The following is a 135391-nucleotide window of genomic DNA, read 5'->3' as shown; positions in this document are numbered from 1 at the left end:
ATATGAGAAAACTATAATTGTTGCAAACTTGGGCTTTTTTTCATATAACGTGATGAATTTCATTTAAAAATGAAACCCATAACGCACTTGTAGGCCCGACCCTCAGAGGAAGCCGAAGAAGCAAGAGCTTCCGACCTTCATAAATATATATTAGGTTCGACCATCAATGTATAAAATATCATTTAGCTTAGTGGTATAAATGTTGGTGTTTATATCTCAATAACCCGGGTTCGAGCCATAGACTTGACATTTTATCACATTTTTTAAAAGTGGAGCCCAACAAAACGCTGACGTGGCGCGCTGAGGAGTGAGAAAAAACTCATCTATTATAATATAGATTTGATCAGATTCATCAATCTAGAAGAAGGTCACAAGCGAGGAATTCCTAGAATCCCTTGGTTTAGCTGGCCGATCCTAAGCTTGGTTCCATAACCCCTTTGGTTAAGTTATTTATCGTTGCTTCCGCCCCATATCCAAATGACTTGATGCAGCACTCTGCAAACCAGTGAACCATTAAATCAAATAAAGAAAACATGTATTTAATCAACCATTGATCCACCAATCATTTCACCTATCTTTTCCTTTTCCTTTTTTTGAAACACAATTTCACCTATCTTTTCATATATTAACTTCTTTCAAGAAAAAGAAGCTCTAAACCTAATTTTCTGATTGTTAATCTTATTTTTTTTTTTGTCTCTTCTAAATCTAAACTCATGTTTAAAGATGTCTTTAAAAAGTTACTAGATACAGACCCGCGCTGTGCGCGGATATGGTTCTGCCAAATCTTTTTTTTTTAAATATTTAGTAGTATATTATATTTATATAATATTTTAATGTTACTGATTTGTAAATAATACGTTTTAAAGATATATTGAATTGTGATGTTGTTACAACATATATTGTACATGGTGTTTTTTTGTGTGCAGAAATTTTTAATATTGTACATAGTGTTTTTTTGTTATATATGTTCTTTAAAATATATTTATATGTTATTTAAAATCTATTATTAACATATTTGAAAAAAATATTTTTCGGGTCCGTACTTTTAAGATATAGTTTACTATGTTTTAAAAATATATGGTCAATTTAAATTAATTGAGATTAGATTTATTTTAATATTAATTATAATTTTAAACAAAAAAGCCTGATTTTGTTTATCTCATTAAACTCAACATAGATGTTTTTATTCACCTCTTTAAATGGAAAGAAGTCTGAACTTTGTCTCATAAATGGGTCAACCTGAACTCCAACATAAAACCACGCAACATATATGTTTTATGGGCATTATTTTGTTTCTTATATTTTACACGTTATGACCCATTAAGTTTTCAAAAATTATATTTGTTGTTACAGAAATGACCCATTAGTTAAAAATGTATTAGATTGATCGAAAGGTAAATTAAGCCCACACCTTTTTTTTCCGGGAAGGAAACCACTTTTAACGTTTTCTTGAAAAATCAACAACTTTTTTTTCTTTGCTTCTCCGTCGGTGGTTCTCAGTTCGACAAAATAATCTCCTCTATAATCATCAACAGAAATTCTTTAAAAGTATATCAAATCCAGAATAAACACCGTTCAGTCAATCACCAAACTCAATCGATAACTGAGTTCTCGGTAAGTTTTTATAATTTTCTGATTGTAAACGATCCGGGTTAACGATCAGGGTTTCGTTATCTAAATATCTGGTTCTTACTCATATTGATAGATCTGTTAGATCTAGTTCTAGATCGATCATCATTATTATCTTCTTACTCAGTTTTTGTTTCTATTAATTTGTCTTGCTCTCGGTAAGCTGACAGAGGAACTTGGTATTTTATTAGGTAATTGGCAAGGATTGTTTAAACGATGGATCTTTAAAAAGACAAAAGCAGAGTAGAAGACAAACTTGACAGAGATTTAAAAAAGTTAAGTCTGACCTGAGATATAATCATATTACATATGTTCACATCAACACAGATTTATTTATTCTCTTGTTGATCTTTTGCTATGTTTTCGTTTCTATTATTTCCTTGTTCTTATTTTTTTTTTGTCATTTCATCTCATATATTGATAGGTTATTGATAAAGGCTGTATGCCATAGAAACTGGGAAATACAGCATTGGAACAATTCACAAAACAAACTACACAAACAAAGGTTAGTACTATATTAATTTTTTATTTTATTCGAGAAATCGTGAACTGAACTTGTAGAATCATCCTAGGATTATCGGATTTAGGATTGTACAATTACTTAGATGATAAACTATATAAACTGACTTGTTTGTAGATGAACGTACTTGATCTTGCATATCTGTTTTTGGGTTGCTGATTAACTGTTCTATGTTTTGTTGAATTATATTAGATACATGGTTAGTTTAATTTTAGATGGCACACTGTTTTTTCTTTTGGATCAAAACATGATGATCAATACATGTTTGGTTTGATTTCAAACCTCTATTAGTAAGATAGAATAAAATATAGTATATTGAGTCTCCCTAACAGATAGAACAAAGAATTTATTTAGTACAAAATCGGAAATGACTTTGAAAACTTTAAAGCAAATGTAGTACAACAAAAAAAACAACCAAAACACCAATTTCAGTCTGCAAAGTACAGAAACACAAAACAAATTCGCAGCAAGACACTCACATCAGTCATCTATGGTTTCCAGATTAGTAAAAACCTCTTTGAAAACAACATTAGTAGTTTTCTTTTGGGGCTTCCCTTCTTTATCCACAATCAAGATTTTCAAACCTTTCTTCGAAGTAACCCTTGAAATAGCAACATATAGCTGGCCGTGAGGAAAAAACTGGTCTAGGAAGGAATAATCCCACTTCAGACAATGATTGTCCTTGACTCTTGTTGATGGTTATTGCAAAAGCCACAGCTAAAGGCAATTGTCTTCTGCGCATCTTGAAAGGAAGTCTTTTATCTGTAGGCTCGATCAACAATCTAGGAATATAAACGTCTTTATCAACCTTGTCACCAGTTAAGATTCTAGCTTCCACCATGAAATCCATAAGTTGTGTAATTTCCAATCTTGTTCCATTCATTAAACCTTCATTAGGATTAATGTTCCTAAGCAACATAACAGGACAACCAACCTTCAATCTTAGACTATGATTTGGTAGCCCAGAAACTTTAATACTGTTTAGAAAGTCGGAACTGAGGGCTTCATTACTGACCGAGGCAGTATCAGATGGATCTATACTGTCAGATGAGATATAAATCATTTCTTCACCTGATGGGAAATAACCAAATTTTATAAAAGAGTCAGTGTCAATAAAAATAACGAAAATATATATAGTAAAAAAACACTTAATTACCTTCGAGTTAAGATAACATATGATCATTAATCATATTAACATCCTCATTAGTTGGACATAAGATTGCTCTATCTTTGAAAAACTTAGGATCTTTCATCCCTCTCAATGAATCAGTGTCTCCATAAATGGCCAGACTTTTAGTCTCAATAGGATCGTTAGGGTCCATAATTAAAAACTCTTCTGGAATTTCAATTAATGCCTCCCCATCATTAGGCTCTGATACTTTCCCATCACCAACAGCCAAAATCCACTCAGAAAATTCTTTCAGATCTTTTGCCTCATCATCTGTGAGATTGTTTGAACACAGTCTCATGTTCTTAGTAAGCTTCAGAACCTTCCAATGTTCCTAGAGATATGATGAGTTCATGGAAGCCAGAACAATCTCAGCCCTACAACCTCCTGTAATAACAGGAAGTACTTGTCGAAAATCACCTCCAAACACAATTACTTTTCCACCAAAAGGCTTTTTATCTGGATTGTCCATTAAATCATTTAAACTTCTGTCTAAGGATTCAAAGCAATGCCGGCTCATCATTGGTGCTTCATCCCAGATAATTAGAGACGCTTCCTTTATCAAATTAGCTTTATCTGATTCGGGAGTCAGTGAACATGTAGTGAATTCATCTGGATTGATGGGTATGCTAAAACGGGAATGAGCAGTTATGCCACCTGGTAACAACAGGGAAGCAATTCCGGATGATGCAGTATTAAGAACTATATCTCCCTTGCACCTCAAAGTAGCTGATAGAAGTTTCCAAAGAAAGGTTTTTCCTGTGCCACCAAACCCGTAAACAAAGAACATTCCACCTCTATCTTCAACAACAACACTAATGATCTCATCATAGATTTTTCTTTGCTCATCAGTCATCTTTGAAAAATCTATATCATGAGTGGCTTGCAAGTCTTCCATATCATAACTTAGCTCATCCAATATCAAGACATTTTCAATCGATTTGGCATTGGCAGGAAGCTTTGGCATAGACTCATATAGTGAAAGTGAACTCCCATTTCTTTTCATAAGCTTCTCAATCTCTATTAGAGCATACAACTTCTTGTCATTGTCAGTCAATTTAAGTCCTGCCAATTCACGAAAAGAACTCTCATGTGAAGCTGTAAATTCTAATAAAATAACAGTCTCACATAATAAATAGCTGGTTATTAGAACAATCAACAAACAACAATTTGACAAAAACGTAGATACAATAGGGGAATTTGATAGAAGAAGTTAGTAGTGTACCTGGCCTATTGAAACGATGTCTGCGATTATACTCGATATCTTCAGATAAGAGTTCCCAAGTTTTTTTCCCAAACCACCTCTGGTTGAGAAAGACTGTTCGACAGAAGCATTAGAACAAATAGATCACGAACAACTGCTGCAGAACTATCATAGCTACGCCTTATCAAATCATCTATGTACTCCTGGTCATCATCCAATATTCCCCGAGCATAACATGTTTCTTTATACCCCTCATAAACCACATCATTATATGTTTTAATATCCTGATAGCTAGTAGGACCTTTGACATAGTTCAACAAAACTCTCAGATAATAAGAGCTTTCTTGCTTCCTTGGAGCATAATTAATTCTTCCAACACTGAAACCTTGTTTCCTTCTATTGAACTTCTTCTCTTCGAATATGTATAATAGTTGGGAATCTGAATATATGTAAGAGTCCGAGCGAAAGCATCAACCTTACACAGCTCAAACCATGCCAAGAACATTGTGTTTTCAATGAGCTTACGACTGACAACGTCCTTAACTTTATCCTTCCCTTTGAAGATAATGGTCTGTTTCCCTGGAAGATGAAATGACAACTTCTCAACCGCAGTAGATCTGTAATGTATTGGAAACTTAAAAATTCTCCATGATCCTTCACAAGTTGAAACATATCTACATTGATCAGAACAATATAAGTTAGAATATAAGATTGAAATAAATACTACATACTGAAAATAAAATATTTATGGATCAGTTAATAAACTACCTGCAATCAAAGAAATCCTTTATTTCATTCTTTTTAATCTCCACAGTTTCTTTCAATATGTTACCACCAGTCTCCATGGCAGAGTTTCCTAAAGCCGAGTTAGCTGCTACTGAGTTCGCTGCAACTGAGCTCGCTGCGGCCGAGGTCGCTGTAGCTGAGTTCCCTGCAGACGAATTTGGTGCTGTTTGATTCGTAACATCTGGCCCTGTTGGTACAACTACCACAGTTACACGGCCAGCTCCTTTATTAATGTATTTAAATAAATACTTAATGGAACCAACTTGGTTGCACCACGCTACATTAATGTGTGCTCGGTACCGAAGAGAGAGTTTCTTGTTATAAGGGATGACCCATCTGTTGTCACATTTCAAACCATTCTTCTCAACATAATTGTTAGATTGCTCACGTCTTCTGTAAACAGGAAATCCATCTTTTTTCACTCTAGTATTATCAGCAAAGGGTTTAGGAAAACTTTTCGAGCACTGTCCATTTTCCATGCACGGTGAATTCCTATTAGCAGCTCCACACGGACCATGAATCATCATATCCTTAACAACATCGTAGAGATCTGGATCAAGTGACTTATCAGGAATCTCAGCCGATATGATTTTATCGATGTCTTCTGTTTTTGGAAATTTGGATGAAGGATGCATAAAAAGCAGTATGTGAGCATGTGGCAAACCTCTCTTCTGAAACTCAACAGTATACATAGCTGAAATATATAAAAAAACAGTTGACATTATTGTAAGAAAATGACCAAGTCAGTATAGAAATAATAAGAAATATTTTAAACTACGGTTGAGTCAAAACAAAAATTACATGAAGCTGTCTTCCCCAATATATTCTTCTTTGTCAAATCATGCATCAAAGAATCGAGTTTCATCTTAAACATCCGACATATAACATCTGGTCTGTCATCTGAATTCAGGCCTCTCTTTTTCAGAAATCTCGTAAGTTCTGGCCATTTTAGATTGCATGTAAAGGTGATGAAAAGGTCTGGAAAACCAAAATGTCTACAAATGGCCATAGCGTCTAAGTACATATTCTTCATGTATCTTGGACCCCCTGTGAAAGTAGCTGGTATAACAAATTGCTGACCTTGTTCATTCATGTCCGACTGTCCAGCATTTTCAAACTCCTTGATAGAGTCGTAACTATCTGAACGCAAGCATGTCTGGTTGAGCTGCAAATACCTAAGCCTGTTGGCTTCGATAGTCGTATATGCATCAACTATGAATTGTTGAAATAACCTTCTCGAATATAGAAGAACATGCGATTCATTTTCTCGCTCTTGCATCCGGAAAGCAAAAAACTGTCTCATACTGATAGTATCTTTTTTTAGTTTCTTCGACGCTTCTGTGACACCTTTTTTACTGCCAATCCTGAATCCATCCTCACCATACACAAATAGCAGAGGATACTGTAGTGCTAAATAGGAAATATGAATCTCATCGATCCTCGTAAGTCTACCAGACTTATGCTGTAGAACAATATCCCGCTTATCCATTCCTAAATTAAAATCTCCAGGAATCAATGCAGCAACCTCAGATGCAGTTGGCATATTATATGTCCGACCATCTCTGTCACTTCTACTTACGATTCGCATATGGAAAGTCTCTTCCGGATTCATTCGAAATCTATCTCTAGCTGATCGAAACTGCTTAACATATGGATTAACAGCATTCAACATCATCATTATAGGCTGAATAATTTCTTTCTTCAACCCATCTATCGTACTCTCTGTCTGAGCATTTTTCCCATTTCTGAAAAACAGTAAAGTAGATATAATAAGTTTACATAACACGTTATCAGTAATGTTTAAGCACTTATATGCAAAATTAAATTACTTACCTCAAAGCATTAGATCTGTTTTGAAGTTCATTCTCTGTGTCAACAATGTAAAGCTGTCCAAACTTGGCATAATTTCCTTCAGGTGGGGTTAAACTTCCCATCAGATGATAATTCTCACCATGAAGCACCAACATTTGTGGTCCTCGTCCCTTTCTAACAGACTTATCTACTTTACCACCAAGTGAAGTGAATGAAAAAACCATATTATATGATCTGGTATTCTTTTGGAAATGTTTACTCAGCTTATCATTTCCTGTAAGAAGCTTCATTAGAACATCAGGGGATTTCTTTAATAATGGCAACTGGACCTGACCTTGCATGCAACACAATGTAAATATAGGTTTTTTCCTAGATTTGGTCTTATTTATGCGCTCCCAAACCACATGATAGCTCCACAATGAACACAGGTGTAAGTTGGGTCACCTTCATCAACATAATCTGCTTTATAAGAATGTTTATAGGTTAGAAAAACATTGTCTACATAGAAACCATCTCTTGACAAATTTTAGCTTACCATATTCAGATGATGACACTGCTTTCACTTTTGGCTTCGGTGGTTTTTTCACCTCAGAGAAGTTTTTTTTTAAATAAAGCTGCTAGAAAGCTAACTCTCTCTGTTTGATCTTCTTTCAGTGGTTCTTGTACAATAGACTGTTCGTCATCTGAAATTTCAGTATCCGAACTTTCCTGACTACTACACTCGACTTCTAGATCATCACTCATCTATGGATCGTAGTAAATCTGTAAAACATGCAATAGATAAAAGTATCCAACGTATGAATTTAGTTAGGGACGAAACAACATAAAGTTCAAATCATTCTCTGGATGAAAAACAGTTTACCTTCATTCTCTGGATCATCTATAGAACAATCATGTTCTATATAAGATGTGTTTGAAATTCCTGAATCAAATGTAGTATGACTAGTGGATGTCACAGGTATTTTTGTATTTGGTGTGTTTTCTCTTTGAAATGTGACATGACTTGAACATGATCCTCTTATTATACCTGAGATGAGATTATTATATTAGTATATTATATAATGAACAAAAAATTAATCATCTATCATTGGAGTCTCTGCTATTATCAGTAAATTAGGATATATAACAGACCTTGATCTCTTCGACTCTTTTTTGTGTCATTAGGGTTCTCATTATTTTTTTTTGTCAAAACAAACTACACCAAATAAGATTAGAGATGTTAGCTGAATGTGAGGAAACCTGGTATACAAACAATGGTCAATATAGAATATAAAACACCTCGTTTGTTTGTAGGATTTGACACTGAAACTTGTGTTTTAAACCTTGATGAAACGTTATTATTGGTAATATCACTCATTAATCTTCGAAAAACTGTACTCAAAGGGACATCTTTTCTTTGAGAATGATCCATTCTCTGTTTTGAAATAGATTGGGAACGCAGCCGATGACCATCATCTTCAAAGCGAGGTTGATGCTTTCTTTTCATCCTGTTCATAGAAGGGCTATGTTAGCAGAAACTCTTCGTATTAAAGACAGCATATGGAAAATACACGGTTTGTTCTCAGTTACATGCACTGGAACTGAGGAATAGTATAATCACCTTTAAAACAAAGTTGCTAGGTATAAAATTGTTCAATGAATTCTCAGAGTCATTCTGTTGCTAATAAGAATATAATGGCGTCTTTGTTTATACATTGAAACTTTCTAATTTGTAGTATAGGCGGGATTATGAAAATAATTGAAAAGAGAATTAATTAAGTTAAGATTCTTTACATACGAAATATTGTATAAAATCTCTTTAGATCACATGAATATCTAAATGTAGATTAATTGTAGGTTATATCTTCACGGATACGTTTAATATCTTTACTTGTTCAAAGTAATAATTGTAATTGATTATAAAATATATTCGTTTGAGTTACTTTTTTGAGTACTACAACTTATTTCTTTATATAATTATATGAAGTATTCTAACAACTTAATTTTGTTTAGGATGCAAATATGGATTTATCAAACAATCTACATTAGCTGATTTACTAAAGGGAGTTCAACAACAGCTTATTAAAGTAAGTATATTTGTTTTTAAATTTCCGTATGCTCATATATTTAGTTAAGTGCGTTTTGTGAAAACTTATTTAAAGATTTATAAGTTTAAACATGTATTCATTTTCCTGATAGTCAGTTTGATAGGTTAGATTCACAAAACACATCTAGTCTTAATTAAATATCTTCTTTATTGATAAAAACCAAACAATACGACATATGGAAATAAACCAGATAATAGAAAATTCAAAAAAACATAGTTTCTGAAAATAAAACAATTATAAAAAGAAAAAAAAAACACGCAGCATCTCAGTTTTCTCCACTTCTACTTCTTTTCCTGCTTCATTATCTTTGAGCATTGTTTCTTAGAGGTAGAAGAAAGATCATCAATCTCACATTCTCCCTTTCGTTTTGATAGTGGAGTTGACGACAAACATGTGTTCTCTTCACTTTCCATGCTGACCAAAGAGACCTTGAAAATAATAGAATAAACTTTTAATGAATACACATATAAACATGAATATCTAATTAGGAAGAGTAATGATAATTTGAGTAGACCTGTCCTGAGGAACGGTCAGATAAAGCTCTGTTAGTCAATGTATCATCAGTATTCTCATCATCCGAGTGAGTTATGATCTCATCAGCAGACCATGTTTTCCCAATGTTAAATATATCAGCTCCATAGTCAACATTGTCTTTGCTCACATAGACACCAAATTTGAAAGTTTTTCCAATAAGCTCGTTAATAGCATCAGGCAAGTCTTCAGGATCTTCAACCTAAATAAAAACAAACACCTACTATATTAAAAACGACTATATGTATGTAATATCAACAATTAAATGGATAATTTTATATATCTCTTCTAGAGAACCATCTAAGAGCACTTCAGCACTCACTCCCAAAATTGGTTCAGCAATAGTATCAAGCAGCATCACCTTAGTTTCACCAGTGTCATCCTTTATAAGTAGATGGAGTTTGAACCTTGAAAATTTTAAAATTGGTAAGTTATATGAGTCAGATACATATATCTATACTATTAAGATCAAAAAACATACTGAGGTGCAACATTGGTTACAGACTGATGGCATGAATCACAATACCATAGATGTTTCACAGGAACCACATCCCTTTTGGTAATATCGGTAACCTTTTTGAAGTGGCACTTAACACAACCAAAATAAAACCAAGCCCAGTCTGTGTCAATTGCATAAATTGTGCCCTTAACAATGCAGTTTTCAGTCTACAAAAATAACATTAGTTTTAGAATATAGGTAGATTGTAAGAGTATATACCTTAGATATACTAAAAACTTACATCAGTCGCCATAATGATATCCAGAATTGATCTCTCAGGATAAATAGACCATTTATCAGGTTGGTGTTTGCTTCCTTTATGTTTTGCAAGCTCATGACTACCAGTTGTGAGAGCAAGCTCGTTCTTAGGCAACCTGAATAATTAACCATACGGTTAGTATAATCACCTTTAAAACAAAGTTGCTAGGTATAAAATTGTTCAATGAATTCTCAGAGTCATTCTGTTGCTAATAAGAATATAATGGCGTCTTTGTTTATACATTGAAACTTTCTAATTTGTAGTATAGGCGGGATTATGAAAATAATTGAAAAGAGAATTAATTAAGTTAAGATTCTTTACATACGAAATATTGTATAAAATCTCTTTAGATCACATGAATATCTAAATGTAGATTAGTTGTAGGTTATATCTTCACGTATACGTTTAATATCTTTACTTGTTCAAAGTAATAATTGTAATTGATTATAAAATATATTCGTTTGAGTTACTTTTTTGAGTACTACAACTTATTTCTTTATATAATTATATGAAGTATTCTAACAACTTAATTTTGTTTAGGATGTAAATATGGATTTATCAAACAATCTACATTAGCTGATTTACTAAAGGGAGTTCAACAACAGCTTATTAAAGTAAGTATATTTATTTTTAAATTTCCGTATGCTCATATATTTAGTTAAGTGCGTTTTGTGAAAACTTATTTAAAGATTTATAAGTTTAAACATGTATTCATTTTCCTGATAGTCAGTTTGATAGGTTAGATTCACAAAACACATCTAGTCTTAATTAAAAATCTTCTTTATTGATAAAAACCAAACAATACGACATATGGAAATAAACCAGATAATAGAAAATTCAAAAAAACATAGTTTCTGAAAATAAAACAATTATAAAAAGCAAAAAAAAAACCCGCAGCATCTCAGTTTTCTCCACTTCTACTTCTTTTCCTGCTTCATTATCTTTGAGCATTGTTTCTTAGAGGTAGAAGAAAGATCATCAATCTCACATTCTCTCTTTCGTTTTGATAGTGGAGTTGACGACAAACATGTGTTCTCTTCACTTTCCATGCTGACCAAAGAGACCTTGAAAATAATAGAATAAACTTTTAATGAATACACATATAAACATGAATATCTAATTAGGAAGAGTAATGATAATTTGAGTAGACCTGTCCTGAGGAACGGTCAGATAAAACTCTGTTAGTCAATGTATCATCAGTATTCTCATCATCCGAGTGAGTTATGATCTCATCAGCAGACCATGTTTTCCCAATGTTAAATATATCAGCTCCATAGTCAACATTGTCTTTGCTCACATAGACACCAAATTTGAAAGTTTTTCCAATAAGCTCGTTAATAGCATCAGGCAAGTCTTCAGGATCTTCAACCTAAATAAAAACAAACACCTACTATATGTATGTAATATACAACAATTAAATGGATAATTTTACATACCTCTTCTAGAGAACCATCTAAGAGCACTTCAGCACTCACTCCCAAAATTGGTTCAGCAATAGTATCAAGCAGCATCACCTTAGTTTCACCAGTGTCATCCTTTATAAGTAGATGGAGTTTGAACCTTGAAAATTTTAAAATTGGTAAGTTATATGAGTCAGATACATATATCTATACTATTAAGATCAAAAAACATACTGAGGTGCAACATTGGTTACAGACTGATGGCATGAATCACAATACCATAGATGTTTCACAGGAACCACATCCCTTTTGGTAATATCGGTAACCTTTTTGAAGTGGCACTTAACACAACCAAAATAAAACCAAGCCCAGTATGTGTCAATTGCATAAATTGTGCCCTTAACAATGCAGTTTTCAGTCTACAAAAATAACATTAGTTTTAGAATATAGGTAGATTGTAACAGTATATACCTTAGATATACTAAAAACTTACATCAGTCGCCATAATGATATCCAGAATTGATCTCTCAGGATAAATAGACCATTTATCAGGTTGGCGTTTGCTTCCTTTATGTTTTGCAAGCTCATGACTACCAGTTGTGAGAGCAAGCTCGTTCTTAGGCAACCTGAATAATTAACCATACGGTTAGAGAGATCATGTATATTTAATGAGTAGATATAAAATAGTTGGTATGTGATTAGAATTAAACGTACACTTGTAGATAGTCTTGGACATCAAATCCGAGTGGATTTATTTCGATAGTGGAAGAATCAAAAGCATTTATAATTTGAACTTGTCCTGCAACAAAGCATAAAAATCTATTAAGTGAATCAAAAGCATACTAAAGTAATTTTTTTCTTAATCGTTTAGTCAAATATTTACCCTTGTAAACATTGATTTTAGCAAATCTCAGTAAACAGAGAAAATTCTTATTGACTTGAGCAACTTTGTATGCATATAGCATATGGTCAGCAAACTGGCCCCAAAGACAACATGCTATTTGGTGATCCCTGAAATATACATTAGAAGATTAACACATTAAAAAAACACGATTTGATTACATATGAAAAGTATATTTGGAAAAGGTAATCTATAACTTACTCTGTATCTGTCAAAGTAAACTCAAGCTTCTTTGTTTCTTTACCTTGCACAGGCACAACCTGGATATCTCCGATATCAATTGGTTGACCAATAACATCTACAAACATATTATTAAAAAATAAGAAGATTATTAATCATAAACCGTAGCATATTTGTGAATAAGAAAAGTCTAAAAATTTACCAATCAAAAAATTAGAATCAAGACTTCCGTTCATGATTTCTGTGAAAGATGTTAATGACAGAAAATTATCCTCATCTTTGAGGGTGAAATTGGTGACGTTGGAGTTGCTGAGGATCGACATTTTGTACTTATGACTCGTCGGTCGGTACTTTCCGGCAGCTGCGGTTAGTGAGAAATTCTCAATGAACCTCCATTGTCCAAGCTGAAGTTTCTTAACACGAGCAAAGAAGACTCTCTTGCAGGTACAATGAATCTTAACTCCCTACATTAACATTTGATATAAGGATCAGTTTAGACGCCCATTTTAAACATGTACATAAATTAACTAATAGATAAACTTACTGTTTTATCTGCGAGAATGAACTGAAGAGAATCTCCACCAGAATAAGATGAATGTTGTGTCCATGAATGCAGGACTTTAACTTCGACCTTCCAAGATGTTTTGTATGGTTTGACATCATTGAGCAAAGTGATAGTCGGGTCTGAGGTAATCATAGCCATATGAGTGTATGTTTTTTTTTTGCGGATGTAGGAGGTATTAGTTGATCGTCCTAGTATTTATAGTGATGTGCTAAACCTTTAGGTTTAATGATAGCGTGCTGAAGATTTGATTCGATTTCCATATAGTTAAATTCGATAGGATATTCTGATTACCATATTCTGTTGGAGTTGTTATATGAATTTAATATCTAAATGATTATGAACGTAGATGGATAGTCGAGTAAAAACGTAGTAGAAAAATAAGGGAGGAAATCTTATTAGGCAAAAAGAAATATCTATTTTCAATTTCGCAAAAAATAGCGTTAAAGATATACTATATTAAGTTGTTATTGATTATTGATAACTTGGTGTGCACGTCAAGACAGTTTAGATTTGATGAAAATAGTATATTTAAAATAAAATAAAATACATGTAATTTTGAACTTTTTATGTATTTCGAAAAACCAACTTTGCGAAACTTATATTTTTAAGTTTGGCACACATGAAATTATGTGATTGAAGTTTATATATGATTGAAGTTTATTTAACACATATTGTGTTCATAATGGCAGCTATCTCTAAGTGTAATTCGTTTGTTATACTTATAATAGAGTACATAGTTGGTTTAGTCTAATTGTATATAACACTTGTTCACGATTTAAATTAAATCCTATGGTTATATTGGTTTACATTTAATAGAGTAGATGGTGGGTTCACGATTTAAAATAAATCGTATGTTATATTGGTTTACATTTAATAGAGTAGATGCTGGGTTAATAGATGTCGTCGGTTTAATAGGAGATAAAAGCGTGTGATATATCTAATAATAATAATGTAATTAACTTGTTATGGTCCATAAATTAAGTAGCTTCCTAGCAAACTTCAAACAGGTCAAAACTTAAATGAGAATTTTTATGGTAGATAAATTTAGGACTCTATTTTAATAGAGTAGATATAGTTTTTTTTTCTTGTTAATCTCACATCTTTATCTTAATTATAAACAATATTCAAAAGGCAATTGTTCTCTCTCTCTCTTCTCTCTAGATCAACTTTACGATCAACTTTTCGATCTCCACCCCTCCGGCCGGAGGTGGTGAAGGCGCTCTGCTTTTCTTTAATTTTTATTTCTTTTTCCGGTTTCACTCCTCGCGATTATGTTTTTAAATCGGAGCCGATCTGGTGGCGATCCTTGCTCCTCATATGCTGCATGTTTTGGTTGGTGGTTTCTCGGAGGCGGTGGCTCTTCTGCAGTCCCAAAACTATGGGAACGGATCCGGGTCTTCGTCTCCTCGGTGTTTACTTCAGCCCTCTGTGGTGTCTTTTCTTCTTGTCATCGGTTGAAGTAGGGTGGAGTGTTCGTCGGCGTTGTTGTCGATTGAAGATGGTGGCGGTGATGCTTGAGGTGGAGTTTGTTTGACTCACCGGCCCTGAATTGTAAGACCCCGCTTTGGGGACGACGTGGTACTTGAACAGAGGGCTAGTGGTGGCGTTTAAGTTCTAGAACTGATCTCCTTACTCTCCTATTCTCCTTTTGTTGTGCTTTTTCAGGCATTTCTCCTCCTCATAACTTTGTCAGTGGTCTTTTAACGCTCTTCGGTGATTTGTCTCCAGTGAAGATCAATGTGGTGGTTTCTTCCCAGTCCAATTTCTCTGGCGCCATTCGTGGCATCTACAGTTTTGGTGAGGCGATGTTAGAGTTTCATGTCTAAAGATAGACAGCTTGTAGGATTTTTCAGCTCTACTTTGTAAAGCAATCAGACCCATTTTTTGGGTTTTTTGGTATGCTTATTTTTACTTCCTTTAAATTTTGAATCTGTTTCTTTTGTAGTCTTCAAAAAATTCTCAAATATTTTAATATGAAAGTCCTTAAAAAAATTATAAACAATATGATTATGATATTTGGATTGTCATGAAAATTAGTAAATAGTTTTACAATAAGATTTTGGATCAGGTAAATAAAAGTGATTATAAGTTAATTGATTAATGGTGCTTATGGCTTATAAATGTATAAATTAATTTATTTAATGTTCTAAGTATTAGATTAGTTTATATCAAACTAGAAGGGTGTTCGCGCGGAATATTGTTTTATTATTGCTAAGAGCATGATTTTTTTTGGATAATGTAATTATGTTATCGTTTTTATTTGTTAAGATCATTATTTGATGTTTTTAGTTTGTTATGTAATAGGTGATAAGTTAATATATTTTGCATTTTTTTTTTGAATAATGTGTTATTGTGTAGATAGTACTTGTTAGTAGTCAAATGAGCCTCTAACGTAAACTAATATTGAATTTCAATAACTTTGCATCTACGCATTTGTTGATTCTAAGATTAACGGTTTCATCGTCAAAATTGTATTATATTTTTTTCATATTTTTGAAAATTATAATTTTTAAGATGTTTTTTGCCCTCTCCCCATATTTTAAACTTGAGCCCTCACCGTCTATGTATTTCGTTACATTTCTGGTGTGCGGTGCTTCTCACCATCACCGGAAAAAGATTCACATTTTTCTCTTGTTCTTCTTGCCTTCTTCATCTATTAGATTATATGGTATTTGTTGCAGATCGGGTTTATGAGTTTTCAGTTGTTCGGTTGCTTCCCACGGCATTGTAGGCTGTTCCAGTCAATATTGATTGTTCCTCTTCTTCCTTAGATTTCAGCTGATGTTAGGAACTGCATCTCCTTGGTTGGATCAGAGTTTATCCGTCTTTGATTTTGTATTCCTCGTCATTGGCTTACCGTCAATAGTCTCTGCTCGTTTTGGTTTTCAAGATCTAGTTTTTGGTGTTCTGACTTCTATGCTCTCTTTCATAGCTTGGGACGGCTCCATAGTTTTCTGATTTCGCTCTGTCTCCCTTTCCCTCTCTATTCTTGCATCTCTTTGCAGCTTTCATCGCATCTCTGGTGGCTCTCCCTTTCACCATTGCCACTCGAGATTTGGATAATGTTTTCGTTCGTGTATGCTATGTGGGCTTGAAAGGTTATTTCTGGTCTCAAGTTTAGTCTCTGATTTTTTGGTGGTTGTCTTCCATTCTCCTTCTCTCAAGTTGCTTCTTTTATTTTCATGCTTTCTTAGTTTATGTGTTGGTTGTCTAGTTTCTTATTCTTAATTTGATTATCTTATGATATTAATAGTGAAATAAATATAATTTGTAAATGAAATAATAAAAATTAGTAAAAATAATAAAATGATGAAAAGTCTTTCTATTTTTAGGTGTGAATAAATTAAATATTTAAAATATATTTATATTCTTTTATTTTTTTTCTTGAATTTTAGAGACCAATAAGTGTGAGAATGATTAGATAATACACAATTAGAAATTGATGAAGAAAATTGCAATAATTTAAAAGAAGAAGAATTTAAATACAAAAAAAAACATGAGGACACATGTCAACAAACCCTCATTCCACATGTCATAAGAAGGGAATAAGCCAACTTTATATATATATATATAGATTAATCTACATGATAGGAAATTTTATGTATAAAAAATGTTTGATGATTTGTGCAAATGAAGCTTACAAGTGTTATCTGGAAGGGTTTCCAAAGTGTTTTCAAACCTCTTCGATAACCTGTTTTAGGTATATATCATTCTCCGTGAACCATAAGGCAGGAAAAGGTTGCATGGAAACCTCACTCAAGCCTATCTCAACATCTATTTCCGTGGATTTTATGGACGAGTAGAAATAAGTTGATCTTTGAAGATAGGAAGTACTTTATCAAGTGTTTGGGTTTTGACTTTTGATCATTGGGATCAATCAACATCACTTCATCGTTTAAAACAATGTGCACTTTAAATATGTATGTGTTGCTCCATCGTTTTTTTGTTGCTCCATGATATTGAAACTCGATCTCAGGAACACAACTAAGAATTCACTTAATAAGAATCACTGTCTTATATATTAATCTCATAAGAAAACTCACTCAAAACCTTAAGCTCTCTCAATCACAAAACTCTTATGTTATGTCACACTTTGACATATCCATGTATATATGAATATAAAGTCCTAAACATACTAGACAATAAGATTCAGATAACTCCTAAACACTTAAAGACTTTCCTATTTCCTAAGTCATAACTCAGTAGAAAATAGATAACTTGTTGCTCAAGTTATTTCAAGCTTGATCCACCACATGATTGAATATTGGAAGGCTTTTGTTGTGATTCCTAAACATTAAGTCCAAAAGATAAAAGAATTAACTTATAGCAGGGTTTAATAGTACTAATGCGTGTTCTATATCACAATCCATCCGGATCCGACAAGATATTTTGGACTTGTCCAATTAACGATTTCTCTGATATCAAGCTGATATTCTGGCTTATGTAATGTAACAAAGCCACGAAGAAGTTGGCTCATTATGCCTTTCCATTTCAATCTTTTGATTTATGGACTAGTTACTTTATATTTCTGAACAACAAATGGTTATATTAAAATTAAACGTCCAACAGACTAAAAAAGATGATTACAACCAGAGATATAATAAGTTAATATAATTAAAACATAACAAAAGATAGAAGTGGCTAAAGAGAGAAGAAACCCGTAGAAAATTTTCACTTGTAATGTTAAGCCGGTGTTTGAAAGAACACAAAGAAGTCAAAATCGACGTTGGAGAATCCAACCAATGTATTTTGAAACCAGTTGAAAACCATCTCAGAAGATGCCTAGATCTCCCGACGTTGCAGTGAGGTGCAGAGAGGCTGCCGGTGTAGGACTACACACATAGTCGTCGACGGTACAACCTTTAAAGGATAGTAGTTGACAGAGTCGGGATATGATGAGTTTAGGTGAGGTTGCAGATATAAACCATCAAGGAAACAATTATGTGAGTTGGAGGTGACCGGAGGAAAGGCAACAAAGGTGTGACTGTTAAGTGAAAGGTCGGAGTCCACGATGCAAGAGAGAGGCGATAGGTAAGGGGACACAGATCTAGAATGCTTAGTAAAATAAATGTAAGCTTAAAGGACCAAAATATGTGAACATGCTTGGTTAATGGGTCTTTTTAGACCCAACCATGTGTCTGGCCCAATCTCAACCGAGGGAGAGTATATCTGTGAGGTGTATCGACACGACAAGACATGGCTTGCAGAGGGGTTTCAAAGCTCAGAGGAGCTACATTAACCACTAGGATGTTGTGCACTGGTGCAGAGGGAAGGGAGGCACACAAGGAGGGCAGGTGAAATGTGTTGACTCCGATAAGGTGTTGCCGGAAAGATTACGCTGAACAGCGTGAAGCCCAAGCCCATCGAGAGAGGTCACTCGGTCCAACCACATATGAGAGCTCGTACCAGGGGTGACGGATCCGGGATGTTCGTTGGACATGGAGGGGCCACCGACTGAAAGAAACGGGTTTCCACGAAGTGGATACGGTGAGGAGCAGGCGCTGGGAGCAGCAGAGGCTTGGAGTGAAGAAACTGATACGCTCCAACGTGTGTATTTCAGGAAGAAGAGACATGAGAAGGGAAAGAAGTTGGAAGAGCGGGAGTTAGAAGGAACAGAGAGAGGAGAGACTCTAGATGGAAGAGAGGCTTTGGGACAAAACATTCTAGACGGAAGAGAGGGTTCGGGACAATACACGGGTAGCAAAGCCGAGGATTGAGAGAGAGACTTTGCTAGAAGATATTTTTACAAATTTCAAATAAAAGGACTCTTGTTGTATTTCCATTTTCTGATGCTGAGATTTGTTGAGTGAAGAGTCGTTATGAGACCTTCAGCTACGTTTGTCATGAGAGCGTAGTACAAACTCAGTACTTGCTTTGTAATCGATAATTATTTTTTATATCAATTGATCGATTTATCCTTTGGATCTATTTACATCTTTGGTGAGAGAAAAGTTGATAAGAGAGTTCGGAGTTTCAGATCTTATCAAATTGGTGCGTTGTGACCGATCGAGCTTGCGATGGCGACTAGTGATGATTGTGGTGATACTTTGGGAGATGCTGACGAATCGAAGATGGCGACGAGTTACGAGATCTCGTTCCTTCACTCTGAGTGCGAACGGTTGCAGATCAAGGCGCAGGTGACGGAGGAACACTTTCGATCAGTGGAGACGAGGTTATCATCCTACGATGCTCGTTTCGACTCGTTGGATAAGCGCTTCGATCGTTTGACTCAGTTGTTGTTAGATCAACAAACGGAGAAGGCGCAAGGGAAGAGGATCGCTTCTCCGCGATCGCCTCCTCCGGAGCTGTCTTCTTCTTCTCGATCAGGTACGAGAGCGGTTAATCACGGTTATCAGTTACCTCCCTTTGTGTTTGAGAATCATGAAAGCTTGCTGAAGAAGGTAGAGATGCCGGTGTTTTCTGGTACGAATCCGTTTGATTGGTTGGCTAGAGTGGAGAGGTATTTTCGAATTGGGAATTTCCATGGCAAGGAAAGGTTACAGTTCGTGTCGATGAGTTTGGAGGGACCGGTGTTGAATTGGTTCAACGCAGAGATGGAGATTGAGCCATTTACTGATTGGATGCAGTTCAAGAGGAGATTGGTATCACGGTTTAGACAAAAATTGGAGGATGAACCAGGGAAGCGACTGTTTGCTTTATGGATTATGCGAATGAGTTTGAAGCGTTGCGTTCTATTGTTACTGGCATGGATGAGAGGAATCTGGTACATGTGTTTTACAATGGTTTGAAGCCTGAGATGCAGGAGGTGATCAAAATGAAGGAACCTAAAGGATTGACAGAACATATTACAGCAGTGATTGGGATGGAAGGTAGTGCCTTCTGTAAATCTGTGGGAGCTGTAGCTACGGATAATCAGTTCCGTCGAGGAGTGACAGGGGCTACTGTGAATACTTGGTCTACTAACTCAGGACGTTCTGTGAGTTCTGGAGAAAAGAGAGATGCATCATCACCAGGGACTTTTCGTCCTCGTCTGAAGTACACAGATGCAGAGCTCGATCAGATGCGCAAAGATGGAATTTGTTTCAAATGTAAGGGCCCATACGTTAAACCACATTTATGCCTGAAGAATGAGTTACAAGTGTTGACGGTCATTAATGGTTTTGAGGTGGAGATATTGGATGAGGGAGTGTTTAATTCTGGAGGTTTGGAGACAACGCTTGATCATGGCCAAATTGAGTTATCACGGGAACATGCGATTCATTTAACTCCAGGGGTTACATCTATCTCGGTTAGACCGTACCGTTATCCTCACGCAAGCAAGGAAGCGATGACAATGATGGTTGCTGATATGTTACAGAGTGGTATTATCAGGCCTAGTAGTAGTCCATTGTCTAGCCCGGTTCTCTTGGTGCGTAAGAAAGATAAGTCTTACCATTTCTGTGTCGACTATAGAGCCCTTAACCGTGCAACCATTCCGGATAAATACCATATTCCAATGATTGATCAGCTATTGGATGAGTTACACGGAGCATCGGTCTTCTCTAAGCTGCATTCTGGTTACCTTCAGATACGAATGAAGGAATGTGATGTGGAGAAAATGGCGTTTCGTACACACGAAGGTCATTACGAGTTTCTTGTCATGCCTTTTGGCCTCACCAATGCGCCGGCCACATTTCAGGGGTTGATGAATGAGATTTTCCGTTCTGTTCTCTGGAAGTTTGTATTGGTTTTCTTCGATGATATTTTGGTCTATAGTAAGTCTGAAGCTGAGCATGTGGAGCATCTACGAGTGGTTTTGCAGGTTCTCGCTGATCAGACCTTATTTGCCAATCGCAAGAAGTGTGTCTTCGCTCAACCACAAGTCGAATACCTTGGTCATATCATTTCTGCTCAAGGAGTTGCTACGGACAGTTCAAAGATAGAAGCAATGCTGCGCTGGCCTGTTCCGCGTACCATCAAAGAGCTGCGCGGTTTTTTGGGCCTTACTGGATACTATAGACACTTTGTGTTCCACTATGGCATCATTTCTAAGCCATTAACTGATCTGTTACGAAAAGATAAGTTTTGTTGGTCTCCTGAAGCTCAGTTAGCGTTTGAACAACTCAAGCATGCGATGTCAAATGCTCCGGTTCTTACACTGCCTGATTTCTCTGAGCCCTTCGTGGTCAAAACAGACGCTTCGGGTGTCGGTTTGGGGGCAGTGTTGATGCAGCGTAAGCTGCCTATTGTATATTTTAGCCGCAGCTTAACTCCACGAGAACGCCTTAAGCCAATTTACGAGAGAGAGCTCATGGCGATTGTTTTGGCTATTCTCAAGTGGAAACACTACCTCATGGAACATTGTTTCATCGTTCACACTGACCAGAAGAGTTTGAAGTTTCTTTTAGAGCAACGCGAGGTTTCTATGGAGTATCAGCGTTGGCTCACTCGGTTGATGGGGTTTCAGTTTGACATTATCTACAAACCAGGGATCGAAAACAAAGCTGCTGATGGTCTCTCAAGACAGATGCATGATTCTGTAGTGGGGACTAGCTCATCCCTGTTTGCCTTAATTGTTCCGCGTGTGCTTCAGCTGCAAGATATCTATGCAGAGATTGAGTTGTCTGAAGCCATTACGACTCTTAAGCAGCAGGTATTAGCTGGAGAACCTGTGAAGACGGGTTACTCTGTCGTTGATGGCAAGCTATGGTATAAGAAACGGTTAGTGATTCCTCACACTTCTCGGTTTGTTCCATTGATTCTCAAGGAGTGTCATGACAGACTCACTGGTGGTCATTCCGGGGTGCTTAAGACTCTTAAACGCATCCAACAATCGTTTCAGTGGAAGGGGATGCGCTTGATGGTGCAAGAGTATGTTGCTCGATGTGTGATTTGCCAAACTCACAAGACCTCTACTTTATCTCCATCAGGATTGCTTCACCCTCTTCCTATTCCTTCCCAAGTCTGGCAAGACATTAGTATGGACTTCATCGATGGCTTGCCAGCCTCGACGGGATATAATGTGATCTTTGTCTTCGTGGACCGTCTCAGTAAGTATGGTCACTTCTTTGGCTTGAAACATCCTTATTCTGCTGTGGATGTAGCGACCAAATTCATTTCTGAGGTCGTTAAACTTCACGGTTTTCCGGCTTCGATCGTGTCTGATAGGGATAAGGTGTTCCTCAGTACCTTTTAGAAGGAATGCTTTCATTTATCTGGCACTCAGCTGAAGTACATTACCGCTTTTCACCCACAGACAGATGGTCAAACCGAAGTCTTGAACCGCTGTTTGGAATCCTATTTGCGTTGTTTTGCATCTGCGCATCCTAAGACGTGGTACAAGTTCTTGAGTTGGGCAGAGTTTTGGTACAATTCCTGTTATCACACGTCGATTCACACGACACCTTTCAAAGTGGTGTATGGAAGATATCCTCCTTCTTTGTTTCGTTATGAAACGGGCTCTACCGCTAACTTTGATTTGGAGTCCATGTTGTTGGAGCGTGATAAGATGCTGGATCAGTTGAAAGCGTTTCTAAGCAAGGCGCAAGAGTGTATGAAACGATCAGCTGATAAGCATCGCAGGGAGTTGGAGTTCTCAGTGGGGGATAAAGTGTTTCTCAAGCTCTGGCCTTATCGGCAGCATTCGCTTATTCGTCGTGTTTGCCAGAAGCTCTCTGCCAAGTTCTATGGGCCTTTTGAGATTATTGAACGTATTGGTAAGGTTGCGTATCGACTTCGTTTTCCTGAGGGTTCTCGAGTGCATAACGTGTTTCATGTGTCTCAGTTGAAGAATGTGGTTGGGTCTACGGATCAAGTAACTTCTTTACCGACAACGTTTTCGGATCAAGGAGAGTTCATTTTGGTTCCGACAGCCATTTTGGATACTCGTTATAATCCTGAGGGTTATTTGGAGGTTTTGGTACAGTGGGAGAGCTTACTGGCTCATGAGGCTTCTTGGATCTTGGGCTGGGAGTTTGCGCGTCAGTACCCTGCGTTTCCTCTTGAGAACAAGCTTCGTCTCGTTGGGCGGGGTAATGATACGCTCCAACGTGTGTATTTCAGGAAGAAGAGACATGAGAAGGGAGAGACGTTGGAAGAGCGGGAGTTAGAAGGAACAGAGAGAGGAGAGACTCTAGATGGAAGAGAGGCTTTGGGACAAAACACTCTAGACGGAAGAGGGTTCGAGACAATACACGGGTAGCAAAGCCAAGGATTGAGAGAGAGGCTTTGCTAGAAGATATTTTTACAATTTTCAAATAAAAGGACTCTTGTTGTATTTCCATTTTCTGATGTGGAGATTTGTTGAGTGAAGAGTCGTTATGAGACCTTCAGCTATGTTCGTCATGAGAGCGTAGTACAAACTCAGTACTTGCTTTGTAATCGATAATTGTTGTTTATATCAATTGATCGATTTATCCTTTGGATCTGTTTACATCTTTGGTGAGAGAAGAGTTGATAAGAGAGTTTGGAGGTTCAGATCTTATCAGAAACTCACTGATCTGGAGCAAAGTCAGGGCATCTTTCGGAAGAGAGTCGAAGGGTAACAACAATGAAATGCAGCGCTTGGTCACGGCGGAGAGAGGCGGAAGGCAGAGGTCCGGTGGGGGATCGTACTCAAACAAAGTAGATTCGGTGCCTACTCTTTTGAGTGAAGGCGGATAGAGAGTCCATGGTGCAAAGGCGGGTGACGATGACGGTGACAAAGACGAAAAGAAAGCGCGAAACGGTAGCAGAAGGAGCCGGGAAGAAGGAGATGCCGACGGCCAGAGGCACCACTGGCGTCAAGATCTGTGGAGATCGGAGTTGTCTCGATGTTTGGGAGAAGAGCGGCTAGTACCAACCCAATTAATGTGGCTGATAAACCGGGTGTAAAGTTACATTTGTTTAAAGTTTCAATATTGTTTTGAAACATTGAGAAATTAGCAACTTTAATAACAAAAAATAGACAAGTAAAATATTGAGAGAAACACTAGTAAACTAATAAAGTTTATTCGATTGCTAACAAATTTAGTATGTATATATACTTTGATTTGTATTTGAAGTCTCCACTCTCAGAGTCCATTTTCTATATGATGATCTAATCTTTGGAAAACGAAGCCCCATATTAACATCATGAAGAGGCCAGTTGAGTGAGAGTCAGAGGAGATGAGTATTGTGAATCATTAGATAGCATAAGGTCTACGAAGGTTCGAGATGCAGCTTCCGTGGGATGACCGAAGCGATCCCAGAAGAGATGTTTGGTTCTGTCTGGACAAAACTTCGAAATTGGTTGACAATGACTAGCCGCGTTTAATTTTCCACTTCCACAACACGCTGATGTCACCTCAGTAAAACCTAAAATCACAAACAGAAAAAGACTCGGTTGGGTTTCTTATATATTCTCATAACATGCAATAGGAACAGCTTGATTTGGTTTAAGGCTCACGATTGCTGTATGAATCCGTCCTAGTTTTCTTAGTGGTGATGATAAAATTTAATACTTTTGTTTTACGTACCGAAACGGGCAGGGTTGGAGTTAATGTCCTGCAACGACTTGAAGTTGTCAAAGTAAGAGTAGCTCATTGAGTTTTGCAATTCTTGTTTGAGTTGTTGCAACATCTTAACTAGAGCTTCGTTGTACAAAGAGCACGACCTGTTTGCCTCTTCGTCGCATTCGTGGAGGTCCGATTCCGTGTCTCTATTCCCCGGTATGCAACCAATCTGTGCAACTCCGACTACTAGGAATTTACGTGCTCCAGTTTCGTGAATTCTCTTTTAATTAATATAATTTTTTCAGTTAGTAAAACAACTCGATTTCTAGGAGTTCATATATGTAACCATTAGTATTTAGATTTTAGATATTCAAACGTTTGTGCTTACCTTCAATTGCTCTTTGAGTTTATCAGCCATTGATCGGGTATATTGTTGAGGATTGTTCTTTTCTCGCGTTTTGAACGATCCATAATAGTCGAAAAGATCGTTGCTGCCTATGACCACAATGAATAGAGATTTGGATAGATGAACCTGTGCTTCGGCTGGTCTAAGCTTACCCGTCACTTCGTTATGAATAGATAACCAATCGTCCACTTGGTGTGACAAAGGAATAGATTGTCCCTAAAACAGTAAAATAATGCCAACCATGGAATCAATACTCTTTTTCATTCTTTTCCAGAATTTTTAAAATAATATTAATATATCATGGAAGGGAAATATTAGGGATGTTATTTAACTACAGGGTCAGGGCCCTAACTCTCTTTTGTTTATTATAAGTCCAACCCTATTTTAACCCAGCCTTATTTTAACCCTATTATAATCAAGGGTTAGGGCTGGTACCAGGGTTAGCTCATTTAATTGAAAAAAATATTTCATTTATTTTTGTTCTTAAATTTTAAAGATAAAACTAGAAAAATTAAGATACGATATGATTCTTTCCTCCAATTTGTTGAGCATCAAAATCAAAAGTTTTCCTCCCAAAATCGCAAAATCGAGTTTTTGCTCCACAACTAAGAATAAAGTTTTTCCGTCAAAAAACAAAAATTGTGTTTTTTCCGCCAAAACCTAATTTGAGTTTTTCCACCAAAACCACAAAATCAAGTTTTTCCGCCAAAACCGCAAAATCGAGTTTTCCCGCAAAAACCGCAAAATCGAGTTTTTCTGTCAAAACCGGCAAATCAAGTTTTCCCGCCAAAACTGTAAAATCGCGTTTTCCCGCCGAAACAGCAAAATCAAGTTTTCCGCCAAAACCGGCAAATCGGGTTTTCCCGCCAAAACCGCAAAATCGAGTTTTTCCGCCAAAACCGCAAAAACGAGTTTTCCCGCCGAAATCGAATTTTCCCGCCAAAACTACAAAATCGCGTTTTCCGCCGAAACCGGCAAATCGGGTTTTCCCGCCAAAACTACAAAATCGCGTTTTCCCGCCAAAACTACAAAATCACGTTTTCTGCCGAAACCGGCAAATCGGGTTTTCCCGCCAAAACCGCAAAATCGAGTTTTTCCGCAAAAACTAAAACCGCAAAAATGAGTTTTCCCTCCAAAACCGGCAAATCGAGTTTTCTCGCCAAAACCGTGAAATTGAGTTTTACGGGTTTTCCAGAAAAAACTTAATTTTACGTTTTCACGGGAAATTCGATTTTGATTTTTTGGCGTAAAAATTCGATTTTGAAGTTTTGACGAAAAACTCGATTTTGCATTTTTGGAGGGAAAACTCGATTTTGCGGTTTCGACGGAAAATTTCGTTGTTTAGTTTTGGACGAGAAAACTCGACTTTAAGTTTTTTTTGGTGAAAAACATTATTAAATATTGTATAATAATTGTGTGAATCAAAATAAAAAAGTTAGTTATTAAACCATGGTCCTATTAGGGCCAACCCTGTTTAAACCCTGTTTAAAAAGTCAGGGTTAAGGTTACAAATGAGTTTGCAGGGTTAGGGCTAACCCTCTTAGGTTGAGCCCATATTAACATCCCTAAAGGGAATATATGAATAACGCACAAGTTTTTTGTCCGAACTGTTGAAGATCCCGGCTCCACCTGACGCAAAATTCAAACCGGTCAAGGCCGCTGATTCTCTATTTTTGACTTTTAATGCGCCTTTCAGTGAGCGATACGGCGGCGGTAATGGCAAACCAAATTTCTCAGCTAATTATTAACCAACCAAAAAAATAAACAGAGTTAAAATGAATCCCTTAAAAGCCAAAATAATAGTCTCACCTACTTGATAATCCGCGTGCATGCACTTTTTATAATAATATTTGTTTATTAAATTGTTTTAACATTTTGCAACACTATAATCTTTATCGATTATAAAATGACAAATACAAATATTGTTCTCTTAAATATATCATCGTTGTTGAAGAGCTAACGTATTATATTTCATTTTAATTATTTTTAAGACTTCATATGCACAAAATAAAATTAATTTTGCGACTCACACAAATCATTATAACCAAATAGGCAACATCGATTGTATAATGACGAAAGATAGTTAGGTTTTCTGCTCTCGATTTGTTTACTATTGGCACTCCATAAGTGATTTCATTTTTTACCTCTATAAAATTGTGTTTTCGTTCTCGTCTTGTTTTCAATGATATGAGTTAAGTTTCTTTTTTTTTTAATTCATCTATGAATTGTCAATTTAAAAAAGTGGTCATCTGTAAAAATTAGTTTCACTCCAGATACAAATCTAAGAATCAAATTCTGAAAAAAATCACCGGCAAACTATATTAACAGGTCAGAATTTAAATCTAATATATCAAACTGTTATAGAATATAAATGCATACTCGAAATATAAATGTCTGTCTATTATATATTCACCAACTCGGTCTAAAATCTTCTAATTCTAGAACAACAAAACAAATTACTTATTTTACCAATTCATGTAATATCTGAATCCGAACGGGTAATATCCGAAGATAACCAAACATAAGTATACTTAACCCTATATTTCTAGTTTACTTCTCTAATTTTATTCAAAATATTTATATTAATGATGCTTATTGCTCAAAATTAGATAATATTCATACAATGATGGACAAAGTCATTTGTTATTCACTTAAAATACATATCAAGCTCTTGTTTCTTGCATTAACAAAAGTTATATCTAAAATTTCAAAACAACAACTAAATTAGTGTCTTTCTATTTTCAAAGTTTTATCTCCAAACCTATTAATAGTTTAATCTTTTAAAAATTAGAACACCAGTTAAGTTAAAATATATTTTAAATACAAAAAATTAAACAATTAATAATTTATTTATTTTTTCTTCAAAATTTAAATATCCGAACCCGACCCAAAATATCTGAATCCGAACATGAAATACCTGAACCCGACTCAAAGTGTTGAAATATCCGAACAGGTCTATACCTTTATACTGAAATATCTAATACGAACCTGAACGTGTATCTGAACGCTCACCCCTACGATATATGATCCTTTGTATCTTGCTTGAACAAAAAAAAGTTAAACCATTGATCAAATATATATTATTCATAATCATTAAATGTCATATATATGTTTACCATATTAGGTAATTTCGTAGCTTTTATTTAAGGGAAGAAAAAATATTTTTTTGTACACTACTAATTAATTTGATAATTAGTTTAATAAAAAGTATAGTACATGTTTATATTGACCAACTTATTTTTTTAACAATTCTAAGAATCATTCGCGTGATGACACGTGGCTACAAAAACATGTTGTAATGCTCCAGGATTAATATATAGGGGATATGAAATTTTGAATGTCATAAAATAGTTAGAGGATTACATGTAATAAATTTTCTTTCCATTTATTTCTTAACCACTCATTTATGATTACTAGTGAATATATATAGAAAAATATTCTCTACGAAGAATAAAACAAATTTCTGTCTCAAAGAACGGTTTAAATCACACCAATATCATTAAAAGCAATGTTAAAATAATCTTTAAGCGGTAGTTAAGCATTTCATAGAAGACTAGGTTTTTTCTTGCACCCATATGCAAAAACAAAAAGTTTTTAAAATTTAAATTATATTTAAAATATTTTTTTTGATTTTTGATTTTTGATTTTATTATTTGATTACAATATTTAAGTTTAAATTTTAATTCAATTATATGTAAAACTTAATATAAAATAATAAGTTTTAACAGAAATTATATTTAATAATACATATGTATATATTTAAAATTATAATCTTAGGAATATTTTTTATCTATTTATTTTGGTTAAAATATATTAAATCAAATTCCGTAAAATTAAGAGAAAAATTGTTATATTTAATTGTCTAAACATAAAACTAGATAATATTTGTAAAATTTGTAGATATTAAAAAAATAATGGTATTTGGATTAGAATATTACAATTTTTAAGATACTGCATAAAATTTTGAAGAAATGTTTTAGTAATAAATATTATATAATTATGAAAATATAACTAAATAATAATTCCGTTTTAAAAAATAAAATTATTTTTCTGTTTCTACTATTATATTGTTTATAGTAGAAAACCCCAAATTATTATTATAGATAGCTATACTAATGATGATTTATGAGTTATTATAATATTTTAAAAAACTTACCAAAATAAAAATCAACATTAAATGTAAATGTCTATGTCATTATTGTTAATATGTTTTGTCATCATTTTTCTTTCAAAATCAATGTGGTGATTACATATGACAGATCCATTCTCAAATAATGTATAGGAGATTACTGTATAAACAAATTACTCAAAATTTAACATAATTTAAACATTAAAAATTACTTATTTCTTTATTTATTATATATCTTATATCTTATATTATATATTTTAAGTGTTTGTGTTTAATTAGAAAATTACTTTGATGAAATATTAATAACTGCAAATAAAATAAATTAAATTGGAGAAAAAATATTACTTTTTATAGATAGATCGATGGTGAAGATTATATAATTAAATTATTTATAGTTTACAGTAAGGTTACTTGATTTAACCAACTCAGACCGATTTAGACTGCTTTACTTTTTTAGTTTTTTTAGAACGATTTGAATCGTTTTAAACTTACTTGAACTGCTTAATTCAAATTAAAAAATAATGGTTTTGGTTATAAATGATTTACTGCATTCACTACTTATATAAATTGATCTTTAGACCATTGTTAAAATTATAGAGACAAATATATCACTATACATAACTATATCATTAATTAAATATGTTATGAATAAATAAACATAAACTGAAAATTAAAGATTTTACAAATATACAAATAGTAAATTATATAAAATATATTATATTTAATTTTAGAATTTAGGGTTTTTAAGATTTATGGTTCAGTAATATAGATTATGATTAAGGATTAATGTTTATAGTATTATTGTTGTATGAGTATTATTTCTGATTTTTAATAAATAGTAGTATTTTTGGTGTATTGTTTTTTTCATAGCACGTCCATGTATCTAATTCTAACGAAACGTGGCCTAACATAAGATCATCTCCAAAAAGACTCTATATTTTGAAGTTTGCAAAACTCATGTTCCTCTATTGACAAAAAAAGATGTTCTTCTGTAAAAGAAAAACTTCAAACATAGCTTCAAAATTATTTATATTTTATATTATGGTCTCTATATTTGTCATTATTAATTATATTTATAAACATTTTATAAATAAATAGCACATATATAAAAATATTGCATCAATAATAATTAATAAAATATAACACTAATATATACAATTATAAGTAAAATTACATTATTAAATATTATAATAGAAGCAAAATACCACGTTATCTCATAAAATTATTCCCATAATGCTTCCATATACGATCAACTAGTGCATTTCGAAATAAGAAGTGACTCTCTCGATTTATAATTTGTAGATTCAAGTTAAAAATAGTTGAAATCGGGTATCCTCATTTATCGTCATATGATCAATTATGTCTTCATAACCCTTATTTAAAAAAGTTTATTAATTTTCTTTAGTAATATTTTTATTGTTTAAATATAGTTTTAAGATATTTGTAATCTTATTTTAAAGTTTTTACTTAATTTTATGTGTAAAATTTAAATTTAGAATTTTTTTTTTGAAATACTTATGAGATATAAAAATCTTAAAGATTAAAATGGTTAACAAAAATATACTTTAGAATCATAAAAATATAATTGATGTGTAATTGTAAGGAGTAAAATGCAAATAAAGGTATGAAAATTTAAATTCGAAATTTTGATTAGTGAAACTTCAGATATAGAGTTTTACTCTACAAAACTCCATATTTAAAGTTTTGAAGTTCTTTTTTGAGAAGAAAAAATTATATATATAAAGTTATAGAATTTCTTTTGCAGATGCTCTAAATATGTCGAACATTATTGATTTCATTTCATATCGAACATAAAAATAATAATTTGACACTCACCGATAACATCGGCGGCATTTTTGCCGTTAGAGAATCTTCCGGTGGCTTTCTTTTTAGGAAAATCGACGCCGTTACGTGGATAATTAGCTTTGGCTATGGAAATTGGTAAGTAATTATTGTTTCCGGCATCAACCAATGAATCTCCAAACACGTATAATCCTGGTATCGATGCTAGTTTTCCGGTCGCTGCTTCTAAACCGGGAAATGAATCGAACCAAAGTAAACCGAGGTAGAGTAACCAAATGGCGAGGGAGGGCGTTTTCTTCTTCGACATGTTCTACTTTTCCCGACAAAACTATTTAATTTGGGTTTTGTTTTCCCCTTGGATTTGTAAGAGAGATATAGGCCGTCTTCTTCTTCTTCTTTCTCTTTTTTTTTTATAATAAAAATCAATATATACTAGCAAGCCTAGATTTTAGTCGGCAAAAAATAGCAAACCTAGATTCTGTGTTCGTCATCTTTTTTTCTTTATAGAAAAATAGAAGTTAAATTTTACGGCCATGATTGTTTTAATTATGCAACCTTCCTATCATCATTGTTTTCCTTCCATCCGTGTGGAGTGTTTTAAATCAATCTCATAAACATGAGTATATTCTTTCCTAAAAATTCATATATAGACTCTCGTAACGCTTCCCATCAAAAATTTCAGTCAATATATCTCCAAATCGAAAAGTACATTTCTAAACGCCAGTGAAGAGAAGTTATCATTTACAACACCTAAAATCGTTTCATTTAGAAAAGTCTTGATTTCTGGATCATATGGTTTTCCCAAGTTGTTTTAGTTTCCTGAATAGTTTCCAGAGCATAAGTGTACGGCCGGTTCTGGGTATAAAAGGATGATCGTTGGTCCCCAAACTTCGCAACATCGGAAAATTTATTTTAAATTGATTAAACAAATTTTATAAATTAATCCAATGTTGTTTAGTGTTAAAGAGACATTTTATTTGAATAATATTTATCTTATGTGGTTTAATTAATATTATTAGCATTTTTTTTGCAATTTGTCTTCTTAATAATTTGGTTCATATTATAATTAGTTTAGAAATAAATATAGTAGTATAATATTGTTTTCATAATTACTTTATAATAGATGGTGTATTTTATTTAAATTATTTTAAAAAAATTTGGGTCTAATGTTTCTGTTTCTATATGAGAAATAAGTGGTGTGACTTCTAAATTATCAAAATAAATTATTAAGATTAATTTAAAAATGTTTATGATCCCTGAAATTTCAAATCCAGCCCCGCTCAAGTGTTAAGTGCTAACCACAACATTCTCATCACAAACATACCCGTCAGCTCCCTCTTATACGGTTTCGTTTATGCATCTATCTACAAAGCCAACGCATGAAAAAATTGAATCTTCCTTGGGCCATCAATTCGTGGGAAGATCGGGCCATTTTTTGATCGGATTAATGGGTCAGTGTGTGGGTCTGCTCTGATACCATGACAAATTTACTGAACTTCCAACTTAAAACCAATTGGCGGTAAATGCAATGGCCGAAGTCATTTATATATTACTTAATCCTTTACATATTTCCAATGTAGAATCTTCTTCCAACACATATATGTTTTTATGGGCTAAATTTTGGTGCAACATTGCAATATTGTTCTGGTCACTTTTTACTAAAATTATACTTACTTTATGATTATGTATTTATGATTTTGGCATACTGTGTATAATCTTCTATTTTTATTCGTACGTAACTTGTACAATCAATATGTAATTTATTAACTAAAACTAAATTTTTTGTCATGTGTAGTGAAGAACAATAATTCAGATACCATTTATGCTGGTAAGGAAATCAGAAAAATCAAGAGCTACATGAAAATAAATCAAACGCAATGGATACATAATTACTAACAGTCAGTACACTATAAAAAACAAGGCCATTTCCGACTGAATTCATATTCATGAAGAAATCTTCGACAAATTTTCTACATAATTAATTTTTAAAAATATTTATTTAATTTCTTTGGAAATTTGTTGGGAATTTTAGTGAACTATGAGAGTTTTAAATTGGTGTTATAGGCGGACTTAATGAGAGCATATTAGCGTCATTTTACATTCATTCTTTGTCTCTTTGTTCCCTCTCATTCGTAACAACAGTAAGCTACGATTCCCCAAAAAAATTGTGAAGAACCACTACAAGAAAATAGCGGTATTCTGACGGACATTCCGACGAAAAATGAAATCCTCGGAATATCCCGAGGAATTTCCTCGGAATATACCGACGGAATTCCAAGGAAATATCAATCCGTCGGAATATTCCAAGGAAATTTCGAGGAAAAATGGGTTCCTCGGAAAAAACCGATGAATTTCGAAGAAATATTATAGCCGTTGGAGAGCCGTTGGGGGATTTTACAAAATTCCGAGGAAATTCCGACGAACTAGCCTTTTCCGTCGGAATTCCGTCGGAATTTCCTCGGTCTGTCGGCATGATTTAAACTATAAATACAAGCACTCCTCTTCCTTTTCATTCACTCCATATCTTCATCCTCCCTCTTACTCTATTTACACACGAATTTGATTCATAAAAAATATGTCTTCTTCAAATTATTTTCGTTCTTGGATCGATCGACCTCATTTGGATCTGAACACGAGATTGCTTACGGAAGAATACCAACGAGGTATAACCAAATTCATGGGGTTAGTTCACCGACAACCGGAAGAAAAAACAGGTATGTTAAGATGTCCTTGCTCTAATTGTAAAAATAGAAAGGTTATTAAAGAGTGGGATGTTTGGACTCATCTATATTTGAGTGGGTTTACACGAAGTTACAAAATTTGGTATCATCATGGGGAAACTGATTATGAACATGGTAGTACTAGCGAACCTCAGCCAGCGGTTAGATTAGAAGAACCAATTAGAACGAATGTAGATTATGGTGTAGGTACTGAGCATATGGTAAATGATCATTTTAGAGGGGAAGATTTACCCAATGCAGAAGCTAGGAGATTTTATGATATGTTGGATGCTGGAAAGCAACCATTGTACGAAGGTTGCGTAGATGGTCATTCAGCTTTATCATCTGCTACAAGATTGATGGGCATTAAAACAGATTATAATTTGGCTGAAGACTGTGTGGATGCGATTGCTGATTTTGTAAAAGGTATTCTACCCGAGGATAATGTAGCTCCTGGTTCATACTACGAGGTTCAGAAACTCGTAGCTGGTCTTGGTTTATCGTATCAGGTAATAGATGTATGCAGCGACAACTGCATGATTTATTGGAGGGCGGATGAACAGCGGGTTACATGCAAATTTTGTGGAAAGCCTCGTTATAAAGATACGAGTGGAAGAGTTCCAGTGCCATATAAAAGGATGTGGTATTTACCTTTGACGGAAAGGTTGCAGAGGTTGTATCTGTCTGAACGCACAGCGCAACCAATGAGATGGCATGCGGAGCACTCAACAGATGGTGAGATCAGACATCCTTCAGATGCAAAAGCGTGGAAGCATTTCCAATCAAAGTATCCCGACTTTGCGTATGAGAGAAGAAATGTCTACCTTGGATTATGTACTGATGGTTTCAGTCCGTTTGGCAAGAGTGGAAGACAATATTCTCTATGGCCCGTCATTCTTACACCATACAACCTACCCCCAAACTTGTGCTTGCGACGAGAGTTTTTGTTTCTCTCGATTCTCGTTCCCGGACCAGAGCATCCTAAGAGATCACTTGATGTGTTTCTTCAGCCACTAATATATGAGTTGCAACAACTATGGGCTCAAGGTGCTGAAACATACGATGTTTCGTGTAAAGAAAACTTTCAAATGCGGGCAGTACTAATGTGGACAATAAGTGATTTTCCAGCATATGGTATGTTGTCTGGATGGACAACGCATGGAAGGCTATCATGTCCATATTGTCAAGATAACACTGATGCTTTCCAACTAAAACACGGAAGGAAAACATGTTGGTTTGACTGTCACAGGAGATTCCTACCACCTGATCATCCATATCGTAGGAGTAGGAATTTGTTTACGAAGAACAAGAGGGTGTTTGACAGTCCACCTCCGGAAATTTGTGGGAAAGATTTGAAGATACAACTAAGAGATTTTGGTGCAGAAAGGACGCCAGACGTCGGTGGACATGAGCGTTTTCCGGTAGATGCTGTTGGAGAACTACATAACTGGCACAAAAAAAGTATTTTCTAGGATCTGCCATACTGGGAGGATCATCTGCTAAGGCATAATTTAGATGTCATGCATATTGAGAAGAACTTTTTTGACAATCTCATGAACACGATCCTTATTGTTCAAGGTAAAACAAAGGATAATTTGAAGTCAAGACTGGATTTAGTCGATATATGTGCTCGTTCAGAACTTCATGTTGATGAGAATGGTAGGGCTCCTTTTCCCATATACTGACTTGATGCAGCGGGAAAAGATGCGTTCTTTGATTGGATTTCAAACGATGTGGAATTTCCAGACGGTTACGCATCAAATTTGCGTAACTGTATCGACAAAAAGGAAGGAAAGTTTACTGGCTTGAAAAGCCACGATTGCCATGTAATGATGCAGCGCCTCCTTCCGTTCGCCTTCAAGGAACTATTACCACGAAATGTTCATGAAGCAATTGCAGGGATAAGTGGTTTCTTCCGCGATTTATGCACGAGATCAGTGACTCTTGAAGGTATTGAAAATTTGAAGACTAACATAGCCGTGATTCAGTGCAACCTTGAGAAGATATTTCCTCCCTCATTTTTTGATGTTATGGAGCATCTTGTTATTCACCTGGCAAGAGAATTGGAACTTGGTGGTCTTGTGCAGTATAGATGGATGTATCTGTATGAGCGGTATATGTTCCATTTGAAGAAGATGGTGAAAAATTTAAGTAGGGTGGAAGGTTTTATAGTCGCACAGATGATCAGTGAAGAAACTTCAAACTTTGCCGAGTACTACTTTCCAGCAGAAGTTCAGACCAAAAACAGAAGACCCGCTCGGCATGATGATAGAGGCGAACGGGCAACATATCATGTTACGGTTCCAGACATTTTCACAGACGTTGGACGACTTAGCGGAAAACCAAAGGACCGTCGACTTACTGAGCAGAAGCGCAGTCATTTGCAAACATATTTGCTCACCAACTGCGAAGACGTTCTACAATATGAGAGGTAAATAAATGAGCTTACAAATTTTTATTTTAACAAGTTGAAATTTAAATCTTAATTAATTACATTATTGTCATCATATACAGGATTTTCATGGCAGAAAAGCGGTTCGAGTATAGATACGCCACAGATGACGAACTAGAAAAAATGAAGCAGAGAGAATTTACTGGATGGATGTTTACTTATGTGAGTGCTTTAAACAAATTAAAATATATTTTATCACATATTTATACTAATTCACATTTATTGATATAACATATATATATGTGCTATTAATAGGTGTCTGCTGGTTTGGCCAGAGGTGAAACATTTGACGATTGGATACGTGAGATGGTCGTTGGACCAAACTTTGTTGTGAAGTCATATCCGAGATTTTGTACTCGAGGATATGCATTCACAACTCAGAAGAGGAGACGTTCGAGTACGACTTATGATGCTGGCGTTTGTTCTGCATCAGGAGATGATGTATACTACGGACACATACATGAGATTTTGGAAATCAAGTATTTGGGCATGGTTGGATTGCGCTGTACTGTTTTCTATTGTGATTGGCACGACAACACTCCAGATCGAGGTGTGAGAACAGATGCATTTGGTGTTACATCAGTAAATTCGAGGCAAAAGCTGCAATATTACGATCCTTTCATTCTTGCTTCTCAGGCCGATCAGGTAATTAAATGTTAATTATTCAGAATGATTCATCATCATGTGTATTAATTTATAATTTTTCTAAATGTTACAGGTTTGTTATATCAAGTACCCCCGGGTAAGGAACAGAGATGATCCATGGGTTACTATTACAAGACTCAACCCGAGAGGTCGAGTTCAGGGAAGTTCTGAGCTGGAAGACCCACTACAACCAAGCACATCCGGCAACTTAAGTGCAGCAGAAGATTTAGCTGGAGTTGGCATTGTTGTCGATTTAACCGACTTTGGAGAGGAAGCCGTCATTCACGTAGAGGATGAACCAGTGATTGGAGAGTTTCACCAAGATCCAGATTCAGATTCATCTGGTGATGATGACTCGGAAACAGACTACCATTGATTTTTTTTTTTTTTTTAAGAAATACCGAGGAAATTCCGAGGAACACTTGATATAACCTCTTTCCTCGGATATTAGTTATTTGGTTTATCTAGCAAGGCAAAGCTGAATACGAATTAAAAACTACTCAAAACACAACCAAATAAAACGAAGAAACCATGTAAAAGAAATACGAACTCATAATTAAGAAAAAAAAAAAAACTAAGTTCAAAATTAACAGAAAATAAGACCATAAAACGTTAGAATAGAAAAGAAAATAAAATAGCGCTGTCGGAAATCAAATGGCAATGCTGGCCGGTGATAGCTCCTACTCCTCGTCTCCTGCTCCAGATGTTCCTGCGTCGTTGGGTCTCTTGGACCTCTTTCTTACCCTGTGTGTACCACTCGAACCCGAACCAGAGCTGGATGGAGAGTTGTCCCGATGAACTACATCATCCTTTTGGCAACGACACGGCCTGATACGTGAAATGGCAGCCCAGATCTTGTGTAGCATGTCGTTGTTTGTCTTTATGCTCTGATCTCTCCAATGTTGTTGCTGGCGCGAAGTGGCGTTCGGTGGAAGCTCTTGCAGCTTGTAGTGGCTGGAGTCTGATGGGAGTAGCTGATGGGGTTGTGAATCATCTGGAATGGCTTGTGCAGCCTCATCTTCTCCTTCTTCATCAACCACGGCCTTGCCTTTGGTCTGATATTTTGGCGTGAAGAAAGATGGCTTGTCTACTAGTGCGGTAGCAAGGGGTAGGAACTCAACTGCAGCCTCTGAAAGTAGAGCAGTCAGGCCGATCTGAGGCAGGTGGCAGTAGAGTGTTTTCTTCGCTCGGTCCTGGAATACATAGACGTAAGGACCATCCCGATCGATCCTCGAGTGGGGACCAGCTATGAACTCCTTACTTACAAGATTTTTAACATCCAGGTAGTTCCAAGCAATGTTGTTCGATCTGTCCAGTGCTACCTGCTGGTTCTCGCAGTCTACACCCACATGTCTAAGGATCCGAGTAATCACTGCACCAAATCCACATGCATTGCTCTTGGATTTGGTTACTTTCCCCTTGTATCCTGCTAAGTTTGCGGCCAGCACCGCTCCCATGTTGAAGGCAGTAGCAGGTGGGAATGTAGAGTTTCCAAATGCCGGTAGCAAATGCCTCACACCTTGGTACAGGAGGCACAACTCCCATTGCGTGACTGATGCGGCTGTGGTTGTCCCGTATAGCAATGAGCCAATGAGGCGTGTGGCATATCTCAGTATTGGGCTCCGGATAAGTGACTCCTTTGCCTGAGAAGATCTATAAACCCCTGTGCCAATCGTTTCCCAGAAGTTCAACAGCTCTGAAGTCCAATAAAGACCAGATGTCCTCTCCCCTGCACTCAATCCAAATAGTCCGCAGAGGTCTGTGAAAGATACCTCAAAGTATACTTTCTGCACTACGAATGCCAGAAAACCTTCCTGATGGCTATCATCGGGACGGCTGACGTATGCGGATGCTATGAACTGGCGTACCAACTCCGGATAACTGGGTTCGTTGAGGTTGCATAGTTGGCCTAGACCCATGTTCTGGAACAGCCCTTCAATGTCTGATTTGATTCCCAATATTGTCATCGTCTCAGGACATGCTAGTTGTGTAGCCGGAACGGCTACCTTCTTCATGTTGTTGTGGTGGGTGGTATCAGACTTATCCCACTTCTTTGGCCTTTGATTCTCTCGCTGAGACGAACCCTCTTCTTGTGTGTTCTTCTTTGCTGATGTTTTCGTGCGCTTCATTCTCTACAAAATAGAATCATTGCTCTCAACATGGTTATAATCAATTAAGAACTCAAAGCAACATGAAAATGAAAGGCGAAATCGAATTGTGATAAAAAAAAAACAAATTGAAAAAAATTCTCAATCCCTAAATCATCTCAAATCCTGTTCCAAACTCGTTGATCACAGACAATTGTGTTCTATTCCATGTTTAAATATCTGTTTCATGCATATTTGATCAAGGAATCAACACGGAAATAAGAAATTCACAAAACCCAAAAAATTGCTCAAGAACACGATTTCAGAATGTGGAGATTCGCGGAGTATACCTGTCTTAGGGTGAAAACGAGTGTAGGAATCAGGTAGAGCTCGAAAAATCAAGGGGAATAGAGCCCAAAATTGTTCAAATCGGATGATTATAGAGAGAGAAAGGGGGGGGGGGGAATTATAGGGGAAATCGGAGGGGATGAGAGTTCTGAGGTTTAGATCCAAACAAGGTCGGGTTTTGCCTTATAATTCTGTTTCCCGCACACGCATCGATCGATGCGGTTTTGAACAAAAACGGATCGATCGATCACATTCTTACGCTTTGGTCCATCTTAGTGATCGATCGATCCGTTTTTGGACATATATCCATCGATCGATCCGTTTATAAAAAAACTTACAAGATTTTCCGAGGACATTCCGAGGAACATTTGAGATTCTCGATCGATCGATGGGATAATCTCATCGATCGATCACATTCTTACGGTCCGGTGCATCTTAGTGATCGATCGATGCGTTTTTGGACATATATCCATCGATCGATCCGTTTATAAAAAAACTTACAAGATTTTCCGAGGACATTCCGAGGAACACTTGAGATTCTCGATCGATCGATGGGATAATCTCATCGATCGATCACATTCTTACGGTCTGGTGCATCTTAGTGATCGATCGATGCGTTTTTGGACATATATCCATCGATCGATCCGTTTATAAAAAAACTTACAAGATTTTCTGAGGACATTCCGAGGAACACTTGAGATTCTCGATCGATCAATGGGATAATCTCATCGATCGATCACATTCTTACAATCCGGTCTATCTTAGTGATCGATCGATGCGTTTTTGGATATATATACATCGATCGATCCGTTTATAAAAAAAAATTGACGTATTGAAACCCCAAACACTAGTTCCTCGGAATTTCCTCGGAATATTCCGAGGAAATTCCGAGGAAGAAGAGGGTTTCCTCGGAGTTCCCTCGGAATAATCCGAGGAAATTCCGAGGAAATAGGGTTTTTAAACCGAAAACAACGTTTTGCTGTTTGAATAACACCTATATAACCCTTATTAAGTGTCTTACGTTCATTATGAAGTCAAATATTTGTTCCTTACCGTATAATTAACACTTTTCCGATTGTATGAACGAAATCCCACAACATAAGAGAAACACTTATAGTGTTTGCATGCTCATCTGATAACCTTATTAGGTTTATAAAAAATCGAGAGAAACACTAGTAAATTACTAAAATTTATTTCATTGATATACTTGATTCGTAGTCTTTATCAACGAAGCCCCATATTGACATTATGAAGAAACCACTTGAGTGAGAGTTAAAGGAGATGAGTATTGTGAATCATCAGATAACATAAGGTCGATGAAGGTTCGAGCTGCAGCTTCCGTGGGATGACCGTAACGATCCCAGAAGAGATATTTGGTTCTGTCTGAACAATATCTCGTGATTGGAAGGCATGGAGTATCCGCGTTTAATTTCCCATTTCCACAACAAGCTGATGTCACATCAGCAAAACCTAAAATCAAAAGGAAAAAAAAAGACAACGTTTTGTTTAACTATATATATATATAGAGATCTCATATATATATATCAACACAAAATTAAGCTAATAATTTATATCAATATCGTGACATGCAATGCGAACGGTCTGATTTGGTTTTCAGTCTCATGATCGTGGTATGAATTCGTCCAAGTTTTCATTAGAGGTGATAACAATTTGTTTTGACGTACCGTAACGGGCAGGGTTGGAGATAATGTCATGTAAGGACTTGAAGTTGTCAAAGTAAGAGTAAGTTATTAAGCTTTGCAACTCTTGTTTGAGTTGTTGCAACATCTTTACTAAAGCTTCGTTGTACAAGGAGCACCACGTGTTTGCCTCTTCGTCGCATTCATGGATTGCCGAGTTTTTCTCTCTTTTCCCCGGTGTGCAACCAATTTGTGCAACTCCGACTACTAGAAATCTCCGTGCTCCAGTATCGTGAATCCTCTATATTAATAACATAATTTTTTAATTAGTAAATCCAATCAATATTTCTGGGAATTTTTATATATTTAACCACATGTACTTAGGTGTTCAAAGGTGTGTGGTTTACCTTCAATTGCTCTTTGAGTTTATCAGCCATTAATTGTGTATACTGTTGAGGATTGTTTTTTCTTCGAAGTTTAAACGATCCAAAATAGTCAAAAAGATCGTTACTACCTATGACCACAGTGAATAGAGATTTGGATAGATGTATTTGTGTTTCGGCTGGTCCAAGCTGATTCGTCAGTTGACGATGAATAGAGAGCCAATGGTTTACTTGGTGTGATAAAGGAATAGCTTGTCCCTGAATTAGTTAAAATAATGCCGGCTATTGAACCAATACTCCTTTTCACTCTTTTCCAGAATTTTTAAAAAAGTTTAGTATATATCATAGAATGGAATATTTATCTATATAAATAACTTACAAGCTTTTGGTCGGAGCTGTTGAAGATACCCGCTCCACCTGAAGCAAAATTCACACCGGTTACGGCGGCAGATTTTCTCCTTTTCTCTTTAAATAGGCCTCTTAGCGAGAGATACGGCGGTGGTAGCGGTAAACCAAATTTCTCAGCTAATTATGAATCAACATGGAAAAGTTAAAATGAATTCCCAAAAAGTTATACTCTATCGTAGCGTTGCAACAATTTCGAAATATATTGATAACTGGTCATTAGAATTACATGCAACTTTTCGTTTCTGTTTATTTTATTTTAGTTTTTCTTTCAACTTTTAACCATTCATTTTATGATTATAAGTGAATATATGATATATCTAAGCACAATGGCCATCACTTTACGGTACCTAAATCAATCCAATCGTAGCCTAACACAACATAAACATGCCAAGCATCCCTGTTCTAAAACACGTCCACCTGTATGATTCGACAGCCGAGAAAGCGCGGAGTGAGCATAACGATCCGGAGTGATTCGGTTGCATTATACGAAACAGTGATTTGTTAAGTTTTAATTTTTAAGAACGAAATCTGATATTTTCCGAAAAAATAATAAAAGCTATCTTCTACAGATCCCTGGTTTTTCCAACCACACTGAGAAAGTATAACAATTACTAGACCAAAATGCACTAATAATTGTACTCCACATTTTTAATATAAATGTATTAATAGCTACGATTCAGAAAATGTATGAAAACGCTATGATTTATATCTTTCGGATAATTTGGTAGATGCTCACTGCATAGATAACGCGTAGCGAGCTTTTGACCAGGCCAAATAGTAATAATATCATTTCATATGCAAACAATAAATTACTAATTTCATTTCATATGCAAACAACAAAATGACACAGAAAAAATGAAAAAAACACACTCACCGATAGCATCGGCGGCGTTTTTGCCGTTACTGAATCTTCCGGTGGGTCTCTTGCCAGGAAAATCAACGCCGTTATGTGGATAATTGGCTTTGGAAACGGAAAATGCTAAGTAGTTATTGTTTCCGGCATCAACCAACGAATCTCCAAACACGTATACTCCCGGAACCGAACCTAGTTTTCCGGTTGCTGCTTCTAAACCGGGAAAATAATCGAACCAAAGTAAACCAAGGAAGAGGGAATATATGGTGAGGGACGGTGTCTTGTTCGTCGGCATGTTTTTTTTTTCTCCCGACGAACTCTTTGGTTTGGGTTTTGTAGCTCCGAGGCTCTTGGAGTTGTAAGAGAGATATAAACTTACTGTGGTTTATATAGAGAGAAGAGAAATGTGAATACTGACTGGAAAAAATCTACAAACTTAGAAAAATCTATCAATAATTCAATTATGATAATGTGAAAAAGAGGAAAAAATAAAAATGCAAGAAGAGTCAACTTCTGTTTTTGTCCTTGTCAGACTGAGCATGGCTCTATGTGGTATGTCTTGCCACTCTTGTGCCAATTTCATTTTTATTATATCTAATGACTTTATAAAATAAAATGCGACATTCTTACAATATGTTAAAAGCATATTTTCACATCATACGATTAAATGTATAAAATGAGTTTGTTCTTCTTTTCTTTGTCAGAAAAAAAAAACGAGTTAGTTTCCATGATTTGAGATTTTGAACTGTAGTGGGAGGATTCATATTGCGTAAACGCGTGAGGAGTTCATGACTGTTTTTACGTTATTGTTAGTAATGAAATAACACAAAGCTTTCTCAATTCTCTCTTAATCCATTATAACCACAAGGTCCACAATTCCACATCTAAAGCTACTTCCGTTCAATCTGAAGGACAAGTATTTTCACAAATATTATTGTAAAGGTCGGCTTTTTTTTTTTTTTTTTTTCTCTCTTCTCTATCCACCGACAAAACGCGTTCCCACTCCATCGACCTTCACCGGCGCCGATCTCGGCGTCGGCCCCTACCGCCGATCATGGCAAAGAAAAAGAAACCCACACATATCTCTCCTGGTGATAACCCCACTGGTTCCACCGCTTCTTCATCTCCTTCACAATCTTCTAGCTCTACGGATCTAGCCGCAATCTCACAGTCTTCCCCAAGAACAAACAAATTACCTGGAGTTTCCTCCTCTCCAGCTAATACTGTTACAGTCGATCTTCAGATTTCTACAGAATCAGATGTTTCCTCTGCGCCTGTGGATTCAGCAAACCCTAACCCCCAAATTGCAGCTACAAATCAGATTGTACCTGCGCAAGTCTCCGCCTCGTCAACTGCTGACGAAAACACACCACCTCCTCCGCTGGCAATTGGGAACCTTTCTGAAACCACCGGAAATCAGAAACAGGACAAAGTTGCAGATGCATCTGAATTCTGGAAAGGCTATATCAAACCAAATGCTAGGAATCTGGAGCCTGTAGGAACTCCCTATACTCTGGAATCTGGTGAGGCTTGTGTAACTATTCCCAACTCCGTCATTGGAAAAAACAGGAAAGCTTGGGATAGTTTTATTGTTGGACAGTTTTACGAAGAGGCCCCGGCCCGTGGAGCGATTCAAGCCATCGTAAACGGTATTTGGTCTAAGCAGAGGCGTGATATCTCAGTGTCAAAAATGGAGGGAAACGCTTTCCTGTTCAGGGTCCCTTGCCCTCTTTCTCGTCGCCGAATTCTTAGCCAATGCCTTTGGCAGATAGATGGTCAGACCATGTTCGTAGCCAAATGGTCACCAGGTACGAACCAGGAGAAGCCTGAGCTATCAGCTATCCCAGTTTGGCTCGACTTCTTGGATGTTCCCCTGCAGTTTTTCAACGAAGACGCACTAAAGGAGATCGCGGGCCTGGTTGGGAAGCCACTTTACCTTCATCACTCAACCTTAAACTTAACCAATATTGAAGTGGCGAGAGTTTACACTGTCATTGATCCCCGAAGACCGCTTCCTGAGGCTGTAAACGCAAGTTTTGAATCTGGTGATGTTAGAAGAATCAGAGTTACTTGTCCATGGCTCCCTGCTGTTTGTGGTCATTGCTTCAAAGTTGGTCATACTATCTCTCGCTACTCTCTGGCCCCTAGAACCTGCATTACTTGTCGCTCTGCGAAGCACAAGACAAAGGATTGCCCGCGTTCTAACACTGGTGCTCCGAAAAATAAATCTCCAAAAGATAAGGCTTCAAAAGACAAGCCCCCGAAAGATAAGGCTCCAATCCAGAGCAAGCTTCCACTTGTTGGTGATGCTCGCTCTCTGCCCTCTCTCAATGGGAAAGAAATTGCTACAACCTCGAAACAAGTAACTAAAAAGCAGGTATTTGCAGAATTCAAGTCAAACATGCACAATGCCTCTTCCTCGGAGCCTCGCTCTCCATTGGTTCCACTGCCAATTGGTTCATCTCGCAGTCTCCCCAAAGCCTCCTCTACTGGCTTGAAGGAAGGCAGTTTGTGTATTGATCTTAGCAATGTTTTTCTAGGCTCTCCAGGGGGTTCTCCTCACCTTTCTGAAGAAGAGTTCACATCAGATTCAGAGCTGCCATCAGATGATGATGACAACCCGACTGATGAAGGCGACAAATACATTACCGTGGTATCGAGAAGGATTCAGAAACAGCTAAAAGGCAAGGGTAAAGAGAGGGCTAGAGGCCCTTCAAACCTCTAAGTTTTTTCCCATATGGAGTTTTTTTGTTGGAACATTAGAGGTTTCAACTGTAAAATAAAGCGTCGCGGTTTTAGGAAATGGTTAAAGTTGCATAAGGCTATTTTTGGGGGTCTGGTAGAGACCCATGTCAGTTCGGTGAAGGCTCCAAAGATCATAAATGGTACCTTCCCTGGGTGGCGTTATGACTGTAATTATGAGTTTTCGGAATTAGGAAGGATCTGGCTTCTTTGGCATCCTTCAGTCTCTGTTTCTGTTTTCCACAAGTCTCTCCAGTCAATTTCCTGTCTGGTTAAGCTTCCTTTTGTGGTTACGCTTGTTTATGGATCAAATCATAGACGGACCAGAACTCAGCTTTGGTCAGACTTGATCTTCTTAGCCTCGTCCCCACATCTTACAGATCGGCCCTGGAGATTTTAATCAAACTCTATTTGCTTCTGAAGCCCTCCAATGCTGACCAGTTCTCATCCAACCGTGGAATCCGTGAGTTCTCTCAATGTGTTATTGATGCTGGCTTGCACGATCTTCAGTTTTGTGGTCCGCCTTTCACTTGGTCTAATAGCCAGGGTTCTGGTATTATCTCCAAGAGCTCGACAGAATTATGATAAATGACAAGTGGCTAGAGCTGTTTCCAAATGCTCTTGGTGTCTTTGGTGAACCCGGTATCTCAGACCACAGCCCGTGTTGCATCTTCCTTGACTCGGGGAAACAACAGCTAAAAAGGCCTTTCAAGTTCTTCACAATGCTAAATGATCATCCAGATTTTGAAGTTCTGATCTCTGAGTGTTGGAAATCTCTTAGGTTTGCTGGCTCAAAAATGTTATCTGTCTCAAAGAAACTCAAGCACCTTAAGAGCATAATAAGGGAATTCAGCCGCCAAAATTTCTCTGGGATAGAGCTGAGAGTCGTAGAGTCTTTTGATCAACTACTGGCCTGTCAGCGGGAACTTCTAGCATCTCCTTCCACAGCGTCGTCTGAAAGGGAACGTGCAGCTCACCGCAAGTGGTACTCTCTTGCGAAGGCAGAAGAGTCATTTTTATTTCAAAGATCAAGAGTTAAATGGATAGACGTTGGTGACTCAAATTCAAAATACTATTACCTCTCCCTTAGATCTCGTCAAGCTTTCAACCAGATTATTTTTCTTACCAACGAGGATGAAGCCATCATTGACTCAAGGGAGGGCATACAGGAGCATGTGGTGCAGTTTTACACAGGACTTCTAGGAGGGCCTGTTGTCCCCTCAACTGTATCTCATGAAGACATTGCTGCATTACTCCCCTTCCGGTGCTCAGACTCTGTGATTCACCAGCTGGAAGCGCCATACTCTCCTGAAGATATCAGAAAGACCTTCTTCTCTCTTCCCAAAGGGAAAGCTCCCGGACCAGATGGCTATCCTGCAGAGTTCTACACTGCCCACTGGAAATCGATTGGAATGGACATGATAAGCGCTGTTTCGGAATTCTTCCAGTCTGGATCTCTTCTAAAACAGTGGAATGCAACTGTCCTGACGCTCATCCCCAAGAAAATGAATGCGACTTTGATCTCGAATTTCAGGCCAATATCTTGCTGCAATACCACTTATAAAGTTATTTCTAAACTCCTTGCTTCTCGCCTGAAGCAGGTGCTGCCTCAAGTCATATCCATTACACAATCAGCCTTCTTACCAGGTCGGTTAATGGTTGAAAATGTTCTAATGGCTACTGAGTTGATAAGGGGTTATAACTGGAAGAATATCACCAAGAGATCATTGCTCAAGGTTGATTTGAAGAAGGCTTTTGATTCTCTGGAATGGAACTTCATCTTCAAGATTATGCGTGCACTGGAATTCCCTGAGTCCTTTATTAACCTCATTCGACAATGCATAACCACAACAAGGTTTTCGGTTGCGGTAAATGGTGAAATGTGTGGCTATTTCAATGGAACTAAAGGCCTCAGGCAGGGAGACCCTCTCTCTCCATACCTCTTCGTGCTCGCCATGGAAGTTCTGTCCCAACTGTTGAATGCAAGCTATAGAAACGGGCGTATTGGTTTTCATCCTATGGCATCTAATCCGCTTATCAGTCACTTAGCCTTTGCTGATGATCTTATGATCTTTTTCGATTGGTGAAAAGGACTCCCTGCAAAATATTGCTGATGTTCTAGATGTCTTCTCAGCCTGGTCTGGTCTAACAATGAACCGGAGCAAGACTGAATTGTTTATTGCCGGCCTGAATCAGATAGAAGCTGCTGACATCTCAAGTTTTGGCTTCTCTCTCGGATCACTGCCTGTCCGGTATCTGGGTCTGCCGTTAATGCATCGTAAATTGAGAATCTGCGATTACAGGCCTCTGATTGATCAGCTCAAGCGCAAATTCTCTTCTTGGTCGCTCAGAGCTCTCTCATATGCAGGAAGAACAGTCTTACTCTCTTCTGTGATTTACAGCACTATAAACTTTTGGTTCTCATCCTTCATTCTTTCAAAGGGCTGTATTAAATTGATCGAATCTCTCTGTTCAAGGTTCCTTTGGAATGGTAACATCACATCACGAGCTGCAGCTAAGGTTTCATGGTCGTTAACATGCCTACCGAGAGATGAAGGAGGTCTTGGCTTTAGAAACCTTACCATTTGGAACAAAACCCTTTGTCTTAAGCTGATTTGGCTCATCTTCAGTGATACTGATTCGCTCTGGGTACTATGGGTAAGAACAAATCATATTAAAGACTCTTCATTTTGGTGTTTGGATGAGGAAAAGTTAGGCTCTTGGACATGGAAAGCGCTACTCAAACTGAGGCCTTTAGCTGAAGGTTTCATCAGCTGCACGCTAGGAAATGGGTGTAAAGCCAGATTTTGGTTCGACCCTTGGTCTCAACTTGGTCCCCTGATCAAACACTTTGGTCCCTCAGGCCCTACACAAACAGGGATTCAGCTGACTGCTGTGGTTGCAGATGCTTGCATGGAAAATGGCTGGCTGCTAAGACCAGCTAGATCTCGAGAAGCAGAGGAGTTTCACATAATTCTCTGCTCAATACCGCCGCCTTCTCGCTCTTCCTCCGATGATGTTTACAAATGGAAAATAAATGATTTGGAGCTGGACTCATTCTCGGCAAAGGGCACATGGGAATCTGTAAGGCCGCGTGGGCAAAAGCAATATTGGGCAGATAAAGTCTGGTTCAAAGGTCACATCCCGATTCAGGCTTTCATGATGTGGGTAGCGCACCTTGATCGACTTCCTACAAGATCACGGCTTGCCTCATGGGGACTGCAGATTGTTACTTGTTGTTGTGTTTGTAACCATTTCCAGGAAACACGGGATCATCTCTTCCTTAGGTGCGCCTATGCAGAGGAGATATGGAAGCGTGCAATTAAACGGTTAGGATACAGACCTGTTCTGTTCCACACTTGGGAAGCTCTTATCACTTGGATTGGTATAAGGGTCAGTCACTGTCCTCCTACTCTGCGCAAGATTACCGTTCAAGCGATTCTTTACAGAATTTGGCGCGAGAGAAATCAAAGACTTCACAATGGGACATCAACACCACCGCAAGTAACCTTTAAAGAGATTGACAGACAGATTAGGAACACCATTTTGGCAAGGAAGCATCGAAGGAAATTCAAACACCTAATGAGCTTATGGTTGAAACATGAATAACGGCTGCCCATAATCTCTTTAGACAAATCGTCTGCTTTTAAGCTCTCCCCTGTTTTTAGTTTTTTTTTGGCTTGGGCTTGCTTCCCGCTTTTATTTTTTTGTATTAGTACAAACTCTCTCATTTTGATTAATGAAATTCACATTATTATCAAAAAAAAAAAAAAAGTATTTTCACAAATAAAGACATACATTTCATTTGTTGCAATTCGAAGTTTGAGTTATCCACTTAAATGGCCACTTACTCAGTAGTCCTTTTTGTTATATTTTCATTAATTCGAACATAACTAAAAGTGATTAAGAGTCGGGTACACCAAAAATTTAGCCCAAATCTTTTACAGGAAAACTAAGCCGAGATAAAAACAATCGGTGCCAACACCCCAAAGAGAGGCTTATAGTTAGGCTAATGTTAGCATAAAAATGATGAAACAAAAGTATGTAATACTGAAATCCCTTTAAGGCATCATGAAGTGTGTTTCATGCAAACTTTAAGGCATCATAGCCTTACCTTGTCATTCATGTTTTTAATCGAAAGTCCTTAGTTAATGTAATAGTGTTATTTTATTCTTTTTTTGGTCAAACATTTTGTTTTTTCTTGTTGATATAATCAGGTTAAATCCTACATCGAATTGAACATGTAAAACGTATGATATCATTGTTGCCATTTTAAAATATAGAGCCATGACCAGGTAGACATCTAACGATGGAAGTCGATAGCAGATTGATATTCGATCTGTGGCCTAGATTACCGAAGAATTCTTCACCCTTCTAACTCTAGTTTGTAATATTTTCTTACTAGCTTAACTTTTCTTCTTATCATATTATTTTTTACAATTTTATGAAGCTACATAATGAAACTAAAACACGCAGGTCCATCTTTTCTGAACATTGATTTGTCTAGTTTCGGCTTGAAATGATCGAAATCAAGTTACTGTCATGTAAGCTTAGTCCCCACTATGCAGAACTGCAGAGACTGCGAGAAAAACCATAAATAGATGGTCTGAATTAATTGAGCGCGTTCACATAAGGAAAACACAACAGACAATCAAATGCTTTTTTTTTTTTTTTATAAACCACAGACAATCAAACATAACTCGTTGCGCACATCGATAAGATTAATACTACTGTACAATTCAATAATCAATAGTAGTATTGAAATTTATTATAAAACTGCATTTTTCAAGGAAAAAACAACGGTAACCTCACAATTATGCATGCATGACACATTGTCCCGTAGATTGACACGAGTTTTTGTTTGTCACTTATGAAAACGTATATTCTTTTTTTTCCCCTCGAAAGTAAGTATATATAAAGTTGAACTAGTCACATATACAACAAAAGGAATTATAACAAGCATCACAAATCCATAACCGGATTATCAACCCTTCTGCATCCAAAAATGATTCTAAACTATGCCACAACTACACAATAGATGCTAAACTTTCTCAGAGGATACTAAACTTGTAATCCAAAGGGGAGCACCTCTAGCAACATAGGATTGATACAATCGATCAGTCGTAGCACTGTCAGCAATGAAAAAGGCACATCTATTAGAGCTTCTTAATTCAACCTTGCTTTTCCAGCATCTAAACTTGCACAAAAAATTCTTCATCTTTTGGTATATAGAAGTAAAGGACGCCCAAGCTTTTGGTCTTTCAATGACTTTCATGAGGACAGTATCCTCACCTGCAATGATAACATTGTCTAATTTATAAGCAACCATACACTCTAGCGTCCAAGCAAGAGCTTTCTCTTTTGCTTTCTCGAGTGTCACCACACTAACAAAAAACCTCCTGCTATGCAAAAGGGATTCCCCATCATTGTCCCTAACAATCCACGCTACTCCCATTGTTTGAGATTTCTTTAACCACTTGACTCCAAAGTTGCATTTGACCCAATTAGGAAGAGGTTTTGACCATTTTCTCTTCTGGGATCTTACTAATTCATCCTCTCTATGTTCACCCATCTTATCCATCTGTTGAGCCAGGAACCATGCTGAAGCTTCATCATAAATATAATCAACAATCTCTACGCCTTCTGTTCCTTAGCTTCAAACACAAGTTTGTTTATGTTCTTCCAAATTAGCCACAAAACCCATGGTTAACACCTATTAATTTCCACTGGAACTCTAATGTTCTTACTCATTTGAAATAGATAACTAAAATTCACAAATTAACATAGAGTCCTTGTGGAAACCATTCAGAGGCGATAGAAAGTTCGACAAAGCCCAGACTTGTCTAGCCAGCTCACAAGTGAACAAGATGATTTGGAGTTTTGTCTTGACTTCCACAATGCGGACAGAAAATATCAACTTTCATACCTCTGGTCCTCAAGTTACTGGCCACAGGAATCACACTAGATAAAGTCCTCCACATGAAGGCTTGAATTTTTGGAGCTGTTAGAGAATTCCAAGCTTTTTCCTTCAATTTTGTTTATCGAAGGCTGCATTTCGACTTCTTGAAATTCATTCCTCAGGACATCTCTCATGGCTAACCAGTTCCCAGACTTAACAGAGTAGTCTCCACTTTTGTTATGTTTCCAACACCAAAAATCTTCACATCCTACTGCAGTTTGAAGCTTGGTTATTATCTCAACATCTCCAGGATATAATTTTTCCTCCAAAGTTTCTCTATTCCATTCCCATGTCTCTTGATTTAAAAGATCACCAACCTTTAGCTCAAGATTAACTACCGGGTTCTTCATCCAAGGATTCTATCGTCCACCAAAATCACATCAAGGATCAATCCAGACTCTGAGTGACCTCCCATTTCCAATCTCCTTCCTCAATCCTCTTTTGAGTAAGGTTCTACCATATAGCAGGCTTCTCCACCCAAAGGAAGGTCCACTTCCAATCTCAGCTTCAAGGAAATCTCTGTTCTCAAAATATCTACTCTTCAACACAAGAGAAATAAGAGAATTTGGGTTCTGAATAACTTTCCAAGCTTGATTTGCTAGCAGAGCTTGATTAAAGCTTTCCAATTCTTTGAAACCCAAAACCCCAAGATGTTTTGGCAAACAGAGGGAATCCGATTTAAGCCAGTGAATCTTGTTTTTATGCTCCATCGAGTTCCACCAAAAGCTTGACATCGCACTTGTGAGATTCGCTATAGTTGTTTTCAATAATTTAAAACAACTCATTGCATACACATGGAGAGCCAAAGCCACTGCCTTGAGGAGCACTTCTTTTCCTCCTAAAGATAGAGATCTTGCAAACCAACCCGAAAGTCTTTTCTTCAGCTTATCCTTAATGAATGAAAATAGTTCCACTTTTGATCCACTGAAACATTCAGGTAGCCCGAGGTAATTTCCTACTCCACCTTCATTATAGATTCCCACAATCTCTCTGATCTCTTCTTTAACTTCTTCCTTTATCTCAGCTCCAAAAGTAATTGCAGATTTTTCCAAATTTATCACTTGTCCCGTTGCTTCTCCATAAGTATTCAAAACTTCTTGAATTGTTGACACTTGGTCAATCTCTGCCTTACATATGAATAAGCTATCATCTGCGAATAGCAAATGGCTGACTGATGGTCCTTGCATAGAGAATTTTATCACATTTAACCTTCCATCGTCTTCTGCCTTCTTCAAGAGGTGAGACAAACCTTCTAAGCATAATACAAACAAGGCTAGACACATCGGGTCACCTTGTCTCAATCCTCTTTGAGGTACAATCAAACCATGAGGTTGATCATTGATTAGCACGCAATAGGAGACTGATTAGACACCGAATGGTTAACTTCACCCATTTTCGATGAAAACCCAACGCTAAAAGCAAGGCTCTGAGATACTCCCACTCAACTCTATCATAGGCTTTTGACATGTCGGATTTGATAGCTATGAACTGAGTTGCAACAGGTTTGAAAGTTCTCAAACCATGTACAATTTCGTGAGCCACCTGAATATTATCTGAAATGTTTCTTTCAGAAACAAATGTAGATTTCAGAGACACAATCAGCGGCATCATCGGCTGAATTCTCCTAACCATAATCTTTGCAATAATTTTGTAGAAGTCGACAGAACAAAGACTGATGGATCTCAAATCCGTCATCTTCTGCGGTTTAACTATTTTTGGGATCAGGCAAAGATGTGTGAAGTTCCTTTCCCTATCAAAAGAGCCTCGGTCGAAAAATTCCTGAACTTCTTTAATCACGTGTCCTCTAATCTCCATCTAGTATCTTTGAAAAAAATAGAACACTCATGCCGTCTGGTCCAGGAGCACTGGATGTTTTGATGGAAAATAACGCCTCTCTAATTTTCTCATCAGAGACTTAAGAAAGAAGGTCTTTATTCATCTGATTAGTCACCTTAGGAGTAAGACCATCAAAGAAATTCGTAAAGTCAGACGGCTTAGTAGATGAGAACATGCCTTGGAAGTAGCTTAAAGCAATTTCTCCTTTTGCAGCTTCACCCCTGTGATTCCAACCATTTTTATCTTCCAGAACATCCACACCATTCCTACTTCTCGCCATCTGAAGTGAGGCATGAAAAGCTTTTGTGTTTCTGTCTCCACATTTTAACCATCTATCCTTGCTTCTATGTTTCCAGAAAGATTCCTCATCTCTATTAGCTTTCACCAACTCACATTTGAGTCTGATGACTCTATCACGACTAGGAAAGCTTTTAGATTTATATGTTTCCAGCTCATTCTGAATTTTCAATATTTTCCTTTTTGCATTCAGGTCAAAGTTTTTCTTCCAGTTGCATATCACATTTCTACAACTTCTGATTCTGTTTGCAACCCTCAAATTCAAACACTCTCTTTGGTTATTTTATTCCCTTGCAATTTTATCCTTAAGATTTGGTAAAGCAAGAAGAAATTTGTTGAATCTGAATCTACCTTTTCTCCCCGCATGATGGTTGGAGAGCATAATCAGCACATGTCGATGGTCAGATCCTCTCTTCTCTAAAAAGGATTGGTTAACACTTGGGTACATAGCTAACCATTCTTTGTTACCAAAACATCTATCAAGCTTACAACGTACCCAGTGATCTCCTCTATGACCTTCCCATGTGAACAGGTCTCCAAGACTTGCAGGTTCTTTCATCTTGCAAGCTTTCGACATATTATTAAAACTATCAAACGTAGCATCACTTCTAGATGGGCCACCGATCTTCTCATGATTTCCACAAATTGCATTGAAGTCTCCTAGCATACACCAAGGACCTCTTCTTTGAATACCAATTCTGGAAACCTTCTCCCAAACCCATTGTCTTTTGCCTTCGTTAGGCCCCCCATATATACACGACACAAAAACATTCTCTTCCCCCAACTGTACATTTATATCAACAAGGTTCTTGTCAGCAGAAAGCACTTCAACATCTACAGAGTTCTTCCAAAAAACAGCCAAACCACCACTTCTTCCAACCGGATTAATCGTATATACACGGTTGTAACCTAACCACTCCTGAATATCTACAAGCACGTTCCTTGAATGCATAGTTTCCATCAAAAACAGAAGCTCAGTGAACTATTTTTTACATATCTCCATGAGCCTATTAATTGTCAAGTCCTGAGAAGATCCCAGTCCTCGACAATTCCAAGCTCGTAGGCACATAAATCTTTGGACAGTCTCTCCTTCGGGATCACCTCATGAGTTATTTGCTTTACAGCTTTGGAAACTCCACCCATCTGATTAACTGCTTTCCTTTTCTAGACACTTCCTATCAACACCCCTTCTTTTAAAGATATTTGAATGTTATCCTCCTGACCAGCATTAGCTTTTGCATTCCTCTTGTTTTTCCCCGGCCTTTTCCTGACACTAATCTTCTTTGAATAAGTTCTGTTTCTTTCAGTTGAGCAATATTCTGGTAAATTAGGCATGACAAAGGGAACATCATCATCTTCCTCCAGAGACATGGCCATTAAGGCCTTATCTATCGCTGATGACATCAGATAGACCACCAAACGCAAGATCAAACCTTTAATTGATATTTTTAATCACAACTGAACTTGATTGAAAACACCACCGACTTGATTAAAATTCGAACCAAGGCTTCTCTCTTAAAATTTTCGCCAACACCTTTTGGAGCAGAAGAAACAAGAGCCCTTCTAGGGGAAACAGACTTCGATCTTAAGAACCGTAGCTTGAAATCAGATTTGTAAAGCCGGTCACTTCAAATCTTCAATCAATTTTTATCGCCTTTCCTATCGCTTATTTTCGCACCGCTTATCACAAAACGACAAAATTCATCGCCGCTAAAAAAAAACGTATATTCTTTCTTGACGACTTTGTAATATTCTATTTTTTAAACACTTTGTAGTATTCTATTTATCTCACAAGTTTTTTTTAAATTGAAATTATATTAATCAACCTGAATTGAGAATAATGGTTTCAATTACAAGTCTGCTCAAACAAAACTTCGAAAGGCACTTAGCTAACTTTGCTCGACCATCACGCCGGTGCGTTCCACTACAACGTAACCCAACTTTTCTAGACTTGAAAAAATTTCAAAATAAACTCGAAACATAATATAAAGATTCTATAAATGTACCTATTATCTTGATTAAAACTGGTAAAAAAACAAGGTATATCACATATCATATTCATATTCAAACAAACAAGACATACATACTACAATTTTACCAATTATTACATGTATATAAATGTACACAAATAAGCAAATAAATAAATCCCAATTTGTAGTTTTAATATATTTTTCGGTTACATAAAGATACAATTTTTGGACATAAATATTGAAATTTTGTGTGTTTTATAAGTTTTATACTATTTAATAAAAATAAATTATAATTTTAAGAAAACTAAATGAAATATTGAATTAAAATTGGTTTAATTTTATTGAAAATTAATAATTATTTAAATATAATATATATTTTAATATGTATAAACAAATGGAAAATTATCTTTTTAGAATGGAACGAGTATCCAACAGTGACTAATTTAGCAGACACAACAAAATTAATACACCAATGAATCAACATATTAATAAACGAATTGATATATATCTTATATATTAAAAGAGAAGCATTACAACATTTGAAGTAGTCATGTGTCATCACCACAATGATTCTTAAAATCATTAAAGAAATAGGTTGGTATATCTAAATATATAATAAATTGTTTATTAAACTAACCATAAATTAGTTATTAATGTTTTTCATTCTTTCTTTAAATAAAAATTATAGAATTTCCTAATGTGGTTAAAGCATATATGACAATGATTTCGAATAATAAAGTTTTGATAAAATTAGTGTATTCTCTACCATTTTTTTTTAATTTTGGCTTATTAAAATAAGGAGAATTTACCAAAACTGACATAAAACTTGATTTTAAATGCAAAAGTATACCAAAACTTCAATCAAATGCAAATATAACCCAAAATGCTAGTGAAATTATAACAAGCCATTTATGACCAAAAATAAAAAAACAGTATGCATTTTAAAAAATATAAACCCGGAAAATCGTATGTGGTTTTGTAAGTCTTATGTGGAAGTCTTCTCATGTAGTAGATCTTAAAATCAATTTACCAATTTTATGCAAAATATTTTTATAGAATAAAAATCATCTAACTATAAACATTTGTAAATGAAATCAATTAAGATCTAGTAAAATTGAATAGTTTCAACGTAGATGAATGAATGTAGATTGAGTATTCTTTGGTTTAGGGCTTGGTAACATATACTCTACTATTATTTGTATTTTTAGGGTTAAATTTTGGAATCATAACTTTTTTTTGAAAAATTAACTTGATCTATATGTGTTTAGTTTTGTGTATATTAAATACTTTAAAAGTTGATTTTATGTTTAATAAAGTGTTTGTTTATGTTTACTTAGTTTTTTGATTTTAGGGTTTATGTTACTTAAGTTTTCTAACAAATAATGCACTGTAAGACTTTTAGGAATGTCTTCTTGGCGAATAGTAAATTTAAACTTTCCAGAAAATCTTCTTAATCGAAAAATATTTAACCTTATTAGAATTTTTGTTTTGCTATATATATAAAGAAAATTTACAAATTCTGTCCCTTCCTCTCAAATTGCTCCAACAAAAATGTAATGTTTATCACTCAAAAATTCTCCAACCTCTCTTTAATCTCTTTGAACTTGAAAACACCAAACTTTATATCAATTTCTCATTTTTATTTCATGTCTTTCTTACAGATTTATCTTATTTTCAATTTCATGGTTCTCATTAAATTTAAATATTTAAGTTTTAATTGTTAATTGCAAAACTAACATACGCAGACTTCCATCGACATTAAAAAAACTTCCACCGATAGTGAAAAGACTTCCACCAACAGTTGAAAAGACTTCCGCCGATAGTTGAGACGACTTCTCAGGAGTCTTCCAACGGAAGACTTCCCAAGAAGTTTTCTTTAGAAAGTTAAATTTTTGACACAATTCGCCAATTGCAAAACTAACATGTTTTCTCATCCTCTTTTTTAACAAAAAAAAAGTTGGAAGATTACTGGAAAATTCGTCTCTAAAAAACATAGAAAGTCAAATGCAAAACTAACCAATTCGTTGACCAGAATACATTCGTAAAAGTTTCATCGAAAAATATCTGAAAAATAAAAAAAATCATTCTTTGATCTGGCGAGGTTCATGTTTACCTGCTCCAAGCACACATAACTTCTTAATCAAAGTTAACCACTTGTTCTTGACCAAGAATCATGAGTTTGAGTGGTTCTATGAGCCTTACAAAGTTTGGAACCAAAATTTTGAGTTTTTTGGATGAATATAAAGAGAAAGTCAAATAGATGTAGTTTATGTGCATAAGAAATGAGATAGGAGGAGTGAAAACTGATTTTTAGGTGCATTAAGGGATTCAAATTGGTTGTCCATAGTGGCTAGTGTATTGACGGCAATGACAATATTGTAAATATTTGATGAAGATGAGGATGATAGAGTAAAACACTCATTTAAAAAAAAAAATTAAAAAAATAATGACATTTTGGTGAATAATCCAAACTTTTGGAGTGAATATGGCAAATGAAAGTTCCAAATAAATCATGGGTTATTTTTGTATTTGACTTTTCGGATCATATTTGAAAAAAACCATTCAAATAAATTAAACAACCACATTAACCATATAATAAAAATTTAGATTATTTGTATATGTAATATTTTTAATTTTTAAAAACGATTATAATTACTAAAATTTTAAAAGTATGATCACAATAAAAAAATTGTGATCCATGGTTTAAATTTTTTGTTATGGTAAGATACAAATGATTACAAAATCATATAAGTAGGAATTCTCATTTAATAAATATTAATATTAAAATATATATATATATATATATGTATATATATATATATTAATATCATTTAAAAATTAAAATATATACCATATAAAAAATACATAAATATTTTAACTTTGAAATTTTCTTTGGATAATTGTTTTTTGATAAAAGCTTTGAAAATTTTAAATTATTAAAAAAATTAAAACTTTGCATTGGATTTTTACAAAATTATAAATTATTAAAATTCTTTAATGAAAATTTTGTTATAAGTGATTTAAAGTTTTTGTTATAAATGATATACAAATGATAAAATAACAATATGAGTAAAAACAATATTTAATAGATATCAATATTAAAATATGATATATATCTTTGTTAATATCATTTTAATTTAATTATATACCATAGAAAATAGAAAAGTGTTCGTTTGGATTAATAAAATTTATTTATGTGTTCGGAAAAATTTAATTATATACGTAATAGTTTGAGTTTTTAATTATTCAATATATATTTATTATTTCATAATATGTAAAAGAATATATTGTCCATAAAAATCATTTATATATATTGTTCATCCCGCACAATGCACAGATCTTAACCTAGTATCTATTCTATTAAAACTGAAGTACAAAATAATACTTGTCTATTTTAAAGTAATTTCTTACAGATTTTCATTCATTTTTTAACCACTTCATTTATTGTTTTTTCTAAATAATTTGACTTCATTTATTATAGAAGTACAAAACAAAACTTACATATTTTAAGTGTTTTATAAGTAATATCTTTTACACTTTCCAAACCTACTTCATTAATTGCATTTACCATAATAATTCAACATTATTTATTTTACATGTTAATCATAAATAATTTCAGAGGTTTAAATGAAATTGTTTTATTCGTGACAAGGATTCAAATACGTTGACAAAGAACTTTTTGTTTATTTACAGAACTAATTAAACATGAGCATTCAAATACACGTTCTGAATTAAGATTGGTTTTTTCAGATATCGGTTTTCGGATTTTAAAATTAAACTCCATTCGGATATAACAAATTTTCAGACGGAGTTCTGATGTTAGGAGTTTTCAAGGCTCCTAAGACAAATGTTGTAGTATAAATGATTGTCGAACCAGTTCTGAGGGATATCAAAGCACCGAGAATACAAGTACTCACTTAATCTAAGTGCAACCAATGATTTAGATGGGTTTTAAACTACTACTAATACTATAAAGCAATTACAAAATGATACTTTCTTGACTAAGGGAAAAGAGAACTCATGGGCATAGGGATTAGACCTTGGGTGATCAAGTTTCGAACTAAGGATGACAAATGATCAATCAATCTATCGACCTTAAGCCTAGACAGAATTCTAAGCAAGCTCTATGTCTAGATAAATGCTCATTTGCTAACATATCTCGAACATCAAATGTCTTTGGTTGAATAATATGAAAGCAATCATTACTAACAAGTCTATTAGCTATTTTAGCACCTTTAACAACAAATGTCTTTGGCAAAATATACTAAAAGCCTAGGAGAGTTGTCTCAGGCATTTCATCAAACACCTTTTGGGTGGGAAATGTCTATCGACCAATTTTTGAGTGGCCAACTCAGAAGATGCATTATGAATACTCTACTAGCAATGAACAAGAATGATCTACACTAAAACATCCTAGAACTAACGCAATCACCCTTAATCTCCCTAACCCATGAATTCAAAAGGTGATTGCTCACTACTCCTCATGATTCCTCTTAAACCCATATTGGATTTCAGATTAATCATTTAGAGAAAATACAGATAATAGAATAGAAATCAACAGTAGAACATGTGATCAATGAATCAAAGAGATCCCCTTTCCAAAGGTTTTTGGTGGTTTTACTTCAGAACAAAAAGATCCTCTGCCTGGTGGCTACCAAAGGTACTTAAAACATAGGTTTTGAAAAGTAAAAACGTACATAATGAAATGACCAAAAGGCCCTTGAGAAAACATGAATTCGGCCAAATAAATAGACGCGGAGCGACCTCGGCATGTCGCTCCGACAAGTCGCTCCGGGCTTTGGGAGCAACCTCAGTGGGTCGCTCTGAGAGGTCGCTCCGGCTCCATTGTGTTGTCGTCACGCGATAGAAATGCGAGCGACCTCGGGGTGTCACTCTGGCCAAGTCGCTCTAGGCTTCGGGAGCGACCTGGAGTGGTCGCTCTGATAGATCGCTCCGGGTCAGTTTTCGGCTTCCACCGGGATGAAATGGCGAGCAACTTCTCGGGGTCGCTCCAGCGAGGTCGCTCTGAGAGGTAGTTTGGAGCGACCTCATGGCGTCGCTCCGTGATGTCGCTCTCATGCTCTGCTCGTCCAATGATCACCTAGATCACCTCTTTTGAGCTCCAAATGCATCCAAATGTCTCCAAGAACTCCATGTGGTGCTCCAATACCTAATAAAGACTCATGTATGCAAAATGCAACCTAAACATGGCTAAATCCTAGTCTATATGATCAAAATGCACATGAATAAATGGATAAAACAATGTAAATATGCAAGATATCAACTCCCCCAAACTTATTCTTTTACTTGTCCTCAAGTGAACTTTCTAGAACTCATAGGGAGAGAGGTTTGAAGGTGGGAGCTCATAGCCAAAAGAAACACACAAAGCACTCAAATCAACATCTAAATTCAGCATTAGTACACCCTCTCTTATTATACTCTAGCTTCTCTAGGCCTATCTCAACTCTTTTCATCCCTACACTCATCATCATGCATTCACACATGCAAATCAGCCAACTCTCAAGTTCATTAAGCATAGCAGCAAGTGAATTCTTGCAAACGGTCAATTGGTCCAAATCATTTGGGTAAGGGGAGACTTTTTAATCAAGTGAGTCAAGGGGTTCAAGATATATGATATTTAAGGTGGTATATTCTCAAGACAAGTAGCCTTGACATTGCACATAATATATCTAAGAAAGGGATCAACTCATGCATACAATGCTCAATCTCCATTGTTCTACCCTTTTCCCAAACATATATGATACACATTCATTTCCCCATTCCAAACCCAACTCACTTCTCTCACCCAAGGACTTCAAAAGCATTTCCCAACATAAAACACACTTTTTTCACGTTTTTTTTACAAGGGATTTCTTACACTTTTTGAACACCTCTTAGCTCATACTAATTTTGCTAGCCCCCTTTCCTTTATTCTTATTTTTCTTTTTTTTTTCTTTTTTTTATGTTTGGGGGCAAGACTTTTCACAAACTGAGCTAGAAGTTTCTCTACTTATCCCATAAAGACTAGTCAATTAAGCACAAGAGTTCACTCTTTTCCTTCAACTTTCTCATACTCTCAAATCAAACTTTACAACACTCACCCCCATCCTATGGCTAGACAATAATGTGCCTAATCTAGCAAGAATGAAGATCAAGCATTGTCGTTCCCGATACTCTCAACATTATGTACATGTAAGACTTTCCAAAAAAGGCTTCACTCATCAATCAATGAAAGCTTAAAAGGAGGAAGAGATTTTGGGGAGAGGTCTACCACTAGAGGTTGTCAAAAAGATTGGCATAAAGGATGTGACAACTCTAGTGTGTATATCCATGACTCAGTACACAAGGGACCATAAGCAAGAAGCATTAAGTTCGTTCAGTTCAAACAAGGTTGTAGTTGGCTTTAAAGGTTGAGTTTCAGCAATCAACAGGTTTCAGGAAGAGTTTTCAAGGCTCGAAGCATACAAGTTTTTTTGAGAGGTGCATAAGCTACTTAGGTGCAAAGTAATGTTCTTTACAAGGCATTTCAAATCATTGCTCCCAATGCAAGTAAATGCAACCTATATGCTCTAGACTCTCCTAGAAATGCAAATGATGCAAACTAAATGATTTTTTTTTTTTTTTTTCAAAATTTTTTTTTTTTTCAAATTTTTTTTATGCAAATAGGTATGCAATGCATGACTCAATGAAACAACATCAAAGCAAACATGATCAAATACTTGGTACCTCCCCCAAACTTAGATGACACAGTCTCTGTGTTGTCAAAGAGAGAGAGATACCCAAAAAGAGAAAACTAATATGCAAAAACGAAATGGTATATACAAGGGAGTTTGGTGGGTTACCTTCTATGGGGAATGAGTAGAGGGAGATGCTCCCTCCTCGTCATCCTCAGGTGGTAACTCTTCAAGGTGCTCATCTGCAGGAGTGCCCATCTCTTCAATGTAGAAGGCTTGCCTGAACACAGTTGGTTTTTTCATTTTCCCCTTGATATCAAAGTGGAGGATGTTCTCTTTACCCAAATGAAGATCAATCGTGCCTTCCTTCACATTACCAATAGCTCCTGATGTAGCTAAGAATGACCTTCCTAGAATCAATGGGTCTTGAGCCTTCTCACCCATCTCAAGCACCATAAAATCTGTAGGTATCTCATACCTTCCAATCTTCACAGGGAGGTCCTCTAAGATGCCCACATGGTACTTCACTGAACGATCAGCTAACACCAGAGAGAGTCTACACTTCTTGTACTGAGTGAATCCAAGCTTCTTTGCAACAGACAAAGGCATCAAGCTGACACTAGCTCCTAAATCGCAGAGACATTTCTCAAATAGCATAGGTCCAAGAGCACAAGGTAGTGTGAAGCATCCTGGATCCTCTAACTTCTCTTGAACATCAAGCCTCTGGATGATGGCACTGCACTCATGGGTAAGAATCATCATGCCTTCCATCTCCTTCTTCTTTGCAGCTACAACATCTTTTAGGAACTTGTTGTATTGAGGAATTAACATGAAAGCATCGATGATGGGCATTGCAACCTGAGCTTCACTCATTTGCTTCTCAAACAGAGTCTTGTACTTCTCTAGCAGCTGTTTCTTGAATCTAACAGGGAATTGAAGTTTGGGTTCATAGGGGGGGGAACAGAAGAATTCTCACTTGCTGGAACAGCAGCTTCACCATCTTGTATTGTTTTCTTCTCTTCTCCAACATTTCCTTTACCTTTAGCTTCCATAATCTTCTCCAAAATCTCATCATTGGTCTTCTCATCAACAATTACCACATCATCATCTAAGTAGATGGTCACCTCCTCACCTAGTTTCTCAGCATCCCTGGTGAGGGTTGTAGGAGGTAACTGCTTACCACTCCTAAGGGTGATAGCTTTGGCCTCCTTGGGGTTTTGGTCAGATTTTCCAGGTAGAGATCCTTGCTGGCGATTCTGGTGAGTGTTCATGGAAGCAAACTGATTCTCTAAATTCTTGACTGTAGAAGCAAGATGTGAGAATTTGTTGTTGAGCTCATTGTAACTCCCATCAATCTTGGAATGAAGGTTCTTCAACTCATAACCAACATGCTTCTCACTTCTAGTCTGAGACTCCAAGATTTGTTTCAGTAAGGTATCAGTGCTGCTCTCTTGAGGAGCAGTGGAACCAGACGACGGGTTTTGCTGAGACTGATAGCTGCCTTGCTGGTTGTTTCTAGGCGGATAACCACTCTGTTGGTTGTTGGGATAGGATTTCTGTTGGTAGTTGTTGTACTGAAAGTTGGGCTCTTTTTTGTACCAGCTACCATTGTTGTTGATGAAACACAGCTCTTCCTGACCTTCCAAACCCTCAACCTCATGGACAACAGGTGGTGTCTCTTGGCTTGGGTTACCAACAAAGTGCAGCTGCTCTTGGGTGTCTTTATCAGCAATGAGGATGTCTATCTTATCCTGTAGAGCTTTCAACTCCTTCCTCGTCTGCTTATCATCTGTTCGACTGCCTCTGTCGTGGTCTCCACTGTAGACTGCATCACTCTTTACCATGTTGTCAACCAGCTCCTCTGCATCTTCCTCAGTTCTCCCCAAGAAGAACCCATTGCTAGTTGTATCCAGTCTGGCCCTGTACTTAGGAAGAGCACCACGGTAGAATGTGCTCACCAAGCTCTCCTTAGAGAAACCATGGTGTGGGCATTGAGCTTGGTAGCCCTTGAATCTCTCCCAGGCTTCACCGAATCCTTCCAAGTTCTTCTGTTGAAAGCTGGAAATCTCATTTCTCAGCTTAGCAGTTCTTGAAGTAGAGAAGAACTTCTCCAAGAATGCTTTCTTGCAGTCATCCCAGGTGGTTATAGAGTCGCTGGGTAGAGATTTTTCCCACTGACGTGCCTTATCACCCAAAGAGAAAGGGAATAACTTGAGCTTTAAGGCATCTTCGGACACAGCATTTGTCTTTGATAACCCACAGTAGCTGTCGAACCTGTCCAAGTGATCAAATGGGTCCTCTAGAGCCAAGCCATGATACTTGTTGTTCTCGATCACGTTGAGGAGTCTTGATTTGATCTCAAAGTTGTTGGCTGCTACAGTTGGTGCTCGGATTCCCAATCTTTGACCATGAATGTTGGGGCGGTCATAAGTGCCAATGGGTCGAGCTGCTCGCTGTTGGTTTTGTGGAACGTTGTTAGCTCCATTGACGTCCGCATCATTTTGAGGTATGTCTCCCATATCAGTATCCAATCTCTGCAAGTGAGCATGCTTCTCTTCTTCTCTTCTCTTTCTAGCACACTCTCTCTCTCTAAAGCTCTGATGTCTGCAGCTCTTGGAACTAGGTTTGATGGACCCCTGCTCCTCAAGTTCATACACCTGTAAATTAAAGGGGGGTGAAGAAGGAGAATTAGTAACAAAAGAAAATAAAAATGACTTAGTCTCAAGCAAGTGACTAAATCTCAATGTTCAAATCAACTCAGAATTTGGCAACGGCGCCAATTTGATGTTAGGAGTTTTCAAGGCTCCTAAGACAAATGTTGTAGTATAAATGATTGTCGAACCAGATCTGAGGGATATCAAAGCACCGAGAATGCAAGTACTCACTTAATCTAAGTGTAACCAATGATTTATATGGGTTTTAAACTACTACTAATACTAGAAAGCAATTACAGAATGATATTTTCTTGACTAAGGGAAAAGAGAACTCATGGGCATAGGGATTAGACCTTGGGTGATCAAGTTTCGAACTAAGGATGGCAAATGATCAATCAAACTATCGACCTTAAGCCTAGACACAATTCTAAGCAAGCTCTATGTCTAGATAAATGCTCATTTGCTAACATATCTCGAACATCAAATGTCTTTGGTTGAATAATATGAAAACAATCATTACTAACAAGTCTATTAGCTATTTTAGCACCTTTAACAACAAATGTTTACTAAAGCAAAGTATACTAAAAGCCTAGGAGAGTTGTCTCATGCATTTCATCAAACACCTTTTGAGTGGCATCAAACACCTTTTGGGTGGGAAATGTCTATCGATCAACTTTTGAGTGGCCAACTCAGAAGATGCATTATGAATACTTTACTAGCAAGGAACAAGAATGATTTACACTAAAACATCTTAGAACTAACCTAATCACCCTTAATCTCCCTAACCCATGAATTCAAAAGGTGATTACTCACTACTCCTCATGATTCTTCTTAAACCCATATTGGATTTCAGATTAATCATTTAGAGAAAATACAGATAATAGAATAGAAATCAACAGTAGAACATGTGATCAATGAATCAAAGAGATCCCCTTTCCAAAGGTTTTTGGTGGTTTTTCTTCAGAACAAAAAGATCCTCTGTCTGGTGGCTACCAAAGGTACTTAAAACATAGGTTTTGAAAAGTAAAAACGTGCATAATGAAATGACCAAAAGGCCCTTGAGAAAACATGAATTCGGCCAAACAAATAGACGCGGAGCGACCTCGGCATGTCGCTCCGACAAGTCGCTCCGGGCTTTGGGAGCGACCTCAGTGGGTCGCTCTGAGAGGTCGCTCCGGCTCCATTGTGTTGTCGTCACGCGATAGAAATGCGAGCGGGTGTAACTCTGGCCAAGTCGCTCTGGGCTTCGGGAGCGACCTGGAGTGATTGCTCTGATAGATCTCTTCGGGTCAGTTTTCGGCTTCCACCGGGATGAAATGGCGAGCGACTTTTCGGGGTCGCTCTAGCGAGGTCGCTCTGAGAGGTAGTTTGGAGCGACCTCATGGCGTCGCTCCGTGATGTCGCTCCCATGCTCTGGTCATCCAATGATCACCTAGATCACCTCTTTTGAGCTCCAAATGCATCCAAATGTCTCCAAGAACTCCATGTGGTACTCCAATACCTAATAAAGACTCATGTATGCAAAATGCAACCTAAACATGGCTAAATCCTAATCTATATGATCAAAATTCACATGAATAAATGGATAAAACAATGTAAATATGCAAGATATCGAATAAGATTCTTCCAATTTCGGATAGATTTGTAGGAACCTAATATTGGACAAATAAACCTATGTGCTTAAAAATTTCACTGAACAACTTATAAAAAGGTAAAAACCAACATCATCAAGCTCTAGTTATAAATAAAATTGAATATATAAGCTAGTAACATAGACTAACCATAGTAATCACAATTCGCTATAAAGAGACGAATGTAATATAGTCAAAGCCACGATGAACAAGCACAGCTGATGAGCAACTTCGATGAAAAGGACAAAACACAGCACAACACCAATGCTCGAGCGGATGTCTCATCATCACAATCCACAAGAGTGAAGATGTGAGTGCATTTGTAACAGCATGAATCTTAATGGGAGCTGGAGGGAAAAATTATAACAAACAGACATTTGAAAATCTAAGGAATCTGAAAAGCAACAACCCGATTTCTGCAAAGTTGAATTTCACTTTCTTAAAAGAGTAGTTGACTTTATTTTAAGTCTTGGGCTACATGAATTTCCTTATAAAACAATCAAAGTCATTTTTTTTTGTCTAAGATACATGAATAACAAATAAAGTTTCCGGTGTTTGATATGTTTCTTCTAAATCTTTGATAATCAATTGAAAATGTGATTTACCTCTTTATTCCTACTATTTATTTATTTTTAATTTTAATTTTTCAATACCCACATCTACTTATATAAAAAGTCAAATGTTGCAATAGTTAACAACCAAACATTACACTAATTAGTTAAAAGTTATAATTTTAACACCATAAATTGCAATAGTTCATTCACCAAAACTTACAATTACCATTAGTTATACAATGGTTTATCAAATTACAATATTTTGTCACCAAAAGCTACCATCACCAATAGTTACAATAGTTTATAAATATGTAAAATATAAAACATTATAAATAAATGAAAAATGAATTAAAAGATAACTCTTTAAAAACTTACCCTAATTTCAGGATAAAAAGATATATCCTCAAACATTTTGATATCTTTAAAACCTATGCAGTTTTTAAAATGAAAAAGTCAAGTTTACACAAAAATATAAATCTTTAAAAACCTACAAAATTTTATGATAAAAACACATTTTTTATGATCTCTTAAAACTCAAAAATAATTTTTTAACATGAAAAAACACATATTAGATAAAAAGACACAGTTATAGAAAGACACATTATTCATAATTTAACAATCTTTCAACACCAATCACATTTTATAATGAAAACACACAACCTTTGACATTAACTATGTGTTTTGCTATTATTAATAGATATATATTAGACTTAAATTGAAATAGTGTTATAAATGTAATAAATATAAAATATTTAAATAAAAACAATTAAATTTGTTATTTGTTTTAAAAATAATTTTAATAATACCTAAAATATTAAAAACAAATAATACCTAAAACTTTTTTTTACCCGAGGATCCATGAAGTTATTGAACCAGCGCTGCCCCTAAGGCATACATTTCCATACTCATAGGTAGGCCTGGGCATTTTAACCTGGACCCGAAGACCCGAACCGGAACCGACCCAAAAATATCCGACCCGGAACCGGACCGAAAATTTACAAGTACCTTTTGGGTCTAAATTTTTTTTACCCGAAAGAATCGGAACCGAAAAGGAACCGACCCGAATAGACCCGACAAGAACCGTTTTGTACCCGACTTAAAAACATGTATATCTAAAACTATGATGTTTTTGTATTCTATTTTATACATATTATTTTATGATTTAGTTGAAATATATTTTGTTAACAACATTTGTTATTATTTTTTAACATTTTTATAGTAATATAAAGCTTTAAAATGTAAAATTTAGAGTTTTAAAATGTTTTATTTTAATTATTAATAGTTTCATTTAAGTTTTTTTGTAAAATTTTAGATATATATGACAAATATTCAACTAAAGTTGATGGAATTGGATGTATCATGTCCTTTTCAGATCCTAAATATCTGAACCCAACCCGAACCCGATATGGACTCGAAAAATCATGGGTATTTTATGGATATTTTAATTATAGACCCGAACCGACCCTGACCCGAGAAAAACCGACCCGAACCCGAACCGAAAATTTCTAAGTACCTATTGGATCTAAATATTTAGGACCCGAAAAGACCCGGACCCGAAAGAAACCGGCTCGGACCCGACCCGAAGACCCGAACGCCCATGCCTACTCATAGGAACCGTTTCCCTTGCAAGGCATTTCTGAACCAGCCGGTTCTGGTTAACGGGCGATAAAAGAAGGATCACAACCATTTTATAACAACTTTCTTTTAGATGGCCGGTTCAACTTCTGATTTCACAAGATTCCATATCCTGTCCCCATGGCAAGGAGGTTTTACTCCACATGTGTCAAAGCAGAGACAAGAGAATCTCAATCTCCCACCATAAGTGAACATTGGAGTCCATTCGTCTGATTCTCCGGCAAAACATTTTCCTGGTGTTCGTGCCAATTTCCAACAACCTGATTTGGCTATGTATCTCTAAATAGTAGCTGAAATCCAATATTAATCGATTAGATTATATTTCAAAAATTTACATACGATTTTTATGGATTTGAAAAGTGTTCCCCGCGTGTGTTCAAAAAAAAAAAGTGTTCCCCGTGTTTTAAATGTTACAAAGAAATCCGTAGGTAAATCTTGTTATTAATTTCTAGAAACCAATCTCATATTACAATTGTCTTTTTTTTTTGTCAAAGCTTAACCGTTACAATTGTCATTTTCTTAAAATAGAAAGAGAAGTGAAAAAACAACCAATCTTATGAGTTGTCTACAAAGACTTGTGTTGTTTCTACAGAGACTTGTGTTGTTTCCAGAGAAACAAACACTGTCAGTTTATATTTCTCCCCTCTATTTTTATTTATATATCTCAAATTTCTTGTTTTTTTCGTTGTAGTTTTACACGGTAAATTACCAAAATTGCCTCTTGTTTTTCTTTTTGTTACTTTTGCCTCTTTGTCATCATTTGTCATAGAGGAAACAGTAAATAAAAAGGGATCAGAAAATATCTTTACCATGGCCAAGCTTGGGGGGTGAAAATCACTCTGTAGGTCTCACCTTTCTCAAATCCCCCCCAAAAGCCGACAATCAATTCAAAAAAAAAAAAAAAAAAACTCCTTTTAATTCTCTCAAGGAACAAAAAGTGAAACCTATGATCATGTACGGAGGGGAAATAGAGAAAGCAGGTGGATCGGCCAATCACATGTCAAATGGAGGAGGAGTGGTACTGAAGAAAGGGCCATGGACGGCGGCAGAAGATGAGATACTTTCTGTGTACGTTAGAGAGAACGGTGAAGGAAACTGGAACGCCGTTCAGAAAAACACAGGCTTGGTTCGTTGCGGCAAAAGTTGTCGTCTCCGTTGGGCCAATCACCTTCGACCTAATCTCAGAAAAGGTTCTTTCACAGGAGACGAAGAACGTCTCATCATCCAACTTCATGCTCAGCTCGGTAACAAATGGGCTCGCATGGCCGCTCAGGTACAAACAATTAATTTCTATATTTAGAAATTTAAACTAGCTGTATTATTCAACCTAGTACCAAAAACAGAAATAAAAACTTATATATTTTTTTTTTTGCAATTTTTGTAAAGTTACCGGGAAGAACAGATAATGAGATCAAGAACTATTGGAACACGAGGTTGAAACGCCTTCAACGCCAAGGACTTCCTCTTTATCCTCCAGATATCATCCCTAACCACCAACTCCATCCACACCCACATCATCATCAACAAAATCATCATCAACAGCAACATCAACATCAACAAATGTATTTTCAACAACAATCTTCACAACCAAACACACCATCATCTTCTCCTCTTCCATCTCCAACGCCAATAAACGCAAACCCCTCATCATCTTTCACTTTCCACAGCACAAACGCATCAACCGCTTATCTCCTCCATCCTCTAAGCCCTCACACTCCAACCACACCGCAAACTCCTTCTCAACTCTCTTCCACACCACCTCCACCGCCTCTTTCGTCTCCTTTATCTTCCCCACGAAACAACCAATATCCAACTCTTCCTCTTTTCACCTTCCCGAGCTCCCAAATCAACAACAATAACAATAATACCAATTTCACTTTCCCTAGGCCCCCACCTCTCCTCCAACCGCCTTCATCGCTCCTTGCCAAACGCTACAACAATTCTAATACTCCTCTCAATTGCATCAACCGCGTTTCGACCGCACCATTTTCACCTGTTTCTAGAGACTCTTACACTTCCTTTCTAACATTACCTTACTCTTCCCCTACCGCTCAAACTGCTACTTACCATAACACTAACAACAATTACTCTTCATTTTCTTTAAACCCTTCACCTTCTTCTTACCCTACAACAACTTCTTCCCCAAGCTTTCTTCACTCTCAGTACACTCCAAATTATTCTTCCACATCCTTTCACAACAACCCGGTTTACTCCATGAAACAAGAGTTCCCTTCAAACCAAATCCCCCAGATAGGTGTCTTTAACAATGTCAACAACTTCACAGACAATGAAAAACAGAACAATACCAATCTTCACAGAAGAAGTATTAGCTGCAGCCTCTTGGAGGATGTCCTTGTAGAGGCCGAGGCTCTAGCCGGTGGAGACGGAGACCGACCTTCGAAACGGAGACAACTCACTGCTTCTCCTCCTAACCACCACAACAACAATAACAACGATAATGATAATTTCTTCTCCGTTAGTTTCGAACAATATGATTCTTCTGAAAACATATGTTCCTTACAAGGTAAACTAAAACGCTAAAAACTTCACCTACATTTCTCTCCGGTTAAATATTTTTTATTTATTTTTTCTATTTTTTAAATAAATATTTTATTTATTTTTATTACTGAAATGCAGATTTGAAACCGAAGGAAGAAGAATCCCTTCAAATGAACACAATGCAAGATGACATAGCTAAACTTCTTGACTGGGGAAGTGATAGTGGAGAGATCTCTAATGGACAATCATCTGTTCTCACTGACGACAATCTTGTTCTTGATGTTCATCAACTGAATTCACTATTCCCGGCTGACTCCACGGCCGCTGAAACAAGGACCAATGATGAACAGAACAATAATGATAAAATTAACTGTTCATGGGACAATTTGCATGGAGTCAGCTAGAAAATGTCAACAGACCACAAGAACTAACGAAGACCAAAGTCTTGGATCTTTGATTGTATTGTATCATTAAAAAGTTTACTTGTATTTGTTGCAAATCGTCTGTTTTCTGTTTAATGCTATTTGATCTCTTACTTATTTGTGATTATGGATACATTCATGTATTGTTCTTCGAACTCCATACTATTCACTACGTTTCTTTGATTTCTGCCAAGGATATACAAATCATTAAGCATAACCACAACTACCACTTTTAAAAAGAATTATGTTGGCAATAAACAAAGACGAAATCTGAACTAATATTTCAATGCATAACATATATTTTCCCTACAATAAAAAAAAACTGCATGTAAAAGAATCGAGCATCTAAGTAAATGCGTTTTGGTAAAATAAAAACTAAATCATAAGCATAATATAATAGTTAAAACGATTATTCGTGAATGAAATCTAAACCCTAAAGGAGAAACCCAAGAGAGCCATAATCGCTTATTTAAGATTGAAATTTAATTAAATACTAAATCTATTTGGAAAGGGGAACAAAAGGGGCAGCCATAATCGCCTATTTATGAATGAAACTTAAATCCTAAAGCTATTCTGAAAGGGTAAACCTAAGAGAATTCCATAAACAATTATTTATGATTGAAATCTAAATACATAAGCTTCAGCAGCAAAAATGAAAGCTTAAACTGCTTTCTTATATGTCAACTCGTCAAATATTAGCAACAAAAAGTTGTTCTAGTTGACATGACACCACTTAACCTTTCCATAAATCTCTCGACTGTTAAGTCTTTCAAGTGCAACCTCAGCACACCATATCATCTTCTCCTTCATAGAACAAATAGAACGCACATTTTCCTCCCATAAAAGCACAATCTTTCCGCCACAATTCTCCAATCTAAGAGAACCACGATAAGCCTTTGGTAATTCAGGTAATTTTTTCATACCCTTCAAATCTCCCCAAGATCTTTCCACACAGTCGTACCAGTTAAGCATTCTAAACGATCCGCCACTATACGTATAGATTATACGTTATCTATCATGCAAGAATCATAATCACACGACAAAAGCATCTTGAGTTCTTTTGCTACCACATCCCATTTATTTTCTTTGGGATTGTAAACCACAGCCTTGTCCCTAAACAAGAGGCAAAGATTTCCTCTGAAGGAGCAACAATGGTCTATATGTCTCTCGTGTATCTTTGCGCAAGGGCTTGGCACATGCTCCCATATATTGGTTTCAGGATCGAAAAACTCTATAAAGTTTGAGAAATCGCGATCTTTGCTTTTCTCTACTACATATATTTCCCATCAATAACACTCACGAGGGGGTGTTTCTTGGCCACCAGCATGCTTGGAGCTTCATGCCATGTGTGAACCCGATAGTCCACGACAAATACACTAGAGGAGGGCTCAAGATTGTTGTATCCACCAATCATGATGTAGATATCAGAACCAACTATGGTAGAAATCCACGGACACTGATCAGGAAAAAAATTATGAGATGGGACCGAGACCAGAAGATTGCCACTCGACGACATCCTAGTGCGATTCCTTAGGATTCTAAACGGATTCCAAAAAGGAGCGATTAGAGTTGGTTGCCGGCCAAGAGTACACCAATGTGGCTGATTATGAGGGGACAGTAAGCAGGCATAGATACAATTCTCAGTGCTGCCTAACAGTCTTCGGGTCCTGTAAAGCTCAGTCGAAGCAAGCAGAGAATGAAATCTCTTGGAGATTAAAGAGAGAGTTGGGTAGTATAACCTTGAGATGCGGGCTAAGCAGTTCAACAGCAATTCATCGGGGAGATATGGCATGGTTAAGACGGTGGTGACGACTCTTTTCTGTTCGTTATGGCTAGAAGATTTCTTGAACATGACGGCAAGTTATCAGAAAATAAATTTGATTATTAACCGATCTCCATAACTATAATATACTGCTATATTGGAGCGATATTTCCTTCTTCTTTTTTTGTGAGTGTGTTTCCACGTTTTTCATCTTTGCTTTCGATTGGTTGCCTTTTATGCTTCTATCCTTTCTTCTATATTTTCATAAAACTTGTTTGTTTATTCCAATATTTTACTCCTTTTTTTTCCTAAATCAAACTAACACTTGAACATATTAAAGGAAATTTCCACAAACTGCCTTTTTTGGACTAAAAACAAACTGCCATTTTTTAGAAGATATACTTTTCATGAATTGTCACTTAAACCTAATTCTTCAACTAAATGCCATAAACACTGTTTTGGTCGAAAACTTTTTCCCTTAAGTAAGGTGTGAGTTGAGCTGAGAGAAATCAAATAAAATTTTGTTTTCGTACTTTTTTTTCATTTACGTACACACTACCATTACCGTGGATATATTTATTTTGTACATATGGACATGCACATAATTTAATGGGCATAGGTGTAAATTCAATTATAAAGAGAAACTCAATTCAAATAATATTTGATGAAAGTTCACTTTTTTTTATTTTTTTTTATTTTGGAACACTAAAGTTCACAAAAAAAAAAATATTTGATGAAGGAAAATCAAAAACTAACAACCATATCAGAGAGAAAGGAAGCAGAAAATGACAAAATCTTGAATGAGAACATTAAAAACAAAGAAAATATATATTTTTCTATGGGAAATCGGCCAAAAAAACACTGAACTTTGCGGGAATTGCCAAAAGAAACCTGGACATATGGGCTAGCCAATAAAATCCTGAACTTTTGTTGACTTTTCGGGTTTATTAAGAAACTTACGATTGACTGACCAGATAAACACACCGTTAACCGAGTTAACTGATAATTAAGCGGACGTTAATTTTGGGTGTTAAAGTATACGACGTCGTTTCATCACTTTGTCTGATTAAAGACAAACGACGTCGTTTATATAGCTGTGTTATTAAAAATATGTGTTTCCTACGGCTCGAACTCGTGTACTCGGGTTTAATGGTAGGGGTTTTTGCCACTGAGCTAGTGGACTTTGCAATGGCTATACGAACACAATATCTTTTATTCTTCGAATCCGAGTTAAAGACAAATTAATGAAACGAGGTGTTTTACATTAACTTTTTTATTAAAAAGATGGGGTTCCATCGACTCGAACTCGTGCACTCGGGTATAATGGTAGGGGTTTTTGCCACTGAGCTAGTGGACTTTGCAATGGATATACGAACACAGTTTCTTTTATTCTCTTTGAATCCGAGTTAAATGAATCAAAAAGAGACGACGGTTTTCTCCTCCGATTGGTATAAACCCTAAATGGGCGAAATCATGAATCCAGTTCGCGATTCTCTTCGATCTCGTCCTTAAGAATCTCGATTCTCATCTCTCCTTCTTCGAGTATCGCATGATGAGTTCGGGTTGTGAGGATTCGTCTGTGAATACGATGGGAATTCGTGGTATCCCGGAGCAATGCGGTTGTGGTCGAAGAACTGGGATATACACATCAAAAACGAAGGTCAATCCAGGAAGAACTTTCTTTAGATGCCCAACGTTTCAAAATGTAAGTGTTTAATTTGATTGTGTTTAAGATAAGAACATAAGATTCAATGGCTAGGTAGTAAGTGAGAAATTGTTTGAATATAAAGATTGTGTTCATGATTTGTGTCTAGGATCACTTGTATAAATGGGTAGATGAAGCTGTCTACGAAGAGGTTCAAGATGCATTGCCAAAAGTTGAATGCTTTGCATCAGATTTTATGAAAATTAAAATGGAGATCGAAAGCATGAAAACCGTGGAGGAAGACTTGAAAGAAGATGTCAGGAAGGCGAGCAATGAACTTAAGAAGCTGAATGTGATCATGAAAGTGGGTTTTTCGGTGGTTTGTTTAGGCGTTGTGATATGTCTTGTGTTGATCATGTTTGACAAAGCAGATGGGTTGTCTATGAATAGCTACTAAGAGACTGTTTATGTAAGGCTATGTTTATGTAAGAATCATGGTTCATGTAAGGCTATGTTTTAAGACAATGTTTCAGTAATGTTTATGTTTTACTTCTTGATTGTTTATAGAAGGACAAATGCACCATTGAACAGACCATCAAGATAAACAACATGATGAAAACACAAAGATAATAACCAAGACTATCTTCATTGAGAGTTTCAAATTAAAACAGCAGGAAAAGAAGAAAGAAAAAGGTAGTTCTTGTTCCAAAAGCATTCAGACAGAGACACCATCATAAACAACAGACAACGAAAGCATTCAGACAGAGACCATCATAAACAACACACAAGCATCTAAAACAACCATCTTCCCCACGATGCTGTCTGTGATGCTTCAGCTTGTGAGGATTGACCTTCTGAAGATTGAGGAACTTCCCATGGTGATGCTTGAGCTTGTGAGGATTGATTTTGTGAGGTTTGAGCTTCTGAGGATTGAGCTTGTGACTCGCCAAAGTGTAGTCCCTGCAACATATAAATGAATTGTTAGACACATTACCGAGAGCTAAAAAACAATGAGATAGAAACTAAGACCCTAACCTGATATTTCCTTGGTCTGCCTCTTGGTTTCTTAGGTGGGCTCTCAACAAAAGCCTTCCGACATGTATTCTTGTAGTGCCCTTCTTCTTTGCAATTAGAGCATGTCATTACCCTGTTCGCACGACTCAGCTTGGTAGTAGACACTGTCTCATTGGTTCCCTTCTTTCGATCATGGTTTTTAGGCCTACCAGGCTTGCCATTTCGATTAGGTGGTGGAATCACACCTAATCTATTGGTCCGAGGCCACTCTATCATCCCATTTACAGGTCTGATCCCAAAACTGTAGGTTTCACGCCACTTAGAGGTTGTGTAGAAAGGAGCAACAAATTCAGAGAGTTTTCTTCCCACGCCAAGGATGACCTTAGCAGCATGGATGCATGGAATACCATTCATTTGCCAGCTTCGACATGCACAAGTCTCATTCTCCAAATTCACCACATATGACTGGTCTCTATCTTCCACCTCAGTCTCTGGCCCAATTGCCCAACGCAGACTACATTCTTTTGACTTCTTCTCAACCCTGTCTAACTCTTTATGTGTCTTCGGGGTGAACCTAGTCTTCCTGTCCTTAGCCATCTTAGACCTATTGTAGTTCCTAGTCATACATTGACGCCTTATCTCCTCTAACATGTCTAGCAGAGGTTTCTTCCTAGGCTCCCTGATGGTCTTGTTGAAGGACTCACACAAGTTGTTCAGATTATCATTGCAGTAGGAGCCTATCTTGAAGAAAGCTCTAGACCAAGTCTCTGGCTTTGTCTTTATCAGAGATGCATGTGCGCCAGGATCATAGTTCTTAAGCTCGTCCATGTTGTAGTTGAACATACCAGGAGTGTAGCTCCTTGCAATGAACCAGAAGAACCTCTGTAACCTTAGATCTTTTCCACCTTTCCTCCAGTTCTCGTAGATATGGCGACAACACTGTCTATGCTCAGCTTCTGGAAGGAGGGTATGAACTGATTTCACTAATCCCTACAAGATCAGAAAAAAAAAAATCAGAAACAAGAATCAAACATTCATTGAGTATCATGAAAGCAAAGTGTTTACCTTTTGTTTGTCAGACATTATAACAAAGCCGTTCCCATTTTCCAATCCCAAATCCAAGGCCAAACGCTTCACAAACCAATCCCAGTTTGTATCATTCTCTATCTCCACTACAGCCCAAGCAATAGGGACAATCCTATTGTCTCCATCTCTTCCAACCGCAGCCAACAACTGTCCCTTGATGTCCCATTTCAAAAAGGCTCCATCTAAGCCAATAACAGGCCTACAAGTCTTCTTCCATGCTTCCTTTTGTGCTTGGAAACACATGTAGAGTCTGTAGAACCGCTGCTTGGTTCCAACCGTGGCTCCTGGTATGGTCTCAATTTCCATGGTTGATCCAGGATTGCTCCTCAATATCTCTGCTTGGTAATCCCAGATTTTATCAAAATGCTCCTCATGGGTCTTCCTCCTTTCTTTCATCACCTTCGTCTTGGCCTTAATGCATGAGTTTTCTAAAACTTCCATCTTATACTCCCTCAATATCTCAGATTGTATCTCCTTTGCCGTGAGCTTAGGATTCAGCCTTAACCTCTCAGCAAATAGACTTGCAATTGCTGACCTCTTAAGTATCTTCGAATACCCTGTCCTCTCACACTTATGGTCATTGACGTATGTCTTTACCATCAACTTCTGTTTCCTCCTATCATACGAACAGTAGACCATCCAGGGACAAGGAGCCTCATCATCTCTCATCTCAGCGGCACATTTTGCACCCATCTTCAAGCTACTGGATCTGTAGTACTTGATGTTGTATCTGGTTTTCAGGGTATACCTCAGACAAGCATGTTTGAAGTCCTCAGCATCTGAAAATGTCTTGCCTAGCTGAAGGAGCTCCTCTGGATCAGTGTCTTCTCTGTAAGCTTGCGCAGGTCTCATCTCCTCTTCATTCTCATCATCTGATGACAGAGGATCAGGGATTTTATCATCATCCCATGCATCATCATCGCCTTCGTCTTCATCAACCTCACAGTCATCATTTTTTGCTTTATCACCAAAATAAAGACTCAAATCTGTACAACCAACTTCCTCAATGCCAGCAATACCGTTCTCATCTTCCCTACCATCATCACCTATATCCCCAAATTCCTCAATCTGGAGAAATTCTTCTCTGTCATCACCATCATCACCTAGACTCCTCTCCGAGTTTACCTTCTGCTTCTTCGATTGTCTAGGAGACACAGGCGACCCGCCAGATGAAGTTCCCCGCCTTGTCTTCTTCGCAACTGTTGATGCCAACATCTCAGTCTCTGGCCATTCTTCTCTGTCATCACCAGAAGGAGCCACATTTACCTTCTGCTTCTTCGAAACTCTAGGAGACAGAGTTGAACCACGCCTCGTGGCCTTCACCGGAGATGACGCAGGCGACCCATATGAAGTTCCCCTCCTCGTGGTCTTCTCCGGAGATGACGCAGGCGACCCATATGAAGTTCCCCGCCTAGTCTTCGACGCCTTCGACACCTCTGTAGATGCCAACATCGATATCCCTTCAACGCTTTTACGAATCCTCGATCTCTCCAGCGATGGCAAACTCACAGAAGCATCGCGTTCTCCACCCTTCTTCGACTCTTGAACCGCTTCGTCACTCCCGTAATCGAAATTCCTCATCGCTCCGAAAATCATTACCTCCTTTCCATTCCTTGTGAACTTCGTCTTTACCATCTCTACAAGAGAAATCCCCAAATCGATTTGAGAAATTAGGGTTACGTTCAAACACGGGTTTCATTTTGTTTGATTGCAATCAAACACATCTTTTGATCAATAAAAATAAACATGTGTGATAACCTTCCGAAAAGTCCACTAGCTCAGTGGCAATACCCCCTTACGACCACGAGTGCACGGGTTCGAGTCCAGGCAGCAACAACAATTTTAATTAAGCAAAACGACGTCGTCTTGAGATTTTGTGTTTAACAAAACAACTGAATGAAACGACGTAGTTTCACTAAACGGCAATAATTAACGGTGAGTTAACACTGTCTTAACTGTCGGTTAACGGTGTGTTAATTTGGTTAGTCAACCGTAAGTTTGTGAATTAACTAAAAACGTCAACAAAAAATCGGGGTTTTATTGGTCAGGTTCGAGTACAGGTTTCTTTTGGCAATTCCCGCAAAGTTCAGTGTTTTTTTGGCCGATTTCTCATTTTTCTATGATAGATCTTAATATATATTTCTTTTTATACTTCAAATATTTTAAGAACATGAGGAATGACTCAAACTAGAGCTGCATAAATTTTCGTCAGTATTTGTATTCTAATATGCGAATTTTATTTATACTTTCGTGATTATGGATACGTTATTTTTATTCCACATACTGTCCAGTGTCCACCGCTTCCTTAGAGTTTTATTAGACGCGGTCATTTAAAACAACAAAGCAGAAACCTGGTGTTGTCTTGGTCTCGTAAACTTATACTTTAGAAAAGAGCTAATTTATGCGATGTCTCTTAATCTAATGGCCAGCCAATCACTAAAAGAAAACATAGTCATTTCTGACGAATTTATGAGGAATATAAAATTTTACTTTTCGTCGGAAATATTCTAGGAAATTCTGACGAATTTTCTTTCGTCAGAAATAATCGACGAAATATCGGCGATTCCCGAGGAAAATTAAACAATTTAGGATATAGGTTTGTGGTTTATGTTTTTGTTGGATATTCGTCAGAATTTCTGACAAATTTCTGATAAAATGCAAAATTTTCATGGGAAATTCGTCATAAATTTTCGACGAATTTATTCCTAGAAAATTTCTGACGAATTTTCGACAAACTTGAGTTTTAGATAATAAATATTCAAAATAAAAAAAACGGATACCTACAAGATCACATGACATATATTAAGTGATACATATGATGTGGGTTAATAATTCCTCAATATATATATATATATATATATATATATATATATTCTTTCGATGGATGCACGGATACATAACCTTGTTCGTTAACACTTATACACTTATGCAAATACTTTACGGGGATCCATCTTACAATTTTTAATTTGTGTGTTTTCAAGTGTTTTCAAACATTATGAAGATTATAAACCCCTAAAAATCATCAATTTATTATCAATGGCTATTATCTGTTTATTTTTGCTATGTTTCAAAGCCCCAATATGTAGTTCGTTAGAAATTCGTCGGAAATTTTTGACGAATTTCTGACGAATATATTTCCGACTAATATATTTCCGACTAATTTCCGACGAATATGGTATATTTCGACGAAAATGGTATATTCGTAGGAAATTGAAATTTACCCCAAAAAAAAAGACATCGCCTAATTTTGCGCGAAGCGTCAAAATAAAAAATTCTGACGGATTTCCGACGAACTCTATCCGTCAGAAATTTTTTAATATAAACCGTAAGCCCCTTCTTCCTCATTTCTCTTCTCCTTCTCTCTAAACACACACAAATTCTCTCCGATTCTCTCTCTAATCCGGCGATTCTAAGCCTTAAACTCCTCAAATCCACCTTACAAATTATGTAAGTCATCTCTTTCCTTTTCTCATTTGACTTATGTTACTTTTTGATTGTGAAATTGTGAATTTTAGGTTTTGAATGTTAGATTTATGTTAGGATGAAGAATTTTATGAATTAGATGTTAGATTTTGTTGTTAGGTTGTGGTTTAGATAGGTTTTGATTGTGATTTTGTGGTTTGTTATTTAATTTGTTGTTTTGTGAAATTAAAAAAGTTTTTATTATTTATAAAACGTATTTCAAATTTTAAAACCTTTTTGGTGTTTTTATAAATTTTGAAAGTTTTATTTAAAATAAAAAATAAATAAACATATATATATATATATTGTTTTCAAGTTTTTATTATTTTTTGTTGTTTTAAAACGTTTTTATGATTTTATTAAATGTTTTAATCTTTTTATAAAACATTTTAAATTTTCATAAAAAAATTTTAAGTTTGTTATAATTTATACGTTTTCTGGTTTCTAAAGTTTATCAAAATGTTTTAAATTTTTTTTTAAAACCTTTTCAATCGACAAAAGTTTTTTGTCCCCATTCATTAGATAGAGAAGATCGCCAAGATTTCAATTTTTAGAAAACGGTTTCAATTACAAAAAAAATTTAAAAATTTATTAAAATGTTTTCTCTTTGTCTTAAAATTTTATAAAATATTTTATGTTTTTAAAAATTTATAAAAACATTTATTATAAACAAAAAACGGTTTTCTAATTTTAAATTTTATTTTATTTATACATCAATAATTAAAATATTTATTATAAATGATTTTTAAATTTTGTATTTCAGTAATTAATTAATTTAAATATTATATTTTAAATAAAATTTGTTTTATTTTTAATAGTTTACAAAATTTCCTACGGATATTATTCGTCGGAACTTTGTCCGTCGAAATTTCGTCGAAATATATTCGTTCGAAAATTCATCCGTCGGAAATTTCTCCGTCGGAATTTTGTCAGAAATTCATCAGAAAACCTGAAGAAATTCCGACGATTTTTTTCGACCGACGATTTTTGTCGAAAATGATTCGGAAATATTAATTAATATTATCATGACATACACAAAATTTATATTTTAAATTGATAAACTTCTTTTGCTAGTTATAAAATATGAACAAGGCACATCTACAATTTCTTCATCAAATTAATCTTGTATAAAAATAAAAGTTTTATCCAAAACTAAAAAAAAAACTCTAGAATTCAGCATACTTAGGAATAAATATAATAATTCAGAATCTGATAAAACTAAAATTTCAGAAATTAACCACGTGTTAGTGGTTCAGTGGTTAAACTCAACCTGGGAAGTCATGGGTTCGAGTGCTGCTGGGAAGTGATTATCTTGAGAGACCTTCGAGCCCAATACGGAGAAGCCTGCTAACGTGTGGCCACTGGTGGAATTTACATGGGGTGATCACCAGCTCTTCTGGATGCCTCGGCGGGCTCCCCGGCTAAGCTCCGGTGGACGGTCATTGGTGCTAATCGGATCCTCTCGGGGCTCTGGATACCAGGATCATCAAAAAAAAAAATTCAGAAATTAACTTTGCATTCAGAATTAGAATCAACGATTTGGGTAATGGATAATATGCTACATCATTCAATGTATCAGAATTTAGGAACAAATTGGAAGGACCTAATCACCATAGTTAACGATAGGGGTGGACGTTCGGATACCCATTCGGGTTCGGATCGGGTATTTCGGATTTTTGGGTATTTCGGTATAGGGATAGAGAACCCGTTCGGGTAATTCTGTACTTTGGGTCGGGTTCAGGTATTTTTAGTTCGGGTTCGGATATTTAGATTTTAAAAGAAAAAAATTAATTTTTTCATTTTAAAGTTTCTTGTATTTAAAAATATGGATTTCGCTTAACTGATTTTTTTATTTTTTATAGATCGAATGATCAATAGGTTTGAAGATAATATTTCGAAAACAAATAGATATTAATTTGGGTATTGTTTTTAAACTTTGAATGTAACTTTTGTTAATACATGAAACAAAAAGTTTGACATGCATTTTCAATGAATATCAAATCATTTTCTCCATAATTATATATATATATATATATATATATATATTTATGATCTTAAAGTATGTGTAACATCAATACAAATATTTTTTTAAAAAAAGATAGAGATGTAAACTAGAAATATAAGGGTAAGTATATATATGTTCGGTTATTTTCGGATATCCATTCGGGTTCGGATATTACCCGTTCGGATTCGGATATTACCCGTTCGGATTCGGTATCCAATCTCTCATAACTTAATATCCGTTCGGGTATTTTGCTACTTCGGTTCGGATTTCGGTTTGGATTTTTCGGGTCGGATTCGAGTGCGGCTTTGGGTATCGGGTAAAGTGTCCACCCCTAGTTAACGAACCATAGTTACCAATCAGAGTTTTACCAGCCAAATTCTCAACAAATCAAATTCCAAACTCATAACATTAAATCAACCGTAGTCTTTTTTGTTTTGTAACACCTCAACCGTAGTCTATATTTTTCTTTTCTATTGTGTAAAATGGTATGAATTTTAACACGTACACCAAAAAAAAATTGAAACCAATTATATCTGTCTCTAATGTATTACTTACCAAGTAATTAAAGAGTTTTGGAAGTTCAAAAAAAAATCCAATGTAGTGATGATCCTAAGTTTCTATCACTATAGTTCACAATACGAGAACCTCTCGATAAAAGTATACTTAATTTGGGGGTATGGGCCGTATGTCTGTTAAGCTAGGTCGATAAAACACCGTTGCACCATGCCTTGAGGTCACTAAACACTTTACAAATTGCCAAGTGCAGGCCATCATCTTTTGTCAAACATTGTCAGATTACGAGATTTATTTATATACACCCATTTGAATAATAAAAACAACATTAAATGAAGAAAAAAGAAAAGGTAAAACAAGTCATATTACTTTGAGAAGAAAGTCAAAACACTAGCAACATCGAAATAAATGTGGACTCCAAAGCTGCAAACAAGATTCAATACTGACTAATTAAGCATGACCATTGGTTTGAGAATCACAGGGTGGATCAAAGACACTAAAAGCTCTATAAGCAGAAATAACAGAGAGAAATAAGAAGGAGAAGAGAACAAAGACATGAAGCCCCAAAGCAATTGTGAATTTTGAACAGAAGTGTGGATAAGAAGAACAAACTTCACTCCATGTCACTGTTTTCTCTCCTTTGTTAAGTAAATACACTATCTCTGTTGCTCCTGCTACCGATGTGGTCATCAAATAAGCCAAGACCTTTACACACAGAATTGTTCACTTGTGTAAGAAATCGAATACTAGATTGTGTTAATGACTGGGAGAAAAAAAAAAAGAGAGCGGATAAATAGATTTAAGAAGTCGAAAAACCTGGTCAGGGACAAAGAAGAGCCAAGCTTTGGAGACTAAATTTGTGACCCATGAAGAAATAGTAGATAGCAGAGCATAAATACCACATATGACACTAACACCAACCATGTATCTGCAGAGAGCAAATCAATTAGTCTAAATAACAAACTAAACAATAACAACTAAACAATAATAAATTTGCCATAGTGAAAAATGAAAGAAGTTTTAGTTTACAGAAAAAAAATGAAAGAAATCAAAGAGTACAGTTGAGAGTCATGACGGAGTATACTTGATAACAACTAAATAGTAATAATACATATGATTATCACTCAAAAATGAAAGAAATTAACGAGTTTATACTTGAGACCCATGATGGAGTTGTAGTCTAGATTGCCATAGTCAGGGTTGGATTGGTGAATAGTGACAGTTAACCAGATGGTTGCAACACTGAGAGGAATCACGCTTAGCCTCAGACATGAATCTATGAGCTTCAAAGACATATGAGCTTCTTGTGGTTGGTGTTTTGAAGAACCGCTTCTCTCTCCTTCTCTTGTGTTGTTGGTGTCTCTCATATCTGTTTGGATCTCAAAATCTATGTTCTTTTTTGGGAGAGGATGAAAACCTAAGAAACAGTTTGTTGAATCCAAGTGGGTGCCTCTATTAGATTATCATCTCTTTTATATATTTATATATGAAAATATATGTAGATATGTGTGTATTTGCAGTCACATGACAAATAAGAACAAATCATAATAGATACAAACAAAGGTTGCTTTCTCTTCTTTTCCTGTCCAAACTTTTTTTCAATTTCTTTTTATCATTATTAACCTTAGGAAACCGCGTGAAGAAAAGAATAGAGGTAATTTTCATTGACAATGTGAAGATAAGAAAAACATACAAATGTGAATATGGTTTTTTTTTCTTTCAGAGAGACAAATGTGAATAGGGTTTAAGCATCCTATATTCACATAAGGATTAAGAGTATTTCTACACGTTGTAGAAATAAGTTTGCTTAAGAGTTTTCACGTGTAACAAATAAGAATCTAACGATTAAACTATAGTAAAATTTAACTCTAGTTTCTTTTTATTAATTACATTTATGTTTTCTATCTTTAGAAAGTGACACCGAAAATCTGGTAGTGGGAGAAGAAATAGAGACGAGGCTAGTGCGGTGGTTGTTGGGAGCGAGAGAGACAGACATCTGGCTTTTGTGGTGGTGGGCTTCATATTGTTTTGTAAAGTAAAGAGTATGAAGGAATGAGGCGTTACAATTATTTTGTAATGTGTTGTAAATTGTTCTCTTAACAACCATATTTTCAAGGGTACCCTATTTTCAATCAAAAGTTCAAAACTAATCTGCAAGCCCATAGCATTTTGATTAAGTCTGCTCGGTAGTGGCAATTCTTTAGTTGGGAGTTGGGACATATTTTTTACTGGTTGATGACACTAGTATATGTCAAGGTGATGTCACACGATCACATCATAGTTCGAAGAACAACTCTCTATGATCGAGCATAGGGTCCCCTTTGCACTTTATTTTCATTTTTGTTCTTCGGTTAAGTTAAGTCTGAGACAGAAACGTCTGAATTAAACAAACCATTCTTTTTCTTGATTCGGTTTGAGATTGAAAATACGAAATAGAAGAATCTACACTACTCGATCATAAGAAACATCATCAGTCTCTCTAGACTCTAAATCATTTTTATTCAGAAAAATATATTTATTCGGTCCATGGCTTCAACAATATTCTTTCGAGGATTCAAATGGGCTGTTGGTTCAAATTGGGTTTTGTAGGTTTATTTTGAAAATTAATACATTGATAGGGATCTCATACAGTGTGATCAGAAGGAGGCAACTCAACTCAAAGTAATTGATATAAGAGTAAAAAATAATGAAGTAAATAAAATAAGAGAAATTTACTAGAATGAGTCAAATTAGTTTAGAAATTACTAAAATAATTCTTGAAAGTTTAAAATTACCAAAAATATTTTATGATCGAAAATACCCTTGACTATAGTTATGATAAAAAGTCATATTACAAAAGTGTCATTTAAAATTATTAAAAAAATTCTGATGGCAGATTTATTTAACGAAAAATAAATCTATTAAATTAAACTGTTGTAAAATTTATATCTGCCATGTATTTTGTGGCAGACTTTTATGTTACGACATATGTTTTGAAGCTAGCATATTTGTATGGTCGATTTAATATTGTCGATATATTTATCTATTTTAGTCTGTCATATGTTGTAACCGATTTGTTGAAGTAATCAGATTTTTTTCGAAGTAGTCAGAGTTTTGAGACAGATATGTTTGTCGGTAATAGACATAAATTTTTATGATAGATATGTTTACCCAATTTAAATTTTCAATCGATTTTTGTATTTATTTGGTGGCAGATTTTTGAAATTGCCGTCTTTGGCGACAGACTTTTTAAATAAATTTTAATTACTAGAGTGGGACGAAATTATAATTTCTGTGTAAATTCAAATAAATTCCGATTTAATCTAAATTGGATCCCGGTTTAGATTGATTGAATTCTGTTTTAATTAATTTTGAAATTTGGTTTAGGGTTATTTTTGGTTTAAATTAATTTAAACCTATTTGGAACCTTGGTTTAAGCTAAGAGATTACAACCACGCTTTCTCAATTTAGGTTTTACGTTCTTTGTCATCTTTTTCCTGTTACCTTTCATTCAACAACACGTGGTCCACTTTCATGGTGATCTACAACTGCATCTTTTAATTCATATTGAGGAGAGAGTAATGGAACACATAATTCTCGTCTATGGAAAGTAGAAAGTTGAGAAAACTAAGTGGTTATTTGAAATAGATAATGAGCGAGTGAGCATATTGGTTGCTGCGAATGAAGACACTCGATTTGAGGATTTTGTGAAAATCATACTTGAGGATTACAGAGTTGATTTTGCAGAAAACGATTTGGAACTAAGGTACGTTTTGCCGAAGAGGAATCTACACAGACAAAGCATCGATACACCACATGTGAAAATAGGAAATGATAGGCAGTTTCATGCATTATTGGGTCTTTGCAAAGTTGAGAATGTTCGAGTATGTGTAGAGTTTAAAGTGAAAAAAAAATGTTGGGAAAGAGCCGGCGAAGATCAGAAACAACCCATAGAAAGAGATGATGAAGAAGATACAGACGAAGAGGGTGATCGATTCGATTACTGTGATGATTCTGATGGAGCAACATCCGATGATGAAAACTTTAGCACATACGGGATGCCACCAGACCATGTAGAAGAGGTCCAGGGATCTGCTACAAATATGATTTATGCAAGAGTCTAGGCCTGAGCATTTTAACCTGGACCCGAAAACCCGAACCGGAACCGACCCAAATATACCCGACCCGGAACCGGACCGAAAATTTACAAGTACCTTTTGGGTCTAAATTTTTTTTACCCGAAAGAACCGGAACCGAAAAGGAACCGACCCGAATAGATCCGGATCCGAAAAGAACCGACCCGAATAGACCCGACCCGATAAGAACTGATTTGTACCAGACTTAAAAACATGTATATCTAAAACTATGATGTTTTTGTGTTCTATTTTATATATATTATTTTATGATTTAGTTGAAATATCTTTTGTTAACAACATTTGTTATTATTTTTTAACATTTTTAAAGTAATATAAAGCTTTAAAATGTAAAATTTAGAGTTTTAAAATGTTTTATTTTAATTATTAATAGTTTCATTTAAGTTGTTTTGTAAAATTTTAGATATATATGAAAAATATTCAACTAAAGTTGATGGAATTGGGTATATCATGTCCTTTTCAGATCCTAAATACCCGAACCCGACCCGGACCCGATATGGACCCGAAAAATTACGGGTATTTTATGGGTATTTTAATTATAGACCCGAACCGACCCGGACCCGAGAAGAACCGACCCGAACCCGAACCAAAAATTTCTAAGTACCTATTGGGTCTAAATATTTAGGACTCGAAAAGACCCGGATCCGAAAGGAACCGGCCCGAACCCGACTCGAAGACCCGAACGCCCAGGCCTACAAGAGTCCTAAAACACATGTAGAAAAGGTCCAGGGATCAGAATTAGGTAATTTTTTGGTAACTGTCATCATCTCTTTTCTTCTGTTTTTACTTCCTTATCAAATTGTCTTCTTTCATTTCTTTCATTGTGGAGTTCTATTGTACGATGATTTTGTGAACATCATAACTAGGACAAAAAGTAAACGGTGGCTTTGGCGACTGATTGCATTTGTCATTTTATATAAAAAACCAATAATCTTATGGATTTTTTATTGCTAAAGTCACTTATAGTAGTAATAAAGATCTGATACTAACTCTCTGATCTTAGGGAACTACATATACCGGTGACAACAACAACTCAAGAACTGATACTAACTCTCCTCAACAAGATCTTCTTGCCAGTAACCATTAGGAGTTCTGACCAGCAATATTATTCATTGGTTCAGTTATGATTCCCAGCCTTGTTGCTCAAGTTTCTTTCCTTTAACCATGTTCTCCTCTCTAATGTCTTTCTGGTACTGACTCATCCTGACCAACCAAAGGAAACCCACAAGTCTTATTCATTCTTGTTCACTCTGACTATGTAGCAAAAGATAAAAATAAGAAGAACCTTGAGACGAGATCAGTATTAGAGATCCCCAGCATCCGGATAGCAAGCAAGGCTGTGTTGGTGGAGTTGTTAATTGCAACTGTGGCGACAGGAACACTCCTAGGCATCTTTGGTAACCAAAAAAGAAGATAAAGGTTTGAGAACTGCAAGCAATTAATAGCTTAAGTAAAACATGAAGCAGTGTGTACATATGTGAACGATGGAGAGAAGTGAATCAACTCCATCCAAACGGGTAAGCATGTACAGAAACAGTTGATAAACCATTGATTTGACCCACTTTTATCCATGGTTTATAAGTGTTTTAACTACTTATTATATTATAGAGTCTATTTAGAATATTTATAGGACCAGGAGTGATTTGGAGATAAATGATGATTTTGGAGCATTTTGGAGATATTTGGAGCCAGCACCCGAGATGCCCATCGAGCTCGACCATCGGTCGATATTGAAGAGGAATAATCGATCGATGTTCATGTCTTGACATCGATCGACAGCGAAGCGCGCAGAAAGCCCATTTGGTCACAGCCAACTTGAAGCCCAAGTCTTCACCAATTTACAAGATTACCCCTGACGAGTTTTAACCTAATTATATAAGCTTTGCCACCATGTTAGAGGCAAAGTGTGATTTTCTGTGTTTTCTTGTTTTATTATTTTCACAGCAAGGTTTTCTAGGATTTTGATAGATTTGAGAGAATATCCAAAGTTATAATTTGTGATTGGAACTCCATTAATATCTATTTACTATTCTAATGAAGTTTTCTTACCTAATTGATGTTATGAATTGTTTGCCATGTCTGAGTAGTTCCATTGTTAGATTTTAGGGTTTAAATAGGTTAGGAGGGATTAGCCCCAACTATAGATTACTGAGTTGTGGTAATTATCATCAGGATTGTTCATTAATGCATGTTTCTATATTAGCTGCCTAGAACTTGCCCTAGGATTGATAGATAAAAGCGAGAGCTTCATTCTCATCCTGAAAACATTCTAACTGAGCTAAGTTTCTTGCTATGAGTAAGGCGAGAGCTGATCTAGTGAGCTTAGTAAGCTACCATTCAACCCGCGCATAAAGCTTAACTAGAAGCGCATCGATCGATATCATTATTGAATAATCGATCGACGGAGTGAAAGGTGAATCGATCGACATCCCCATAAGATCATCGATCGACACCTTCTAATTGATCGACAAATGATAGTTGAGATCATTAGATCTAGTTAATAGACAAATCCAAACATGCGAAAGCTGATAGACTTGTTGACTAAGTAGTTGAGCTTTACATTATCATGCATGCAACTCATTAGGCATCTGTAGGATTATAATCCCAAGTTTCCTGAATAAAAACCCTAAGTCTAGCTACTTCCTTTTAAGAACCAAAACCTCAACCAATCAATTGAGCAAACACTTGTTTGATTAAAAAACTGTAATTTACATTTAAATCATTAAAAACATTCGGCTTAACAAATCATATTAGATTTCTTAGGTTCCCTAGCTCCCTGTGAATTCGATCCTAAGTACTACAACTCGACCTCTTATTTTAGAGAGCATAAATCACTCCATAGGGTAATTTGAATGGTATCAAATTTGGCGCTGTTGCCGGGGAGTTTTGATCGCCTATTCAATCTAATATTTGTTAAGTTTCTGACACAATATTTTTTCTTTGATTTTCAGGTACATGCCCATCAGTAATAGAAGCAACAAGGAAACTCAACTGCCATTCTCACCAGCACCTGCAAGTTTGGAGAGTTCAATCCGCAAAGAAGCGCGCTCCTCATCTATTGACAATAACACATGTTCGTCGCTCGATTTCGTTCAACCACCGTCGACCCAGACACTAGTCCCGTCGATCGATACTCGTTCACCACCGTCGACTGAAGACACTCATCTTCCATCGACCGTCATCTTCCAACCGGCATCTATCGATACTCCAGCCCGGACATCGATCGATACTGAGCTGCGAGACATGATTGCGACTTTGATACTTGTACGAGATGAGAGAGGAGACCTGCATGACCAGGAGGGTCATCTGCGTAATGCAGCAGGTCAGAGGATAGATGCTCAGGGGGCTGCAATCCTGGAGTCTGATGCTAATGCTACAGGAACTACTCTACCTGTAGATGAGGCTGCGCGACCCAAAACATTGGCTGACTACAACCGTCCAGATCAGTTCTACACCAACAGATCAGCCATTCGTCCTCCCACTATTCTGAGGGATTTCGAGTTGAAGGCGCAGTACTACACACTCGTGGGGTAGATAGCCTACCATGGATTATTCAACGAGCATCCTATGGACCATCTAGAGAGGTTCGAGGATCTGATATCTGCTATTAAAGTCAAGGGAGTCCATGAGGATTATCTCTTATGCAAGCTCTTCAAGTTCTCTCTTGCTGGAGAAGCTTCGCATTGGCTTAAGCAGTTATCCCCAGGATCTCTCACATCCTGGAGCGACCTCAAGAATGCATTCTTATGCAGAGCCGGCCCTGGGCCCAAACGAAAGAAGCCCATGCTTCCGGCCGCTATTTGATTAACTAATTAACCTGCCGCTTTCTTATCAGAACTGTCTATAGTCTAGTGGTCATCATGTACTAGAGAATTTTAGGAAGACCTCGGTTCGAATACTGAGTCTTTTTTTCCAGCCATTTTTTTGTTTCGGCTTGTGGCCTTGAAAAGCCTAGGTCCGGCCCTGTTCTTATGCAATTTCTTTGATGAAGCACGTGCTGAAGACTTAAGAAGTAAGATTGCTACATTCAATCAGGAACCTGCAGAATCATTCAGAGGTTCTTGGATCAGATTCAAGTCTTATCAGAGAGATTGTCCACACCATGGATTCAATGAAGTACAGCTTCTCAATACTTTTTACAGAGGCATCGCGGTGCAGTACCAGATGGCTCTTGATGCTTCCAGCAATGGGAACTTCAACACCAGGAATCCAGAGGACGCAGTAAAGGTCATCGAAAACCTAGCATCTAGCAACAGCACCAAGAACACTGATTTTGAGAGGAAAAAGTCTGCCACCATCCTTGGGAATGATCAGATGGATGAGGTGAAGGCAAAGCTAGACAGTGTTCACAAGATTCTTAGGAAGCATGTCTGCTTGGTTGAAGATGCAGAAGCTGTAGACACAGAGGGTAGAGCAGAGGAAGAAGAAGAAGAGGTGAACTTCATTGGTGGAACTGGATTCCAAGGTTCTGGAAAGCAGGGTGGAAACAGAAACTCCAATGGAAATAGGAGAAATTTCAACCAGAGTTGGAGTACCAGAAACCCTGCAGCAACAACTATAACAACAATAGGAGTTATGGAAATTCCTACTACCAGAAGCCACTGCCGCCTACTCAAGAGAGCAAGATTGAAGAGATGCTTGATAGGGTTCTTGAGGCACAGCAGCGCATGACAGTGGACTTCAATGGGAAGATTGATTCTGTCTACACCAACCTGAACACAAAGTTTGAAACTTTGAGCACCCATGTGAAGAAGCTGGAGATGCAGGTTGTTTAGACAGGAGAAGCTGTTAAGAGGCAGGAAGCCTTGACAAGAGGGGTAGGAGATGATGTGACGAAAAACCACGTGAATGCCATCATTGGGGATGATTTCTTGCAAGTGGTGAAGGAAGAGAAGCTGCAAGAAGGAGATTTCGAAGTAGAAAGTCTGATGAGCTTCGGTGGATCGCACTGGTGTCAATCGACGCCGGACCATGAACATCGATCGACGGTCCCCAGTCCAAATCGATCGATAGGATCTCGAGAGCATCGATCGATGACACCAACGTAGTCAACCGCATCTTGCAATGATGCGAGGATTCTGACTCACGAGGAGTTCGCAGCAAAACACCCACATCCTCCCAACCCTGATAACGTCAGAATCGCTCGACATGCTGCTACCCCCATCGATCGACAAACAGATGTCGACATCGATCGACAACCTCTAGGGCCCATCGATCGACGAGCACCTATTACGTATCGAGTGCAGATGCCAAAGATAGATGTTGCACATCTTAACACACTCAGGCCCAAACCCAAACCTTCAGAAAACCCACCAGAGACCGTCAGGATACCTTCAGATGATGGAGAAGATTCGAGGGAAGTCGATAGGGTTCCTATGGGAAGAACCCTAAGGAAAATAAAGGAAAAAGTGGAGAAGCATCTGAAGAGGGGGGCCAATGATAAGGAAAATGAAAGTTTCCGAAAAAGAGTCTTCAGGATTCCTATAGATAAGCCGTTCGAGGAGGCTTATTATACTCACAGATTGTGGATGTTCTTCAGAGAGACAAGGGAGAAAGAAGAAGACATCAAAAGAATGTTCTGTGAAGCTAGAGAAAAGATGAGGAAGAGGGTTACATTGAAGAAAAAGAGTGATCCTGGGCAATTCACAATACCATGCACGGTGAAGGATACTGAATTCCAACATGCCTTGTGCGACACAGGAGCATCAGTCAGCATCCTACCTAAGGTTATGGCAGACCATCTTGGTCTGCAGGTGGATCCTTGCAACGAATTGTTCAATTTTTTGGAGTGTTCTCAGATGAATTCAGGAGGAATTGTGAGAGACCTAGAGGTGCAGATTGGTAATGCCCTAGTTCCAGTTGATTTCCATGTCCTGGACATCAAGCTAAACTGGAACTCTTCTCTATTTCTTGGGAGTGCCTTCTTGTCAACAGTAAGAGCAGTATGCAACCTGCAATCCAATCAGTTGTGCTTGACGCTCATAGATCCTCATACCCACTACGACCCCATCCCAGTCAAGAAGCCACAGACGTCCTCCAGGAGAATCAATGATCCAAGAATCATTGCAGCTTGCCACTGTGGAGTGGAATACGAGACAAAACACTCGGCGTCGATCGAAACTCACATTGCAACATCGATCGACAGTGGCCATCAGAAATCGACCGACACACTACAGGAAGAATCGGTCGATAGTAGTCCAGACGATTGGGAAAACGACTACTACAACTCCACTATTGCCGCATACACAGACAAAACATGCATACAGAAGAGTATGATGAAGACTATGAGGATGAATGAGCTACTGAGTACAAAGCCATCCTTGATGAGGAAGATACACTTCTACATCATTCCTCTTGGAAAAGGAATGCACCATCGATCGGCATAATATGCTCACCATCGATCGATACTCAACCTCAACAGAGAAACTGGAAACAAGCATCGACCGACATAGCCAACTACTCATCGATCGATGCAGAAGTCGACCGTGTGCGAGAAGGAGACTACTCGATTGGAAGTTGGGCAGATGATCACCATCACGAAAGCTATGCAGTAGAAATATCAATGTATAAGCCAGGAAAAGACGAACTACATGAAGGTATCACATATGAGGAACTTCTCAACATGCAAAGACGCGATGAAACATGTCAACTTCGATCAAAACCTGCTTGGGGACGAACACGATCCAGCCATCCAATCGACAGAGCAAGCCGTCCATCGATCGACATCAACCCTCCAACATCGATCGACGTTGCTCATACAACATCGATCGACACCCGCTCTAAACCAAACACCACTGTAAGCGAAAAAGATAAATTTGATAACAAGTATCTAACTCCAGACGAATTTGGTGTTTTCATGAACCCAGATGGCTACGCAAGAGCAATAGACAGACGTATACTGAACGTATATCGAAAAGATATTGCAGACATCCTTCAGACAGCCAATGGAGCAGAAAATTTGTTTGTACATAAACGCAACATTCCAGAATACCAACAGAAGGATACAAAAGAGTTCTATGACACAGCTGGTGGCATAGACAAAAGCTTCAAACAAAGGTCTCGCCATCCCACTCGACCATCGATCGACGTTGACGTCCCAACATTGGTCGACAGACGTCCAGAATTCGGGAGAAGGGCCTTTGATTTCTACGGTACCAGGAACTTCTACTCGGAAGAGAAAAATGAGTATGGAGTCTACAGAGATGATCATGAATACGCCAGAGATATAGAGGGACGCACCATTCGTGTTCACAACAGAGATATAAGAAGACTTCTGGAAATAGATTCGAGAGATGAGCCAAGCTACATGTGTCTTCCTGAACATGCTAGCTTATTCACACATACCAAGCTGGTACCAGAGATCTACACCAAGGACGAGATCAATGAGATGTTTTATGGAATCTGTGGAGCCCAAGAGAAGTATGAAGGTAATTTCCGGATGAAGCTTGATGGTGTCTACCATCCACTGAATGATAGCATCGGTTGGTTAACTACATGCATGGAAGAGATGAGGCAAGACATAGCCAAAATTCATCAAGCGACTGACGCTTCTCGCCATACATCGATCGACAAAAGACAACATGCATCGATCGATAGACGCTTACCAACATCGATCGACCAACGCTCACCAGCATCGGTCGACAACAGTCCACCACACTCACCTCCGATGAAGTCTCAACAACATTTTTACACCAGAGAATAGATAGATCAGTTAATAGCAGAGATCTATAGAGCTCTGGACACTTCAGAAGAGAGGCTAGATGGGAGATGTGATGACATCTACTTCCCAATGGATCTTAGCATTAGTGCTTTAACTTCCAAGATTGAAGCTATACAAGGGGAATTGGTGAAGATTTAGAGTTACATTGCCCGTCGACCAGAAGCATCTGCATCGATCGACAGACGCAACAACATATCGACCGACATTCGTAGACAGACATCGGTCGACGAAGCTACAAACCGAGGCCGGCTAGTACCAAAGGTGAAATCAGACATGTCTGACACACAGTACCATGGAGAGGAGATCTCAGCTGACACTTACGCCACACTTATAAGACATCAGTTCAACCTTGAGTGTCTTGGAGATAGGTTGCAGAGAATGGAAAACACAACTGCAATAATGAAGGAAAAATTGCGCAGAGGGGATGAAGCAATGAGAGACTTCACTGGTACATGGTTCCACAAGCGCATACAAGAGATGGATACTTGTTTTCCAACAAGTTCCAGTTTTCAACACTACCAGCCCAATCACCTCCAAAAGTCAAGCTAAATGACTATAACAAAGCGTTTAGTGGGAGGCAACCCACTATTAGGTAATATTTATTTAGTTTCTATTAATATACTATTTATGTTGGTTTTTAATTATTGCAGGTCATAAAAAAAAAATCCGAGTAGACGATTGCCGTGAGTATCGACCGACGAGAAGTTGTCGACATCGATCGACATTGCCTTATCTGCCACAACCGATATCAACATCCTTACATTGGTCGACATCGATCGACATTGCCTTACCTGCCACAACCGATATCAACATCCTTACATTGGTCGACATCCATTCCAGTATGGTATATCGTTCTAACTTGTTACATTGAGTCCTTAAGATTTAGTTATCACCATAACTCCGACTGAAATTACACTGGGGACAGTGTAGTTTAAGTCTGGGGGAAGTTTACTGATAGTAATTTATTTATGAGTCTTATTAAAACGCTTTTCAAAAAGTTTTTATTGAGTCAAGAAGAGGATAATGAACTTTTAGATTTTTGTTTGTTATCTAACCACTCTTTAGCACCATTCTAGACTTACTGATTGCAGATAGTACTAAAGATACTAAAGTGGATCAACCTTTCAACTATTCACACTTGCTGAGATTGTTTGAAGGAACCAAATTGACCTCCAACACTAAACTTGACACAACTGCTTGTCTTGGGGCTTGGTATACATGGAATCAGATTCTTCAAACAAGTCTGGAAGGTAAAGCCTTGTGTAGATAGATTTATCGCCATTTCTCTCTCTATTTTCGAATTATAGATAGATAGATAAAAAAAAATAATAAAATTATAATATATATCTATTAGAGATTTATTAGGAAGTGATTCGAACAAGACTTGGTGGCTACAACCATTAAGGCTTGCTTCATAAGAATTCTATAGGTAAAGGATTAGAACATGACTTGGTGGCTACAACCATTAAGGCTTGCTTTAAAAATAATCCTATGATATAGGTCAAAAAGAAGTGAACAGGACTTGGTGGCAACCACCATTAAGGCTTGATTCATGGAAGTCTGTCCAATCTTGGTCAATGATTTTGCAAATATAAGCAGACTTTGACTAAGAGAAAAAATTAGTAGAGAGAGAGGATATGAACTAATGTTTAACTGCAGGTCCAGATACTTGTTTGAAAGTCCTTGCATCCTGTGATCGATACCCCCAAGGTAAAGCCTACACTTTTATTTATGCTAAGAAATAAAGTTGGTAGAGGGGAATGTCAGACAAGATTTGCTAAGTTGTTGGCTAAATGAATTTGGTTGCTAAGCTAGGATATGGTATAATGTGCTTTTGTGATTAGGACTTTTTAGATGTGGATTGCAATATTGTAGAGGTGATGATTCTAAGTTTAAAATCATGTGAGTCCCTGCTGTTTTCAAACCTCTTTCAGAGAGACCGGCTGTTTGTTTTGCTTGAAGACAAGCAAAATGGTAAGTCTGGGGGAGTTGATAGACCATGGATTTGATCCACTTTTATCCATGGTTTATAAGTGTTTTAACTACTAATTATTATATTATAGAGTTTATTTAGAATATTTATAGGATCAGGAGTGATTTGGAGATAAGTGATGATTTTGGAGCATTTTGGAGATATTTGGAGCAAGCACCCGAGATGACCATCGAGCTCGACCATCGGTCGATTTTGAAGAGGAATAATCGATCGATGTTCATGTCTTGACATCGATCGACAGCGAAGCGCGCAGAAAGCCCGTTTGGTCACAGCCAACTTGAATCCCAAGTCTTCACCAATTTACAAGATTACCCCTGACGAGTTAACCTAATTATATAAGCTTTGTCACCATGTTAGAGACAAAGTGTGCGTTTCTGTGTTTTCTTGTTTTATTATTTTCACAGCAAGGTTTTCTAGGATTTTGATAGATTGGAGAGAATATCCAAAGTTATAATTTGTGATTGAAACTTCATTAATATCTATTTACTATTCTAATGAAGTTTTCTTACCTAATTGATGTTATGAATTGTTTGCCATGTCTGAGTAGTTCCATTGTTAGATTTAGGGTTTAAATAGGTTAGGAGGGATTAGCCTCAACTATAGATTGCTGAGTTGTGGTAATTGTCATTAAGATTGTTCATTAATGTCTGTTTCTAGATTAGCTACCTAGAACTTGCCCTAGGATTGATAGATAAAAGCAAGAGCTTCATTCTCATCCTGAAAACATTCTATCTGAGCTAAGTTTCTTGCTATGAGTTAGGCGAGAGCTGATCTAGTGAGCTTAGTAAGCATATACCATTCAACCCGCGCATAAATCTTAACTAGAAGCGTATCGATCGATATCATTATTGAATAATCGATCGGCGGAGCGAAAGGTGAATCGATCGATATCCCTATAGGATCATCGATCGACACTTTCTAACTGATCGACAAACGATAGTTGAGATCCTTAAATTTAGTTAATAGACAAGTCTAAACATGCGAAAGCTGATAGACTTGTTGACTAAGTAGTTGAGCTTTACATTATCATGCATGCAACTCATTAGGCATCTGTAGGATTATAATCCCAAGTTTCCTGAATAAAAATCCTAAGTCTAGCTATTTCTTTTTAAGCACCAAAACCTCAACCAATCAATTGAGCAAACACTTGCTTGATTAAAAAACTGCAATTTACATTTAAATCATTAAAAACATTCTGCTTAACAAATCATATTAGATTTCTTAGGTTCCCTAGCTCCCCGTGAATTCGATCCCTAAGTACTACAACTCGACTTCTTATTTGAGAGAGTATAAATCACTTCTTAGGGTAATTTGAGTGGTATCAACAGTACCAATCACATGCAAAGGAGTGAGTGAAGCAACCATACCTAGAAAAGAGCCTTTTATTTCAGAAAATCTAGTATTTTTTTAGGGACACGATGAGTTCATGTTTAAGACATAGCTGATAAGTGAGAAGCACCACCAGCACCAGCAATTATCACTTGGACGCCTCGACTATGAGCTGAGTGATTGTGAATACACCGATACCTCTCCTGACATGTTCTTCCACACAATGAAACATATTCTGCTAGCTTCCTCTTTGTTTTAAAAGAAGAATACAAATGGTGATATGGGTTGATCTTCAACTTGAATCTCTTCACTTCCCTTCATTTCTCTCCGCAGTCTTGCATATCAAACAGATCAATCACCATCATACACCATATCCCTCACTAAAATTAAAGCCAAAACAAAGAATGAGGAATCTAGTTTGAACCCTAGAAAAACTCAAATCGATGAATCAAAACTGTACCATTTCTTAAAAGCGCTTCCATCTTAAAACTGTAGAGCCCAGCAGACCCTAAAATCTGACCCATCCCATAGACTCCTCTTCACCCAGCTCGCTGGAACTCCAAGAGATTCGTCGTCAATGGACCTGCTCAGTCTCGCTGCGGACAGATTTGAGGCAGACACCGCCATTCCAAGGAGAAAGCTTGAAGCTTGTAGAAGTTGAGAGAAATTTAGGTTTTTTTTTAATATCGCTCCTTCTGAAACTTCTAGACGAGGGTTTTTTAGTACTTTCATTCATCTTAAAGATTAGTCTAGTAATTACAAAAATTTATGAGTTATTCTAGTCATTACATGTATTATTTGAGGGGTGTGTTATAGGAGTGGATCGCGTTTAGTTTTTAATTGTAGAAGTGGGTCGGCCCAAGTTTTTATTTGCATTTTGCACACCTAGTGGAGAGATAAATAATCGATGACACTTTTAACCTTTTGACCCATGAACTTTATGTATTTGACCCACAAAACTTTACCTTCTCGGCTTATGAAAGTCGACCCAAAGACTTTCCCACACGTGCGAAACTCGGCGGCTCCGATCGGGGGCGTGACCTTTTTTTTAAAATTTCGATGGTAGTTGTGAAACAATTTTTTTCACCTGGGTAAATCTTGGTACTTTTACCCCTTTTTCGCGCCAAAACTTGTTCGTACAACGGTATGTGATTATAGTGATAAAATAAGTTGTGGATGGGGTTAATTGATAATTGTGAGACATAATCAAGACTGGTGGATAATATAAAGAAACCCTAGTACAAGAACAACATTTCACCCAAATGCATCCACCAGATCTGGAAATGTTGGAAACTAATAGCGGTTTGCGCGACTCTGATGGAAGTTTTGGTGGTAAAGCTCAGGCGACCAGTAGCAACAGCACATTAGGTACACTGTTATCTCCCTTCCACATAACCGAATCTCTGCGTTTTTGATTGTTCAAATTTAATTTTACTTGTTTGTTGGGGTATAGGAATCTCAACTTCACACATTGTCGGTATGGCTGGTCCGTGGATAATGTATGATAATGGTGCTTGGGATTTCAAGATAGATAATGATAGAATGGGTAGAGCGGTTGACTGCTCTACAATCAAAGGCGTTTACGGGTTGAAAGATAGTATTCTTGCTGCCTATGGTTTGTTGGGAAGAGAAGTAGAGGTTGAAATGTGCTATTGGCTTATTGATGGAGACAGTGAAATGGTTGGTAAAGGGGCCGCACCAATGGAGATAGAAACCGACACTGATTATAAAATATTCAAGGCTCTTCACCGAACAGACAAATCTTTTAATGTTTTCATCACATTTCGAGAGATTGTTGGAGGAGAAATGATATTTTCAAGGTCTGAACGAGATATTTTCACGCAAATGAATGCAACGGCCGGAATTGTTGACGATGATGAAAAATTAATAAGGCAAGTAGAAGCCATTGAAGCAGCTATTGGATTAAACTCAGAGGCGGCTGAACTGGTGGAAGGTTCCAAGGATAGTAGAGCAGCTGTAGATGCCGTTTGTGGGGTTAATCTGGCTTCAGAGAATATGCGTCAAGATAGCTGTGGAGAACAGATAGTAGTGGAGCGTGGAAAAAACAAGCAGGCTAACGTTTAAGCGGCTTGTGGAGAAATTGAAGGTGGCAAAGGAGGAAACAAAGGAGATGACATTGGAATGAAGCTGGTTACACAGAAATGGATGTTAACAAGGGAAAGGGTAAGGATTATGATGTTGGAGAAGATGAACTCAAAGATGAAGATGACGACGACTATGATTATAATTACTGGCATGAATTCGTTCGAAAAGATTTTGAGACAGACGAAGATGACGATTTCAATGGATGTCCACCAAAAGGATGGGGTGGTGGACGGTCTGGTCTTAACGGTTATGACCGATCTGGGGCGAGGGGTGGTAGAGGTCAAGGGTCTGGAAAACCGGCGTCTGGTAGAGGCCAACGATCAAGGGCAACTGGTGGATCTTCATCTAGCAAAAATCGTAGCAATATGAGACGTTACGAAGACATGACAGATGATCAAAGAGATTTTTTATGTACCTCTCGAATCGTTGACGTTGCGTACACCAAAGAAACTGATATCAGCTTAGGCGTCGATGTTGTTCATGCAACTCCAGCAAAAAATAGGAACCAACAAAACCACGACGAAGATTTTGTTTATCGTCGTTCGACCGAATCTACCTCTGAAACAGTAAGGTGTGCACTGACCTTTGAAACCGGTACCGTCGAAAGTGTCGATGTTGTTCTGGTCACACCACCACAACAAAACAAAAAACACAACCGCGTGATCGAAGATGATGATGAGTTTGTTGATATTCCTCCTCTCACAACAACTACAAAAGTTTGTAATTCCACCAGTGCTAGTGACGAAACACATTCCGGCGAAGGTGCTGTTAATGTTCTTGTTTCACCACTAAAACAGTACAAAAATCACACCGATGAAAAATCCACCGGGAAAAGTGATGATGTTGTTCTCGTTACTCCACCGAAACAATATAACAAACAAAACCGTGTTATCGAAGCTGATGATGAGTTTGTTGATCTTCTTGTCACCCAAACTACAGCATCCGATGGTGGAGAAGCATTCACCCCAGGAAAACACTTTCCATCTACCTCTGTGTTCGAAGATGATCTGTTTGTTAATCCTCCTGTCACCGAGGGTATAGATGTACAGGGTGGAGAGGCTTTCATGAAAGGGATACAATTTTCGGAAATGTATGGATATAATGATGTAGTTCCTGTGTTTAATGATATGGAAGGAAGCGGTTTACAGCCGCAGGATATCGACTACAGTAACGAGGACTCGAATATATATGTTGGAAGGATGTTTAAGGATAAAGCGCAGTTAAAGTTGACGATGTCGATCTATGCACTCGCGGAGGTGTGCAGGTTCAAGTTCAGGCATTGCAAACGCTTCGTGACGGCAAAATGCGTTGATAAACAGTGTAGTTGGAGGGTAATGGCTAAGCAACTGGGTGATTCTCCTACGTATGTTGTGAAGAAGGCAATTTCGGGACATGTATGCACATCTGAAGTTTGAGGGCAGTACAAAAAATATGGAACATCTAGAGTGCTTGCAGCTCTTTTGCGCTCAAAATACGAAAGACTCCAATGTGGACCTTGTGCTATGGAACTGCCGGAAGTACTGCAAACTGAATTCAACTATACATGCACGTACTGGAAAGCTTGGAAAGCTAAAGAACTAGCTATTGCGTCTGCCCAAGGAACATAGGAGATGTCTTACAAAATACTACAACAATACTTTCACGTACTGAAGTACGCAAATCCTGAAATAATCACTGATATTAAAACAAAACTTGATAAAGAAGGGAAAACGAGGTTCAAGTATGCATTCATGTCACTGAAGGCTTGTATCGATGGGTGGAAGCATTTGCGGAAAGTCCTTGTGGTGGACGGAACCCATATGTTTGGGAAATACAAAGGAGTTTTGCTTAGTGCTAGCAGGCAAGATGCAGACTGCCGCGCATTCCTAATTGCTTTCGCAGTAGTTGAGAGCGAGAACTCGGATTTTTGAAAGGTTGTCTACAATTGTAGAAGATAGCTGTGAATTAACAATAATTTCCGACATATGCGCCGCAATATTTGCAGCTAAAGAGAGATGGTATCCGCGTGCACACCATGGTATTTGTCTTGAACACCTTAAGTGTAACGTGGCAGAAAAGTACAAAGGACTGCAGCAGAAGGATATGGTCGGCAACGCCGGAGAGGCATTCAAAGTTTCCGAGTTTGAAAAGCTCTATGAGCTTATAAAGCTTATGTATTGGAGATGTTGGGATTATTTGGAAAAAATCGACCGCAAGTTATGGACACGTTCACATTTCGAAGGAAAGAGATATAACATGATGACTTCAAATATAGCTGAATCGTTGAATCATGCGCTGCTGCCACCCCGTGATAGTCCTATATTGGCACTGATGGAGTTTATTAGACGGATGCTGACTCGATGGTTTGAGAGCAGGCACTGCAAGATCAGTAAAATGACTGGAATTGTTCCTAAATTAATCGAGCAAATACTGGTCGAACAGTTAGTGTTGTGTACTGGCCTTCTTGTTTTGCCTTGTTCCACTTGGGAATTCGAAGTTACACACAAGGCAACTGGTTTTGGTTTTTCTGTTGATTTGGAAAAATGAACTTGCTCCTGCCTTGAATTCCAGATGCTTGGGCTGCCATGCCGACACGCTATTGCCGCTGCTTCTTATCGAAACATGGAGTATAGTTTTTTGTTTCACAATACCATGTGAAAGATACTTGGTCTGAAACAGTTAAGGGTATCATACTACTGGTTCCAAATCCAAAGGATATCCATATTCCAGCAGATATACTAAAGCTCCAGCTTTTTCCACCAATGACCAAAAGAACGAAGGGAAGGCCATGCATTAAAAGGAAACTGTCAGCCAGAGAGATTCCGGTAAAACCTTCGTTTATAACTTACAAAAATAAATATTTATGGAAACGCATTGTTCGCCTTCCATTTCTAACTACTTTTCGTTTATAGGAGGGGCCGAGGAAAAAGAAGAAGGCGAATAAGTGTTCCAGGTGTTTTAAAGAAGGTCACGAGAAGACTACATGCATGGAACCAGTGCCCTGATCTTAGTAACGAGGATCCCGTTTTTTGGAACTAGGAGGAACCTTTATTTTCATTTAGGATATCATTGTATTTTGCGGTAGGACGAACCCATTATTTTGGTTATGATTGTATTTTGGAACTACGATTAAGCCGTTCTTTTTGGTACATCTGGTCCTTTGTGGAAAACTCATGATATAAGTGTCATAAAGCAGTAGTACTTTATTTCCATTATATAAGTGTGATAAAGGGTTTGGTGCTTTCGGTTTAGGGTTTAGGGTTCAAGAGACAAACAAAGTAAAGAAATAATCTTGAACTCCCTTTGTTTCTTTACTCTATCATGTTTTTATTATTTTATTTAAGTATTATTCAGACCATCATAACTATGTGTTTCATGAATATGTCTGAGTAGTCCTTGCTGTTAGGTTTAGGTTTCTCAATAGGTTGATAAATGTATTACTGACACACACAATTGTTAGGGTGTTTAGAAATATAGTTCTTCATCTAGTTGTTCTTAAAGCTAAGTTTAGGATTGATCACCTTTTGAACTTAGATCTTAGGATTAATTGAGATCAAGCCATTGCTTGACTCAATACCTGAAATTAGCTAGTATGATCTAACTGACTAGATACTGACGAGAGTTGGTCTAGTGAGTTAGAGAATATAAATCAAACCTGTCCGTAAAGCTTTCTGGAAGAAGTATCGATCGACGAAGCGATAGCCCTGTCGATCGATATTTTGAAAGGTGTATCGATCGATATTCATAACAAATTACCGATCGACACTTTCTCGTGATTAACATACGAGAATTGAAATCCGAGATCTAGATTAGATCAAATAGATTATATCTTAGTTTGAATTTAAGAACAATTAATATCAATAAACCCCTAAAGACCCAACTTAAGTATTACTTATCATACCTGAGAACATACCTGAATCTAGCTATTCTCCCAACTGTTAACAACCTCAAATCAAATCAATCGAGCAATTATTTTGCTCACCAATTCATTTACTGCTTTAAAACGTATAAATCATCTAATCTAGCCTTAATTCAAATACTATAAATCTATTGTGTAATCCTAGAGTCTCTGTGGATTCGATCCCTAAGTACTACATCTGAACCTCTTATTTCAGAGAGAGTAATTCACTCCTTAGGGTAATTTGAGTGATATCAAATTTGGCGCCGTTGTCGGGGACTCTTTCTTATTACCATTAGATTAAGTTTAGAAAACAGTCTAGATTTTGTTATTGAATCTACTAAAGTTTTCCCTCTTTCCCTGCTGACACAGGTACTTAAGATGGAAGACATGAATTTTGGCCCGAAATCGATCGACGCTCAGACAACAACATCGAGCGACGGGTCGACAGAAAAGTCGATCGACACTCTGCTACCAATATCGATCGACGCCATCTTGCCGGAAGCAGGTAAGTCTGTTCTTACCTATTTCAATAATGGAAAAGTAGTTCTAGGAGATCAAATAGGTATAGTATGCAATGCATCAAACCAAATGAATTATAGACATAGGGCTCCAATTCCTATTGGAATAGCAGTTGTTTTGAATGCTTCAATTCCTATTGGAGATTTCAATAGACCTGATCGGTTCTACACTAACAGGTCTGCGATCCATCCTCCAGCAATTCAAAGAGAAGACTTTGAACTGAAACCTAAATATATCTCTCTAGTAAGTCAGCACCCCTTTCGTGGTCTTCCTCATGAAAACCCCATAGACCATATCGAAGCACTTGAGGATTTTGTGTCTAACATCAAGGTGCATGGAGTCTCTGAAGACTACCTATTTTGCAAACTCTTCCCGCACTCCCTTGCTGGAGATGTGAGGCACTGGCTGAAACAATTGAAGCCAGGATCTTTGACTTGCTGGAGTAATATCAAAAGCGTCTTCCTCAACAACTTCTTCGAAGATGCACGAACCGAGGAATTTAGGAATAAGATCTATAATTTTTCTCAAGGGACCACTGAAACTTTTAAGGCTTCTTGGTTGAGATTCAGAGCCTACCAGCGAGACTGCCCACACCATGGTTTTCCCGAAATCCAGCTACTTAATATTTTCTTCAGAGGTCTCGACTGGACATACCAAGCGTCTTTGGACGCTGCGAGTCAAGGGAACTTCAAAACCAAGACCCCTGAAGAAGCTACGAGACTCATTGAAAATGTGGCGTCTAGCACTAGTGCCAAGAAGACTGATCTCGAGAGGAGGAAGATGGCCGAGAATTCGAATGGAGATCGGATTTCTGAGGTGAAAGAATCGTCAGATTTAGTTCATGCTTTTGTGATCGGAGATGAGCAAGTTCGGTTTACCGATGAGAGTCAGACTTTTCTACATGGAGGAGATGAAGAAGAGTATGTAGACCTCATCGATGAAACTAGCTTTCACAAACAAAGACTTGCCGATCAGCAGCAAAACATGAGCTTCACAAGGACCTACGATGCAGAACATACTCATAAGAGCAAACTGGAATATATGATGGAGCAAGTTCTGAAAGGCCAGCAGAAAATGAGTGCGGTTCTCAATGAAAAATTGGATTCCGTGTATTCTGATTTACATGATAAATTTGAAACTTTGAATGACCATGTCAAGAAATTGGATAGCCAAGTTGCGCATAACGCTGAGTTTGTCAGAAGGGATAAAGGATTCCTTCATGGAAAAACTGATACCAACCCGAGACACCAAGTTTGTGTTGTGTTACTAAGAAGCGGAAAACGCCTTTCCCGAGTGCTGTAGAAATCACTTCTGCAGAAAAACCCCCTGAAGCTGAAAAGGCAACGATTAACCTCGATGAAGAAGAGGAGGAGTTGGAAGAAGATGTGGAAATCGATCGACAAGAAGGGAATAATGTCGATCGACCGACTATGATAAATATCGATCGACATAATGAAAACAATGTCGATCGACACTCGACCCCTGCCACGCCGGCGGTAGAGAGAGTGTATAGGACTTTGCCACCCTTTCCTCCTAACAAGACGCAAACTAAGCGAGAATTGGATAAAGCGATCTGCAAGAAAGCATGCGATAAAATCACGTTGGAAATGCCACTAAGTGATGCCATAAAAATATCATCTTCGATTAAGAAATATGTAAAAGGCATGGTATCCTACAGCTTCCCAGCTGCTGAACACAGCGTCATGATGGTTTCAGAGGAAGTAAGTGCAATAATCCAAGGCGAAACTCCGATCAAGAGACCCGATCCGGGCAGCTTTGTTCTGGATTGCAACATACGGAATAAAAGTTTTCCTCGATCCCTTTGTGACCTAGGTTCCAGCGTGAACCTCATGCCGCACTCTGTCGCAATATCCCCAGGATACGACAAGTTCAAACCTACCAAAATAACTCTGGTTCTGGCCGAAAGATCCGTTAGATTACCTGAGGGAGTGCTTGACGAAGTGTCGATAAGGATTAATAACTGTCACGTCCCAACGGATTTCGTGGTGCTGAAATACCAAAATGAACCAAAGGATCCCCTCATTTTAGGTAGACCGTTTCTAGCTACAGCAGGTGAGATAATCGATGTCAAGGAGGGTAGAATAATTCTAAACATTGGAAACATTTTGATGACCTTCGACATGGATAAGCTGATAAGACGACCCTTAATCGATAAACAAACTTCCTATGTGGGTGATATCTGTGAATTGACTGAAGAATCTTTCATAAACATGTGCTCAGATGATCCTCTGGAGAAAATACTCACATCTAGTGAAAGACAAACATTTAGTGTCGACAGTAGAACTGAGGAATACACACGACTAATGGACGTGAGTATGGAAACAGCGAACGTCGATGACATAGAGGATGACACTTCAGAAATCAACGTCGATCGATATTTAACGAAAGTTGTAGACCGACAACCATCCCCCTTGGAGGAATGGGATCCCGAAAAAGCACCAAAAATTGAGTTAAAACGGCTACCCACTGGACTCAAATATGCTTTTCTCTATAAAAATTTCTACCTCGTAATCGTGAACGCCAACCTGACCAATGGAGAATTAGCTTTGTTATTAAATAAACTACGCAAATATAGGAAAGCCCTCGGATACTCTCTTGAAGATATTCTTGGCATTTCTCCAGATCTGTGCATGCACCGGATTGACCTAGAAGACGGTTCAAAATCGTCAGTGGAACACCAAAGGCGACTGAACCCAAACTTGAAAGAAGTTGTTAAAAAGGAAATAATTAAACTTCTAGATACCGAAGTCATTTACCCGATTTCGGATAGCGATTTGGTTAGCCTCGTGCATGTCATACCGAAAAAGAGAGGAATCACCGTAGTGAAGAATGACAAAAACGAACTCATTCCCACGTGAACTGTGACTGGACATCGGATGTGCATCGATTATAGGAAGCTAAACACTGCCACCAGAAAAGATCACTTTCCCTTACCCTTCATTGATCAAATGTTGGAAAGATTGGCAAAACACCAATACTACTGTTTTCTTGACGGATACTCTGGATTTTTCCAAATCCTTATACATCCTGATGATCAAGAAAAGACCACCTTTACATGCCCTTACGGAACATTCGCATACCGTAGAATCCCCTTCGGTCTTTGTAATGCCCCTGCCACCTTCCAACGATGCATGATGTCAATCTTTACGGATATGATAGAAGATTTCATAGAAGTCTTTATGGACGATTTCTCAGTATATGGATCCAGTTTCAAAAACTGTCTCGATAACCTATGTAAAGTTTTGGCAAGATGTGAAGAAAAGAACCTCGTTCTAAATTGGGAAAAATGCCACTTTATGGATAACGATGGAATCGTCCTAGGACATAAAGTGTCTGCTGTTGGTATAGAAGTAGATCAGGCAAAGATTGGGGTAATGACCGGTCTGCCGGCACCCACAAACGTAAGAGACGTGAGAAGTTTTCTCGGACATGCCGGATTTTACAGGAGGTTCATACAAGATTTTAGCAAAATCGCTAGACCTCTCACTTCCCTTCTCTGTAAAGAAGTTAAATTCGACTTCACACCAGAATGGGTAAAGTCTTTTGAGGAAATAAAGAAAGCTTTGATAACCGCCCCCATCGTACAAGCACCTGACTGGAATCTTCCTTTCGAAATCTTGTGCGATGCGAGCGATTTCGCTGTAGGAGCGGTTCTGGGCCAAAGGAAAGACAAAAAGCTACATGCAGTTTATTATGCCAGTCGAACACTCGACGAGGCACAAAGGAACTACGCAACAACAGAAAAAGAACTGATTGTTGTAGTTTATGCATATGAAAAGTTTCGCCAATACCTGGTCGGTTCGCGAGTCATCGTCCATACTGACCACGCTGCAATTAAATATTTAATGCAAAAGAAAGATGCGAAACCACGACTCCTGTGATGGATCCTTCTACTTCAAGAATTCGACATCGAGATTAAAGATAAAAGAGGAGTAGAAAACGGAGTTGCAGAACATCTTTCCCGGATAAGAATAGAAAACGACGTCCCTATCGATGATTTCTTACCAACTGAAAATGTTTACCAAACGGATTCATTCATCGGGAATGTATGTCTCACTTCCGAGGACCTGTCGATCGACGACAACGATGCCATGTCGATCGATTACGGGAGTACCAGGTCGATCGATGACGACGATAGTATGTCAATCGACACTTCAAATGATCTAAGCAAAAAGAAGAATCCTAGAACCCTCACCTTCGATATAAAAGTTAATGTCGCGTATAACGAGCTGTACCCAGACCGCGCTTTCCCCGTAGATGAAAGTCTGTATCGGGAAGTGCACGCGGCTGGGCAAGGTTCAAAGCGCAGACCTTGGTACGCTGATATAGTAAACTATTTAGCTGCTGATATAGAGCCCGAAGAGTTGCGAGGCTATACAAGGAAATTTTTTTTAAGAGAAGTTAGGAGATTTCACTGGGACGAACCATATCTCTACAAATACTGCTCTAACGGGATGTATAGATGCTACATCGCCGAAACTGAGATACACAACATTTTATTCCAATGCCATGGATCCGATTATGCTGGGCATTTTTCGACCTTTAAAATGGTATCAAAAATCCTTCAAGCAGGATTCTGGTGGCCAAACATGTTTCGCGATGCTCATGCATTCATAGCACAATGCGACAGATGTCAACGGAGAGGAAAAATCAGTAAAAGACATGAAATGGAACAAAAATCTATTCTAGAAGTAGAAGTATTTGACTGTTGGGGAATAGATTTCATGGGTCCTTTCCCTTCCTCCTACGGGAATAAATACATCTTAGTCGCTGTTGATTATGTGTCAAAATAGGTCGAAGCAGTAGCTTCCCCAACGAACGATGCATCCGTCGTTATTAAGCTTTTCAAAATCATCATCTTCCCGAGATTTGGAATTCCCCGAGTAGTCATAAGTGACGGTGGATCCCATTTCATTAACAAGATTTTTGAAGGACTACTCTGAAAGAGCGGAGTGCACCATAGAGTTGCTACACCCTACCACCCGCAGACGAGCGTGCAGGTAGAAGTCTCAAATCGACAGATCAAAGAAATCTTAGAAAATACTGTGGGAACGTCTCGAAGGGATTGGTCTAGGAAATTGGACAATGCAATCTGGGCATACCGGACTGCGTTCAAAACTCCTTTAGGAACCACCCCTTTTCACCTACTGTATGGGAAATCATGTCACTTACCGGTCGAGCTGGAACACAAGGCAGCCTGGGCTATTAAATTATTAAACTTCGATATCAAACCGGCTGCCGAAAGGAGGCTCATGCAGCTCAACGAGCTGGATGAGATTAGACATTTAGCCTACGAGAGTTTGAAGATATACAAAGAAAAGACAAAATCATATCACGATAAAAATATCATTTCCCGGTACTTTGAACCAAACGATCAAGTGCTGCTATATAACTCTCGGCTAACACTGTTCCTCGGAAAACTCCTATCTCATTGGTCAGGTCCTTTCACTGTTGTGAACATAAATCCTTATGGAGCCATTACGCTTATAAATAATAAAGGAGACGAATTCACGGTAAATGGCCAACGAGTAAAGCACTATTGGGCTAAACCGCCAAATATCGGGCCTATAAACTTAGACCCCCTTCCCGATAATTAGAAAATCGAATGTCGAGTCAAGCTAAAGACTTAAAATAAGCGCTGAATGGGAGGCAACTCATTTATAGTCTTTCGATAATTAGGAAAATAAAATAAAAAATTTGGGAAACATAACGTCTGTCGATCGACGGAAGACCTCCTTCGTCGATCGACATCAAATGAACAGACGCGGGCTCATATTAAGTCGACATTCACACAAACCCGAAAACCCTAAGAACACACTCCCATCTCTTTTCTCTCTCGTTTTTCGGCCAATTCCAACGATTTCTTCGTTCAATCCACTCGATTTTCGACCCTCTATCCGTCTAGATCGCTTAACTCACGCATCATCATGGTATGAACACGAAGTTTTCTAAATTTCCGTTCTTCCTCGGGTTGAAATAGAGAATGAGCTAGAACCGGGATTTTCGTGCCCTTATAGATCGATTCATGCTAAAGGATTGATAGAACAGGGACTACTGATCGATTAAACCGATTATATATGCCATGCACATAGAATTGCATCAATGGGTTGTGGGAACCGAAATTTGCACTTTCGATTTCCGTTTAAATAAGGAAAGTTAGGAAAACCCTAATTTCCCAGAGGTCCCGGATATCTGTTAAACCACACGCCAAGTAATCAGAACACGCAATTAAAGACGAAAAGAAATAAGAAATCGTAAAAGCGAGCAAAAGGAGTTTTATTCCGAATCCGCGTATGAGCGTTACAACAAGGTAGAAGCCATGACCACGAGAGCTGTCTGCGAGATTCCTAGTTCTAACAACCTAAGACTGCAAAACCTAGTTGAGTCGCAGCTCGAAATAACAAAAACGGAAAGTTGCCTAATTGCTCTAAGTGCTAAGTTTGCTCTGAAAAGTCCTGCCTCATGCCTCTCGCCTAGGACTCCATATATACTGGCTCCAAGGTCGGTTTACGCTTTTCCTCTTCTGCCCTTAAGCCGCCATAGCATAAAAATGGAGATATTTCATTTTTTTTTATCTTCGTAATTATCTTCAAAATTTCGTATTTATCCGCAGAAACTTGACATTTATCTTCCCTTGCGAACCAAGCGTAAACCGACATGCGGTTTACGGGCTGTTGGTTAAGAAATCGTAAGTTGGGCTTCGAGTCATGTCTTAGGTCCCTTTGGGCCGTCTTTCGAGTCGAAGCATTTATTACGGCTTCTTTCGATAAAGAATGAACTTTCCGCGGTTTTTTTACGGTAAAGTTTGATTGATAACTTAGAAATGGCGGGGAACGTGAGATGGGTCGCTACGGTATTCGGGAGATAGCATCGAAGGGTAGACGAGAATGCATGGACTGATGTCGTATCGACGTTTCGGAAGAGCTCGGTCGCTACGTAGCGACCGAACTTTGGTTCGAGCTCGTTCGCTACGTAGCGACCGAACGATTGCTCGGTCGCTACGTAGCGACCAAGCTCCGGCTCGAGCTTGGTCGCTTCGTAGCGACCGAGCTCGAGCGACCGAGCTTTTGCTCGAGCTCGGTCGCTACGTAACGACCGAGCTTTGGCTCGAGCTCGGTCGCTACGTAGCGACCGAGCTTTGGCTCGAACTCGGTCGCTACGTAGCGACGAGCTTTGGCTCGAGCCCGTCGCTACGTAGCGACCGAGCTTTGGCTCGAGCTAGGTCGCTACGTAGCGACCGAGCTTTGGCTCGAGCTTGGTCCCTACGTAGCGACCGAGCTCCGGCTCGAGCTCGGTCGCTACATAGCGACCGAGCACGCTACGAAGCGACCGAGCACGCTACGTAGCGACCGAGCATGCTACGTAGCGACCGAGCACGCTACGTAGCGACCGAGCACGCTACGTAGCGACCGAGCACGCTACGTAGCGACCGAGCACGCTACGTAGCGACCGAGCACGCTACGTAGCGACCGAGCACGCTACGTAGCGACCGAGCACGCTACGTAGCGATGTAGCGACCGAGCACGCTACGTAGCGACCGAGCACGCTACGTAGCAACCGAGCACGCTACGTAGCGACCGAGCACGCTACGTAGCGTCCGAGCACGCTACGTAGCGACCGAGCTTTGGTGAGAGCTCGGTCGCTACGTAGTGACCAGCTTTTGCGCTGGTTGCTACGCGGCAACCTTGTTTGCGTCTTTCTCCGATTTTTCGTAAATGTGTTTTCTCCGCAAGATTCTTCGTAAAAATAGATCTTTTTCTAAGATTTATTTTTCGTAAAAACGTTCATGCCGATTTTTCGGACTTTCAGACATTGATTCCGTCGTGACCGATTTTGACCCCAACAGTTAGCCCCCCAGCTCGTTAGAACCATGAGCTTCTAGCGTGAGGTTTTAGCGAGTGGCTTGGCAAGTTAGGTGAGTTAGGCGGAATTAATGGTCGAAAAAGTTTGTGGTAAGTGGTCTTCTCGCTCTTCTAAGAGTAGAACGCGATAAGATTGGGGCTGCACCTTATGACGGCTGCCTACGTACCCTTGTTGAAGGGATCAAGCCTTTCGTAGTTCGTCTTGGAGTTAAGGTTCTTATGACTTGTTTTCCAGCGAGACCTTTACGGTCTAGTTTTTATGTAGCGGTTATCAGGTGTGTTGCTGCCGTTGGCATTTTATATGGGTGTAGAAAAAAGATTACGAGTTGTCATCTCGTAATCTAACTCTGTGTGAACTCCTATATCCTTGATCTGTTTCGAGATTTTTCCGCAGTGTGTAAATCTTGCGGAATTTCTGAAGACGCTCGAATATTGGCAAAGAGACAAATTTTGGGATCTCGTATCAAGGTTTTTGATAATATGCCTAGAGATGTTAGAGACCAGTGCGATGGGTTTTGGGCAAGACCTAGGTTTACTCCTGGTTTTAGAGGGTGCGATGACTAATTCGACTTACGTATCCCGTTTCAGTTTCATCCTGATTCCATACCGATTTAAAGTCTGCGATAGGTTCTCGGCTTATACGACTTGTATAGTTGGAACCGAGCATCTCTCCAAGGATAATTTTTAAGCCCCCTGGAAGTGCTGACCAAAAATTTTGGGTTTCTTTTATAGCGCTATTATCTTTGTGTCGGATGAACGAGAGTCATCTCCACGAAATGGCTAAGTCTGTTTAGGATGTTAAGAGTTCGTTGTGATCAGCAACAAACTTAATGGTAAAAAAAAAATACTGTTTCGAGTCTTCGCGAAGGAAATGTTTTGAGAAGATGTTAATGCGAATGACTGTCTGGTCTTCCAAGAAAGTGTTTTTATCGAGGAACGAAATTTCGTCGAAGAACAAATCTTCAGGCGTCTGCGACGTCTCGCGAGGCTGAAGATTTGTTATTCTTTCGTATGTCGCGTTTCGTGCTTGAAATATTCGAGGGCTTGAAGATGTTTTGCGATGTTGCAAGGGTTTAGTCTTAGCCCTGCGTTTGAGAAACGTTCTTGTTTGACTACGGATGTTCGCAGCCAAAATTGTTGTTCCTGTTTGGATGCTAATAATTTGATTTGCGATCGAGGAATTAGGACTGAGGTGTCGCGTAAATTTTTCCATGGGAAGAAGCGTTTACCTTCATAGTGCTTTGTGAAGTGTTGGCTTTCCGAGATCTATTTCGTGCATTTTTGAGGATGTTTCGTATAGCTCTAGAAGCTTTGTTACTAATTTTTCCTTACATGTCGCGTATTATGGGGAAAACGGTGCAGGCTTAAAGTGAATTGTGGAGCGTATTGAACTTGGTCAATTTTCGAAAAGTTTAGATCTTCCTTTAACCATTTGGTTGTTAGGACTGAGTTTCGTTACGAAGAATTTATCATATGACTTCCGACTATAGGCTATACGATAATTTTTCTCTGAATAGTCACACATAGTCACACAACATTTTTAGACAAATCGTAGATTTTCGTTTAGCCGTTAAGTGATGGAGCTATGGTTTCTCAAATAGTTTGGCTTGGCGTGAGGGATGTGTTCACTCAGATAGCCAAGGATGTTGTAGGTCAAGGATTAGACCATGGTACTTTAACATTTAAGTCATGCTAGTTTACGATCGTCCTTAAAGGGGATGGCAAATATTGGTTTGGACCTTTAGTGGAAGGCGTAATTGACCGAGGGCCAAAGAGAGCTTGTTGAGATTGATAGGCAAAGTTTGACGGGGTTATACATGCTAATATGGCCGATAGTCGTAGAAAATGATTCTCCGCTCTAGGTTTCAGTTATACGACGAATATTTTGTACAATGTGACCTATAGTCTTATGAAAATCGAATCTTTTTTGCTTGAGGAAGACGAAGCCCAAGAGGTTTGCTACATAACCAGTGTGGAGTCAGTGGCGGGACGACTGCCTTCTCGGATGTGACCGAGGGAAAAGGAAAGAAGAAGCCGGCGAGCCGCATGGTTCTTCATAAAGCCTGTTATGTTAACTTTAGAAAGTTTCTTCGTAAGACTTGGTCTGATTGTACGAAGGATTTTTCGTAAGTAACGGGGGCCGGTTTTACGAAGGTTGTAGATCGGTGATATGTAAACATATGTTAAAGTAGCGTTGTTTCTGTGGGTTTCGCGAGAAACGTTTCTGCTGTGATTTCGATCCTAGGTGAAAGTTGCTTGGAGTTACTCATGGAGTGTTACCGAAGTTTATTTCATTACGATCTAGTCGCAGAACGTTTTTCATAGGTTTTTATGAAAGGATTCTAATGACACATTCGTTTCTGGAACGAATTGGTCGACCAGAGGTGGATCTAGCTGCCATCGGGAGGAAAGCATCTCTTTGTGCATGATGCTACGTCTATTCTCGAGTTTTCTTCGTCACAAATGTTTTCGATGCTTTTCCGTGACTCACTTGGTACAACGGAAACTGAAAGAAATGCTTTGGTGATTGAAGATTTCTCGTAGAAATGTTTAAACGAAACTGGCTTTCTAAAACTGGAAAGGGCTTCAATACTTTGGCTAATCGTCGAGTTTCAGTTTGATATTGGTATATGTTTTCTGTACGCATGATTGCGACAAGAAATGATGTATAGTCTTTAAGATTATCTTCATGATCGTCTCGATATGCTGCTAGCGTTTAGTAGAATTTTAGATTGTCGTTTGCCTATTTGAGACGATTTGCTTTGACAAAATCGTTTTCTTGACGATTTGCAAAAGTTTTTTGAAGTTTGGGAGTATACGAGTATAGTATACGTACCTACTCCCCCTTTTTTTTTTTACGAAAGAAAACAGTTGAACCGATACTTTGAAGAGTTGTGTACGCTTCTTCTTCTAAGGTTTGAAATGATCAATAATCCTGGACGATTTAAAGACGACGCTTGAAGTGTAATTTGGTTTGTTTCCACTTTGACGACTTGGAGCATGTCGGTTCCGAGAAAATTGCTAGAAACGAATCGGTTTTAAGACGACGTTCATGTTGATATGCGTGGCGATCGTTTCTCGATTTTCAGAGAGTTTAGATCGGTTTGCAAGATCTGGCTGAACAGTTATGGAACGATATATCGAGACAAGAAAAATCGCCTAAGACTTAGTTCGCTAGACTATCCACCTAGGTTTTACGTTCCCTAAGTTCTATGGCAGTCTCAAAGGCGTTTTTATTTCTTAGTAATTTCCTACGAAAATTCCAAGTCTGATTTCAAAAATTTCAAGTCGGAAATACCTTAGTTCTCTCGAATATGCAGTTTTGTCTCTTCTCAGTTTTGCTTGCTTATTTCCCCTTCCTCTTCTCGTGTATGTTCGCCATTTTCTATATTGGTCTTAATCCTTTAAACTTGACATTTATCTTCCGAACTTGGCTGTTATCTTCTCCTTAGATACGACGTCAATTTTTATAAAAAGGTTCAACGTAATCGTATAGTTGAGGCGGCTATGGTGTTAAGTTAACCGTTGCCGTTTTATATGATTAATCTGAATCCAAGCGAGAAAACTAGTCTTTGCGGTTCTTTTTTTTTTTTATCGTAAAGTTTCAAGGGTAACTCCAATCAAGACGAAAAAAGAGACGTTTCAATCGAGATTTGAAAGAGAACACAAAGATGGAGGTAAGGGCGAGTAGGAGCAAGCGAAGGAGTTTAGACGACTCTTACTTGTTTTTGTCGTATAATCTCAACGGAAACTCCGATTGAGACGAAACGAAAAGCATTTCGATGAGGATTCAAAATAGAACCTAAAGAGAACCTTTCTGAGGCCTGACAGGTTGCTATGTAGTGAGTGAAGGTCTGACAGGTCGCTACGTAGCGAGTGGAAGCAAGCCAAGAAGAGTCCTACGTATTTTCGTCGTAAAATCTCAACGGAAACTCCGATTGAAACGAAACGAAAAACGTTTCGATGAGGATTCAAAAGAGAACCCAAAGGAGGAACTTTCTGAGGCATTGCAGGTCGCTACGTAGCGACCGAGCTATGTGCGTGCTCGGTCGCTACGTAGCGACCGAGCTGTGTAATCGATTTGTTGCGCTTCCTTTTTCCGCGATTAACCTAGGAGTTTTCTGCGGTTTTTGGGGGAACAAGTTTTACCCTTCCGAAATGTTTTCGGAAAACGTGTTTTGGTAAAACCCTTACGCATTGAGATTTCTTTTGTTCGGTAATGAGCCAAACTTACGGGGTTTGATAAGATTTATCGTTTCCCTTTATGTTTACAATGAGAAATCGCGAGCTCGTTTCATTGCACTTCCTGTGGCAAAAAATCGCAGAGAGGTTTTTCGATTTTCTCAAGAACTGTGGCGTTTGCATAAGCGTTGGCCATAGGCGCAGTGGCGGCTGGAGTTTTCTTACCAGCGTTGTTGCGAACTACGATTTTTTCTTTCGTATTTCCAGACAGTGTTTTGATCAAGCGTTTTGCGGCTATGAGTTAGAGTAATCCGTACCCCCCTCCTTCTAGCGCCAAACTGTGGGAACCGAAATTCGCACTGTCGATTTCCGTTTAAATAAGGAAAGTTAGGAAAACCCTAATTTCCTAGAGGTCCCGGATATCTGTTAAACCACACGCCAAGTAATCAGAACACGCAATTAAAGACGAAAAGAAATAAGAAATCGTAAAAGAGAACAAAAGGAGTTTTATTCCGAATCCGCGTAAGTGCTAAGTTTGCTCTGAAAAGTCCTGCCTCATGCCTCTTGCCTAGGACTCCATATATACTGGCTCCAAATTCGGTTTACGCTTTTCCTCTTCTGCCCTTAAGCCGCCATTGCATAAAAATGGAGATATTCCATTTTTTCCGATCTTCGTAATTATCTTCAAAATTTCGTATTTATCCGAAACTTGACATTTATCATCCCTTGCGAACAAGCGTAAACCGACATGCGGTTTACGGGCTGTTGGTTAAGAAATCGTAAGTTGGGCTTCGAGTCATGTCTTAGGTCCCTTTGGGCCGTCTTTCGACTCGAAGCGTTTATTACGGCTTCTTTCGATAAACAATGAACTTTCAGTGGTTTTTTTACGGTAAATTTTGATTGATAACTTAGAAATGTCGGGGAGAGTGAGATGGGTCGCTACGGTATTCGGGAGATAGCATCGAAGGGTACACGAGAATGCATGGAGTGATGTCGTATCGACTTTTCGGAAGTGCTCGGTAGCTATGTAGCGACCGAACTTTGGTTCGAGCTCGGTCGCTACGTAGCGACCGAACTTTGGCTCGAGCCCTGTCGCTACGTAGCGACCGAGCTTTGGATCGAGCTCGGTCGCTACGTAGCGACCGAGCTTTGGCTCGAGCTCGGTCGCTACATAGCGACCGAGTTTTGGCTCGAGCCTGGTAGCTACGTAGCGACCGAGCTTTGGCTCAAGCTCGGTCACTATGTAGCGACCGAGCACGCTACGTAGCGACCGAGCTTTAGTGAGAGCTCGGTCGCTTCGTAGCGACCAGCTTTTGCGCTGGTTGCTATGCGGCAACCTTGTTTGCGTCTTTCTCCGATTTTTCGTAAATGTGTTTTCTCCGCAAGATTCTTCGTAAAAATAGATCTTTTTCTAAGATTTATTTTTCGTAAAAACCTTCATGCCAATTTTTACGGACTTTCAGACTTTGATTCCGTCGTGCCGATTTTGACCCCAACATGGGTTTTTGCAGGTTCCCGCGAATGTGAAATCGACCGACAATACACATGTTTCATCAATCGATTGTAGCACCGAGACATCGATCGACATCCACTAGTTTCGTCGATCGATATTGCACCAAACCATCAAACCGAACTGAACTCCTACTTTCATTTATGGTTTTTGGTTGCAGATGTATGAAAGAAGGACAAAGCGAAGGTTCGACGTAGGCGGCAGTAGAGCGGCTCCGCCACCACCACCGGTTCGCGACCAATACCCTTGGCCACGCGAGCACGAAGATGAACCTACCCCGCTCTTTGACCGCCTCGACGACACACGTAAAGCGGCAAAGAGCACGGTATGTAGAAACCGCGCGATCGTGGACACGTGGGACGACTATGACAGTATATTCTACAATGAGTGGCTGAAGGTCTCCATCGAGCCGACGCGGTTCGTCGATCCAGACGTGATCCGAGCTTTGGGCATCAAATCGGGCCTCGGGGACTTGTTCGTAGAGATGGGTATGGGGAACATGGCCACTAACCCCAGATTCTCTACCCGGAGCTGGTCCGCCAGTTCATGGCTACGGTAAACGTCTACTATGCCCACGAGAGGGCAAAGAGAGCTAACGAGGGTGTCTTGACCTTCTTCATTTGCGGCATCTGCTACAGAGTCCCTCACTCGACTCTCTGCACTATCTACGGGTTCGAAACCATGCGTCAGCACGCCATCGTACCCGAATTTGCAGAGATTTTGACATTCTGGGAGCACATAGCTACCGGTTACTTCGAGTCCGCCAAGACTCTTCAGACACACATCCGTCACCCGACTCTACGCTACTTCATGAAGGTCCTTGCCAACACTCTGTTGTGCAAAATGGAACCTAATAAGGTTCGGGTGCACGAGCTCACATTGGCCTATTACGCGGTGAGGAGTTTTGTTCACATGGAGGATATAGAGGAGCCCGCGGATGACGTGTGGCCCAACATTGGAGCCGTCTTTGCTGAGCATCTGGTCAAGCTCAAGATGAAGCCGTTCCAGTCACAAGGAAGGAAGAAGGAGACGGTCGGGAGCCTACTAACCCCGATTTTCATACATTTTGGAGTTCCATTAGACGATGCTGAGATTGATGACTGGATCGTCTACATGGACGCAGCGCATCTCACGAGCACTCAGTGGCTCAAGGGAGACCGTGACTGGTGCTTCAGAGACGAGAACGGCACGCACTTGGTGGGCTGCCACTGCGTACACTCACGGATTTCGACCACGGCCTTGGTAGCATTCAGTTCCGCCCTGACCCACGCCTCCTTCGCGCCCCAGCTACCATGCCGCGACGTTACACGGTCCAGCGACCTGGAGGACCTGAGCCGCATCAGCCCGAGGCCGCACTCCCGCCATTCCCACCTATGCCAGACATGTCTACACGCCCCGAGGGGGATTTCAAGCGCGTCGTAGTCGATGCCCTCACTGCGATCTGGGCCAGAGTATCGAGATGTTGATGTTCGAGCAGGAGGAGTGTGCGAGCCAGCTCACCGTTGGCAGCAGGACCATCACGCCAGCGCAGAGGCACCTCCAGCGACGACACCACTGATGAGGACTAGTCCTCATATTTCTATCCCTATCTACTTATGTTTTCTTTTACTTTCGTACTATTAGGATTTACTTTCGACCTTATTATTCTATGTTATGACTGGAGTTTATCTATTTTGCTGACCTTGCATATGTTTGGATTGTCTAACAGAGCTAACCTAGTTGACAGATACTTATGGGTTAGATAAACTGACACGATGCAGCTAGGACATAATGTTTCTGTCTCCGCGCTATCGATCAACGACGAGATCCTTACGTCGATCGACTGTGATGCGTTTATGTCGATCGATCGAGTGTCTTATATATCGATCTACATTAGAGATGGATGGGTACGAACATTATTTTCTCTTGTCTAACATTTTAACTTAGTAGTTGTTATTAATTTTCTAACCAACCAATCTTAGACTGAATATCATTAATCTTAGACTGAATATCATTGGGGACAGTGAAGTTTAAGTCTGGGGGAGGTACTTACTGATATTAGTTTATTCATGAATTTTTAAATCATATTTTCAAACAAAAAGTTTTTATTGAGTCAAGAAGGGGATAATGATCTTATTTGATTTTTGCTTGTTATCTAACCATTCCTTTAGCACCATTTTAAACTTTCTGATTTCACATAGTACTAAAGATACTAAAGTGGATCAACATGTCAACTGTCAACACTTGCTGAGATTGTTTGAAGGAACCAAAGCTGGCCTCCAACACTAAACTTGACACAACTGCTTGTCTTGGGGCTTGGTATACATGAGATCAGATTCTTCAAACAAGTCTGAAAGGTAAAGCCTTGTGTAGATTTATCATCTTTTATCTCTCTATTTCGACTCTAGATTTATAGGTAGAATGAAAAAAATAAAAAATAAAAAATAAATTTTTTATTAATTAGGTGTTAGTTAGGTGGAATCCGAACAGGACTTGGTGGCTACAACATTAAGGCTTGCTTCATAAGGATTCCAACAAAAAGAATTCGAACGGGACTTGGTGGCGGCAATCATCAAGGTTCGATTCATATGAATTTTTGTATATAGGTCAAAAAGAAGTGAACAGGGCTTGGTGGCAACCACCATTAAGACTTGATTCAAGAAAGTCTGTCCAATCTTGGTCAATGAACCTGAAATAAGCAGACTTTGACTAAAGAGAGAAATTAGTAGAGAGAAAAGATAGAAACTAACTTTTACCTGCAGATCCAGATACTTGTTTGAGAATCCTTGCATCATGTGATCGATACTCCCAAGGTGATGCCTGCACTTTTATTTATGCAAAGAAATGAGGTTGGTGAAGGGGAATGTCAGACAAGATTTGTTTAAGTTGCTGGCTAGAAGAATTTGGTTGATAAGCTAGGATATAATATAAAGTGCCCTTGTGATTAGGACTTTGTAGATATGGATTGCAATATTGAAGGGGTGATGATTCTAAGTTTTAAATCATGAGAGTCCCTGCGGTTTTCAAACCTCTCTCATAGAGACTGCTATGTTGTGTTTTGCTTGAGGACAAGCAAAAGAGTAAGTCTAGGGGAGTTGAAAGACCATGGATTTTACCCAATTTTAACCATGGTTTATGAGTATTTTCAGATATATTATTACTATATAGAGTCTATTTAGAGTAATTACAGGTTCAGGTACTAACCGGAAGAAAATGATGTATTTGGAGCTATTTGGAGACTTATGAGCTTTGCTGGATGGTCGATTATTTGTCAGACTATCGACCGATAGTTACCAAGGAATATCAATCGATAGTGAACTCTTCGTATCGATCGACAGCAAAGCCACTCGAGAGTTAATGACAAATTAAAAGAATTAAAATTTCACAAAAGTTTCAATAATTACATTTTAAGTCTCTGGCCGCTTGTTAGGCTATTTACTAGGGTTTTGTATCATTTTAGAGGCAGACTTGCCTAGAGACCTTTTTAGACCTAGTTTGGAGGAAGCAAAAAGCCACTATTGAAAAGGGAGAGCTTAGAATTGGAGAGATAGATCAACACTGCAAAACAGAGAAAATCTTGAACTCCTTTGCTTATATTCATTTTGTTGCTTACTCTATTCACTCATTTTAATTAAGTATTATTCAGACCATCATAACTATGTGTTCCATGAATATGTCTGAGTAATCCTTATTGTTAGATTTAGGTTTCTCAATAGGTTGATAAATGTATTACTGACAACAACAATTGTTAGGGTATTTAGAAATATAATTTTTTCATCTAGTTATGCTTAAAGCTAAGTTTAGGATTGATCACCCTTTAAATTTAGATCTTAGGATTAATTGGGATCAAGCCATTGCTTGACTCAATACCTGAAAATAACTAGTATGATCTAACTGACTAGATACAGACGAGAGTTGGTCTAGTGAGTTAGAGAATTTAGATCAAACCTATCCGTAAAGCTTTCTGGAAGAAATATCGATCGACGCAGCGATACCCCTGTCGATCGATATTTTGAGAGGTGTATCGATCGACATTCATTAAGAATTATTGATCGACACTTTCTCGTGATTAACATACGAGAGTCGAAATCCAAGATCCAAATTAGATAATCAGATTGATTATATCTAAAGTTTGAATTCAAGAATGATTAACATCAATAAACCCTTAAAAACCAAATTAAGTTTTACTTATTATACCTGAGAATATACCTGAATCTAGCTATTTCTCCCAACTGTTAACAACTCCAAAACAAATCAATTGAGCAATACACTTGCTCACCACTCCATTAACTACTTTAAAACTTATAAACAATTTAATCTAGATTTATTCAAAAACCATAATCTATTGTGTAATCCTAGAGTCTCTGTGGATTCGATCCCTAAGTACTACATCCGAACCTCTTATTTGAGAGAGTAATTCACTCCTTAGGGTAATTTGAGTGACATCAACAACCTCTACGGTTCTTTAAAATACCCAGTATTCGCCGGCGTTTGTATTAACGTACACCTTATTTGATAATTCGTACACTTTGTTGAAAATGAAGTTGAACAAATTCAGTTACAGCATTGTACAAACAAGTGCAGTTCTCGCAGGAACCGTCCATCCCGACGTAAAAGTTCCTGCAGTTTTTGCCATGAAGGCATTTTGGGTGCATGATTACATCATCGTCGGGAAATTGGAAGGCTTCACCGTATGTGTTAAGCCATGGCGCATGGAAAGTTGACAGCAGCCACTGTATCGAGTCTCCCACATCTAAAACGGCTTCCGACCGCAGGTCGGCGTGATGGGCTGCGAACTACTGAAACACTTGGCTGGCTTCCTTGTCTCTGCCAAGACATACATTGAAAATGGCCACAGCAAAGGTTGATAATCCATGCGTTGGCACATTTGGTTTCAAAATTTTAATACTCTCCTCAAGTCATATGCCTATCGCTGCGTGGAGACCGTCATAGCATATTGTGTTTGTGTTGCCTGCATTAATGCACTTGAGGAAAAACTCGCGAAACTGACCACCTTTGCAGATTTGACTGGTCACATAATGGACCATAAGTGTAATATCGCACATCTTTAAGACGGACGGTTCATGGACAAGTGCGTAACCGCGTTTCTCAGCCCGGAGGAAATCACCCAAGTAATAGAATGTCTCCTCTCCAAGAAGCGCGATGATTTTACAGATAATTTCGTCGGGCAGATTTGGGAGTACTTGACCTACCATCGAATTTTCGAGATTGGGAAAGGTTTTTTAGCTGTCTCGACTTGGTAGAACACTGATAATACAAAGTTAAAAAGATGAATTCCATAAAGAAGGCGTGTGAATTAAATTAAAAAGTTATTGTTCCATCTATCGTGTACGTTAAGTATATGTCCACCTTATATATGGGCGTACTTTCTTTGGTGGACGTTATTACGTTAAGCATATGTCCACCTTATATACGTTATTACGTCTATGGTGTGCGTTAAATATATGTCCACCTTATATATGGGTGTACTTAATATGGTGTATGTACACCTTTCTAGTCAACTTAGGTGTACACCATATTTTGTAATTTTAAAAAAACTTGGTTAAACGGTCAGTAATTGGTTAAGCAAAATGACCTAAACGAAAAAGCACTTCTCGATTTTAGGTAAAATAAAACATTTAAGCAAAATGATTGTTTAGTAGAAATTTGTCTCGAAGAAGTCAGAATTTAAAGAATTTCTCATCTTTTTAATAGATATCATAATAGCGAACACTTAAACGGTCAGTAATTGTTTAATAATATTCGTAAAAAAGTAGTATTCAGTCTCGTCGATGTCAACAATAAAAGATTTGAAGAATAAAACGATTTAAATGGATATGTCTAAATTATTTTGGACAATATGACCTATTTGAATTTGAATTTGTTTGAAAATACGCTGCAAAGGACCGTACAACGCATGAGGTTTCATAAAGTTTATATTTATTTATGTAGTGCAAAGGTAATACAACAATGAAGCATTACTGCCATGTGTCGAAATCAGGAAAACCAGTGCAACACTGAAAATCCCGTAAAAAAGAGCAACCTCTTTAATCCAGAAGCAGCAATTACACATGTCTCCAGCCTTGTTGTGCTCAATGTACCAAAGAACCCAATCCCGGTCCAAGCATGGTGAACACTGGCAACTATAACACAAGGGGACGACTGTTGACATGAACAAATGCCTCTTTGTTATGAACTGGTCGTTCTCATTGTTGAACCATATCGGATCTTCATTTCTAACCACCATTCCCATTCTACCAACGGATTCTCTTGTGAAACGAGAAACGTACTCCTCATCCTCCCAGAAAATTTGGCGAGTCATTGCATAGGTATACAACGCTCGCTCGTATCCTGCATCCACTACTCTCTTTAACAAACGAAGTCCTTGATCTAGACGGTCTAACCCGTAGAAATACTCCACACCCTTGACGTAAAGAGTACTTGGATTACCCTCCTCATAGCATCTTCTTAACAATAAATGTTGCGTGCCAAGGTACCAAGGGTAGTTATATAAATCAAAGGAAGCATACACCCCACCGTCGTCTGCCAACGCACGCATAGACTTGCAAGTAGATCGGAGTCTATAGAGATCTGCGAAAGAGTTATTTGCAACGCGTTCGACCACCAATGCTTGGACCACTGAAGGGAGATCGAGGATCGGGAATTGTGTCATTATAGCAAGAGAATGATTTCCGTCTGCTGTGAATTGTTTCCCGATATCCGTATTTATAAGGAGTGTAACCGTTTGTAACCGACACGAACCAAGAGATGCGATAAGTCCAACCGACAGTAACCGGTTCTCTTTGGAAATAACGGTTTCCAATTGACTTAAAGTTACGCCGTTTGAAAAAACTTTTTCCAATTGACTTAAATTTACGACGTTTGAAAATGTAATACATAAGATAAAACGCAACTTCATACGAAAAGTTCTAAACAATTGAGAAAAATCTATCCGTTAAGAAAAAATATAGGAGAACAATTATAGTCGTTATAATTATTTCTCACAATTCGCAATTTTTCACTCTTATCTTCTTTTATAACATTCTATAGGTGTATGCATGGTACTACTGGTCATCACGGGTATTAGTGGAAGTAGATATTCAGGCATGGGACATCGGGTGGACTGATTCTGTATATAGGTGTACGTGCCTATATGGTGTATGCCTTTTTATTGATGTACACCCGATGTTTGTTGATTCCTCTTAATTTTGGTAAATGGTTTAAGCGGTTATTTGTTTAAATTTATATTTCTGAAAACCACTCACGATCTATATCGTTATTGGTGTGCACGGTCTATATGGTGTACGCAACTTATTGATGTACACCGATGGTTGATTGCCCTTAATTCCTTTAAATGGTTTAAGCGGTTATTTGTGTAAATTTATTTTTCTGTAAACCGCTCATGATCTATATCGTTATTCATGTGCACGGTCTATATGGTGCACGCAACTTATTGATGTGCACCGATGTTGGTTGATTGCCCTTAATTCCTTTAAATGGTTTAAGCGGTTATTTGTGTAAATTGTGGTTTGTGTCCACCGCGTCTGCTCTGTATTGATATTGGTGTGCATGCAAATGGTGTGCATAACATATTGGTGTGCAACATTAGTGATCAAAACAATTACAAAAAAATGTGGTTTTTCGATCATCAACATCATTTCGTGTGCACGTACAGAGTAGGAAAATGGTCTGCATAACATATTGGTGTGCAACATTAGCGAACAAAACAATTACCAAAACAAATTGTGGTTTTCGATCATTAACATCATTTGAAGTCTTCACTCGACTCAGAATCGGACTTGTGGTGTTCCTCAATGTATTCGTTATAGTCTTCAAGATCAACCTTACTGTCACACTCATCATTACTCCCTTCGACCGGATTTGGAAGAGACAACTCAATTTTGATACTCAGCATCAGTCTCATATTGTTGGTCACCATCATGCTCTTCGACTTCTACGTCGTCGTTACGATGCTTTTCCGTTCTAGCCTTCTTCTTCGGGTGCTTTCCCGAATACGCATATACCGAGTCATCTGAAACCGAGTCATCTGATTCTGTGGGAGAGACAGATCTGTCACACGGCCTACCACCTTCATCAACATCCAAAGCTTCCTGCATGATTTCGTCTAATGTCGAGAAGACTGTTGTTCCGATCTTTGACCGTATGTCTTCTCGTAAGCCTTCTCGATACATCTTTACCAATGTACCTTCACCGTGAATGTCAAGCAGACCTCCTGCCAGGAACTTTGTATTGTATTCTCTCACAGAATAATCTCCTTGCTTCATTTTGCCTACGGGCACTATTGTCTCACAGAAAACACATGTTCCATTCTCTCACGGTCTATTTAAACAACCCGATTGTTAAGATAAGCAACCATTGGGAAACGTGAAGCTGTAATTTTATGGCGTTTGGTAAATACACTGCTATGAATAAAAGTTCAACTATACGAGTGACAGATAACGAAAGGCGACCATTTAATAGAATTCTATAGACTTGTACGTTAATAAAAATACAGAACAACGTTAATTGAAAACAACAACATTATTTTGAGGGACAATAACAGCAATGACAACAGAAAACATTACTACTTAAAGTTATTAGCATGAGTCAACATCCCCCTACATACATAATTCCTTTAGCAGTCTGATATCTTCACGCATTTCCTTCAACTCATCTTCCATCTTCATTCGGCTGTTTGACTCCTCAGCAACTTCATTCTTTAACTCTAGCAGCTCTTCTTCAATAGCATCAAAACAGCGATGCCGACTGTGTAACTCATCATCCTGAAGGATATAAGATAGTGATCCTCATGTCAAAACTCGAATTTCTCACCTTGATACAAAATTCCTTAAGAAGTTACGATTATAAACTTCATTTCTCACCTCGATACATAATTCCTAAAGAAGTTTGCTATCTTCACGCATTTTCTTCATCTCATCTTCCACATTCATTCGGTTGTTTGCCTCCTCAGCAACTTTCTTCTTTAACTCCTCCAACTCTTCTTTAATAGCATCAAAACAGCGATGCCGAATGTGTAACCCATCATCCTGAAGGATAGAATATAGTGATCCTCATGTTTTAACTCAAAATATTGAATCTATTTACGATTATGAACTTCATTACTCACCTCATACTCTTTGCATTCGTAGTAACTCATTCCTTTGTCGTCGGTTGCCAATGTAATAGGACCACCGCACACGCATATTTTGGGTTTGCATTGGTTAGCAAAGAGAACCATCTCACACCGATCGTAATCCCTTTTCCATTGCTTCACATCTGCATAGTAAGGATCCGTCATCTGCTGAAAATATTTGATCAGTGTATTTTGAGGAAAGCAGAGCTCTTTGGTGCGAATACAAAACATCTCAGTTCAATCTCCGTATATAGGGAAACCAGGCTGACTTTATCTTTCCCTAACAACTATATTTTTGCAGGTTTATTCTCTCCTAACGGCTAAATTTTTGGCAGCTCAGTTCCGACACTATGTTTATTCTATCCTTACGGCTATATTGGTGTTCGAAAACCAACAAACGGCTCATCATTAATTTAAAATTTGAAAGAACACAAAATATTTAAATAATATTATCCCCATACGTTTAAGATTTAACGAGGTTTGTTGGTGGAAATAAATGAATGTTGTTTGGTTGGTGACGAATCAATGTTCGGGGGTTGGAATGTCAGATTGAACATTTAAACTCACATCTACACTACGAATTGTGTTTAAAACCGGTCCTTCCTTTGTAATCTTTATCGCAAATTTTAAGAATGACGGATCCAAGCTACAGCGACGATAAAAGGGCGAAGAGGTATATGGACATGCTGCAAATCGTTGCCGACTCTGACTATGGAATTCCGCGTCGCTGTCCATGCGGTGGCCAGATTGTCATACAGATCTGTAACGCACAAGCAGACATTGGAAAGAAATACTTCATTTGCAAAGCCTTTGAGGTAACAAACATATAATATATTGTTTATCATTTTCTGAAATTTTAATATTTCAGTCTAATTTGCAGGATGACGGCTTGCACAGAAAGAAAGAATGGGATGAGGCTATTGAAGAGGAAACCGAGATGCTAAGGAAGAAAGTTGATGGCCACGAACGCAGAATTCGAAGCTTAAATTCGATGGAAAATCGTATTAATATAATAGAAGAAGACGAGAAGAATAACGCTGCTGAGATTGACGAAATTAAGTATTTCTTAAAACTCGTTACCCCAATGATTTCTACTAGCTGTAAACTGTGGTGTACGCTTTAAATGTATTAAGTGTACGGCGACAAGCCTTTTCTAGGTTGAGTGTACGGTTATCCTTTAAATAAAACGTTTCTACCAATATAACGACATTTCTGAAAGAGTAAAACATGTAACGTTTCGGTTCACAGTAAAAGGTTGGCAAATGGAGATGGTATGCAGCTTATCAATTTAAGTGTACGTATATGAACTATGCAATGAATTATTATTACAATGCTAATTAAATACTAGATAGTCAATACGAACTTGTGTTTCAATATGTAAAATGGATTACATAAAGAGTGGGTCTCGACCTTAATATTGAAGGTATACATTCGTTATTTTACAATGGAAAGTTATCCCACACTTTAAAAAAAACGTAGATATTAAGTTCAGACAAGAAATAGAAACACGCCTTCAATAATTATACATGCGGAAAATATTTTCGAAAGTAGATAGGTAGAATCAAGTTACTTCTACTTCATACTGGCCTCGTTTGCAACCTGGTAATCGCCAAAGAACTCCTCGTAGCAGTCCATTACATACTGCTCGCGAAATTTATCCACAACTTTGTCTGTTATCAAACGCATCTCTTCTTTCCCAACACCATTAGAATGCATCTCCATAAACTCAGCGGCGCAAGGCGCACAGTCACCACCCCTTTTGTTGTGATAGATGCCTTCAACCCGATTCCACGAGTAAAATCGCACTCCTTCACTGATTTGGTACACTGTATACTCGACATACTGCTCAAGTATATATGGTAAGGACTTCAGAACAGGAGTCATCTGTACATCAACATCTGCTTCAGTTCGATTCTCAGTGATGAACGAATCAAGTATGGTCACGTTAGAAGTCCGCAAGTTAATACAAAGACCAACCCAATGATTCCTCCCCCAATGCATTGGAGTGTACACCATGTCGACATCGCGACCAAGTTCCAACTTAAGGTTTTTGCCCCTACTCTTTCCTGTAATATAAGCTGCTATGTTTGTACCCCAATCAAAATCCAACTTATCCTCAACTTCATTGAAAGCGAGCCAGTTCGAGGTAATGAACTTTGTAAAGTACGGATCGAACATTACCATCCGGTCTTTCTGCAGAACACTCCCACGACGCCTCCACAACAATTTGCATTATCACATACATGTGTTGTGTTACATTATTAGCAGCAAAAATTAAAGAGACAAACTTATAACTCTGCGAGGTTGAAAAAAAAATTTGTACCTCGTCGGACAACCATTTCCCGGGTGTAGCTATGTCAAGGAAGAAAAAATTCGTGACAATGTGAGAGGTCTTGATTTGGAACTGCCTGCAAATTAAAACAGCGGGAACGCTTTTTGGAATCAGCCAGAACAAGATGTCTATATGTTTCTAACAGTAAATTACATCCTAAACTTATTGCACGAGGTTTTCACTGAGAATATCGCTAAACTTCTTAAAAATAGCACGACTTATCTTGGGTAGGGGCATATACTCAGTCTTCTTCTCGCTCATGAACAACCCTTTCAACCTTGCATCTGGGGTGTACACTCCACAAATTTTCTGGGATTTTTTGCGCAGAAGTTTATCACCACTCTCCACTGAATTGCCATCCTCATCCGTGTCAGAACCAGGCAAGGTTTCTACAGCTCCAGGCTGTTCCTCTTGCAACTGAGAATCAATGGAGATGTTTTCTTTGCAACTTTCATACTTCTCCTCCTCCTCAACCGGGGATCGTTTATTTTAAAAGGCCACCGAATCAAGTGAAGCGCCCTCAATAACAGCTGAGTGAGTTTTTGTAGCACATACTTCTCTGGAAAGAGGTTCCACGTCATCTGCAGTTGGGATGGTAAATTTGGGACAGAGTCCGGATACGCAGCTGATGGTGGAGTCTCACAGGCAGGTACTATTTTCCCCGAGTTGTAGATATGAGGGTTTGATTCTTCCCATGCGACCGTCAGGGTTTTTCATCGCCGAAGCGCTTGGTTGGAGTCCAATCACTTATACAGGGGGGTTGGTCTATACCACTCTACAAAAAGTGTGAACATAAAAATATTAAAACAAAATATTGAAACGCTGATATGTTACCAAAGTAGAAACTAACTATTAAGAGGTTGAGTCACCTTGGTTGGTGACACATAGGACTGTGGACGAACAAATATAAGAGGATTATAAACAGTGACCGTTGTGACGGGGTTTTCTGAATTCGATTCATCTGGTACAGCGTATGGTGTACATGGTTCCTATACGAAAACCGTACACCACCTTTCAGAAATGTACACTAAACTTACAACAACATTTGGAGAAACCTAAACTCTCTCACTTAACCTGATAGTTCACATGTTCATCGAATGGTGGAGTACGATCATGGGCACAGTCGTAATCGGCTCCAGACTCCTTGTTAAAGTACGGTGGGGTGCGTCCTATATTTCCCTGAGAATTCTTTTGGGGTCAGAGCACAGAAGAAATCCGAATACGTTAATTTTTAGCCTTGCTTAGTTGGGTGCACCTGTAAGCCGTCTGCAGAGCGTAGTGGATAGGAATGTATTTTCTTTGTAGGCTTAGTAACAGTTGAACTTGCTCTTCTTGACTTGCGGGGTGGCCACTGCTTTTGGATACCAACAGTTTTCGGAGAATCAGAGAGTCCATGATTATCATCATCCGCCTTCATTTTCAGTGTGTTGTGGACGTTAGGTGGGGACACACCTAAGTGACAGCATATATTTCTCTCCATTGTTTTTAAGCGCTCGTAGATCCCTCTGTCCATGTTTTGAAGCTGCTCTGAAATCCACAGTTTCAAATATTTGTCTGGACAACTTCTTGATTGATGAGGGACCTCGGGTTCGTTATGTTCAACGATGTTAGGTCTTCAACAACAACAGCCGCAGGTTTACGCAGCCGTAAGTTACGCTGGATGATGGGTACAACTTCAGGTTTGTCTTCCGGTGGAACAGGGGCATTTCTGTGTTGTTTCCCTCGAATACGAAAAGACTTTTCTCCACCTCTGAAATCTTCAGTAGTAAATGTATGGCCAGAACTAAAGCAGTGGACCAAACGAGTTACTTGCAAGTCTTCGACCTCGTCCAACTACAGGTGGCGCTCGGCTTCTAGGATGAGGCTGAAGTGTACGGTCACCTAGGAGGCGAGATAGAACAGAGCAATGAATAAATGTTACAGATGGCAGAAATGTTGGCAAAAATATAAGAGAGAGTTATCTTACATCTGGCTCTGCTTCGACAACGACAGTGTCTTTTGTCGTGAGGATAACTACAATGGTCGCACAAGCCGAAGGGTCCTCCAAAAAAGTAGCTGTGTTGCCTGGATCAGGAATTCTAGCCAAGAGCTGAGGCACGGCTTCGAAAGCAAGCAACAGGAGAGCTAGGGGAAAGCCATAGCATGCGGTTGTCTGTTGAGATAACCGGATCCGCAGTTCGTGCAGCGGGTCAGGGATTTCTTTACTGACAGGGGGAGGCAAAAAACGAGATAGGGTGTATAAAAACGATAGTCTACCCCATGGATAGTTCAAGAAGGATGGTACGTCAGTGAGCATTTCGACATACTTGGGGGTGAGCTTCAGGGTTTTGTTAGTACAATAAAGAACCCCGTTCACCAACGCTATCAAAGCCAAATGAAGTCATTTCCAACTCGCAAGAAATGGATTGTGTAGCATCTCAAGAACCTGAGCGACGGTTATATCACCCACCATTGTATCAAAAAAACTTTGTCACATAATACTACCTACAGTCACCTCAGAGTTTGAATCTTCTACATCGAATGCGCCGCAGTTCAAGCCAGTTATCGAGTGAAATTCATCTAGGGAGAAACGAAGAGGATGAGTACCGAAGGTGTACCAAAGTTCATATTTTCGTGTCGTAATAAGCTAACGGTAGAGGAGGCTTCCAACGAGCTTAGTTGAGTTATGGCAACGAGCAGCAGGTAGGTGAAACAATCTGCCAAACTAAGAGCCGAGTAAAACGTCCATGTCCGCAGAACCTGCTAGAGCAGACGCAACAGCACCGATGACATTGGCCTTGGAGTATATGTTCAGCCGCAAACCAGTTGGGAAAAATCCCAGAGCAAACAGTCTTCTAGGAAATTGTGTAGATGAACCGTCATCTACAGCATCGACCAGTGGAGATGTCGGTGCCGTGGAGTCCATGGAGGAGTCCGTTTTATCTTCGTCAGAGTCGGAAACTACAAAAGGACATGATGGCTCATTTAAATATGGGAACATATTGTGAAAGTTTGTTTACAGGGATCTAAAACTAATGAGACCCAGAAAAAACAGCTGCATTCCAGTGGTGACATGCAGAGTTTGAGGAGAGGACAGAGTCGAGTTCTGATAAGGAGAAATATATAAAACCTTTCATAGTACATGGGTATCGGTTGGTGGTCCGAGGTCGGGCCTGTTTGCGGGGTGTCGGTGTAGATCTTCGACGGCGACGACCGGAAGTTCATGTGGGGTTCGTCTCGGAAACCATAGAAATCTAAATTAAAGTCGATTTTGAGCTGCTGCAGTGAATCGGAGCTCAAAGCTGCTAAACTCGTCACGAGAGCTCGAAAGGAGACAAGACTTTTCGACTTTTAGGTTTAGCAGAATAATTTGATGGAGAGAGAGAAAGAGAGAGGAGAAGAAAGCTGTTTAATTACCGCGGTGGTTTGCGGGTGAGAAATTATTGGGCCGTCTGTCTTGGGAATCGCGATAGTCTCTCTCACGTGCGAAGGCTGCAATGGCAAACTCGCAATTTCTCAGGAAGAGGAGGGTGCGATACGTCTTTGCTGGATGACTTGTATAGGGTCAAAAAGTGACGCGACCCAAACTGCAAATAAAAACTAAGGCGGACTCAAAGCCCAAAATAAAAACTGACATGTGACTCACTTTGCCAATATTTTCATTATTTGAGTCATTATAGGTAATTTCTTTTATTAATAAACAAAAAGAAAAAAAATAAAACTAACTCAACACATATTTTCTCTACATAGGGAAGAAAGAAACAACTTTACTTTGTTTTAACAGTGATTAGCGAAAAAGTAAGTAAAAACTTTTTCACTTGTTTCACTAAGTACTATGTGAAGTAGGGGTGGGCGTTCGGATACCCGTTCGGGTTCGGATCGGGTATTTCGGATTTTCGAGTATTTCAGTATAGGGATAGAGAACCCGTTCGGGTATTTCTGTACTTCGGGTCGAGTTCGGGTCTTTTTAGTTCAGGTTCGGTTATTTTGAATCGGGTTCGGATATTTAGATTTTAAAAGAAAAAAATTAAATTTTTCATTTTTAAGTTTCTTGTATTTAAAAATATGGATTTCGCTTAACTGATTTTTTTATTTTTTATAGATCGAATGATCGATAGGTTTGGAGATAATATTTCAAAAACAAATAGATATTAATTTGGGTATTGTTTTTAAACTTTGAATGTAACTTTTGTTAATACATGAAACAAAAAGTTTGACATGCATTTTAAATGAATATCAAATCATTTTCTCCATAATTATATATATATTTATGATCTTAAAGTATGTGTAACATCAATATAAATATTTTTAAAAAAAAGAGATGTAAACTAGAAATATAAGGGTAAGTATATATATGTTCGGTTATCTGCGGATATTCATTCGGGTTCGGATATTATCCGTTCGGGTTCGGATATCCAATATCTCCTAACTTAATATCCGTTCGGATATTTTGCTACGTCGGTTCGGATTTCGGTTCGGGTTTTTCGAGTCGGGTTCGGTTGCGGCTTCAGGTATCGGGTAAAATGCCCATCCCTAATCTGAAGTCTAAGTAAAAAATGTTTTCCTCTTAAAATATATCGCCATAAGTGCAAAACTGTCATCGCCTTAATCTATTTAAATTGATGAGAAGTTGAGAACTGATAAAGTTGGGAGATGCTGGTTGAAGGTGGAAATATGGATGAAACTTGTAAATTGAGAAGTGACCGTCTCAATGTGGGAAATAATCAAGGGGCTTTCGAAGGAGGGGGGGGGATGGAAAAATATAGAAGAGATGAAGGACTTAGGTAAGAAAAAAACACGGAGAAAATGAAAATTGTGTACAGTCTTATTGATATGTTACTGTACTTGGGTCTTGGGGATATATACCAGTGTGACCTCAAATAAGTTTTACTTTACTACATGTATTACTTTAGCCAAAATGATTTCACCCGTTACAACTATAGTTCTTTGATGCTTCTTAAATAACCTTGGTGTCTGATTCAAAGGTTCTCTTGATCATCTTTGTTCTTAAGTTTTGAGCGTCCTACGGTCCATAAGGCCATAACCCAATACTATTATGATTTGGCTCCAACCCAAATTACTCCTAAGACTCTTTCTTATTAACAACATAACCATTCTTTTACTTATGATCACCATCTCTTTTTTGTATGATTTCTGTTTTCAAGGAATGTTGACATGAACTAAGCGTTGAATCTTTAAAGTAATAACCGACTGCATAATCAAAGAGTGGACTGTGGAGCTGGATTTTTCAACTTCAACCAAATGTGCTGAGACAATAGCTAAATGCAACTTATATAGAGACGTCTCCCAATGTGGATGGCCTTATGTATGAATGATCAATCCACATTGGAAATACCAAACCAACAAAAATGGTAAAATCTTCAATCTTCGTATGATAGAAGACAAATTGAATGTTATGATAGATAACAACATAACATGTTATATATAACTTACAGAAGAGGGAAAACACTCTATAGAGTAAAATAGAGAAAGAAACTACTTTAATAACTCAATGGGAAATTAAATC

General features: G+C 37.9%; 8 protein-coding genes, 1 long non-coding RNA gene, 2 other non-coding genes and 3 pseudogenes across 17 annotated transcripts; 6 read left to right on the top strand and 8 right to left on the bottom strand.

The window, feature by feature from the left end:
• The first annotated feature begins 1079 nt into the window (after positions 1–1079).
• On the top strand, positions 1080–15513 carry LOC125592930. 7 transcript variants are annotated; one of them, XR_007328712.1, is made up of 7 exons: positions 1080–1614; positions 1821–2134; positions 8548–8739; positions 9112–9185; positions 13240–13420; positions 13593–15092; positions 15207–15513. It is a non-coding gene; the product is annotated as an uncharacterized LOC125592930 (long non-coding RNA). The 7 variants fall into 7 exon arrangements; XR_007328706.1 differs by having other exon boundaries at positions 1435–1614; positions 13227–13420; positions 13593–15470; XR_007328708.1 differs by having other exon boundaries at positions 1437–1614; positions 13593–15470.
• Positions 15514–24001: 8488 nt separating this feature from the next.
• LOC106410033 (GDSL esterase/lipase At5g55050) lies at positions 24002–33560 on the bottom strand. The gene is made up of 5 exons (XM_013850545.3): positions 31324–33560; positions 26950–27095; positions 25341–25574; positions 24977–25232; positions 24002–24815 (listed from the first exon to the last, which is right to left on the bottom strand). The coding sequence occupies exons 1-5, from the start codon at positions 31595–31597 to the stop codon at positions 24592–24594; spliced, it is 1134 nt and encodes a 377-aa protein (XP_013705999.1). The 5' UTR covers positions 31598–33560; the 3' UTR covers positions 24002–24591.
• Positions 33561–40702: 7142 nt separating this feature from the next.
• LOC106407728 (GDSL esterase/lipase At5g55050) lies at positions 40703–43200 on the bottom strand. The gene is made up of 5 exons (XM_013848602.3): positions 42848–43200; positions 41945–42090; positions 41590–41823; positions 41228–41483; positions 40703–41012 (listed from the first exon to the last, which is right to left on the bottom strand). Exons 1-5 carry the CDS (start codon positions 43119–43121, stop codon positions 40789–40791), a joined length of 1134 nt encoding a protein of 377 aa, XP_013704056.1. The 5' UTR covers positions 43122–43200; the 3' UTR covers positions 40703–40788.
• A 21078-nt stretch (positions 43201–64278) lies between these two features.
• Positions 64279–64385, top strand: LOC125593558. Its single transcript, XR_007329461.1, has one exon. It is a non-coding gene; the product is annotated as a small nucleolar RNA R71 (small nucleolar RNA).
• Positions 64386–68387: 4002 nt separating this feature from the next.
• LOC106369561 (transcription factor MYB120-like) lies at positions 68388–72321 on the top strand. The gene is made up of 3 exons (XM_048768631.1): positions 68388–70051; positions 70165–71302; positions 71416–72321. The coding sequence occupies exons 1-3, from the start codon at positions 69725–69727 to the stop codon at positions 71679–71681; spliced, it is 1731 nt and encodes a 576-aa protein (XP_048624588.1). The 5' UTR covers positions 68388–69724; the 3' UTR covers positions 71682–72321.
• A 31-nt stretch (positions 72322–72352) lies between these two features.
• LOC111208143 lies at positions 72353–73666 on the bottom strand (annotated as a pseudogene).
• Positions 73667–75010: 1344 nt separating this feature from the next.
• Positions 75011–75824, top strand: LOC125592929 (uncharacterized protein At1g43920, Chloroplastic-like). The gene is made up of 2 exons (XM_048768630.1): positions 75011–75166; positions 75276–75824. Exons 1-2 carry the CDS (start codon positions 75011–75013, stop codon positions 75561–75563), a joined length of 444 nt encoding a protein of 147 aa, XP_048624587.1. The 3' UTR covers positions 75564–75824.
• Positions 75533–79293, bottom strand: LOC125592928. The gene is made up of 3 exons (XM_048768629.1): positions 77186–79293; positions 76142–77110; positions 75533–76066 (listed from the first exon to the last, which is right to left on the bottom strand). Exons 1-3 carry the CDS (start codon positions 78839–78841, stop codon positions 75899–75901), a joined length of 2793 nt encoding a protein of 930 aa, XP_048624586.1. The 5' UTR covers positions 78842–79293; the 3' UTR covers positions 75533–75898.
• A 4238-nt stretch (positions 79294–83531) lies between these two features.
• LOC106407295 (CASP-like protein 2D1) lies at positions 83532–84691 on the bottom strand. The gene is made up of 3 exons (XM_013848137.2): positions 84342–84691; positions 84003–84114; positions 83532–83891 (listed from the first exon to the last, which is right to left on the bottom strand). Exons 1-3 carry the CDS (start codon positions 84551–84553, stop codon positions 83637–83639), a joined length of 579 nt encoding a protein of 192 aa, XP_013703591.1. The 5' UTR covers positions 84554–84691; the 3' UTR covers positions 83532–83636.
• Positions 84692–88428: 3737 nt separating this feature from the next.
• Positions 88429–98988, bottom strand: LOC106408770 (annotated as a pseudogene).
• Positions 91321–91428, bottom strand: LOC125593703. Its single transcript, XR_007329601.1, has one exon. It is a non-coding gene; the product is annotated as a small nucleolar RNA R71 (small nucleolar RNA).
• A 7308-nt stretch (positions 98989–106296) lies between the features above and the next one.
• LOC125592927 lies at positions 106297–108768 on the top strand (annotated as a pseudogene).
• A 15596-nt stretch (positions 108769–124364) lies between these two features.
• On the bottom strand, positions 124365–125093 carry LOC106408772. The gene has a single exon (XM_013849474.1). It carries the CDS (start codon positions 125091–125093, stop codon positions 124365–124367), a length of 729 nt encoding a protein of 242 aa, XP_013704928.1.
• Positions 125094–128185: 3092 nt separating this feature from the next.
• LOC106408773 lies at positions 128186–128676 on the top strand. The gene is made up of 2 exons (XM_013849475.1): positions 128186–128368; positions 128434–128676. Exons 1-2 carry the CDS (start codon positions 128186–128188, stop codon positions 128674–128676), a joined length of 426 nt encoding a protein of 141 aa, XP_013704929.1.
• The last annotated feature ends 6715 nt before the right edge of the window (positions 128677–135391 follow it).

Source organism: Brassica napus, chromosome C9 (genome assembly GCF_020379485.1).
Source record: "Brassica napus cultivar Da-Ae chromosome C9, Da-Ae, whole genome shotgun sequence".
NCBI classification, from domain to species: Eukaryota; Viridiplantae; Streptophyta; class Magnoliopsida; order Brassicales; family Brassicaceae; genus Brassica; species Brassica napus.
The sequence above is the reverse complement of the archived record's forward strand: the minus strand, read 5'-3'. Positions and strand labels throughout refer to the sequence as shown.

Excerpts from the sequence above, each read along its gene's own strand:
- LOC106410033 (XM_013850545.3), bottom strand. The coding sequence starts at position 31,597 with ATGTCGAAGAAGAAAACGCCCTCCCTCGCCATTTGGTTACTCTACCTC. Across the intron at positions 25,233-25,340 it reads AACTCAAAGAGCAATTGAAG|AGAATTCACGAAACTGGAGC; the intron begins GTAAGCACAAAC and ends ATTAATTAAAAG. Across the intron at positions 24,816-24,976 it reads CTCCAACCCTGCCCGTTTCG|GTTTTACTGAGGTGACATCA; the intron begins GTACGTAAAACA and ends TTGTGATTTTAG.
- LOC106407728 (XM_013848602.3), bottom strand. The coding sequence starts at position 43,121 with ATGCCGACGAACAAGACACCGTCCCTCACCATATATTCCCTCTTCCTT. Across the intron at positions 41,484-41,589 it reads AACTCAAAGAGCAATTGAAG|AGGATTCACGATACTGGAGC; the intron begins GTAAACCACACA and ends TTATTAATATAG. Across the intron at positions 41,013-41,227 it reads CTCCAACCCTGCCCGTTACG|GTTTTGCTGATGTGACATCA; the intron begins GTACGTCAAAAC and ends TTTTGATTTTAG.
- LOC106369561 (XM_048768631.1), top strand. The coding sequence starts at position 69,725 with ATGATCATGTACGGAGGGGAAATAGAGAAAGCAGGTGGATCGGCCAAT. Across the intron at positions 70,052-70,164 it reads GGGCTCGCATGGCCGCTCAG|TTACCGGGAAGAACAGATAA; the intron begins GTACAAACAATT and ends ATTTTTGTAAAG. Across the intron at positions 71,303-71,415 it reads AAACATATGTTCCTTACAAG|ATTTGAAACCGAAGGAAGAA; the intron begins GTAAACTAAAAC and ends ACTGAAATGCAG.
- LOC125592929 (XM_048768630.1), top strand. The coding sequence starts at position 75,011 with ATGATGAGTTCGGGTTGTGAGGATTCGTCTGTGAATACGATGGGAATT. Across the intron at positions 75,167-75,275 it reads GATGCCCAACGTTTCAAAAT|GATCACTTGTATAAATGGGT; the intron begins GTAAGTGTTTAA and ends ATTTGTGTCTAG.
- LOC125592928 (XM_048768629.1), bottom strand. The coding sequence starts at position 78,841 with ATGGTAAAGACGAAGTTCACAAGGAATGGAAAGGAGGTAATGATTTTC. Across the intron at positions 77,111-77,185 it reads TAATGTCTGACAAACAAAAG|GGATTAGTGAAATCAGTTCA; the intron begins GTAAACACTTTG and ends CTGATCTTGTAG. Across the intron at positions 76,067-76,141 it reads GCAGACCAAGGAAATATCAG|GGACTACACTTTGGCGAGTC; the intron begins GTTAGGGTCTTA and ends TATATGTTGCAG.
- LOC106407295 (XM_013848137.2), bottom strand. The coding sequence starts at position 84,553 with ATGAGAGACACCAACAACACAAGAGAAGGAGAGAGAAGCGGTTCTTCA. Across the intron at positions 84,115-84,341 it reads AACTCCATCATGGGTCTCAA|ATACATGGTTGGTGTTAGTG; the intron begins GTATAAACTCGT and ends TGCTCTCTGCAG. Across the intron at positions 83,892-84,002 it reads TCTTCTTTGTCCCTGACCAG|GTCTTGGCTTATTTGATGAC; the intron begins GTTTTTCGACTT and ends CTGTGTGTAAAG.
- LOC106408772 (XM_013849474.1), bottom strand. The coding sequence starts at position 125,093 with ATGACACAATTCCCGATCCTCGATCTCCCTTCAGTGGTCCAAGCATTG.
- LOC106408773 (XM_013849475.1), top strand. The coding sequence starts at position 128,186 with ATGACGGATCCAAGCTACAGCGACGATAAAAGGGCGAAGAGGTATATG. Across the intron at positions 128,369-128,433 it reads TCATTTGCAAAGCCTTTGAG|GATGACGGCTTGCACAGAAA; the intron begins GTAACAAACATA and ends TCTAATTTGCAG.